This window comes from Conger conger, chromosome 12 (assembly GCF_963514075.1).
Source record: "Conger conger chromosome 12, fConCon1.1, whole genome shotgun sequence".
In the NCBI taxonomy this organism is placed as follows: domain Eukaryota; kingdom Metazoa; phylum Chordata; class Actinopteri; order Anguilliformes; family Congridae; genus Conger; species Conger conger.
In genome coordinates this window covers 22,727,275-22,871,010 of record NC_083771.1, presented here as the reverse complement: position 1 = coordinate 22,871,010, position 143,736 = coordinate 22,727,275, and the positions used below count along the sequence as shown (strand labels likewise).

At 43.1% G+C, this 143,736-nt stretch overlaps 8 protein-coding genes across 33 annotated transcripts in view; 4 read left to right on the top strand and 4 right to left on the bottom strand.

The window, feature by feature from the left end:
- Positions 1–5,426, top strand: part of LOC133141534 (kyphoscoliosis peptidase-like) — a 12,698-nt gene extending 7,272 nt beyond the window's left edge. The window contains exons 3-9 of the mRNA XM_061262103.1: positions 981–1,031; positions 1,833–1,915; positions 2,091–2,199; positions 2,413–2,530; positions 2,956–3,135; positions 4,155–4,345; positions 4,522–5,426. Of these exons, the coding sequence (XP_061118087.1) occupies positions 981–1,031; positions 1,833–1,915; positions 2,091–2,199; positions 2,413–2,530; positions 2,956–3,135; positions 4,155–4,345; positions 4,522–5,426 (1,637 nt within the window). The remainder of the gene's footprint in view (positions 1–980; positions 1,032–1,832; positions 1,916–2,090; positions 2,200–2,412; positions 2,531–2,955; positions 3,136–4,154; positions 4,346–4,521) is intronic.
- A 5,203-nt stretch (positions 5,427–10,629) lies between these two features.
- LOC133105581 (heat shock protein 30-like) lies at positions 10,630–11,432 on the top strand. The gene has a single exon (XM_061215774.1). It carries the CDS (start codon positions 10,688–10,690, stop codon positions 11,297–11,299), a length of 612 nt encoding a protein of 203 aa, XP_061071758.1. The 5' UTR covers positions 10,630–10,687; the 3' UTR covers positions 11,300–11,432.
- A 1,204-nt stretch (positions 11,433–12,636) lies between these two features.
- carm1l (coactivator-associated arginine methyltransferase 1, like) lies at positions 12,637–29,341 on the top strand. The gene is made up of 12 exons (XM_061215773.1): positions 12,637–12,881; positions 16,307–16,432; positions 18,127–18,227; positions 18,373–18,477; positions 20,513–20,623; positions 23,244–23,421; positions 23,826–23,916; positions 26,480–26,561; positions 27,456–27,541; positions 27,958–28,047; positions 28,408–28,545; positions 29,248–29,341. The coding sequence occupies exons 1-12, from the start codon at positions 12,719–12,721 to the stop codon at positions 29,339–29,341; spliced, it is 1,365 nt and encodes a 454-aa protein (XP_061071757.1). The 5' UTR covers positions 12,637–12,718.
- A 3,018-nt stretch (positions 29,342–32,359) lies between these two features.
- On the bottom strand, positions 32,360–39,465 carry cfap53 (cilia and flagella associated protein 53). Its single transcript, XM_061215723.1, has 8 exons — positions 39,324–39,465; positions 38,574–38,803; positions 37,636–37,809; positions 36,780–37,083; positions 36,028–36,243; positions 35,068–35,284; positions 33,519–33,621; positions 32,360–32,926 (listed from the first exon to the last, which is right to left on the bottom strand). The coding sequence occupies exons 1-8, from the start codon at positions 39,378–39,380 to the stop codon at positions 32,692–32,694; spliced, it is 1,536 nt and encodes a 511-aa protein (XP_061071707.1). The 5' UTR covers positions 39,381–39,465; the 3' UTR covers positions 32,360–32,691.
- Positions 39,466–40,073: 608 nt separating this feature from the next.
- On the top strand, positions 40,074–53,847 carry pum3 (pumilio RNA-binding family member 3). Of its 2 annotated transcripts, none has more exons than XM_061215721.1 (18): positions 40,074–40,177; positions 40,621–40,714; positions 40,890–41,168; positions 41,372–41,519; positions 42,709–42,784; positions 43,283–43,376; positions 43,477–43,543; positions 44,706–44,880; positions 46,682–46,785; positions 47,825–47,903; positions 48,142–48,240; positions 48,919–48,972; positions 49,081–49,161; positions 49,606–49,748; positions 50,186–50,408; positions 51,187–51,274; positions 52,112–52,202; positions 53,487–53,847. In XM_061215721.1, exons 2-18 carry the CDS (start codon positions 40,630–40,632, stop codon positions 53,614–53,616), a joined length of 2,016 nt encoding a protein of 671 aa, XP_061071705.1. In that variant the 5' UTR covers positions 40,074–40,177; positions 40,621–40,629; the 3' UTR covers positions 53,617–53,847. The 2 variants fall into 2 exon arrangements, with proteins under 2 accessions (XP_061071705.1, XP_061071706.1); XM_061215722.1 differs by having other exon boundaries at positions 40,171–40,284.
- Positions 53,848–57,745: 3,898 nt separating this feature from the next.
- On the bottom strand, positions 57,746–61,136 carry kcnv2a (potassium channel, subfamily V, member 2a). Its single transcript, XM_061262102.1, has 2 exons — positions 59,817–61,136; positions 57,746–58,003 (listed from the first exon to the last, which is right to left on the bottom strand). Exons 1-2 carry the CDS (start codon positions 61,128–61,130, stop codon positions 57,746–57,748), a joined length of 1,572 nt encoding a protein of 523 aa, XP_061118086.1. The 5' UTR covers positions 61,131–61,136.
- A 5,532-nt stretch (positions 61,137–66,668) lies between these two features.
- On the bottom strand, positions 66,669–106,854 carry vldlr (very low density lipoprotein receptor). Of its 25 annotated transcripts, none has more exons than XM_061215896.1 (29): positions 106,577–106,854; positions 96,035–96,154; positions 92,436–92,558; positions 90,730–90,852; positions 89,899–90,273; positions 88,896–89,018; positions 88,325–88,447; positions 85,787–85,906; positions 85,258–85,383; positions 83,844–84,015; positions 82,813–83,037; positions 81,430–81,548; positions 80,860–80,999; positions 80,242–80,383; positions 78,937–79,086; positions 77,382–77,444; positions 76,180–76,242; positions 75,544–75,603; positions 75,250–75,315; positions 74,855–74,917; positions 73,959–74,021; positions 72,717–72,779; positions 72,281–72,346; positions 70,707–70,769; positions 70,229–70,291; positions 69,206–69,247; positions 68,390–68,470; positions 68,097–68,266; positions 66,669–67,505 (listed from the first exon to the last, which is right to left on the bottom strand). In XM_061215896.1, exons 1-29 carry the CDS (start codon positions 106,641–106,643, stop codon positions 67,470–67,472), a joined length of 3,210 nt encoding a protein of 1,069 aa, XP_061071880.1. In that variant the 5' UTR covers positions 106,644–106,854; the 3' UTR covers positions 66,669–67,469. The 25 variants fall into 25 exon arrangements, with proteins under 25 accessions (XP_061071880.1, XP_061071883.1, XP_061071881.1 ...); XM_061215899.1 differs by having other exon boundaries at positions 77,382–77,441; XM_061215897.1 differs by having other exon boundaries at positions 69,206–69,244; positions 106,577–106,853.
- Positions 106,855–118,534: 11,680 nt separating this feature from the next.
- On the bottom strand, positions 118,535–139,498 carry sh3bp2 (SH3-domain binding protein 2). The gene is made up of 15 exons (XM_061262101.1): positions 139,326–139,498; positions 131,616–131,755; positions 130,817–130,919; positions 129,659–129,776; positions 128,883–128,950; positions 126,851–126,936; positions 125,841–125,912; positions 125,177–125,552; positions 124,993–125,124; positions 122,946–123,057; positions 122,097–122,152; positions 121,722–121,797; positions 121,060–121,119; positions 120,265–120,398; positions 118,535–119,927 (listed from the first exon to the last, which is right to left on the bottom strand). The coding sequence occupies exons 1-15, from the start codon at positions 139,409–139,411 to the stop codon at positions 119,924–119,926; spliced, it is 1,623 nt and encodes a 540-aa protein (XP_061118085.1). The 5' UTR covers positions 139,412–139,498; the 3' UTR covers positions 118,535–119,923.
- Between the last annotated feature and the right edge of the window lie 4,238 nt (positions 139,499–143,736).

Genomic DNA, 143,736 nt, shown 5'->3' with positions numbered 1-143,736 from the left:
TGGCTGAGCTGTTTTATGACTAATTTTGTGAAATTATAAGGTTCTATCTGTCTTCTGAGTGGTTTTCAGATACTGACTCCAAAGTGAATGGCAAGCAGATACAACCTTGCACATCTTGCATTTTTACTGACTTTTAAACAGTATTTTTGTGTAAAACACATATATTTTGCCCTATAAACAACATAGTAACTAATTTTTGTCAAACCTTAAAAGTCTCGATTTTGCATGAACTGCATTGTATTTAACAAAGCTGCATTTCATTGCGTCTCACAGAGCACACAGTGAAGGCCCGTAAAGATAGCCAGAGGAATATAGGTGAGTGATATATATTACACAGACTATATATAAAACATTCCTTTAAAGTAAACTCATGTCATTGGATGATTATTTTTCTCCTGTGCATTGTCAGACGTCTGATTCAGCATTTAGCCTATTCTGGGCCCTAGGAGGCTTCAAAGGGCTGAGCCAGCATGATTTGTGTTTGCTATATGAGCTATGTGCCATTGATATTGCATAAGAAATGAATTCATAAATGCAGGGGAAATCCTACTGAGCTCCAGGAATGTTAATGAGATTTATCAGATTAAATAAAAGCACAAAAGTTATAATGCTAAACTTTTGACATGTAAAAGTTTACACAAATCAAAACAGAAAGAATTTCTTCATATGTCATGACAAAGCCTTTCTGAGAAATGTACTTGCTTTTTCGAATCTTACAAGTGCTGTGGTTTCCTGTTTTTTTTTTTTCTAAATTTGAATAAACCAGGCTGTAAGATTAAAACAAAGCCAAGCTGTAAGTTAAGAATGAAAGTGTGTCATGATAAAGCCTTTGTGAGAAATGTACTTGCTTTTCAAATCTTACAAGTGCTGTCAAAAGCAATGACATTGTGATTATTATTATTATTATTATTATTATTGTTATTAGTATAGTCATTAATCTACCACACCCTTAATTTGTGTTGCCATTTACTTTTTTGCAGGTTTTGTTGATGCTGACACAAAAAAACAGCTTATTCTAAAAACTGAATATGGTGAGTGTATTTACATTATTACTAAATTAATGTATCATAGATGATTGTTTCACAATACCTGCAGCAGACACTTGAGCTGAATTGAACTAAAATTGAGTTCAATTCAATTTTATTTGTATTGGGATTTTTACAGAAGACTGTCACAAAGACACTTTACACAGTGACAGAAGGGGGAAAAGGGGGAAACACCACCCAGATATGAAGCACATGAGGGCAAAAAAAAATCCCCAGAGTTGAGTCAAACAGTGGCAAGAAAAAACTCACTGATATCCCCGAAATCCTGAGAGGAACCCGGTTATAGAGGGGGATCTCATCCTCCACTGGCCAGTGTGGTGTAAAGGTAGAATCAAGGTATCAACTTATCCTGCAGCGAGCACACTGACGGGGGAGAAACACTTGCATAAGATTTGGTTCAGGTAAAGGGAATATAACCGTGACCCACTTTCCTGAATCTGATATAGGACTAATGTCTGAATGCGGGCCTCTAGCTTTCTAAATTAAGCTGACATCTTGGCAGACACCATTACTACTGAATTAGAAATGGAGCTAAAGCAGAACATGCATCAGACGGCGGATGAAATGGAAGCCATAATGTCCCCTAACCGTCGGCTATTTGTCTTTGTTTCTGCATTTTGTTTGGTTGTTCTCTTCATGAGAAAATAGATTGTACAATGGATGGAGTTTGGTAGCCAGAACTACCTCAAGTTCTGAAATATATGTCAGTGAACGTGATAAAATTGCTGAAAGAAACACCTTTAGTACAAGTTCAAACAGGAAACTGGAACATGCTTTACATTTCAGTTTACCCATGGGACAAGTCCAGCCTCAAGTCAATGGACATAGATTTGGGTAAATTGAAAAAACTTGACACCTATTCAAGTAAGGTAAGCCATCCTGTTACTGTAATTTGTAAAAACAATAAACCCCTGCATCTATTATTTGTTGAAGAAATGCTATATGCTATTGTTAGAAGATGAATTGGACAAAGCTGAATGCTTCAGTTGAGTTATGGCTGTGCGCTGGAGGAGAAGGCCATGCTCAGTGTCTCTCTGCTTTAAGGTGAGACCCAGGGACACGGTGGAGGCCCTGGTGCAGGAGCTGCTGAAGGGAGCCAGCAGTGACCTGGAGAAACTGAGGGCTATCTGGACGTGGGTCACACACCACATCGGTGAGGGCACCTCCTGATTTTACAGTCATCTGTACAGTCCCTCAAATGTGTTCTCTAACTATATGCCAACTTATAGGAAAAGACTCATGGCTGTCATCTGTGCTAGGGGTGGCTGCTCAAAATATTAAACCATGGGTGCCAATAATTGTGAAATGTGTAATTTCTTGGGTAAATACATTTTTTATTTGTTTCTATGCTTGGTTGTATTCACAGAGTACGATGTGGAAGCGCTGCGTAACCCCGGCCTCAGAATGAGCAACGCTGCTGATGTCTTAAAGACAGGGAAGGGAGTGTGTGCAGGCTATGCTGGCCTGTTTCAGGAAATGTGCAGGTAGCCCCCATTATTCATTTTCTGTCCAATCAACAAGCAACGGATGAACAAGTGAGGTCAATGGCTGGGTGAAATCATCGCCATCTATTTGAATCTTTAAATTAAATTCAGTTAATGTGTCCAGTGTGTGTGTGTGTGTGTGTGTGTGTGCGGGTGCATGTGTGGGTGTGTGCGAATGCGTGTGCATACATGGCCCTTCGCTTGTCATTCGATTTCAGATTTTTCAAAAACCATTAAAGAATGCTTGCAAGGGTTTTGAACATCTTAATCCTAAATTCAAATGCTGATTGGACCTGTCGCACTACTTATGTGAACAAATTTTGCTAGTAATATTCACACTACCAACAATAAGAATAGAATACTAATATCTGTACTAATATCTTCATGGCAAATGCACAGCTGCTATGTAATGAAACTCTGTTTAGAGGTGCAGGCATTCAGTGTGAGACGGTGTCCGGGTACGCCAAGGGTTTGGGGTACAAGTTGGGTAAACACTTCAGTGGAGACACTAACCACGCGTGGAACGCCGTCAGACTGGGAGGAAGCTGGCACCTCCTGGACAGCACGTGGGGAGCAGGGACTGTCAGAGAAAAATTCACATTTCGGTGAGCATGTGAGTGTATGAGCAAGAGGTGGACAGTCAGCCTTCAGACAGGGACAAAGCAGAGGGGGTTAAATATAGTCATGGTATCACAGTGCAGAGCAGGGCCGTCGTGTTTACATTTTAAATTTGAACCGTATTCAAACAGGTACATTGAGGGCCATATTCAAAGACATTTGGGCTTGGGAAATTGACATCATGTGTAATGCGTTTTGAGTCAAACCATTACTAGAGGTTGGAGGAAAGCATTGGAGGGTATCATTCTAGACAAAGTAAATCTTTGATTTCCAGTGAAAATAGGTCTCGCACCTACTATCCATTCTCTACATTGCAGATGTTTACGAATTACCAGGTAGCTGTTTACCTAAACTTAGTAGCCAGCTACTAACGCAGATCATTAGTTTTGTCATTAAATTGTATCAACTGACAATTGAGTGTGTCGAATGAGTCAGAGGGTCACAGAACTGCAAAATTCCTGTCCTAATAGACTGCCATGGTTCAGTCAATCAAACCAGTAACATTTATGTTAATTTCTGACAATCAATAAGAAATATTGTCAGAATAAATATTGTTTTGGCAATATTCTGCATAAAATGTGTATTACATGTGATGATACTTCTTAGAAACATATATTGTTGATAGTTCTGGAGGAGTGTTTTTAAATGTATCTACGGGGTTAATTTTAAAGGCACATTCGATCTGGTCAACTATAAAGTGCTGGGTCACCATTGTAGATAACACGGAAACAAGCTATTCATAAAACTAGATTGTTTACCCATGGATACTTGTATCTATGATGGTTTAATAAAGACTTTTCCCAGTAATGCAATTACTTTGACTATTAAAGCATTTCTGTCTCCAAGGTTTTGGGGAAATTAATATACAGACAGTTGCTAGCAAACTAGGTAGCCAAAATAAAAGTGCTTTGTTTTGTGATTTGGTTGTCTTGGTTCGAAAACTTTGTTTTATGAGTATAACCCATCTCAGATTTCACTGCATCCGATGGCTGCTTTGTGCTTTCAGATACAATGAGTTCTACTTCCTGACTCATCCCGCTCTCTTTGTGGGAAACCATTTCCCGGAGGATGCCAAATGGCAGATGCTGGCACCTCAGCTTTCCCTGAAACAGTATGAGAACATGAGTCATAAGGAGAGTGCATTTTATAATTTAGGCCTTCTCTCTGCAGAACCAACAGAATCTCCCATAATGTCAGGTACTAAGTACTTTCTGACACTTTCCAGTCTTATTATTTCTACGATTAATCACTATGATTCACCTGGCTTGATGACTGCAGGTTTGCTGATATATCATGCTTAACTAATGTGTCCGTTGGTAAGTTGTGATAATTGCTGTATAAACATACACCTCTGTCTCCCTTCCATACTCCAGATGGAAAGACAACCATAACAGTCCAGAGTTCTTCACCTATGCTCTTTTTGCATGACTTGAATGGGAAACGTAACTGCGGGATAATGACACTCAGGTCGTATGGAATGAATCTGGATGTCTACCCCGAAAGCACCGGACTGCACACCTTACAAATCTATGCGAAGGCTGGCGATTCGGGAGAAAAGGAGAAGTACAGCCTGGTGTGCAGCTACCAGCTGCAGTGCCAAGCCGTCTCCAGGGAGATGAGGCTTCCAGCGCACCTGGATAACCCCGTGGGGCCCGGCTGGCACTCGGAGAGGAAAGGGCTCCACGAGCCCTCGCAGCGAGATCCCGTGGTCCTCTCGGCGGACGGCCGCTGCTTGTTCAGGTTCCGCGTGGCGCCGGGCCTGGAGCTCATGGCCATGCTGTCCGCGGCCAGCTTCTCCATGACGGACGAGCAGCAGCGGCGGCACGTCTTCCTGTCCCGGCGAGAGGACTGGGTGGACTTCAAAGTGCAGGTGCCGAGGGCGGGCCTGTACGTGTTCAAAGTGTACGCCAAGGACCGGGCGGAGGCGGAGAATTATGGCTACGTCTGCAACTACCTCATCTCCTGCGCCGACCCTCAGGTGCGCTGGCCCGTGTACCCGCTGAGGTACGCCTCCTGGGAGAGCGAATACGAGCTGGTGGAGCCGCTCACCGGCGTGCTCCCGGCCAATCGCACGGTCCAGTTTAAGATGAGGATCCCCCGCGTGTCGCTGGTGAAGGTGGTAGGCAGGAACACGCATGGCCTACGCCTGGATGCAGACGGGTACTGGACCGGCAGCTTCAACACGGCGGGGTGCAAAGACGTTAAAGTTATGATAGAACTCAATTCTAATAAGAGAATACTTTTCTCTATTCTGAATTACCAAGTGGAGACCCAGTAGCAACCTCCCTGCCAACTTTTATATTTCAGCTTACATTTGTAATTAATGTGAAATTATCCCAATAGAGGTTTACACCTTGCACTGAAATGTTAAGAATTGTCTAATAGTGATGGAGGAAATGGGATATTGGATACTCTAATATGCCCCAGCACTGGGTTCTTTTTTGTTTTTGCATGCTAATGTTTTAGCATTATTAGCATAAGCTTCAGATTTTAGATGAGTAATTTCTGTTTTCCGTTCATGACAACGTTATAATGTTCAATACATATGCAACTGAACCAAACATAAAATTGTTGGGATTATAATGTGTCATTTCAGGGAGGATTGGACTATCCAGTGAAACTTAATTGGATACGGGATGGAGTCATTTGAAAGAACTGAGAAAAGAGACATTGTTTAGTTTGTGTGTAACACTTACTGAAGTATATTCTTTGAAATACAACCTTACTGAGGATCATAATTTGTGGAATGTTTACATGAGAAAATGTATCAAGGTAAAAATTACCTGCTGAAATTTCAGGTAATTACAATCCAATAAAAAGAGCTTGCCACTACCCATATTACGGTACAAAGGTGAGTTTAGTTTAGTCCTGGAGTGTGAGGTCAAACTTATCTTTATTTTATGATCATGTATCATTACACACGAAACAGGAACACGACTGGAAAGCGGTGGAAATCCTGCCTGAACAGTATGTATGATTTTGTGGCCAAATTCCACATTCACAGTGCAAGGTGTAATTTCAAAAAATCTTCAGGAGATGGCATAACTACAAGGTTTTTGTACTTTTCCCCAGAGAAAAATATGAATATTATGAAGAAAAAATAATTGTTGTATAAGACTTATTAATACCAAGAAACCACCGGTCAATAAATCAGATGATTATGAATGGAATGGCTATATGCCACATGTAATAAGAAATTATGAACCTCTTGAAAAATTCTGTCCAAAAACCCTGCATTCATAAACAGAGTTTGATAATGAAGGCAATATTTTGCAGTAATATATTTATTTAAGTGTTTTTTTTTGTTATCCAATATCAATATACGCCTATTATTTCAGTATTTCTAGATATATATTTTTTGTAGGGGGTTGGGTGTGCGGTAGGGGGTTAGGTGTGGGGTAGGGGGTTGGGTGTGCGGTAGGGGGTTAGGCGTGCAGTAGGGGGTTGGGTGTGGGGGGGTAGGTGGTTGGGTGTGCGGTAGGGGGTTGGGTGTGGGGGCGGAGGGGTTTAGGTGTGGAGTAGTTGGTTTGGTGTGGGGTAGGGGGTTGGGTGTGGGGTATGGGGTTGGGTGTGCGGTAGGGGGTTAGGTGTGGGGTAGGGGGTTAGCTGTGTTGTAGGGGGTTGGGTGTGTGGTAGGGGGTTTGGTGTACAGTAGGGGGTTGGGTGTGGGGGCATAGGGGGTTTCATGTGCAGTAGGGTGTTGGGTGTGCGGTAGGGGGTTAGGTGTGCGGTAGGGGGTTGGGTGTGTGGTAGGGGGTTGGGTGTGGGGGCGTAGGGGGTTTGGTCTACAGTAGGGGGTTGGGTGTGCGGTAGGGGATTGGGTGTGGGGTAGGGGTTTGGGTGTGGGGTATGGGGTTAGGTGTGCGGTAGGGTGTGGGGGGTTAATATACTGTGGAGACCTCAAACACTGAAACTGAGAGTTTTGTCTCTTTGTTTCACGACAAATGCATTCCTCTTCCTATGAACCTAGCAATAAGAACCTTGGTGCACAAGGACCTATATGAAGACGAACCAACAAAAGAAAAACAAGACAAAAATAAAGCCAATATTCAATTCCATGTGGCATACAAAGCACTGCCTCACTACAGAGACTCATGCTAGCTTTTCATGGCAAGAAAGTAAGCAAGACGCTGAGGTCATTTATTGAGGCTGAGTGAATGGAAGCTCTAGTCTGATGTTGTTGATTCAGGAGCATGACCAAGCAGGGACATGACCAAGCAGGGAGCGGAAAGCCAGGTGTTAGACTTGTCAGACAGGAGTGCACTGGTTTGGTGTTCTTTAGTTTTAAGAAATATGCATGAACAACTAGGAACCATGGGAGTGTAAGGGACTTGGCAGGTAGTCTCGGTAGAGCTATCAGATGGAAAGTAAACTGGAATCAATTAGGTGTGGGATAGGGGGTTGGGTGTGGAGTAGGGGGTTGGGTGTGTGATAGGGGGTTAGGTGTGCAGTAGGGGATTGGGTGTGGAGGTTAGGTGAGCAGTAGGGGGTTGGGTGTGCGGTAGGGGGTTGGGTGTGCGGTAGGGGGTTAGGTGTGGGATAGGGGGTTGGGTGTGGGATAGGGGGTTGGGTGTGGGGGTGTAGGGGGTTGGGTGTGCGGTAGGGGGTTGGGTGTGCGGTAGGGGGTTGGGTGTGGGGGCGTAGGGGGTTGGGTGTGGGGGCGTAGGGGGTTTGGTGTGCAGTAGGGGGTTGGGTGTGGGATAGGGGGTTGGGTGTGGGATAGGGGGTTGGGTGTGGGGGTGTAGGGGGTTGGGTGTGCGGTAGGGGGTTGGGTGTGGGGTAGGGGGTTGGGTGTGGGGTATGGGGTTGGGTGTGCGGTAGGGGGTTAGGTGTGCAGTAGGGGATTGGGTGTGGAGGGGTGAGGAGTTTAGGTGTGCAGTAGGGGGTTAGGTGTGGGGGCGTAGGGGGTTTGGTGTACCGTAGGGGGTTGGGTGTGCGGTAGGGGATTGGGTGTGGGGGTCTAGGGGGTTAGGTGTGTTGTAGGGGGTTAGGTGTGGGGTAGGGGGTTGGGTGTGGGGTATGGGTTGGGTGTGCGGTAGGAGGTTAGGTGTGCAGTAGGGGATTGGGTGTGGAGGGGTGAGGAGGTTAGGTGTGCGGTAGGGGGTTGGGTGTGGGGGCGTAGGGTGTTGGGTGTGCAGTAGGGGGTTAGGTGTGGGGTAGGGGGTTGGGTGTGGGGGCGTAGGGGGTTTAGTGTACAGTAGGGGGTTGGGTGTGGGGGCGTAGGGGGTTTGGTGTGCAGTAGGGGGTTGGGTGTGAGGGCGTAGGGGGTTAGGTGTGCAGTAGGGAGTTAGGTTTGGGGTAGGGGGTTAGGTGTAGTTGAAGCTCTATATTGGAAACCGGTCCTTAATTCCTTTTAACCCCTTCCACTTTGCCTCCCTGAGAGGGCAATTTCCACCTATTTCATACTTGTCTTATGAAAGTATCAATATCTCAAAAACGATTTCCTGCACACACATGGTTGTATGGAAGAAGAGGCTTGTATCATTCAGGAATTTGAGACAGAACACATTTAGGTCAGAGCATGTACATACAGTGTACAGAAACGTTAGATTAAAATAAAATAAAAATGATAAAACTTATGTTTTCATAATTTAGCATTGAATATCTCAATTTTTAAGTCAAAGACCAACCCAAAACTACTTTATATTTGTGCACAAACTTTATGTCAACTTGAACAAAATATGGTAAAGATATCAACAGGCAAATTCCACATGAGTTTTCCCAAACCTGCACCCAGAGGACCAAGTGTCCTCAAATCTCTCCAAATACAAAACATTTGCAAATATTTCTGTCCAGACATATGAATGATCAGAAAAGCTGATTTATCAATTTAACAGATTTGTTGATACAAAATAAAAAAATGTACCTCCACGAGTTGTATTCAGTTATATGAGAGTATGTTTTTATAAAGCTCTCCAAAGTGTTCAAAATCTCTTCAAAGTGTTCAAAAAGCTCTCCAAACTGTCCAAAAAGCTCAACATTTTACAACAAATCTTCAGCACATTTAAAAGGGAACTTTATTTCTAAATTAGGTTAACCGGAGCCCCATTAGCCAGTACAAATACCGGTTTACATCCATCGCAGGTCCAAATCCTGTAATTATGCACGTTTGTATAATCATTCTGCTATGCGAACGAAACGATATTCCTAAACTGTCCATCACCTGAATATGACACATAATACCTTTTAGAAAGGGTAAGAAACCCTGTACAATATAAATATGATATAAACATGAACGCAACAATAATTTAAGTCATCAACGACTTAACCACAAGGGGGCAGAGTGGATGGAATGTAACTCACCAATTCAAGTGTAATTCAGGGCCTGTTCCATGGGGGATGAACTGAGCCCTTTTTTCTCAACCAAAAAACATTGAATAGATCAGGATGATTTATTCAAGAATTGGACTTAAGTATGAGTAGAAAAACATCTATTCTCTTCTGAAGGACACACATCTTTTTTTTCAGCAATGCCACAGAGAACCATATAAAAATGTCATAACCTGTGCATTATGGAAAGGGATCAAATTGATGACATGAAGGCATCTTGGAAACTGCCCGAGAAAAAGTGGTGCCCCTTAAGACAAAGCATCATTTCTCACATCTGTGTATCTGTGGCACATAATATACCACACTCCACACATGAGAGCACACACAACCGTGTGCTGAAATAGCTGTTTGGAACGTGTTAGACTGAAGATCTAAAAGTCCCTGGTTCGATCCTGGGTTTCGGCATGGCAGAGTTGTTGTGAACAAGAACAGAAACACAAACCCCCCATTTGGGAATCAAACATTGGTCTCTGGCCCCCACGTGACAGGGGGTGAAACTAAACGCTATACTAATGAGGACAAAACACGACATGCCCCGCTGACCACAGCATGCCGCATCACTGCCACTCATTGTTTCTGCTTCATTGGTAGGATTTCCTATCTGCCTGGATAACTTACTGGCAAGGGGCAATGTGATACCTGACTGTCAATACGTCAAACCTGTTTCTGAGGGATAAATCTGAGAAAAATCTGAGATATCATTTCTACAATGAATATCCGTGGCACATTATAAACCTTCCCAATGTCCCATGTTGCAGTGTGAGAACACTGCTGTCGATCATTGTGCTAAAATGGTGCCAATTGGTGAAGAATACTTACTGTGGGATGACTGAATGAGATGAGAATGAGATTTCTCAGATGAGAAAACTGCCTGAGAAAAAGTGGCAAAGCATAATATATTGCATAAATGTCTGCAGAAACAGTCCTTTGTTCTTGTCTTTAGTACAAACAGTAACAAATCTGGCTGGAATCCAGCCCTGTAAGCTTCCTGCTGTAGAATATGACTGCAGTGATGTCATCATTTCCCTACAGGCGACACCCAGTGGAGGACTGTGGAAATGACAGGAATGTTCCGGAAACGTCTGGAGCTCACAGTGCACCGCTTTAAAAGCCCTGACATTTGACTGCAGGGACACAAACACTCAGAGCTAACTCTGCGCACACTGCAACTTACCAGTGAAGAAGATCAACACCGAGCACTCAGTGAACATGCTGTGCTCCCACGTATTCCAGCCTTCCCTCAGCCACCTGGTGGATTTCCACTGGCCCGTACGCAGTCTCTGGCCACAGACACAATCTCTCTGCTTTCAGGAGGAGATGTTGCACAGACACATGCAGGAGATGAAGAACAGTCTGGACCTCTTGCACACGCTTCAGCACAGGGTCTTTCAGGAGATGGACCAAGTCCCAGCCCCTCAGACCATCCAGCCAGTCTCATACAAGCAGGAGAAGGAGGGAGATCACTTTGTCCTCACACTGGACACTCAGGAGTTCACCCCAGGAGACCTGTGTGTCAAGCAGGTGGGAAGGAAGCTACGGGTGTGTGGGAAGACGGAGAAGAAGCAGGAGGATGGAAAGGGCTCCTACTCCTATAAAAGGCAGGAGTTCAGACAGGAGTTTGATCTGCCTGAAGGTGTCAACCCCAATGCGGTGACATGCTCCCTGTTGGACGGCCAGCTCCGGATACAGGCGCCAACGGAGGCACTGTCTGAGGGAGCCCAGAGAGCGGAGCCCATCCCCTGCAGCCCCGGTGAGAAGACCCTGCAGATCCAGAGCTCACAGGCAGAGGGCAGCACAGAAGAGACACAGAATCACCAGTAGGGGGCACAACTGCCTAAAGACTGCTGAAATGTTTCATATGCTTTCAGAACTTTCTCAAAGAGTCAACATTTTTCCCCTGTTCATTCACTTAATGTGCATTTTCTGTTTCTGATATTAAAGCTGATGTAATCACTTTATATGTTCCTTGAGATCTTTTTCCAATGGTCATTTAAAGACATCTTGAAAGTCAAATTAATTGATTATTATTGCCTCTAATGGCTTAGTAACACAAAAAAACATTTTCAGTGATAAACTATGATTTTATATTATTTGTTCAGATTTTTTTAATATTCATGGTAAATACATTTTCATCAGTCTGCTTTCATCATCATTGTCCACACTGAATGTAAACTGAAACAAACACATCCAATCATGGCATGGCAATATAAAACAAAAATATCAATCATACAGTGTTTTTTCAATGAGAAAATATCAAAGCATGGCAGATCACAGAATGTCCCGCTCAAAATGAAAATCTGACATAATTATATTTATTACGGTCCAATGCAGACACAGTCTTTCGTCCATTCTCAATCAGTAATCAGTTCAATTCATATATTAAGTATATATTCATTACTTTTAAGATTATTTGGTTCAGGTGGCGGATAAGAATTTAAAGTCTTCCAGCATGGTTCAGATTGCACTTCATTTTTGTCTTGATCACACTTTTAAAAGGTTGGAAATACATGCCCAAAAGACACCATACATAAACTTCCTATCATTGATATGTTAGGTATTCTTTTCATTATTGGCAATTAATATTTTTTCCCCCTGTTCCTTCGCTTAATATGTACTTTCTTTTTCATATATTAAACGTTTGACATATGCAATGCATCTTCTTCTCTAAATGCAAAGGAACATTGTTTCATGCCTTTCCTGTCATTTGATACAAGTTTTCTTTGCATGGTTAAAGAAAACTGAGATAATGCATTTTTTGACTTTTTGTTCCTGAATGCTAAGCTGATGCAAACATTTACATCAATAATATTTGTTCATAAATTCTGATATTTCAACATGCTTCACTATGGTTTTGTTATAAAAGAACTGAGTATACAAGTTGTTCTGTCATCCATCAAATTAAACCACCTAGATGAGTAATCCCAAGATAAACGCTTTAATATAAATGTATGGGTTCTATTTTTATTATATTGATTGTCTTAGTTCTTACATTTGCGAAATAATTATCCTGAACTGAATGTAAGTTCCGTGGTATCGTATAGCCAATAGCGCGCGGCTGTGGGAGTCGCTCTGTCAGATTTTGTTCCACAGTCATCAACCCCTCCGCCCCCCAAACGCCCAACCTTTCTCTGAACACTATTCCGTCCATTCCAGAGTAGATATGCAAGTAGATGCGAGCAAAACTATGCACTGACAAACCAGTTGCCCATCGGTCGTGGGGCTGCAAAAGCCAATGGGACTATGGACGTGAATACCGAACGGGACTGTTTTCCTATCAACCTACTTTTCCTCAACGACGATCTGTCAAACGGTGAAATCCGCCTCTCTAAACAAAACCAGAAATATGACCTCACTTTACAGGTGAGCGGAGAGGTTGGGGAAACCGAATTGACCGTAAAAGACAGTAAGTATAGCCTAGTTTTTAATCTGTTCGCTAGACAGCTAAATCTTAAATAATAATAATAATAATAATAATAATAATAATAATAATAATAATAATAATAATAATAATAAACCTAATATATTTTTGTTTAATTGTTATTCATTTAGACAATGTTTTGCCCATTCTTATTTTTAAAGACACTTTATTAGGTATTTCTAAGACTTTTTTTAAATTTTTACTTATTGGTCTTATTATTGCTGCTGTAGCCTATCCACTTCAAGGTTTGACGCGGTTGTGTGTTCAGAGATGCTCTTCTGCACTGTTGTAATGCTTGGTTATTTATGTTACTGTTACCTTCCAGTCAGCTTCAACCAGTCTGGTCCTTCTCCTTTGACCTCCCCCATTAACAAGGCGTTTTTGCCCACAGAACTGCTGCTCACTGGATGTTTTTTGTTTTTTGCACAATTCTCTGCAAACTCTAGAGCAGGGGCCACAGTGCCTGCAGGTATTTGTGGGTTCCTTTCAATCAGCAGCCAAGGCCTTGAGAACAAAGTGTGTAGGCTCTTTGGTCAATGAAAGACTTGAAATGCATTTCTTGTGCTGAAACACACCAGAAACCAGCAGACACTGCAGCCCTCCAGGACTGGAGTTTGACACCCCTGGTCTAGAGACTGTTGTGTGTGAAAATCCCATGAGATCAGCAGTTTCTGAAATACTCAAACCACCCTGTCTGGCACCAACACCTATTCCACCATCAAAGACACTTAGATCACATTTCTTCCACATTCTGTCATTTGGTATGAAAATCAGCTGAACCGCTTGACCATGTCTGCATGTTTTTATGCATTTAATTGCTGCCATGTGATTGGCTGATTCAATATTTGCATTAATAAGCTGGTGTACAGGTCTACCTAATAAAGTGCTCACTGAGTGCATGCTTGCTTGTGATTATGGTGGAATTATTATTTGCAACACGTTCTTGATAACAGAATAGCTAGTTTGAGATTCCAAATAAATTTTAAAATATGAACTAGCTACTAGGCATACTTCTTATTTTACAAATCGGTACATGAAAACAAAAAACAAAACAAAAAAATAACGTTGCCTATTATTGCAGTTTCTTCTCAATAGGTCTTCAAATTCTTGCAGAGGAAAGCACTGATCCATACATCTCCAATAACTAACTGATGGAGTATGCAACATGTTCATTACTCCGTCGTGTAACCTGGTTTTAACATTAGCTCGGTTTGATTTGTTGCCAATTTCCCATTCTCCTATTTGCAGGTGTTGGTATCCACTATCCACACAGCACACTGACATCAGGCTGTCTAGCAAATTTGACCGCTGTGTGATATCGTATTGTTTGTGAAGTATCCTAATGAATTTTCACGTTATAAAAATAAATATGCTGCATAGTCCACTCCATGTTGTTGGATGTTGTATAATTCCATGCTCTCTTAATTACAGGCAATACAACAACTCATGTTATAATGCATTTTAAGGCACCACAATTATGAGGCTGAGAATAATAATTTTTAAAAAAAACAGTCAGAGATATAGGCCAAACAATACACCTTCCAAAATAAACTGTTTGGAACATCAGTAATAAGAAAGAGAGCACTGGCGAGCTCAGTATTTGCAAAGAGTATTGTAGGCCAAGGAAGAGCCCTACAGTTGAACAAATAATTCTAACCATAATGAAAAAGCACCCTCAAACACCTATCTGATAGATAAGAAACGCCCTTCAGGAGGCAGGCTTGGGTGTGTTAATTGAATACGGTCTGCAGAAGACTCCACAACCATATCTACAGAGGCTTCACTGCAAGATGCAAACCACTAGTTAGCTGCAAAAACAGAAAGGTCAGGGTACAGTTTACTAGGAAGTACCTAAAAGAGCCTGCAGAGTTCTTTAAAAGTGTCTTGTGGACAGAAGAGACTTGTTTCAGAGTGATGGCAAGAGCAAAGCGTAGTGGCTAAATAACTATTTGTGTGCGTTCTCCTTACTTTTTGTAGAAATGCAGATATTCTCTTGGGTGAGGAGGTAAAGGCAATCTCGGAAAAAGAACCACAGACTTAGCCTACGCTCTGAAACTGCGGATTGCAGCTAAATTAATTCAGCGAGAGGTCAGAGAGCTTCTGAACTTGTTGCTCTTCATGCAGGTGTTGTGCACATTTGGCTGGAACTCCCCCGTGCGGGACCGGGGCGAGACACCCTGACAAGTCTGGGGAAATTTATGGGTCTGTTGTGCAAGCTCCTGGAGCCCACATTCACCCGGGACACACACAGGGGCCGCGTTATGTGAGCCCAGCATTGTCTGCTGAGATTGTTTTCCTTGGTACGGTACACTGACCCTGACCCACTGGAGTCTCTGCGTTTTTTGGCGGGCAGGATCAGATAGCGCCACGGCATGCTAGCTGCTGGGTGCCAGAGAACGCGCCGCAAGTTTTCATTTCACCACACGCAGACCCCACAACAGCCTTGGACCGGAACTAAGTCTGACCAAGACTAAAGAATTTAAGCTTTTAAGTCTTCACTTTGGAAATGCAATGAATTAAAACCTTATGTATGTTGTATTATAATTTACCATTACAATTAAAGTGTTTAGAAAAAGCTTCAAGCCAAAGCAACTTGCAGTAGGCCTACTTGCATACAACAGGCATAAAAACCACTGGTAGTGGACCATAACTCCCATGTACTTTCCATTGGTTTTGCTTACTTCTTCAGCATTTTTTCAGCACAAAGTTAGTATTTCTTTTGCCACTGCCTGGTTCCAATTTTTCAAATGGATGTGTAGTTCTTATATTAAAAAAGACATTTGCCTTTTCACCTGTAAATTTCAATGCAATGTGAAAGAAATGTCACATGGACATTTTCATATGTGACTGGCTCTTTTCACAATTTATGCACATGAAAATAGAATTATTCACATTGAGTCATTTTGCTCTTCACATTTTCACATCACTGGCTTTCAAAAATACTGTATGAACTACAGTTTTTACATGTGAAAACAAAACATATTGTTATACCCATGCTATATTTTTCCAATCTAATTTTATAAATGGGATTATATACTCTTCACACTTGGTTTTTGTAAGGGCTGTACCTACAGTACGTTCTTATCGCCCCAATGGACATTTAAAATGTCTGCCTTAGTGCCTGAGATTCAATGCGTCATTACAAGTTCCAAGTTACATTTACGTTTACATTTACATTTTTGTCATTTGGCAGACGCATTTAATCCAAAGTGATTTACAAGTGCAAGATGAGTTAAAGATGAGGCAGATCAAGCAACTCATTTAATTTGATCATTTGTCCTGTTGATCTGGAATGTGTTGTCTTTATTCAGAATAATGTTTGGTGTAAAATCATCTATTTTTCTCATCGGCACCCCATGTCTGCAGATCCTGAGTGAGAACGTTTTTCTCTTTTTGTGCACCCCCTGCAGGCGATGGGGTGTGTGTGTCAAAGTTTTCTGTCGGCGGGGAGACAGAATGCTGCAAGGTTGGCACGCAGTCGTTTCTCGTCACCCCGGGCTACTTCAGTGTTCTACTGCATTTCAGGACACAGATCGGTGAGTGCCAAGCATCAGCCATCCCACAGCTGCAAGCAGGTCACCTGTGTTACCAACAGTCCTCCGTCCCACTTGAGGGACACCCAAATCTGACCCTCGAGGCCAGTAGTGTTGCTGGATTTCTTTTCTACCTGATTTCCACCTGTTAATTGATCAATTACTGCCACTGATTGACCAGAGTTTTAAAGCACCTTGTGTCCTAGGTTTAAATCAGTGCTCATTAGAGGGGAGGAAAGAAAACCAGCAGTACGATTGGCCTTGGGGGCCAGATTTGAGTATGCCTTAATTGCATATCTCCTCCCACAGATTCATGACACATTGTTTATTGGGATAGAGATATATATATGCAGGTTAGGCTACTTCGGGGGGCATTAACAGGGCGTTGCGGCAAAAGAGCATGCATGCTCAGTCAATTTACCCGGCATAAATAAAGGTCAATAAATAAAAATAGAGGTTTGTAACGTGAGTAATGTGGTGACACGGTGCTGCGGTGCATGGTATTATCACCACACCACACATATCTCCTGGGGTTGGATCACGACCAGGGCCTTCCTGTGTGGAGTTTGCATTTTACTATTTTTGAGATCTTAATCCCTCCACCAACCTAATCCCTCATAGTTAACTTGCACTTGTGCTTTATTGATTTTACACATGCACTCACTGGTCTGGAAATACTGTTAGACAGGCCCGGCACTATTATAACTTATTTAAATCAGGTGGATGTTCCTACGATTCTCCAACATTGTCAATCTGAATTAAGACCTGTGGGCCAGAGTATCTGCTAAATGTGATGGAATATAATGTAATAACGGGCCCAGGGTCTTACCAGTTCCTCCCTGTTTCTGGAGACAGTTTAGCCCATTAGCCCTCAGTTACATGAGCATGAAAGGCTTCAAGAACATGTGCAAAACATCTGAGTGTGACCATGCTCAGTGGAGGGTGGCAAAAGGTTTTTCCTGCGGCATGAAACTCCAAACCCTTCCCATTTGCTGGCATGCCAGCTGAGTGAAAACCAAGCTGCTATAGAACAGGGCCAGGAACTTTGGCTCAGGAGGCAAAAGAGCTGAACGTAAGGGTCTCCACCCAGGGGCTGCGGGGGACTGCAACCATGGTCCTACAGAGCCAAAGGGTCTCCCTTATTTGAACACACATAAGCTTTGACCTTCACAGACGTATGTCATCATGACTGACCAGTGTGTGGACTTTATTTTCTTTCCCTATCGACGTTAGGGCTTTCTTCCTTAAAGCTAACATTCCCCAAACCCCTCTATCCAGGGTTTGTTGTTGTTTTGCAGATCACCAATAACTGGGTACTTTAATGCAGCAAACCACATATTACTCTGAAGATGCTGCCAAATGAAGAGTAGTTTTCTCAGATTTTAAAATATTTTTATCCTATCCTATCTTTTGTTGGTGACAAAAATGAAAAATGAAGAGTACTCTTTTATTGTCCAATGCCTGATCCATACCAGCAACTGCTTCGCTTAATGTTGAAGTGTTGAATGATTCCATGGAGAATTGTTGTGATGCTCTCTGGGCATGCTTTGACCTGTAAGCCAGTTAATGGAAACCCAAAGCAAGCATGTTAGAGTGGGTGCCCTTTCAGCTACCCATAGTCTAGGTGTGTGATAGAATTATCTCATACATATGTGCCGGATGGGTGAGATTTAAACACAACCTGTTCCTTCTCCCAGATTTCCAAACATTCCAGAATCTGCTCAAAAGAGGAATCGGCCATAAAATGTCAGCTTTTAACCAGCGGACAGACGATTCTTCTGCTCTTCAGTATTTCCAGGTAAAAGGATTTTGCTCTTGAGTGGGTAGAACTGACACATAACTTATGTAAAAAATGTTGGTGAACTTGTGTATGCGTGGTGCGGGTAGCCCCCACTGATAATGGAGTTGGGGGAGTACTCTTTTATGGGCTCCTGTGTTTTCAGTTTTATGGATGTCTGTCACAGCAGCAGAACATGCTACAAGATTACTTGAGGACTGGCACATACCAAAAGGCCATCCTGATGAACGAGGTCGACTTCAAAGGCAAGGTGAGAGCCAAGAAAAAGCAGGATCACATTTCTTTCATTTTATAATTTAGCTCAGACTGTAGCATTTAAAAAAAAGCAGAGAAGTGTGCGAGTTTGCGGATTGGGATGGGTTGATACGTGGTAAATAAAGCTATTGTGAAACCTGTCGAAGGCAGCCACCCAGAGACTAATGGTCTACCCATCTATGGTTAGAATACTTTACAACACACGTGAAACAACAAGATATAACTATGACACCGCCAATATCACCAAACATGGCAGCGCAGAGAACATTAGCCAGCTGGTGGCTAGCTAAATAGCTGTTATACTGGCCGCCACTGTAACAACAATATATTAAATGCTGACCACTCAAGAAAAAATAAAGCAGATAAAGGTGTTTCGTGGAAAAGGCTTAAAGTGCCATCTCATGATGGAGATTTGTGAAATCTTGAATAATTTACTTTATACACTTCAATAAAGCTCCTTTGGGAGAACAAAAAGCATGACTGCTGACCACATTGTGCAGTGATGTATTCAGACCCTTTCACTCTTTCGCTCAGTTTTGCTGTAGATGTCATTTTAAATGAATAACTTCGCCATTTTTGCCCAATCAATCTACACTCAATAACCCATAATGACAAAGTGAAAACATGTTTAGAAATCTTTTGCAAATGTATTCAAAATCAAAAACTGAACTCATTTATATAAGTATTCAGACCCTTAATTCAGTACTTTGTAGAAGCCCCTTTGGCAGCAATTACAGCTTTGAGTCTTTTTGGGTAAGTCCCTACAAGCTTTGCAGACTTGGGTTTTGGCAGTTTATCCCATTCTTCTTGGATCCTCTTAAGCTCCGTCAGATTGGATGGGAAGCCTCTGTGACCTTCAGGTCTCTCCACAGATGTTCAATGGGGTTTAAGTCTGGGCTTTGGCTGGGCCACTCAAGGATGCCAGCGTTGTCTTGGCTGTATTCTTTGGCTCATTGTCCTGCTGAAAGGTGAACTATTGCCCCAGTCTGAGGTTGCATGCACACTGGATCAGGTTCTCTTCAAGGACCTCTCTATATTTGGCTACATTCCTCCTTCCCTCTATTCTGGCCTGCCTCCCCATCCCTGCCACTGAGAAGCATGCACATAACATGTTACTGCCACCACCATGCTTCACCGTAAGGATGGGATTAGCCAGGTGATGAACAGTGCCTGATGTTCCCCAGACATAGTGCTTAGTGCTATTTTTTTTTTCTTCTCATGCTCTAAAAATCCAGTCCTTTAATCCAGTTTGGCAAACTCCAAACTCAAGATTGGTTTCCGTCTAGCCACTCTACCAAAAAGGTCTGATTAATGGAGATGGTCGTCCTTCTGGCAGGTTCTCCTATATTTGCAGAGAACGAAGCTCTGTTAGAGTGACCGTTGGGTTCTTGTTCACCTCCCTGACCAAGGCCCTTCTTGCCCAGTTACTCAGTTTGGCTGGACGGCCAACTCTAGAAAGAGTCCTGGTGGTTTCAAACTTGATCCATTTCACAATTATTGAGGCCACTGTGCTCCTGGGAACATAGAAAGCTTTGATTGTACTCTTGTCCAATCAATTCAATTTGCCACAGGTGGAATCTAGACACAATTATCGTGATGATAATTAAAGAAAACAGGATGCACCTGACAACCATTTGGAGTGATTTGTAATACATTTGCAAAAACTTCTAAAGACATGTATTCATGAGGGTTTTTGAGTGTACATTGATGGCCAAAAAGAGCAATTTTATCCATAAAAAATTGAATCTACAACACAATAAAGTGAAGGGGTCTGAATACTTTCTGAAGCCATTGTACATAGGGAAAAGAGAAAGGGAATACCAAAACATGCCGATTTATTTACGAGCAATACAAGGCAGGTTTCACTGCGTATTAAATAGTGTGGTTTTGTTATACACTGTGTTCATTTTGTAAAAAAAATTTTGTTTAATTATCTGAATTGGAATATAAATATGTTGTTATTGTTGTTGTTTTTTAAAAGCAGAGCATTGAATGAATATGACAGTGTGTGAGATGGTTCTCTCCCTCAGACGGTTTTAGATGTTGGCTGTGGATCGGGGATCCTCTCCTTCTTCGCGGTCCAGGCAGGAGCAAAGAAGGTGTACGCTGTGGAGGCCAGCTCTGCAGCCAAATACGCTCAGGTACATTTCTCTCCTATATTCAAGGAAAATCTCTAATCTGAGTTTGATACATTAATAGACATACATTAATACAGGGCTGCCCAATCTAGTTCCTGGAGATCTACCATCCTCTATGTTCTCGCTTCAACCCTAATAAGACACAACTAGGACAATTTAACAATTAGGAGCTCAACAAGCTGGTGAATATGATGTGCTTTATTAGGGTAGGAATGAAAACCAGAAATGGGGTTGGGCAGCCCTGGTATAAATGATATCTGATTGACTGTCAAAATAAGTAAGATTACGATTACGGATTCATATTTATATTTTAGCAGGGACTGTGATTGGACATTTTAATCCTAATGTTTGGACAATTCACACAGATAATTATAACAATGAGGATTAGGATTATGACAACAATAATAATAATGATAAAAATAATAATAATAATAATAATAATAATAATAATACATAATTTTATACTGCTGAATATTTACTGGGTAAGGAAACTCCCGTAAAAGGTTGGACAGCGGGCCTTATTGTTTACAGCAGGGCTGCACAACCCCATTTCTGGAGATCTACCATCCTGTAGGTTTTCATTCCAACCCTAATAAAGCACAGCACCCCGCATTTCCAGAAAAGGTGGCCTTTGTGGGTTTATTTATGATGTTGACAAAGGGTTAAAGTTGTTTCGTGTTACAGTATACAGCACCAGTGAGGCATCTGTACTTCTGCAAGGTGCTCTATAGGTTCCTGTACCCCTGGGTTTTGCAAGCTAAAAATGAGCTCTCTGGGGGCTCATTAAACATCCAGACACAGTTTCCAAACAACACAAGCAAGCAGAAGAATCTGTGCAGTGTGGGGAATCTTCAGAAATACCAGCAATTACAGCTTCCAGCCATTTCTTTCACTGAGGTTAATTATTACAGGGCAGCCATATTACTTCACTGACACGATACTGTTAAAGAAAAAGCATGAATAAACCATTACTAAAGCATTGTTACTAAAGAATATAATAAAGATAGTCTACTTTTTTTACTCAAGGTACCAATTGCCCTGCATGGTGAACTAGTTATAGGACTTGTATGAAGTGTTGCAATCTTTAAATGAAGTGTTTGATTCTGTTTTTGCAAAATGTAGAGACTGTTGTGCATGAAAATCACAGGAGATCAACAGTTTCTGAGATACTCAAACCACCTTGACTGGTGCCAACAGTCATTCCACGGTCAAAGTCATTTAGATCACATTTTTTCCCCATTCTGCCATTTGGTCTGAACAACAGCTGACCATGTCTGCATGCTTTTATGCATTTGGCTGATTATATATTTGCATTAACAAGCTGATGTACAGGTCTACCTAATAAAGTGATCACTGAGTGTATTTGCAATGTCTTGGAACCGCGATCTCAGGCTTGCTAGGGTAATTCAACCCCTTAAAGTTTGAGCTCTGTCCCCTTGTTGACTCTAAAACTAAAAATTCCAAACGTTAAATGACTTGAAGACAGTTTTGGCCAATAAAAATGGTTTGGGGGCAAAGGAAACATGCTTTTTTTAATGGATGGACTGATCCTCACCTAACAGTCAAGCATAGTTAACTCTGTCCCGTTTTTTCCTTCATTTTTCCTCAATCCTTGATATTTACTTTTTTGAGATTGCAACCAGATGTGTCCTGTGTCAATTTCTTTCAGAGTTCACCGCCTTCGCCAAAGTGCAATACCAAACTTGATGTTGGCTCATAATGTGCATTTCAGTGGATAAACTGGACAAGAAACAAACCTTCCACCATATCTTTGATTCAGATCGTTTGTCGCAGGCACTGGCCAATGGTGCCCACACTGAGCCATCCGCCAAAAACCACCAGATGCCCGTCTTCCGGCTCCATGCCGAGGAGAAGGCAAATGCGGGAGTGCGCAGTATTAAAAAAGTATGAATAAACAGGAAAGGGTTCTCCCACGACTCACCGTGTGGAAAAACCACCTAACGTGACGGGGCTTGGCCTCACACGGGAGAAATGTGAATAATCTTTAGAAATCTTACTTAAGGAAATGCTGCTGTCCAGCTGCAGGAGCAAGGCGGTCTCCTTGCAGATTGGGGGCAGATTTCTCGCTCTGTCGACCGGAACCCACTCCGAGTTGTTTACAAAATGGGAAGTGGTTCAAATGGAAGATTTCACCTAGCAGGTCTACCTGAACATAATCAGTTTTTCTCGTATTTTTAGACAGGCACACTGAGGTCAGACCAGGAAAGAAACCTTATAGTGCTGTATTTATGATGTTGGGAGAGTCTAAAGGAAGCAATGAAAGAGGTTTGCACTCAGGCCAGACCATGCAAAAGTTTTGACTGTTATGTAGTGAGTTATTTAAAATGCAACAATGTTAATGCAGCTCTTTATAACAAAACATTGGTGTGAAGTCCTGGTGAATAACAACATTGTCGCAGCACCTCTAAACCAGCCAGTTTCTAGCTACTGGATGTATTGAGATGACACGTATTTTCCCCATATGGAAAATGAATTTCAATTTCAAATACATCTTAATATGCTTTTCTGATGTATGTCAGAAAAATGTGTCAAAATGGTCTGTTTCATATATTTTTCAAATGTATGTGAAATGCATGTAAAATGCGAATAACGTGTCTTACAGATACTTGTCCAGAGCAACAACCTCTGCGACAAAATCACAGTGGTGGTTGGCAAGATTGAAGAAGTATCTTTTCCGGAGGATGTGGACGTTATCATTTCCGAGCCCATCGGATACATGCTGCTGAACGAGCGAATGCTAGAGAGCTACCTCCATTCACGGAAGTGGCTGAAGCCCAACGGTGGGTTCACACAACTTGCTAACATGCTAATCCTCAAGGGCTTTCTGTTTGTTTGCCGCTATTGACTGCATCGGTTTTTAATATTGTTCCCCTAAGAGTTCTTTTTTTTTTTACAGAAACCACTTATTTCTTCTCATAATGTTCACAAAGTACTTATCTCAACTCTGTTACGAATTGATTAGTTATTATTCAGGGAAGCTGCTGTATCGCTTAATTACATTTCAGAACAGTGCTTGACTTTTTCTGCTTAATTAATCATATAAAAGTCTATTGCTACTGAAATGTTTCCAGCTGACATGTCATTTGTAACTTAAATAATACTTCTAATTAAAGTAATGAAATGCTATTCATCCATAGTTTCACACCCTAAGTGCTAAATAGCGTTTCTCACTTCCCCTTGACAGGAAAGATGTTTCCCACCTCCAGTGACATCCACTTGGCCCCGTTCACAGACGAGCTGTTGTACATGGAACACTACGCTCGCTCCAGCTTCTGGTGAGAGGCCCTAACAGTCTGGAGATTTTAATCTAGCATTTTCAAGTCATTATAGGGTTGATGTGCTGAAGTCATAGTCTTATAATGGTACGAGATTTAAACAATAACATTTTAGCATTGACATTGCAGTGCAATGTGTCAGGTAACAATGTACCCTGAGGACATATTGGCCTCTGGATTTCATGTTTCATTAGCCAAATTATGTCCATGATTGAACTACAGTGTAGACTAATACTAAAACCTGTATAGTGTCTACACTCAGACGCTCCAGTGATATACTGTAATGGCCCACCCCTGGGACCGGGGCTATTTATTCACAAACTGCTGTCCCTAAAGATTTAAAATGTAATGTAAATGGTTATATATAAAATGAGGCAACATTAATGCGTCCGAATAAAGTTTTTGTACAGCAATGGAAATACACTACTACAAATACAACACAGTATGATCTCATTTGCCTCCACTCTGTGCTATAGCTGAATTCCACCTGTTTTCCCATACACAACCATGAATTACTCTAATTAATGAAATTAATTCACAGTGGTGAAATGAGCTCCCTATTACAGACAGGACTTCCCTCATGTGGCAGACTAAAAACAACCGTTTACACTGCAGCTTGGCTTAAGTGATGCTGCTCTGAGCATTACCATGGGTCTACTAGCCCCACCGTTGTTACATCTGGCACTATACTCTCAAACTAATCCGGTACTTTAAACACTACGTCCTGTGCCACTGAACATTATGCTGTAGTTTTGCGTACTGATAGCAACTGCAGGCTGTAACCCCAATAAGACAATTGTCAAAGTATTAGCTTTGCGTGTTGTTGTAACCTTTATTCGTGCACATTTTTAAAGACACTCTGGATAAGTGTATACCCCCTCCCCCCCTTCCCCCCCCATCCCGTCTTGTCTGTCAGCTGCCTTCACGGTCCCTCACACTTCCCCACCGAATGTTTCCACCCTCCCGCAGAGAGGGGGGGTTGGGATGGGGTGCATTTCAGGGGCGATAAGGGAGTGTGGGGGGGGGGGGGGTAGTCTGTGGTTTTCAGGCATGCAGTGCTGGTATTCCACTCTTTGCCTGCAGCTCAGACCCAGGACTCAGCCCAAATGGGACTTCTACCGCTCTAGTGAAGTTTCAAACAGTAACACATGCCCTGGCAAGCTCAGCGTTCTCATAATCCTCCTCGGGTTACCAGTGACTCAGTAATGGAAGGGTTAGCCAGTCACCCTCAGATTTCTCTCTTTGGGTTTCTTCATTCAACTTGGAACACTGATTTTAAGACCCTAAATATCTCAATGTAGGATCTTGGCATGCCATATCCGCACGCATCACAGCTTCTGTACCCTGACAGCTGGTGGCAGGACCTAACGTTTAGCGATGCCCTGTGTTCTAGGGGCACTCTATTGCAACTAGTGTCCTGTGCAGTGCAGTTCCACTCTTGACCCCTCTCCCTGCCAACTCACATCCCTGAACAAAATGCTTTGTTTACTAGCAGTGGATAGATGGATGTAATTTATTTCTGCATTACGGGAAGTCTTTACTGCAAGTACCAGCTTTTTATGCGATTTGGGGCTGAGGCTCAAACTCAGAATAAGCTCTCCATAGGTAACTCCCTAATATATTTTCAAGAGACTGGAGCCCAGCCAGCGATGGCTTGCAGTGCTCCTGGGTTTTGGCGTGACTCTTTATCCTGCTGGTGGAACGGTAGACGCTAATGGCTTTAGCACAGCGCATGTGGGCGTGGATCGTGTCTTCGCTTGGAGCGGGAGGAGGAATCGAGTGGCTGTCACGCGGCACAGTGACCGAGTTCAGACCCCGCCGCCGCATGCAAGCCGCCAGTGGAGCATTCCAGACGCTCGCTTCTCTGCGACGGCTGCCATTAAAGACAAAGCTGAATCTGCAGCTAGCCGTTTTGCTTTTATTGTGAGAACTTGCTGTGTGCGGCCGCTTTTTTTTAAGCGTTTGATGAAATTGCATGGAAGTAGAGGGGATAATATAGTGGCCCTGCTACATGGTAAAAGCGCTCTCTCTGGGTTTAAAAAAAAAAGATTTGGTTTTACTGTATGTTTAGTCTGTATGTTTACCTGCATGCCTCTTAGCTCCAGTGCTGACAGCTTCCCTCCAGGCACTGAACACACACGCCTGGCTGAGTCTGCATATCTCTGCGTACCATCTGAATTTCACTATCAGTCACCTGCCATTTACCAGCCATTTACAAACAAAGACCGCAAGAGCATTCTATGAAATTATGAGGTTTATTGCTGTGATATATGGATTGTTTTTGTCTGTGAAAAGGTTGAGCTGTGTCAAGTATGATTTTAGGGAGAAATGGTAGTGCACCCACATCTGGAAACTCCACAGGTGCTTGGGGGTATGAGCCCGATAAAGAGATAACCAGCACACTGTAATAAGTTATCATGGTGCAATTAATGTTCCCATCTGCAAAGGTGTTGGTCAGGTATAGCTGTATGTGGTACACAAAAACTGGGCTTCATATCAGATCACAAAGAGCAGAAAGTGATCAATGAATGAGACTGACCTGAATTTCTGCTGCTCTCTGCAGGCATCAGACCTGCTTCCATGGGATCAACCTCAGCAGCCTCCACAGTGCTTCTTCTGATGAGTTCTTCAAGCAGCCCATTGTGGTGAGTTCTCCATGCTTTTCTCATGGGTGCTGGTGGTCTGGGTCACCTTCAGTAAACGTGGTCCTGCTGCTGGCTGTCTCATCCCTGTGGTGTATGGTTCAGTCACATGGTCTCGGATCGACACTGGCCAGAACCTCCATTTGGCAACGCCAGTTGGCGATTGTCCAGGGAATGGATGGGTTCAGTTGGTTAGGGGTCTGCTCTCAGCACTACTTCACGACCCCCGCTGGTTGATTGGCACCCATGGACTGCATGCTAAAGCTGTGTATGAAATGTCCGCCCCACGTGTTTCAGAGGAGACCGTAGATATTTATACTCTCACAATTTGGCAGTGGAGATTGGGCATGAACATGGCTGTGGTTGCAGATAAGTGGCAATTCCAAATAAGGATGGGAACTGGACATGCTTTCATTACATTGAATGTTCGTCTGTTGAAGGGTGTTTGAAAATTCCTACCTCCATGTTAGATGTCAATGGCTCCAAGTGTGAGATACCCTGGCATTATTGGAGCAAATGTAAATAAATATTGTGATCAATGATCAATTTGAGGATTTTGTGGAAGTGATTTCCACACTCTCTGACAGCATCTTCACAAACTAGCTGTTAGATGTCAATGGTAGAGCCTCTTGAATCCTGAATGAAATTAGTTACTACTCATAGTAGCTGGCTGTGAACAAAGTGGATCCTTGGGTCAAAAGAATATTTCAATTAAGTCCTGAAGAAAAAAAAAAGGTTGTTGGTATTCGAACCCATAGGACTTAATAGATTGTTTTTTTTTTTAAATCATATATGGCATTGAATTGTATATTACCAGTTACTATTTTGCAGTAACTTGTCAACAGATGAATGAACCTTTTGTTTTAAGTTTGTTTGTTACAGTTTTCTTCTTTTTAGGATACTTTTGATATGCAGATTCTCATGGCAAAATCTGTCAAATACAGCATTAATTTCCTTGAGGCTAAAGAGGAGGACCTGCACAAGTGAGTGTTTGACTTAAACCATTCTTACTGCTGACCCTGACTGTCTGTATTTACAGCGTTACTAATACACAAACACTGCAAAACCTACACGATACTTAGGTCTCACATGTTTATAAAGAAAAAATAAATGTTGTTTATATTACATATAACTACCAAACCATCCAGTGGCCTTTTCATGTCAGACTGCTGCAGCTGTGGGCTTGGTTAAGTCCTCCTGGGAAAACTGTGTTACTGTGCCTTTGACCATCATACCTCCTACTTCTAATTGTGTCATTGGCTACACAGTTTCTTGCATTCCCTGCCCACTTTGATTACCCAGAGTTCTCAGGTGATTGGTCAAATAAAATGAATTGGTTTCACTTTCATGCTGTAAATTTGGCAGAAATATGAAGTTAAGATTTGTTTTGTTTTTTCAGGATGGAGATTCCCTTCGTCTTCCACCTCCTCCAGTCCGGGCTGATCCATGGGTTGGCAATCTGGTTCGATGTGGCATTTGTAGGTTCCAGGTAAAATAAGAAAGTTATTCATTGTATCGTACAGTTTTTTTTGTCATATATAGTGCTGCTCTGCAATAAACAGGCCGCATGCTTGTTTCACCAGGCTTATTTTGCACTCTGTCTAGGTGACCATCTTTGTAACCAGCATCATCACTGGCTGCAGTGATACTCAGTTTATACTTCATGAATTAAATATATTTTTAATTAAACAAAGACCATATTTGGGCAATGTTGGAACTTTCATGAACATTCTGCGATCTCACATGAGCGATGAAGTATAAACCAGCCTTTGACAGTCTAACGCTATTGACAGTCAATAAGAGGGGTGTTGGGCCTTAATGGAACTTTCTGGAGTACCTGTGCATTCAGGTTGACAGTGTGGCTATCGACGTCACCGAGCGAACCCCTGACCCACTGGTATCAGGTCCGATGCCTGCTTCAGACCCCCCTGTTCGCCAAAGTGGGTCAAACGCTGTCCGGGAAGGTCCTGCTCGTGGCCAATAGGAGGTGAGAGAGCTCATCTACAAAGGGAAGAACGGTTCACAATGTTTCTTCAAATATTGACATTTTACAGCAAGATGTATGACTTGTCTTGTTTATTAAATGTGCTGTTGGCTCATTGGTTATGTGTCGTCCAGCTCTCCTCGCTCATTCTTGGCATTTGGCAGCCTAATCCAGAGCAATTTGCTGTGTTTTACATCCAATCCAAATTAAATACCTTGCTTAAGGGTACAACAGCAGGGCCCCTGCTGGTAATCAAACAGATCTCAGAACTTCAAGCCCTGTTCCCTGCACAACTTCCCTCATTATATTATTTTCTACAAAATCTGGGCAGAAGCATATGTGGTGTATTTCTCTAAAGTTTTTTTTGCCACAGGAAGTGAGATACAATTCAACATGAAAGTAAAGCTGATGTACTGGCATTGTTTCACTGTTCTACGTATGTATGTACTCACCTATGTCAGTTGCTGTGGCAGATGCAATGCTACAATAAGGCCACTTTTAAGTTTGATTTGGTTGTGATGAAAAACTGCAGTTGGAGCTGGGTTAGTGTGGTGCTCCTCCCTGTGGCAGTTTATCGTACTGCGCTTAAGTACCTTGCATGGCTGTGTAAGATATTGTTAAGAGTAACGCGATGAAAGGCATGTGTTTTGCTATCACACCATCACAAACAAACTGCCAGCTGTGTTTGGCCTCTTCCTCTCTCAGGCAGAGCTACGATATTCACATCACGGCCGTGGTAGACCAGTCCGGCTTCAAGTCTGGCAACAGCCTGGACCTAAAAAATCCCTTCTTCAGGTGAGCTGGGAACAGCAGTGTGGAATTAGAGTCCCCTTTCTTCAGGTGAGCTAGGAACAGCAGTGTGGAATTAGAGTCCCCTTTCTTCAGGTGAGCTAGGAACAGCAGTGTGGAATTAGAGTCCACTTTCTTCAGGTGAACTAGGTGAGGCATAACATGAAAACAGTTCCACTCAAAGAAAATGGGAATTCAGGTGTATGTCATGTCTATATCTGACCTGCTTTCATCAATCCATTCAGCCAGGAAATGTAAATGTTTCATTAGATGAAACAGAGACCTCTTTCCTGAAACACCCATTTATGTTGGTTTTTGATGCTGCCAATCTCTAAACCAATTAAGGTTGAAAAAAAAATGTTATGTTATTCCTAAATGTTAGGCACAATGCAGTTCAGTTCAACCACCCCTTTCTAATTTGTCCAATTGTCTAAATGGACTAAATAATAACTATTTGACAACCACTGGTTTGGAGAACATGCAGGGATGTAGATGGCTTGGGTTCTAGCACCATCTAGTGGATGGCATTACTGTTGCTCCACATTCTCTGTCTTCTTCTTCTTGTTGAAGAAGTAGCATTCTAAATTGCTTAGAAAAAAAAACAGGTGCCTATTTATCAGATAGCACTGGACACTCCTACAGCCCTGATCATCCTAAAGAAAGGTAGCTGGGAGGGTGGAAGGAACGCAGCTATTTTGGGATCTGTGTTTTTTTTTTTTTTTTTTTAAAGATTATTGTCCCTCTGATTGGTCTTTTTGCCCTTTTTTCTCCAGATATGCCTAGTTCTGGCTCCCAGCACTTAGCAGGACATGAGCGGAGACAGGGCGTTCCACTCTTTCGGACCCGGAGCCTGGGAACCTACAGCTCAGCAAAGTGCAGAGAGACTTGATGTGACACCTTGGTCATGTGACCACTTCCTTTGGGTGTCCATATCATGCTGGCTCATACCAAGTAAACCACTCAGAGTGTGGCTAAAATGTGCAGGCTGCAAATAAATGCTGCATATATTACTTTAAACACATCAAACTCCGCTATTGGTTCCTTTTCTAATCAGGACATTTCACCAGAGTGCTTTAAACATATGTAATCGCATTTTAATCTATAGCTAGCTAATTTCTTGAATTACTTCATACGTGATCCAATTTCTACTTTTACCAGAATTAAACCTTTAAGAAATGTTCTGTGCTTGCCTCCAGGCTTACATTCTGGTAGGTTACAGCACATGTAACTGTGCTAACAAAGAACACACACACTCGCACATGCACGCACACACACACACACACACACACACACACACATGTCCTGAGAATATAAAAAATACTGGTCAGCAAATCAATAAAATTAACGAAAGTGGAGGCATGGACCCCTTGTGATTCTCCCCACAACAACAATGGAAACTAACAAACTACACAGACCAATAACAACATAAGAACATGGCTGCCAGCCTGTAGTCCAAGACCACATAAATACAAAGTAACAAAAGACCAGGCTGCTCATAACCTTACAGAATTGTGAGCCTGACCAGGCTGCTCATAACCTTACAGTCCTGTGAGCCTGACCAGGCTGCTCATAACCTTACAGCACTATGAGCCTGACCAGGCTACTCATAACCTTACAATACTATGAGCCTGACCAGGCTGCTCATAACCTTACAGCACTATGAGCCTGACCAGGCTGCTCATAACCTTACAGTACTGTGAGCCTGACCAGGCTGCTCATAACCTTACAGTACTGTGAGCCTGACCAGGCTACTCATAAACGTATAGCACTATGAGCCTGACCAGACTGCTCATAACCTTACAGCACTATGAGCCTGACCAAGCTGCTTGCTATATTGTTTTAATGTTGATAGTTTAACTGTATTATGGTTTATGATAATATGCAGTGTTGATGTGGTAAACTTAAATCTGGTGGTGCTGCTGGTTTTCATTCTTCTTCATCTCTAATCGCTGGTTTAGATAAGAGCGAAGTTACTGGCCATTAATCAATCAATTACCAATTACCTACCCAGAGGAACTCCATTTTGTACTGATTATTTGTTGTGTATTGTGTCATGACCTGCCAAGGGACTGTAGATGGAAATGAGCTGTAGCTAACTCTGGTGTTAATGTGTAATGTTAAAGAATTACACATGGTCCCTGTGAAATAACTGAAATAAATTCAATAAAAATAAAATAAAGAAATGAAAACCAGCAGCAGTTCTGTCCTCAAGGGCCAAATTTGAGTATCCCTGGTACAGGCTAATGACTGGTTCAGTCTTTCCTAATTTGTTTTCATTCCATTTGCTTTTCCAGCAGAAACACACAGGCTAGCCTTAGCATGCATACAGCACAGCAGTTGTGGAGCAGTGAAGCCGTATGGTTGGGATTTATATAGCGCCTTTATCCAAAGCGCTGTACAATTGATGCTTCTCATTCATCCATTCATACACACACTCACACATCGACGGCGATTGGCTGCCATGCAAGGCGCCGACCAGCTCGTCAGGAGCGTTTGGGCTTTAGGTGTCTTGCTCAGAGACACTTCGACACAGCCTGGGCGGGGGATCGAAGCGGCAACCCTCCGACTGCCAGACGACTGTTCTTACTGCCTGAGCCATGGCACCCCTAGCAGTGAAGCCGTATGGTTGTAATTCGTAATGTAAAATCATTTCTGACTGTTTTCTTTGTAACTTTTGATTTGAATACAGTGAGTTGGGCTCACATTCTGTTGCTTTGTGTTTTTCTGTATAATAATGCATATAACACAATTAACCACTGCCATTTAGTAGTGGTAGTAGTGGTACCACCAAGTAATGGTAGTGGGTAATGGCAATATTTAACATTCAGTAAAACAATACTCACTCGGAGGTATTAAAGAATACATTTATTGATCGTGAAAAAGTAAAAATTGATTAAACAAGGATATTCAATGCTGCCAACAGATTGTGGCGAAAATAATTTCAGAAGACATATATTGCAACATATCACATGGAAATAACTACATCCTTTAATCTATACACACTGCATCAGATTATTTATCTCACTACTAATGAATATCTTTGCAATGGCTTCTTACTGAATAACTTGGGTATAATCATGACATATTTCATCTGCTAATTCAGGGATACGATTTTTCCGGATTAATGTTCAGACCATAAATGTCTCTGCGGATCTTTGAGTGCCAAGGGTTTTGATGTGTGTGTGTGTGTGTGTGTGTGTGTGTGCACTTATGTCATACTTAAGTCCTCTGTGTGTGTGCAGCGTGTATATCTGTGTGTGTCTATCTGTAAGCGTGCGTGCGTCTGCATGCGCGTGTGTGTGTGTGTGTGCGTGTGTGTGTATATCTGTGTGTGTGTGTGTGTGTGTGTGTGTTCCTCCGTCACTCCCCGTGGCAGGAGGGAGCAGCCTTGGGCCTCCTGAAGGGGTGTATGAGCTCAGTGCTGGACTGGGCCTGGTTCAGCACCTGCTGCAGCTTCTTCCTGTAGTGCTCCTGGAAGGCCACGCCCTGCTGGTGCTCCTGCTCCTGCTCCGCCCTCTCTGTGTCCCTCTGCCGCTGCCGGACCAGGATCTGGGACAGCAGGTCGGCCTGGTGCTCCTGACTGGCTCTCTTCACACTGAGGAGGGCCAGGCACTGCCATCACCGTACTGACACCCCTTTGCACGTGTCATTTACGTACACTTTGATTTCAGCTGCACGCTTGTGCAGACTACTGGGATGGAATAATACAATAGGGATAGGCTGGCTGTGATACCACCTTACCCTATGAGAAAACAGGATTTTTATTTTTCTGTTTATATCCATCAGACATGGTGAATCAAAAGTAGGGTCTAGCTCCAGCTCTACGGCAAACATCAATCGGGTGAATGCAATGTGTGTGTGTGTAATGTGTGTATGTGTGTGTGTGAGTGTGTGTGTAATGTGTGTATGTGTGTGTGTGTGTGTGTGTATAGTGTGTGTATGTGTGTGTGAGTGTGTGCGTAATGTGTGCATGTGTGTGTGTGTAATATATGTGTGTGTGTATGTGTGTGTGAGTGTGTGTGTGTGTATGTTTGTGTGTGTAATGTGTGTATGTGTGTGTGTGTGTGTGGGTATGTGTGTGTGTGTGTAATGTGTGTATGTGTGTGTGTGTGTGTATGTGTGTGTGTGTGTAATGTGTGTATGTGTGTGTGTGTGTGTGTGTGTGAGTGTGTGTGCATACTCCATACCTGTCCTTCTCCTCTTTCTCCAGCTCTTTGCTCTGCTCGATGATGCTCTGCAGCTCCTCTTTCTCCCTGGCTAGTTCAGCCTGTTTCACCATGTTCTGATCCACTGAAACGCACAGGACATAACATGTTCTGATCCACTGTGGAAACGAACAGCACATAACATTTTCTGATCCACTGAAACACACAGCACATAACATGTTCTGATCCACTGAAACGCACAGCACATAACAGTCCAGGTGCATTCTGAATCCAATATAAAAGGCCAATAGAATATTTAGGGTAACTCTCTTTAATGTTGCGTAACTTTCACTCTGTAATGAGCGATAGGTGTGTAACTCACTCTGTAATGGGCGATAGGTGCGTAACGGTCACTCTGTAATGGTGCGCAACGGTCACTCTGTAATGAGCGATAGGTGTGTAACTCACTCTGTAATGGGGGATAGGTACGTAACGGTCCCTCTTACGTTTCTCCTGTATCTGAGCGATAGGTGTGTAATGGTCACTCTGTAATGGTGCGTAACGGTCACTCTGTAATGGGCGATAGGTGTGTAATGGTCACTCTGTAATGGTGTGTAATGGTCACTCTGTAATGGTGCGTAACGGTCACTCTGTAATGGCCGATAGGTGCATAACGGTCACTCTGTAATGGTGCATAACGGTCACTCTGTAATGGGTGATAGGTGTGTAACTGTCACTCTGTAATGGTGCGTAACAGTCACTCTGTAATGGTGTGTAACGGTCACTCTGTAATGATGCGTAACGGTCACTCTGTAATGGGCGATAGGTGCGTAACGGTCAGTCTGTAATGGTGTCTAACGGTCACTCTGTAATGGTGCGTAACGGTCACTGTAATGGTGCGTAACGGTCACTCTGTAATGGGTGATAGGTGCGTAAGGGTCACTCTGTAATGGTGCGTAACGGTCACTCTGTAATGGTGCGTAACGGTCACTCTGTAATGGGCGATAGGTGCGTAACGGTCAGTCTGTAATGGTGTCTAACGGTCACTCTGTAATGGTGCATAACGGTCACTCTGTAATGGTGCGTAACGGTCACTCTGTAATGGGCGATAGGTGCGTAACGGTCAGTCTGTAAAGGTGTCTAACGGTTACTCTGTAATGGTGCGTAACGGTCACTCTGTTATGGTGCGTAACAGTCACTCTGTAATGGGTGATAGGTGCGTAACAGTCAGTCTGTAATGGTGCGTAACGGTCACTCTGTAATGGGTGATAGGTGCGTAACGGTCACTCTGTAATGGGTGATAGGTGCATAACGGTCACTCTGTAATGGGTGATGGGTGTGTAACAGTCACTCTTACGTTTCTCCTGTATCTGAGCGATAGGTGTGCAATGGTCACTCTGTAATGGTGCGTAACGGTCACTCTGTAATGGGTGATAGGTGTGTAACAGTCACTCTTACATTTCTCCTGTATCTGAGCGATAGGTGTGCAATGGTCACTCTGTAATGGTGCCTAACGGTCACTCTGTAATGGGTGATAGGTGCGTAACGGTCACTCTGTAATGGGTGATAGGTGTGTAACAGTCACTCTTACGTTTCTCCTGTATCTGGGCGCGTCGGGTGTCCATCACCTCCCTCATGAGGCGGTCCCGGGCCTCGCGCTCCTTGCGGAACTGCTCGGAGCGCCGGGCCCAGTTCTGCTGCAGCTCCTCCTCGAACAGCCGCTCCGCCTCCGCCTCTTGCTGCTTCTGCTCCTCCAATTGCGCGGCCAGGTACTGCCGGTACCGCTGCTGCTCCGCCCGCAGCTGCAGCTGTGGGGTCAGAGGTCAGCTCTCGTCCCTGTCCTCACTGTTCATCCACTGCAACCCCCCCCCCCCCCCCGGCTCCTCCCTCACCCCTCCCCCAGCCCCCCACCATGCACAGCTCCCATTCCCTTTCCCATCCCTCCCCTGGCCCCTCCCCACCCATCGCTCTCACAGATTCTACAGACGTCACAGATACTCAACTCCCTGTCCTCCCTGGTGTAAAATCCAGCCACTACTACCTTGAAATTACAAGCTACCACCTGTTTCAATTCCCAGTGACCAGCAGGTCAAAACATGTTGAGTATGGAGCTGGTCTGAGTTGGTCAACCAGCAACCAGCTGTTGAGTCTACTAGCTTGAGTTTTTCTTAATCAGGGCTTAACTCTGGGTCTCCCTCTTGTCGAAGTACTATAAAGTCGCAGTGGATGCTCTGTACTGCAGCATAGCATCGGAACCCCTTGTGGGTGCCTCTCTGCACACTCTCCTGGAGCAGAGAGGACCAAACATGGATCAAACATGTAATTGTTTTGGATTCAATAACTTTTCTGTGCTTGATTGATCTTGCCTGGTGCAACTGAGCCAACCAAGCGGACCAGAAGGTATGGCTTGCACTTTTTGAGGGTATTTCATAGGTTCCAAACAGCTTAGAAAAGTATTTGAATGCAAAACAATGAGTTATTTGACCCAGGTCTGGAGAAGACAGGAGAGGAGGAGCATCTGGTTGGTGTCTGGTGTCCGTGGCTCTCTCACCTTCCTCTCGTGGCGGTCCAGGCCCTCGTCCTTCAGCTCGGTCAGCTGCTTCATGATGCTCATGTCCAGGGCCAGCTCGTCCTGCTGCTCCCGGGCCAGACGCCTCATCTTCTGCCTCAGAGACAGCTCCAGCTGCCTCCTGGTCTGCTGCTGGCTCTGCACCTTCTGCCTGTAGCCCCTCTGCTCCTCCAGACGCATCACTTCCTGCTGCTCGCGCTACAGGGGGAGAGAGGGGAAGCTTACACTCAAGCATCACTTCCTGTGCAGGGACACTGCACAGTTCTCATCAAAATGACAGATAGGCTACCTAATTACATTTCCGCCCTCTCTGCCAAAGCTAATGTGTAGTATGCTTTCTGGCACAAGATGGCTGCCATGGATCGCCCAGGGTAGTTACCATTACCATTATAATTTGTTAATAGACTGCATTAAAAAAAGTTATGACGGTAGAACCGGCTCATCTTTAGTGCGGAGTCAAAATTTGACCATATCACCCAGGTTTCCGGGACTATTACATTACATTAATGGCATTTGGTAGATGCTCTTATCCAGAGCGACGTACAATTGATTAGACTAAGCAGGAGACAATCCTCCCCTGGAGCAATGCAGGGTCAAGGGCTGTGCAGCTCTTATTGTGGCTACACCGGGGATCAAACCAATGACCTTGGTGTCCCAGTCATGTACCTTAACCACTACGCTACAGGCCAGCCCTATTGTCTGAGTAAGGACAGAGATGTCACCCCATGCCATACCAGCAGCTGGGCTTCTTCCTCTTTGAGCTGCCGGTCCTGAATCCTCTGATTCTCCTTGGCCTCCATCTGCACGCACAGGAAGTCCGCCTGCTGGCGGTTGCTATGGTTCCGCAGCTCCGCCTCCTTCTCCTCCCGCTCCTGCTTGGCCAGCCGGTCGTTCTCCCAGAGCTGGGCGTACAGACGGTCTTCCTCCTGCAGCTGCTGCTTCTCCTGGTCCTGGCTGCGCAGCTGGTGGGCCCGCTCTGCGCAGACGGCCTCGCGCAGACGCTGCGTCTGCACCTCCCGCAGCTCCTCACACTGCTCCCTGCCACACACACAGGCCCGTCAAAAGCTGAAATCAAAATGCACTTCAATTCCTCGTAACCATATGAACACGTCTTAAAGCATGTATTCCATGAAATCAACAGAATTGCAATACTTGTGTATTTTCGCACCAAGGTTTTTCTTTTACATCCACTCACTGGGGAACGATTTGAATTTACATCTTAAGTTCATTGTGTACCAGTGGGCGTGTATGCCAATCAAATGTCTCTCTTTCTGTTCCCCTCCAATCAGTGTCCCTTCTGCCTCCTCATTTGACATCAGTCAAATCAACTGTCCGCCCTTCAGAAACTCCCCTTGAAAGAATCGTTTCACTCACGTATACATCAGTATACATCATATCGTGGAAGCTAGCGGTACTCATACCTTCATACCATCATGTAAATATGTACAATATGGTGATGGACATGATTTAGGATATACACTACTGTACTCTATTGTGTCATCTTAAACAATGCAAAAAAAAAAATATATACAAGTAACGCAAATACTACACCAGAGTAAGGGCGATATTACCACACGTCTTACATCTCACCTAAAAAGCTGATCCAGTTTCTCTGTCACCATTCTCTGTCTGTCGCTCTCCCTTCTCTCCTTCAGTTCCTTCGCTCTCCTGATCATTTTTTCCTGTCTCTCCATCGCCGTCTCCCTCTTATCCTCCATCTCCTGGAGAAGCTGTTTCTCCTCCGCTTCCAGCAGGTCTCGCAGTCTGGGAGCACAATAATGATAGTAATCACTGAGCTACACTTTGAAGACACTGTTCTCAACTTAGTTTCCAAAAATGTCAGAGCAGCAGGCAGTGATGCAATTAAAAGGCAGCCGAATATCCAATAAAGACATGATGTATCGATAAATGTCATATTTAAAAAAACTGTAAAATTCAATGAAATTAGAAGGCAGAAGACATAGTATTCTGGAAGCAGTCATTAAGATACATTCAGTCACAGTGTATTATCCATCCATCCATTATCTTAACCCGCTTATCCTGAACAGGGTTGCAGGGGGGCTGGAGCCTATCCCAGCATACATTGGGCAAAAGGCAGGAATACACCCTGGACAGGTCGCCAGTCCATCACAGGGCACACACACCATTCACTCACACCTATGGGCAATTTAGACTCTCCAATCAGCCTAACCTGCATGTCTTTGGACTGTGGGAGGAAACCGGAGTACCCGGAGGAAACCCATGCAGACACGGGGAGAACATGCAAACTGGCCGACGGGGATTCGAACCCAGGACCTCCTTGCTGTGAGGCGGCAGTGCTACCCACTGCACCATCCGTGCCGCCCACAGTGTATTATGTGTAAACAATATTGTTTGTATTTCTGGTCTAGGGGCATCAAGTGGCATTTTGTAGAATGACAGTATTTAAATTATTTACAAAAAAATCTATTTTATAGTTATTGGTCTGCGTTATTTCAATTGATAATCACGAAAGAATTTACAGAAATTAGGTAAGCACGCTAATGAACCTCTCTCTCCGATCATCAACGCTCATTCGATGTTCCTCCAGGGCATCCTGCACCCGCCTCCGGATGGTTCCCAGCACAATGCGTTTCCCCGTGGTCTTCTCCCAGTTATTCTTCAGGTCGCAGGTCTTCTGATACCGGGTGAAATCCTCAAGCTTTTCATATGCTTCTTCTTTCTTTCTCCTTTCCAGGATAATGTGGTCGACAGGTTTCGATGATGGTAACTTCCCTCTCTATGAAATATGCAACATTAGTTTGCCGATTTGGTAACGCTGTGGTCAGAATTATCAAGCAGTTGACTTTATGGTTAACTTATTTTGTCAAGAGACAACCCAAACAGGTTATATTCGTTTTCAATTAATATTCCACAACTGTCTTGTGAGTTAACTAACAGTTTGAGCACAGTGGTTCTGTGGCAGTAAGTTATTCAACATTGGCTAGAGTCTTTGGAGTCTTTAACAGATATGTCGAGTAGCTAAGTTAATATTAGCTATCTTACAAATTAATGGTCTGTTTTAGCTAACGTTCGAAAACTGAACTATAGCTAATCAGTGGACTGCTATGCTAACTTGGGCTATGCGATTAAGTTAGATATAAATGTACAATTTAATCGCAGCCAACAGTTTAATCTCTCTTGTCTGTAAATTGCCTGGTTTTCTTGTAATTTAACTTTCTTGTAAGTTAACTTACTCCACCTTAGCAAACCAGCGTGCTATGTTAAGTTATCCAAACGTTATTTATGCCTGTACTTACCACGGCAACTGAATGCGGCGTTGGCCCCGTTACTTCTCGTACCCTATTAAGAATCATATTTTACAATGAAAGTCTTTTAAATTAATGTCACTCGAATAAACAATGTTATATAAAGACGACGAACAATTCATATAGGCTGAACCGCGTTCAGAAACTAGCCTAACGTTATTTTCAGTGACTAGAAAACGGCCTTTGATAGCGTTCCTGTCTGAATGGACAAGATTTGTTTACGGAACAACTTAGTGGCTGCCAAGGCAACCAATGCCCCTAGAAAGATGGTCAATATATCCGTATTCCCTTTTCAGTTCATGGTTTAATGTTTGTTGGTGATGATGATGATGATGATGATGATGATGATGATGATGATATTATTATTATTATTATTATTATTATTATTATTATTATTATTATTATTATATTATAACAATAATAATAATAATAATAATAATAATAATAATAATAATAATAATAATATAATAATAATAATAATAATAATAATAGTACTACTACTACTAAAAATTATTATTATAGTTTAAACTCAGCACTCTGGTGTTTTATAGAACAACGTATTAACAAGAAAAAATATTAGCACGTTTATAAACATGTTTAATGTGCAGGCATTCTTCAGATAAATAACATACATAATGACAAATTCAGAGAACACTATAAATCTATAAATAATAGACGTTTATATCCTGATAACTGCAATAACTCCGGTAACCACTGGAGTTTGCGAGCTTCTGGGGAAATGTCCAATCCTTTGTCGTTAACTGGAAAATGTCTTTGCGACAGTCCCTGCATCAGTGATTGGATGAGACGTGCCGTAAATCGATTCAGGTTTTGCACATGGGAAGGTATGGTGGCGTGTTTTCTGCTTCATCAGTGAAATATATTTAATGTGAAGTGTGTAGCTTTACGCGAAACGTTTATTTGTTGACTTTGTGAGACCGGGTGTTGCCGAGTAAGTTGTTCGTTTAAATAACAAGCATAAGCAAATGTGAAAGGTATTCGTACGTTTTTAGCACCGAGTTTAGCCTGTGACTCGCTGTACAGTTAGCTTACAGTGTGATCACTGTGAATAGAGTAGTTAGCTAGCTAACTCAGCTTGTTATGGGTTGTACATTGTTAACATCGTTTTGAATGAACGTTAGGGATATCTATCTATTCGCTGTATTGAACGTACATTCACTTTTATTTTTGCTGCAAACTATGCTAGGTGGTTCCAAGCGAGCAAAATCAAACGGATGACATCACGTGTGAATTTTAGCTAACCCAAACGTGTCCTCTTCTTAAACAGTGAGATACCATGGAAGCAAAGCATAAGAAGAAAGTGTTTTCTCCAAAGGGTGAGAAGAAATATGCACAGAAAGGAAAAGTAAAACCTTTCAAAGGTAAGTATGTTTAATTTAAGTCACTCCAGTTTAGGATAGGTTGTGTCTAAGGGGCGCAATGCACTTACCCACTTTCTAATGAAGGATCTGATTGTGCGAAAAGTGACTGAAATGTTTTATGCCTTGATTCTGATTATATTATTATTTATTTAAAACATATTTTTCCATATCCCAGCTAAACCAGCAGGTAAACAAGGTGGCAAACCGACAGGAACATTCAAACCCCGTCCAGGAGAGAAAGGAAAGACATTTCAGAAGCCTGGAGGAAAGGGAGGCCCACAGAAGTTTCTGAAGAATAAACAAGCAGACGGGAAGTTTCTGAAGAATAAACAAGCAGGCGGGAATTTTCTGAAGAATAAACAAACAGATGGGAAGTTTCTAAAGAATAAACAAACAGACGGGAAGTTCTCCGGGAAGAGGAAGTTTCCCCAAGGGAAGGAAAAGCAAAAGGAAGGTCTGAAATGTATCCATATGGCCCGATCTGTAATTTATATTTAGAAGAACAATTTTACCTTGAGTGGTCTGTATGCCAGCCACCGAACATTAGACCATGGGCAAAGTGTATTTTCATCTCAAGTTTTCTAATTCAATGTCGTGTTGGATAAAGGCCTTCAATGCACTGCATTTCTTTGATGGCGTGGTGCTTTTATCTGTCAGGCTCCTCAGGTCCTGAAGCAAAGAAGCCCAAATGGGATGAGTTCAAACAGCAGAAGAAGGAACTGAAACAGAACCGGCAACAGAATGAGAAGAAAGAGAGCTACCAAATTGTGAGCCGAGCCAAACAAGTATGGGAGATGGTCAGGAGGTAAGACTCCCACTGCAACACGAGGCAGCTCTTGCAGAATGCATATACTTAGACCAGGGCATTCAGAGTATTCAGGGTGTTCTGTATGCTGGTTTTTGTTCCAACAACAATTGCAATCCCAGAACTTTTTTTACAAGCTGTGGATGGATGGATTATTTATCCCACGTTGTGCTTATTGTGCTATACAGCCACTAAATGCTATATGACTCATTATCATTTACTCTGACTTTGAACTCTTAATTATCTACCAAATTATTTGTTTTAGTGGCCATGTGTCCGTGCCTTGACGGTTTAAGCGTCTATTGATTCATCTGAGCTTGTTAAAATTTTGGCATTGCTATTGTGGTTGGAATGAAAACCAGCATACTGGGGTTCCCCAGGACCCACAATGAATACTGCTAACTACTTCTCCTGGGTAAATGGTGCTACCGATTGCCCTGGCTGTATTCACACCTTACTCCCAGCTAAAGGGAGGTTGGAAAACCAGTTCTTGCCCTAAAGGAACTTCAGTTGCTGGTCCCTGAAGTCTAGTATAGATTAACTAAAGGCCTTTGGATTGCTGAGACTTGAAATGGCAGTGGCCAGGGTCTGTCAGAATACACATTGATTTGCAGGTGGAGATGTAGTCATGTAGTCATGATGAAGTCAGATTTGTTTGTACATTTACATAAAGGCATTTAGTCGGCACTCCTATTTGGAGTGACATGCACAACTTGTATGTTTTACATGCATTCATTTTCTATAACTGAATGCTTTACAGATTTTCATTCATGTTGGGCACCTTACTCAAGGGTTCAATTGCATTGGGTGTCTAACCCTCATAGGCTGCTTTACAAAGCTCAGTTTGTGAGCTGTTTTACTGCATTCATGACTAGTGCAGCTATGCGCCACATTGCTCCATGAGACCACCTCCAACATCGACATGCATTGAGCTGCACTCTGACCATCCAAATCAGGATTCTGTAACGTAGAATTCAGTGGGACCCACATTTTGCATAGCAGCCCAAGTGCGTCGATAATTTCCCCACTGAAGTCACTCAAGCCAGGACATGTGTAGGGGTAAAGCTTGTAATTTGTGTGAAAAGTGTGCTTTTCTCAAGTCAGGATGTGTACATAGATGACAATATTTGACATATAAAAAAATTTGACCAGAATTCTGTTCACTATTGCATGACTCTTTCACAAACAGGAAAGACTGTGATAAAGCAAAGCGAGTCAGACTCATGAACGAACTTCAGGAACTTGTACGCGGTAAAATAAAAGCAGTGAGTATACACTTACTTTAGCTTGTGTTCTTACAATCTGCTAAATAACTAGTTAAAATAATGTATAATATAGCAATGAACTGATGCATTGTTTTTCTGATTGTCTAATAAACTATTACTGATATTATTTTCAGAATTTAAATTGTGTAATATTGGTAGAACTAGTGGTAATATTATTTATTTGTGTAGTTATCTAATCATTTATAGTATGTTAATTAAATGGAGTTACTATTTATAATCTTTAATGATTCTACTCAGTGTTCTCATGTGTAGACTTGTATTGATTTCAGACACTTTGCATGGCAGTATAGGTGTTGAGTTTTTATCAGAAATGTAATATGGTGATTTGCAAAAGGTATGAAGAATTGAAAGGATAGGCTCAGCGATGTTCTGATTACCAGCGTGTCTCTTTGTTTAGTGGGTGGGGACACCTGAGGGTGTGCAAGTGCAATGATAATTGATCTAATACATGTTGTGCAAAATCTGTTCCTTTCGTAGATCGCCTTTGCACACGATTCCACCAGAGTGCTGCAGTGTTTCATTCAGTTTGGCGATGACAAGCAGAGGCAGGAGGTGTTTGACGAGCTGAAGGGTAAAAAGCAACTTTGTTTTATTAACCTTGCATGCTAATGCAGTGATTGGTTTACTACATGCTTATTTATTGTAACTTTTTTTGTGTTTCTTAAATATAGATCACATTGTTGAACTTAGCAAGTCCAAATATGCAAGAAATATCGTGAAGAAGTTTTTAATGTATGGGTAAGTATCTGGTTCATATATTTTCAATCTTTTTATATGGCGTCCCTTACAGAAATGGTTAATAAAATATATTCCGAAGATGAGAAAAGATACCATAACACTTATATTCGGCAAATAATTGCAGCTTTAAGATACAAATAAATGTCTGGCATGTTCAGTTACAAATGGGCTGTGTATCTGTTGAGCATAGTAAATTAATTGATTAACAGAACCTGTTTTAAATTTTGAAAAAACGAAGTACATCTGAATTTGGTTTGTACAATCAAAAAATAATCTTGCTCGGTTTCCATCACAGTGTGTATTTATCCAGAATAGTCATTGGTTTGACAGTAAATCACTGTCTGACTGCCGGCAGTTGAGTAAAGTTGTATTTGATGATGAAAACAAGAAGTTCAGCTTTGGTCGATCCCAGCAGATAGATGGCTTGTGTTTTGTTTATCTTGGCTGGTACACAGTGAACAGCACAGCAATAAATCAAAACCTCCCGAAACAAACGGCAATATTATTGAAACGTCTTGCATATTTGTTGCGGTGTTCAATTTCTTGACTGGCGTGCTTGCTTCCAGCAGGCCTATGACCGTTTTTTAGGACAGAGTTTCCAATTTGTTCTGTTCTGAGATTTATTTAGGAGAAGTTGACTGTTCATGTTACTTGCTTTAAAGTCCTTGACATCCAGTTTTGTCAGTTCAGTCTCAATAGGGAATGTGATTTTTCCTGAGCAATCAGAAAATTCTACTTAGCTGACCCTAAAGTGTCCTGGGGCAGCAAGTGTTTTTTGCTTTATTGATGTATATTCTCTCCTGCTATCAGCTGTCAACATGTGCAAAATGTAGTTTCAGAGCTATTGGAGAGCTCTCCAAAAATGCTCATCTCCTTAATGCTAAACTGCTCTTTCATAGCTGAGTGTACAGTATGTGTCTGCTGTCTCATTGTGACTTTGCTCTCATAGCTGAGTGGGCACTCTGTGGGGCTCGCCTGTCGTCTTGTAGCCCTGCCGTCTCATAGCTACCCTGTACACACCACCTGTGGTCTCATTGCTGACAGTAGGTGGCTGCTGTCTCATAGCTACCCTGTACACACCGCCTGTGGTCTCATTGCTGACAGTAGGTGGCTGCTGTCCTGTCTTAGTGATGAGTGACCTTCTCTTCGTCTGGTCCCTCAGGAGCAAGCAGCAGGTGGGGGAGGTGATGAAGTCCTTCAAGGGGCAGGTGAGGCAGATGCTGCGGCACTCTGAAGCGTCCTCGGTGGTGGAGTACGCCTACAACGACAAGGCCATCCTGCCCCAGAGGCTCATGCTGACCGAGGAGCTGTACGGAAACACATTCCAAGTCTGCAAGGTAGGCCGGCCTCCGGCCAGCAGGGGGCACTCTTCAGAATACTCTACTTTCAGAGTATCAGTCGCAGAGTATAGCGGGCTCTCTTGGGTCAATTTTGCTTTTTGGGTAATGGAACTTGTTATGATTGCTTAACCGTTAAACATTAACATTTTATCATTCATTTTGTTCCAAATGGAAAGTTAGTCGCAAATAAAGGCATATTGAGGGCTAGTGGGCATTGATATGTATGATGGCATGATGATGAGCAATTGATAGAAAGAAATTTACAATAGGGGTATTCATTGATTTAAAAAAAGCATTCGATACTATAGACCATTCGATTTTAATTTCTAAGTTAAATACATAAGGGGTGAGAGGAGTTGTTCTAAAATGGTTAGCTAGTTATTTAAACAATAGACAACAATATGTGCAATATGCTGGTAATACATCAGAATGTATGAAAATTGAATGTGGGGTCCCACAAGGTTCAGTTTTGGGGCCTAAACTTTTTGTTTTATATATAAATGACATCTGTGAAGTTTCAAAATTATTGAGGTTTGTGTTGTTCGCAGATGATACAAATTTCTTTTGTTCAGGAGATAATTTAAAAACTTTATCTGAAAATATTGGAAATGAAATGGTTAAACTTAAATCTTGGTTTGATGAAAATAAGTTATCGTAAAATTTGAAAAAAACTAAGTTTATGGTGTTTGCTAATAAAGAAAAGGATGACATCTCATTATCTATTGATGGAATTAACATTGAGAAAGTATCCGAGTTTAGGTTTTTGGGTGTAATAATGGATGAAAATTTGACATGGAAATCTCATATATCACATGTAAAAAAAAAGGTGTCCAAGAATATTTTTATTTTGAACAAAACAAAATATGTTTTAGATTGTAACACAATGAGAATGTTGTACTGTTCACTTATACTGCCTTATTTGTGTTATTGTGCAGAAGTGTGGGGTAACACATATATAAGCAATACAATGCCATTGCTTTTACTACAGAAAAGAGCAGTTAGAATTATTCACAAAGTCAAATTTAGAGAACATACTAATGGATTATTTGTTAAGGCACGGTTATTGAAACTCAAAGAGATAATTGAACAGCAGACATTATTAATTGTGTTCAAAGCTAAAAAGAGAGTATTGCCAAAGAATGTGCAAAAACTGTTTGTGTTTTCCTCAGAAGATGAAAATCATAGAAGGAGATTTGATTTTAAGCATCAAGTTGCTAGGACCACTTTAAAACAAATGTGTGTTTCTGTTAGCGGCGTCAAACTTTGGAATTCTCAACAGAAGGATTTAAAAGGTTGTACAGATATCTTTCAGTTTAAAAAAATGTATAAAGAAAGACAAATTAGACAATATGCATATGAAAATTAACTTTTAAATTAATGTTTTGAACTTGAATATGACTTCTATTTTACAGGTTATTTTGTTTTCTGGTGTTGGAATTAAGGGTGTAGTTGATGGTGTGGGTGAAGGTGTAGGTTAATGGAAAAGGCAGACCATCTAAGAATGTTGTGTTCAAGGAGGGGGCAGACAAAAAATAAGAATTATATTCTTCTTTCTGCTCCTTTCCAATCATGAAAAGCATTAATTTGACAGATGTGTTGTGGACTTGTGTGTTAACTTTATATTGCAATGTGCATTTTCATGAAAGGAACAAATAAAAATGAAATGAAATGAAATGAAATGAAATGAGGGACATGGCTAGACTATATTCATTCATCTTCAAGGTCCACGGACTCCATTTTCCACCAGGCGGTGTAATCTGAAACCTGTAATTATGTGCTCCCCCCCTCCCCTCCCCAGTCTGCAGTTTGTCCCACACTGGACAAAGTACTGGAGAGCAACCCAGAGAAGCAGACTAGCATTATGGAGGAGATGAAGCAGATCCTCACACCTATGGCCCAGAAGTGAGTATCACACTTGGGGATGGCACACCCTGGTGGAGATTGGCTAGCTAGCTAAGATCTTGGGGAACACTAGGTGGCCAGATGTAGACACTGGAGTTTACACCCCTATTCTTTCAATGAGGTAGAATTGAGTCCTTTCAGTAAATAATATTTTGAGTCTCAGTGCTTGGGCTTTCAAAAAATTTACATTTTACTTGTCTTTGACGGGCAAAGGAGCCACATTATGAAAAAATAAATCCAGAAATGCCAAATTTCTCTTTACTTCACAATGATTGAACTGCTCAGTTCACTCACCCTTATAAGGTGTGTAATGTAACAGTGGTCAGCATTTCACCTTTACAGGATTAGTATTGATTCTTACCTTGTGTGTAAAGGTTTAATATAACCTTGTGAATTTGAAGATGGGAGCTAGACCAGTCATAAATATGTCCGTAACAGTCAGTGGAGCAATGACAACAGTGCTTGGCCAGTACTTGATACTAGGAACTGGCGAAAAAGTATCCTCCAATTAGTGTTGTCCTATTGATTTTTTTTACCAGAATACTTTTGTGATTGGGAGAGCTCCTCTGTTTCTTCATAGTATGGTTATGTTGCAGCTGTCTTGTCCCTACAAATCTTTGGCTGATTGAGGATGTGCTCCCTGTGGGGTTGGACATCAGAGGAAGTGTAAATTATTTCAACTCCAACATCATTACTTTTATTAGTTTTCTGTTTATAAGACAAAGTTGAGGATTCTTAATAGTATTGCCTTTTGAAAAAGGTTGCTATTGACTGGCTGTATTGATTTATTACAAAAACAAGCTTTCTGTTTGTTTATTTATTTCTTCTAAATTAGGCCTATGGGTATACCTGTGAAATTGGCATTATGATACAGTTGGTTAAATATAGACCTCTTTTAGAGGTATGATATAAAGTTCCATCTGTTTGTAGGCCCATGTAAATATGCACATCCAGTGTGTAGGCTATCCTGCCCTTCATATATGTCCAGTTTTCATAATATGAAATAATAATAATGAGTGCTTCCTGTTCTTGTTGACAGAGAGGCAGTCATAAAACATTCACTCGTACACAAAGTGTTCCTGGACTTCTTCTTGTTCTCCCTACCCAAACAGAGATCGGTAAGTTGCCTTCCTTTATCAAAGCCTTCTCAAGTAGCCTACACTGCACCGTGCCTCCTCAATGGTGCAAAAAGGCAATGGTTAAACCGAAGCCAGGCATTGTCAAACCACAATGGAAGCGACCATTCAAAAGGATTTTATGTGTGTATTTACAATGCTCTCTGGCCCTTATGAGGTTCTGCTGTAGAGAGAATGAACTATGGTCGACACTGCCACATTTCTCCGTGTTCCCTGACAGGAAATGATCGAGTCGATTCGGGAGGCAGTGGTGTACATGGCCCACACGCATGATGGGGCGAGGGTCGCTATGCACTGCCTGTGGCACGGGACCCCAAAGGTCAGTCACCATGGTTACGCAGCTAACCGCCCATCAAACCGGAAAGTCTGACAGGGGTGACAGAGGTCCCTGAGAACTCACAGGAGAAGATTATGACACGAGTCATGAATTTCACGTGTTCAGTGCCCCCATAAAAACGCACAAACAAGGCACTATCCACAAGATTCTCAATCTCTGCTTGTGAGTCTCTGAGACACAGAAATCCACTGATCTGTCACCCCTAAAATGATTTATTGTCCCACAGATGTTGTTTTTATTAGTTTTCTTATCGCAGATTTTATATAATACTCATTTCTCCAATAAAACCACAGCCCGAGCTGAGAAATGAAAAATGTCTATTGGCTTCTTGGCAGACAGGCAAGCCTTTCTAACTCACATGAGATTGTCACGTCTGAATTTTATTTTAATTTCTTTTTCCAAATAAAAGCTGGTTAAAGTTCTGTTCCCAGCTGCGTTACCTCAGAGCTGCACAGTGGGGGTTACATGACATTAGTCATTTAGCAGACTCTCCTATAAGTAACCCTCGAGGGAAGTACAGTTGCAATGCTAGAAGCACATGGATACAAATTTGTACCCTGTAGATGAATCTGACTTTTATTTCATGCTTGCGACCAACTTCTTTTTTGTGTGTATATCTGTGTGTGTTTGTGCATTAATTATAATAATTTTCTTTTTTAGGACAGAAAAGTCATTATAAAAACCCTGAAAACGTACATCAGCAAGTTTGCTATGGTATGTCTCATTTGTTTCTCATGGAACTGCATGGTCATGAATGTGAGATTTTAGGTAATGAACTCTGTTCATCTCCCTAACGGAATTGGGATTTTGTTCTCTCCGCAGGGGGAATATGCACATCTGGTGCTCCTGGCTGCGTTTGACTGCATCGACGACACCAAGCTGGTGAAGCAGGCCGTGTTGTCCGTGAGTGCTGCTCCAGACTAACCCCACATTCATACAGCAGCAAATGGAATCCTATCACCTAGGTTACGCTGTCAGTGCAGAATGTGCCTTTTGGAACGCTGGGAGTATTTCTGGGGGCGGGGTTCTTGAGTGACACTTTGGCCGCAGTAAAAACCCTGGTCTGCGTTTCCTGCCTATGTCCACTGGTGTGCCACAGTGTTCGGCTAATCAGTGTTTGTTTGTTTCAACAATTCCAATGAAAACAACCCAAATCAGTGATTTTGGGGTGGAAAAATGTTCTTGTGGAAAATAAAGTTTTTTTTTTTTGCCACTAACGCTTGAAGGCTTACAGGGCTTCCCTTGCGGACGGCTCACTGTGACTGCAAAATCTCCCTCTCCCTCCCTCCCTCCCTCCCTCTCTCTCTCCCTCTCCCTCCCTCTCTCCCTCTCCCTCTCTGCCCACAGGAGATTGTAGCGTCTCTGTCAGACATCATCAGCAATAAGTACGGGAAGAAGGTGGTCCTGTACCTGCTGAGTCCTCGAGACCCTGCCCACATCCTGCCCGAGATCATCCAGGTGCTGGAGAAGGGGGACGGAAACGCTCACAGGTGAGGTCATCGTTGTACAGTCTCCTCCTCACAGGAATTTCATTAGAATATTGTAACAAAGATTTGAATATACACAAACTTTTATTGCAACATTTACATGACAACATTTTTTTTTTCATTGGCAAATACTGTGTGACTGACTAGTGTATCATTTTCTGTGTACATCAGAAGTCACCATTTCATCTGAAAATTTGAATGTTTGTTTTGGCTTCATCTGAACTGCAGCCTCCAGTGCATGTTCTGAATCCTTTTGATACAAAGGGGTAAAGGAGGCATTATGCCCAGATGATAATGTTTAGGCCGGGGGTTTATTATATGCTACTCATCAAACGTTATTCTCAAGGTGAAGGCACTGACATCTAAAATGCAGATTTTTGGGTGCCGTTCCCCTTTAAACGGCGGTGTTAAAGCCCTGCTTCTCTCCGCTGTCCGATCAGTAAGAAGGACGTGGCCGTGCGGCGCAGGGAGCTGCTGGAGGCCGTGTCCCCGCCCCTGCTGCAGCACCTGTGCGACAACGCCAGCGCCATGGCGATGGACAAGGCCTGCAGCGTCGTCGTGAGCGACATCCTGGGGGCCGCCACGGGGGACCTCCGGCCCGCCATGCAGGCCGTGGCAGACCTGGCGACCGAGGACTTGACCCCTGGCGGGGTGGAGGGTCGGGTAAGTGAAGTGTTCTCTACCAGGATATGGAGGGGGGAGTGCGTTCGGTGACAGAAGCTTGGATCTTTTCTCCAGGATAGGGAGGGGGGAGTGCGTTCGGTGTCAGAAGCTTGGATCTTAATAGCATCAGGGTTGTCATTTCTTTTTTCTTTTCTTTTTTTTCCGATTAAATGCTAAATGGGCTGCATTTACAATGAATGCCTGTCATTCACACACACACACACATGCACACACACGCGCACACACCAATGGCAATAGGTTGTCATGCAAGGTACCAATCAGCTCGTCAGGAGAAATTAGCGGTTGGTTGTCTTGCTCAAGAACACTTAGGCACACCCAGGGCAACCTTCCCACTGCCAGACGATCACTCATACCTCCTGAGCTAATGTTGCTCCCAGTGGAAATTGTCTATTAATCAGGAAATGTTGATTTTTCAGACCCTAAACTGCCTTTTTTGCTAAACATTCTCTCTTGCAATCAGCTCTTGAGTACAAGAGCTCTCATTGTGTGTGCTCATTATACCTCATTTGCTGATCAGTCTAAACAAATCACTGACTTGCATCTCTTGATCAAGCCTTTTAATGGCACAAAAAATGTTAATTAATTATATTCTGAGTTACATTGTTACTATTGTTTCTAGTCCTCCGCCGCCTCTATTACGTAAAAAATGTTTTCTTTCTTTCTTTAGAAATGTCGTCAGTAAGTAATTTAAAAGCAAGCGAGTCCTGCCTTTAAACCTGTCTCATTGTGATGGTTCCTTCGTTCCCCTATTGTGCAGCTGCACATGGCAGAGCACCCCGCTGGCCACCTGGTGCTCAAGTGGCTGATCGAGCAGGACGCCAAGATGGAGGAGGCCCAGAAAGAAGGTGTGCGCCTCCACACTGCGAGGGGGGATTAGGTCGTCTGTAGGGCCATATTACAGAAGGATTTAAAATGGCTTCCCTAATACACATTACAGCACATTACAGCACACATACATCCCAGATTCATCAGATCTTTTATCTTTTGCACCGTACATGTCTGATTTCCTATAAGTATCTAAATCTGCTAAGACGTTAATATCGAATTTGTACTAGATTGTCCCTGTGGGTCATAGATCCATCATGTGAAGTGGTGATCTGGGTTGTTTTCTTAATCCTGCTCCCAGCATGGTGCCTCCAGCTTTTGCCTGCAATCCCTCGATGTTGTAATCATCTCCCCTGCTAGATTTGCCTAAATGGGCAGTAATGCAAAAGCATGCATCTTAATCCCATATCTCCCATTTGCTCAGTTCATATGTTGTGCTGGTTGCTCATCTGTTTTATATGAACATCTGTCCCACCTGGAAAGCAAGCTACACCTCCACCATTGTGATCATATTGGGTTAGTTGGTAACACTTGAACCCTTCTGCCATTACACTGTCCTACATGACATAACACAAGATGGCATAACGGATTATGTCAGTTTGTCAAATCACATAAAACTCACACTTTTATTGGTATGACTGTTACTGTAAGTGATGAGTTATGTCATTTGACACAATTATATAATCTCTTATATGTAATTTCAGCTGTTATGTCTTGTGTATCAGTGTTATGTCAGGCTTATGTTGTACGGTTTGAGCAAAGTGTTACTGATTTATTAGTATTTATGGAAAATGCATGTTAAGTGTTTGTGCCCATCACTGGGTCCTGTCCCTGTTTAACCCCACCTGTCTCCACAGAGCGCTTCTCCAGGGTCCTGCTGGAGCAGGTGGGTGTCGACAGGCTGAAGACCTGGGTGTCCGTAAACAGAGGAGCCATCGTGCTCTGCAGGTGAGACCATCTGTCCCCATACCCCATGAGTCCCATTCTCCTCTTTTATTATTCTTTTTTTTCTGATTCAACTGGTGTGTGTGTGTGTGTGTGTGCGCGCGCATTTGGATGACGTTTTCATCCAAAGTGATTTACAGTTGATTAGACTAAGCGTGTGTGTGTCTCAAATAGAATCAAAGGAGAGATTTTCCACTCCTGACAGCTGACTGGAGAGAATGCTGACCCAATAAATACTAGTGGCCCCCAGAGATATTTAGGGTCTGAAATCAGTATTTCCTGATTGAGAAAAACACACCCATCACATGATGTCATCACCACGTCACATAAATAAAACCTACTGGAGGTGTGCAGTATTCCACAGCGGCTATTCTGGCACTGACATATGATACATATCCCTCTCTCTGGCTCTCTTTCCCTCTCCTCCGTGCCCTTTCTGTCCCCCTCTGCACTCCAGCCTGTGCGCTCGACCGAGTCTAATCTCTGTAAGACTTTAAGCAGCCAGAGATTTGCCAGCTCACTCTACACGACAAGGGAAAAAGTATTTCAATAGGTCACTGTTTTTGTGTTTCCCCTGGGTTCCATTAAAATATGCAAACAAAATTTGCTGTTGGATCCACTAGTCTATAAAATATTACCGTAATTACAAATGTATTTTGTTTTATTTGAATGTTTATGCAGGTATTTTTGGTATAAAATAACAAAACTAATTTGGGTCCATTTTGCAACTGTACTTGTCTCAATATGAGTGCAAAAAGTGTTGTTTGTTCGCTTGGATCATTATTTAATACAAGAAGTGTCAGTTTGCGCTTTTAACTATTAAACCCCATTCCATAACAGCGTTGTAACTCACCAGGATGGTACAACTTTAAGAAATGCCTGTACTTGGAGTAAGCTGTTGGGTACACTGCATGACACAACATTATCGAATGTTATTGAAGTGTTAAAAACAATCTAGGAAAGTCTCGCTAAATACTCAGCTGCTGTTTCATCGGCAGATTAGCATATGCTGGTATTAGCATGCTAGCATATGTTATCAAAAAAAGCCTGAGTAAGGTGTGGTAAACCTGTTCGATATTGCATAGTGAATGAGCAATATTACATATTGAATCAGCCAATCCATATTTCATCAAATTAGGCTGTTTCCCATGTCTGACCTTCATTTGTCCTTCTCGTCTTTTATTTCATGTTTAAACCAAGTCAACTTCAGATTCAGCTGCAAAGTGTTTCAAAGTAGGTTTAGCTGTTCCTTGTGTCTCACCTTAGATGTTTTTTTTTCGTCTTCAGTCTTCTTCAGAGTGCAGATAAGGGTGTCGCAGAGGAGCTGAAGTGTGCGCTGAAGTCCATCGTCCCTCAACTGAAGAAAATTGAGAACTCAAAGGGTGTGGAGGCTCTGCTGGAAAAACTGGCCAAATAGAGACTCCCTTTCAACATTTCCTCACAGATTTAAAGCAGACATTTTCTCACCTGGTCCACTATTTTATAGTGCCAAGGTTTTCTGAGTAGCAGCATACATTGACCTTTTATTTTTTATAATTGAAGGTTAAGACAGTCATGATTGTGTTGGCTGCAGCTTCAAGATGTCTAAATGGATGAAACTTGTGTCTATTGTAAAGCAACTTTTTAAATATAAAAGATGTGGAAAGTACTTGCTAGTCTTGCGAAAGATTATTACACCTAAGAATGGGGTAATCGTGTGTATTAACAGGGCAACAGCTTTGATAGAACCATAGTAATATACCCTTATGACCACTGCCATATCTCAGCCTTGTTGACTAGCTCAGGATACAGGGAGTAATTTGTCCTTAGCTCATTGTGGCAGGTGGTGTAGTGTCTCTAGGTTTTTCTGCACATATAAGAACTGCATATTCCAGTGTCAGAAGTCATCATGACAAAGTGGATCAGAAGAAGGTGTTTTCCAGTCTCTGCTGCATTACACTTGCACATTTCAGTTGCTACCGCCAGTTCTGTAACGCTATAACACCCTCAGAACATGCACATATTACATCGATATTATTGCCCATTGTCACTGTATTTAAAATACAAGTCAAAAGCACCACATCCTCATTGGTGTATTGACAGTGAACATGCACCAATCCCCTCCAGAACCCACATAGATTCCCTGGCCTACCATCTGCTTATTTCTCCACAGAACTCTCCTCCAGAGATCTCTCCTCTAATCTTTTGAAGGATTATCAATGCCAATGTCACAGTATTGTCATAGCGGATTTTATTTAATGCTACACTCCCTGCCGCGATTTAACGTTCCAGAGCAATCCCGAGATCAATTACTGCCCGGACGAGCGCGTTCCTGTTTTTAACCATCGAAATACTGTTCCGATTCTTAGATGCTTTTTTAAATTCGGGCCACAAATCATTTATTGCTAAATTTTTTTAATCCGATTAAATTAATATGGATTGTTCATAAGGTTCAGGTAAGGTATAGACAGTTCCGTGAATGTAACTTCATTGTTAACAGCCTACTAGAGTTTTCTGCATTACATAAATATCTGATGTACTACATCAGGGGTGTGCTTTTTATGGAATTCATACTTATACTATAATTAGCTCAAACAGATGTTTGGTATAAAGTAATTGATAAACCCATGAATGAGCAACTTTTTTGTTTGCCGATACGTTTTACTGTGGCTTAATCTACAAGCAAACTCCCTCACATGAATTCCCCGTTGTGGAGATTTCTCATTCTGTTTGAAATACAATCGCATTTCTATTTTCAGAAAATGTTTAAATCAATGAGGAAAATATTCAGAATATGTATTGTGATGAGGACCATTTGATTTCCTATAAAAAGTGATTTACCCAGTCCAAAGCCCTTCATCTTCATTTCATGTTCAAGCGGTTTTAGTTTCCAATTATGTCAGTAAGTCTAAATGAGACTTGGTGAATAAATTGTACGACCAGATTACGATATGGCTTTCATTTACATTGTTTTTATGACCAGGGGAAGATCTCAACGATTCTCTCCTTTAAAATAATTTTCTGTAAGGCAAGCTGTAAAACCAGATTAGTGTAATATTGCTCTCAATCTATAATGCAGAATGATTGGCACATTTAGAGGGTTTGTTCACTGCTTTTTTCGCATTTAATTTGTGTACATTTTCAATTAGCCCAACCCGTTTTGTGTTCAGCAAAGGATATTTTGGATATTTCCAGAAGTTTCAGGTGACCAGCTTTTCAGTGGCTGATATATAGGCATCCAGGGTTTTGTAGCATAAGGCAGAAAATAACTATTCCTTTAAATTGTATAGTGTTCGGCCATACTGTATGCAAATTTTGCAAATTTTAGCAATGCTGTGTGAAACCATTGGTTTGAGACCTTGAAAAAAAATCATAGTTCTTTATTCCAAAAAGAAGTCTAAAATATTTAATTACCTAGTATTGACAGTAAAATACATGGTAAACTTCATGTCTGTCAATTCCGCGCAGACAGGGAGAATAAACAGCAGAAAATGAGGCAAAAGCAGCATTCTATTTTACAACATAGTGGGCCTCATGCAAGAACATTTTAGTTTTCTTATCTTAAATGTACCTTCTTTTCGTATGAAGGGATTGTAGGATGAGTCTGCTACATTGTATTCAACAAAAGCTCTTAACTGCTTTATGGGTTTGGCGAAACGATATGGCCCACCGTTGGTGAATTATACGTTTCTGAAAACATTTTGTGGCAAGAAATATGCAATGCATTTACTGAATCTTGATTCATATTTCATCTGCAATGCCTAGTTTGTGAGCCTTGCAAGCTGCGCTGACATGTACTGCAAGCCTCAATAGAAAATGTATGCAATGCGTTCTTTACATGATTCATACGACAGGTCGTATATACAATTAAATGGGTGAATGCGCCAGGTTCGCAAATCAATTTGAGAACAAATTTGTTTGGTATGAGTGGTTCTTGCATGAGGCCCAATGTTCTTCCATTCTGCAAGTAAAATAATCGCCAATGTTTCAATAGTAGTATGAGAGTATGTGCATTTACAATTAACGACTTATTTGGCAAATTAAGCAAGTCAATGTAAAGCAGACGATTACCGTGAAGCAGCCAGTTCTCCAGAAATATTCAGATTTTACAGAACAGTATTACAATGTGGGGTTGGGCCAGGAAAGCATCATTTTAGTTAACATTTCCGTTTTTTAAATAAATGCCGGTCTTTATTTTACAATCGCCTTACATATCACTGCAGTTTCAAATACCTCCATATCTACATAGACATTGGCCATAAGGACTTCATCAAGCATTCCAACATGCTTATTTTTTCCTTCTATGCTGAAGGCGGTCCACTTTTATGACATTCCTTTCAGAAACCATTCGTAGCTTTCACCTAATATTACCGCATTATCGTGCTTTGCCATGTCGGTGAGTGGAATGTAAGCCTACAGCCCAAGATGAGGATTAGCAGTGATATAACCATGAGTAATGAGTGAGCTGAGAATTAAAGGTTCTAACTGACATTTTCGACAAAAATTAGTTGGTGTCATAAATATGTTGTTTATTGGGCACTAAATACATGTGAAATTTCATTCAGAAATACTGTTTAAAAGTATGAAAAATGTTTACATTTAAAAGTTTGGAGCCCATTCACATTGGAATCTTTGAAGCTCAATTTCTCAAAACTACTTAGTATGCAGATGGGTGATTCTTTGTTAACTGTTGCAAACCAGCTGAGAAAAAAACAACCAAAAAAAAAAACATTTATTGTCTTTCATTTGGGAACATCTTACCACTATTCTTCCACACATTTGAGAGTTTAATAATTTTTCATTTTTTAAATAACTCTGCTTTTTTAAACGCATAAAAAATACAATATCATGTGATAAAATAATTTTATACCAGTATTACAATCTCTATTGGAAAGTGATGTGTGAACTAACAGGGCCCTTGTGAAGGGCAGTAACACCGAAGAGAGTAACACCAAAGACAATGGCACAGAAATATCAAAATCTCTTCAAAGCTAACATACAGCCATTTTAGCTAAGTATCAATAAGTGAAAAACATAAAATATCCACCATTCATTATTATTTTACATCCAAAAGCTATAGTCCGTGTTATAAATGAGTAACACCACAGACGTAAATACATTGGGACATATCAAATTCACGGAGTTTTTAAGTATGTTTTAAAAAAATGTATGCAATGTGAAATTGCTCGGACATGGTTTGCAACACAAATCAAAGAATGACCCAGGTAGAACCTTCCAACTCTCCAGCTCACGAATTGCACACTGACATGAAATAGTTGATTGCCATACATTTCCTAAAACGTTTACGGTGCAAATGCAAAATACGTTAATGATATTGGAAGTAGCCCAGTGCGTTTGGGTAACCAGCCCTTTCCAGAGACACCCTTTTCAGGGTCTCGGACGTGTGCGCAGGGTCTTTCTGCGTCTCTTCCTCGAGCGATGAGGGCAATGACCTCATCAGTCCCATGTCGGGATTGCGTCAGTTTAGTTAAAGCGGTCTAGAGCGGAAACCAATGTTGAGCAGCCTTTAATGTTACTGAAGCCAGAAGCCGGCTGAACGGCGGACACTAATGCGAGGCACCTTCGCAGCACTCCGTAAGCTTCTTCACTGCCCTCCTGGCGAACCTGATTTTCCCACGGTTCTTCACGTTGGAGGTGTACTCGTGCGCTTTGAGCTTGGAGTAATAGTCTGAGAACTTGTTGTAGAGGATGGAGATCGGCATGCCGTTGAGGATGATGCCGAAAGAGATGCAGCCGAAGGCAAAAATCCGACCCAGGGGCGTCTCTGGGAACACGTCTCCGTAGCCCACCGTCGAAATGCTCACCTGAAGGGGGGAGGAAATTAGGAAATAATAAAGAAAACTGTTGAGTTGCTTGGAATGTTGGGTTATAACTGACTACAGTGCAGGCCATAAGTATTTGGGCAATGGTACAGCTTTTTCTGGCAGTGTTCTCTAGCACATTGGATTTGAAATGAAACAATGAATGTGAGGTTAAACGGCAGACTGTCACCTTTATTTAAAATGACAAGAAATGTTGTGCTCTGTCGAGATATAGATTATATATTATACATTTCTTGCTGCAGGTGAGTGGAACCAAGAAACAAAGCTGTCTCCACACTATATACTATACATTAATTAACTATGGTGCACATAGTACTCAAAGACACCTGTTTAATCAACAAGCTTTCATCAGTGCCATTCAAAAAATGTCTTCATGAGATTGGCATGAATTAGCCTAAATAAATTCTGAAGGATATGTCTAGATATTTTTTTCCATATGTGATATATACAGTAACTATACACTCAGTGAGCACTTTATTTGGTACGTATTATTAGGAAAGCTGGCTCTGTAGTTGGAATGCTTAATATCAATAGCAGAGAAAAGGACACTGAACAGGATGCTGGCAATCCTGGACAATGACCGCCACCCACTATATAACACACTTAACAGACAGAAGAGCATCTTCAGCAGCAGACTCCTGTCTCTGACATGCTCAACAGACAGGTTAAGAAGGTTAAGAAGGTCCTTTGTTCCATGGGCCATTCAGTTACAAAACATCACACAAAACGGGAGGAGAGAATTGGACTTTTCAGCATGAGTCTCTTTCTGCTCCTTCCACCACATCACCTTTGTCTACCATCCTCTATCCATTATCTGTCTGACTGTCCTAACAGGCTATATTAGCCCTCTACACAATCTGGACTGTAATCCTCTCTTTTACCCCTGTTGACGTTTCTACATGCTGTACCTTTATAATTTTATTTGACCTTCTGAAGCTCTTTTATACTTAAATTATATTATTATTCTTTGTTAAGCAATTCTTTTATGTTCACACTCATTGTATGCCCGTAGTCATACTTAACAACAAGCACAACTTGCACTGAGTAAATCCCTGCACTGTTTACTATTTACTGTTTACTTTGTACTTTTGCACTACCACCATTGCACACAATCTACCATAGCGCCTTATCATGGCTTATATATCACAGGGCCAGTCCCTACTAGGCCTTTGTAATCACTTCACATACTCTTTACTTCTTACTTTTCTGTGAGAGATCAGCAGTTTCTGTTGGTCATTTTTTGATCATATACAGAGTAACAGTAAAACAGTAACAAGTTATTTCTGTATCATGTAGCCAAAGTACAAGCAGAATGAATCATTCTAGGTTGTGCAGTTGAAAACAAACCACTTGAAGGTAACCACTAACAGCCCCTAGGCCAAGCCTTAGCCTCATTTTAATGCAGCTGCAGAGCTTTAGTTTATTCCTGACATTATTGAATGTTTGACTGATAGATAAACGTCTTTGATGGTGCACAGAATGAATAAATAAATCATTGGAGTGGTTAGTGGACAGAGACGGCTCTAAAATAAATAATGATTTATTTGACGCTAAAGCATTTCACCCATAAGATTGAAAGCACAGGGGACACTGTAAAAGCCATGTAATTAATTACATTACATTGCATTAGCCTTGTGTAGAGCGACCTACAGAAGTGGAAAACAGTGTTAGCCTCAAGAATGCAAAAATGTGATATCACCAAGAAAGGCCCATATATGTAAAATAGGCAAAAAATAAAATAAAAATAACTGTTAACAGTTAATACCACAATATAGAATTTGGGTAAAATACTCACTGCAGCCCACCACCAGGCGTGGGGTATGCTGGTGAAGTTAGTCTGGGGCATGTCGTGCTCCACGGTGTAGACCATGGCGGAGAAGGTGAAGATGCCCATGGCGATGAAGAGGAAGAGGCAGCCCACCTGCTGGTAGCACTGGCGCAGGGTGAAGCCGAAGGCGCGCAGGCCCGTGGAGTGGCGGGCCAGCTTCAGGATGCGGAATATACGCATGAGCCGCATGATGCGCAGCACCTGGCCCACCTTGCCCACGCGGCTCACCGTCTCGATGTCGGCGTGCTTGCCCGGGTCCTCGCTCTCGAAGTACTCCAGCACCATCTGCAGGTAGAGCGGCAGGATGGCGATGAGATCCACGGCGTTGAGCACGCTGCGGCTGAAGTGCCGCAGGTCGGGCGTGGAGGCCAGCCGCAGCAGGTACTCCATGGTGAAGAAGGCGATGCAGAGCGTCTCCACGTACTCGCAGTAGGTCCTGCCGCTGAGCTGGCCCGTGGGCCGGCGGTACTGCATCTCCTCCACCGTGTTGAGCGTCATGGCCACCAGCGACACTAGGACGAAGAAGCTGGAGGCCACCGCCATGAGCTTGGCAGTGACCGAGGAGAAGGGCTTCTCCATAAGGTTCCAGACGGCGCGCCGAGCGTGGCCGAAGGCCATGTCGCGGAAGAGCTCCTCGTTCTCCTCGATCTCCACCTCCGCCTGCAGCTCCCGCTGGATCTTCAGCTGGTCGTTGATCTCGTCCTGCCGCTCCTCGAAGGAGATGCGGCAGCAGCGGTGCGTGTTCTTGATTCGCACGCCCCAGTAGTTGATCTCCTCCAGGAAGTTTCGGGGGCACAGCTCGTCCTTGACCCAGAGCACTCCCGTCCGGTAGAAGTTGAATATGTTGTGGAAGATGTCCGGGTCGCGGTCGAAGAAGTACTCGTTGTTCTGCACCGTGTAGTCGTCGCAGAGGTCCAGCTTGCGGTTGTGGTCCGTGTACGTCGCCAGCCTCCCGATCCTCGTCTTGGGGTACTGGGCCGCCACGTGGTGGGACATCTGGTAGACCTTGCCGCCCACGTTGATGTTGAGCATGTAATTCTTGGTGGGCGAGGCGAGTCTCAGCTGCGTGAGGGGAACCCTGTCTTCCTCCTCGTTCTCGTACTCGTCGTATATGTTGTAGATGTCCCGGCTCAGCTCCTGCATGGAGTTCCACTGCTTCATGCAGCTCTCCTTGGCAAAGGGCAGGTGGTGGTCCACCTCCTCCTGGGCCACGGACTCCGACCCCCCTCCCACCTTGTAGTTGGGGAAGAGGCTCTGCCTCCTCCTCTTGAGGCTCAGCATGCTGCCGCTCGCTCTCCCCTCCTCAGCCCGCTGATCCCGCACGCCTGCAGGTCACTGAGCAGACGGTTCCTCTGAACCTGGAGGCATTACAACGACTCTAATACCTACCCTCCGGGTCCCACCCACCTCCCGGGAGGAAGTAACGCTGTCCCCTCTAATGTTGCTGACTGAGAGGATCTATGTGCTTAAAGTTTTAAATATTATCCTCTCCTCTGCTAGGCGTGTACACTCTCTCAATGTTTACTTTGCATTCAAGCCATCTCCTTGCTGCCGGTGCCCTGTAATCATCTCTATGATTGAGTTTCATAGTTCATACAAATACTATATACTATATATATCTATAGTATATAGTATATATACTATATATATATATATATATATATATATATATATATACAACACAATCAGAGAGCACTTTATTAGGTATTTATTAGACTTATTCAATCTTGTGCTGCTGTAGCCTATCCACATAGAGGTTTGACGTGTTGTGTGTTCAGAGATGTTCTTCTGCATACCACTGTTGTAGTGTGGTTATTTGTAAATGGTAAATGGTTGGCATTTATATAGCGCCTTTATCCAAAGCGCTGTACAATTGATGCTTCTCATTCACCCATTCACACACCAACAGCGATTGGCTGCCATGCAAGGCGCCAACCAGCTCGTCAGGAGCATTTGGGGGTTAGGTGTCTTGCTCAGGGACACTTCGACACATTCCGGGCGGGGGATCGAACCGGCAACCCTCCGACTGCCAGACGACTGCTCTTACTGCCTGAGCCATGTCGCCCCCTTGTGTTTGTGTTACTGTAACCTTCGGCCAGTCTCATTAACAACACGTTTCTGGCCACAGAATTTCTGCTCACTGTATGTTTTTTGTTTTTCACACCATTCTCTGCAAACTCTAGAGACGCGTGACACGTGTTGTGTGTGAAAATCCCAGAAAAATCAGCTGAACCCCTTAAACACGTCTACACGCTATTATGCATTTAGTTCCTGCCATATGATTGGCTGATTAAATATTTGCATTAACAAGCTGGTATACAGTTCTACCAAATAATAAAAAAAGTACTCACTGAGTGTAGTTTGGCTATTTAATAGCATAAAAGCCACACTGCCATTTTGTATTTCTGAAAATGTTCTGAAAATAAAAATGTAACACCACATACAGGAAATGTCTTTGCAACAAAGACTTTAATTCTTAGGACACTTCTAAAAAATATATTGGATATAGCGCTGGGTGATATGGACGAGATCTTCCATCCTGATAATTATGGTTTAATTAGTATCTTGATAACGATATCTAGTTTCATATCACAATATCAATATAATATGGGTACATTGCCCTGCCCTAATTGGATTAAAGTAAAAATAATATTTGCAGAAAAACTACATTTTGTTGTCAGTCCAAAAACATCTTGCATAAAAATTAATAATTATGAGTGAAATATTCATTCTAAAACATGAACAAATAAAATGGTAACACTGATGTGAGAAAGGTCATTCAGACTTAAGATATCTGGATTAGACTGCTTATTAAAAACCCAGAGCTACACAACTAGTCCTGTCGATTGGAAATCCTAAGACACAGTCCAGACAACAGGTTTCAAATGTTTTTACACACACTAAACTATTAAACACAACTTGATATGTTCTTTACATCAACATCCTTTTTGTTGTTTTGTCCTTTTTCCCTTCATAATATTAAAGTATCCTGAACTTCCGATAAAATTTTCCACTCAACGTCAAGCGGTATTAATCCTTACTTCGGATAAAGGCAACTGCAGGAGGTTCTGTGGGTGGCTGACGCATGTAATGAGCAAGAGAGTGACCGTTTCAATTATCCTGCGAAGGATCCTCAAACACTTCCAGGGGACCACATTCTTTTCTTTTTTGTACAGTGACAGGATTTTGCATTTACCACTGTATTCATAAATGCATGTATAATACATAATAGATTGAGGAACGTAGATGTCATTAGGGGGACATGTGCCAACACTACAGATCTGGACATATTTTTGTGTGAATTTCTAATGCATCTCTTAGCAGTCAAAGGGACAAAACTCCACCAGTTGAATAGCACTGCTGTAGAACACTTTAAAAACATTTCTTAGTATAGAAGTAGATCAGGTTTTGTTTTAATCACTCTCCAGGCATCTTTACTGTTCTTGGAAGACTTGGTGAGACCTCAATGTTTTCTCTAAAGCAACGAATTTGAAACTTGATTGTGGGATCCCGCCATGTGCTGTTTTTTGTCGCAGCCAATATCTTGCCTTCACATTCAACCAATTTTGTACTTTCACTTTTTCCAGAGTGAAATTTTCTGTAATTTAATTTCACAAGTTTTGTTTCAGTAATGAGTTTCAGCAAATTACCCACATACCACAATGTCTTGCACACAAGTTTATACATCAGTATTCATTTGTGCAAATGTGCACACTTGCGTTAGTATGTGCGTATGTGTGGGAGTACGGTGTGGTGTGAAATTCCTCCCCATCATTTGAATGAGAAGAATCCACCACGGCTCACTCTGGATTCATTTAATTCTCACTGATTACAAACCATTCCCCATTCACAGATGGAGCCAGTATATTAAAGCATAATCCACACAGCCACCTGGTTCAGTTCCTCTGTCAGATCAAACCCACCATCTCCTGCCCTCTCCCCCTCCCCCATTAAGGAGCATGTACTGCACAGTATGGGATTTATACACTGGTAAACAACTTCGGTACAGAGGACTCCGCTGCAGAGATAATCTTCCAAAGTAGATCAAGTCTTCCCTGTTGGTTTATACAGTGCCGTGAAAAACCATTTACCCCCTTCCTGATTTCCTCCATTATTGCATTTTTGTCACACTGAATGGTTTCAGATCTTTAGACACAATGAAATAGGTTTCCTTTTTCTATTCCCATCTCCACCCAGTGTGAGAAGCTGGAAAGAGAGGCTAGAAAGATGGGGAAACGGACAATATGAATTACGCAAATGGAATGTCCTTGTTCCTTCAAATGTCAGCCAAACCAGTTATAGCCATGGCAGATGCGATGGGGAAAGGTGGATTCACAGGTCGATCATTTATACGTTGACCCATTTATAAAATACTGAGGTTTCCCTGCTCAAAGGAAAGATTGGGAGCTCCTAACTTCCATTTCTAGCTCCTAGAAGGAATATCTAATGAGTTGGAATGTCCTTAAAGATGACAGAATTTGATCGGTTCCCAGGTCAGGAACAAGAGAGATAACCAGAGCAAAACAACGGCCTTGCGGGTATGCCTCCGGCGAGCAGTCATTGCTGGACAGACGGATGTGAACTGCAGCTTAACGCACTTCTAAACATGAATCAACACGTAGAGGTTAATGCATTTTTATCATTTTCATACATTTCATTAAATAATTCATATGCCGTTTTTGTCATTTGTGCTACCTACAATGTAAACATTAAGTGCTGAATAAAATATTATCTGAATATAGAAAATTTACTTAAAGGCAGAGTAGTGGAAGACGACAAATTTTGTATTTTTTATAAAATGTAATGTGGCACATTTAAACATTGTATGAATTTGATTTGTGCCATCATTTTCTTCTGTCAAACCAACAATTTACAAAAAACAAAATGTTTGAACCTCTAAAATATCAACTAATGATTACAAACAAAATATCCAAAGAGTTTTCAGCTACACTGGTAAGCAAAGCATTGGCATTACAGTGAAGGATATCAAATTCTCACTTTTACATTAATGGCATTTGGCAGATGCTCTTATCCAGAGCGACGTACAGCTGATTAGACTCAGCAGGAGACAATCCTCCCCTGGAGCAATCCATCCCCAGGGTTAAGGTCCTTGCTCAAGGGCCCAACGGCTGTGCGGATCCTATTGTGGCTAGACTGGGATTAGAACCACCGCCCTTTTGTGTCCCAGTCATTCACCTTAACCGCTACGCTACAGGCCACTTCATAATTTTATCCTAGACATGTGAAATGGTCATAATTAGTGTATACATTCTGGGCATAACTCAACATAAGTCCAAATGGACGTTTGTAGCAAATTTGAAGAAATTCCCTCAAGGTGTTCCTGAGATCGCATTCATAAGAACAGGACTGACGGACAACGGACAGACTGGCTGGAATGAGTCCTCATGGTTAGACAAATTGGTTTGAGAGCATGAACTGCTCTTTTCAGGAGACAGAATCTCCATTAGTCAAGTCCTGACTGAAAACAAAAATACTTTTCACAGCACTGTACATAGTGTGTGCAGATAGGTTTTATTAAACCACAAGATGCACTTTAGAAAGGCAACCAGGAAAGGCTTGTGATTTCTAAAACCGAACTGTCCAACATCTTGAAGCTCACATTTGATTGACAGTCCAATCAGCAGATGGATAAAATTGCAGATTACCATTGACAAACAGTCTCCAAATGACCAATGCCAAATTCTCCTATAGAGTGCAGTATAATTTAAATAAAATGAACCCTAAGAGAAACTAAAGATGCATGGCAATAAGCCTTTAGACTCCTTTTCAACATAACTTTTAATACCTGAGCTTAGCGGAGCATTTATTCAAATAAAAAAATAGAAAAATACACAGCCAATCTCCCATTAATACAGAAATGTATTTATACAGCGCTGTTTTCATGTTGAGGAAATTGCCAAGTGGCTTTACAGCACGACCGCACAGGTAAAGTCCTTGACTTAATTTAATGCTAGTTGCAGTAACAGCCCTTTAAATTGGCAAAAATTAATAAACACATTAGTTTAGCCCTGCTCATTTGAGCACATAGAAAGCATGTTGTCCATTCCCTGAAGTAATTAACAGCAGTGTTACTTTGACAAGGAAATCCTTCATTGCGCAGGACTGCAAAAGCAGAGAACTGGCATTGCGGCATGTCCACTTCAGATGTGCCCTTTCCTCTCAGATGAGCTCTCGAAACAGACTAAACTATTAAACACAACTTGATATGTTCTACATCAACATCCTTTTTGTTGTCTTTTCCTTTTTCCCTTCATAATATTAAAGTATCCTGAACTTCCGATTAAATTTTCCACTCAAGCGGTATTAATCCTTACTTCAGATAAAGGCAACTGCAGGAGGTTCTGTGGGTGGCTGACGCATGTAATGAGCAATGAGAGTGACTGTTTCAATTATCCTGCGAAGGATCCTCAAACACTTCCAGGGGACCAGATTCTTTTTGTACAGCGACAGGATTTTGAATTTACCACTGTATTCATAAATGCATGTATAATACATAAGATCACACTTTGGAAAAGGACCTTGCTCCTGATGCTTGCAAAATAATATTTTAAGTAGATAATTCAATGAAGCCCCATTGCCCTCCTAAAACAAGAGGCCAATTGCTCAGTGACATAGGTGCACTAAAATGACTAATAATGATCATACCAAGTCAGCAACAAATTTAGAAATGTCAATTACTGACCGTAAAGGTCTCCAGGGACACCATTACTGTGTTCCACCTTTGGTTGAGGCTGGGGATCCTACATGAATTCTTAGGCCTGCCCGATCTTTACAACAGAATAAGGATGAGCCCGAAGGTCAATTTTTAAAGTCTTATTTTATTTGAAGTGATTGCAAATGTTTTTACTCTTCACAGTACAGAGCCTGTAGTTCCCCCTGTACAATGCTATAAAAGGTCACAGGAACGGCACAAACATACAAAATATTTTAACAAATTATTCCGTTTTTAAATACATTTTCCTCTACCCTGGTACTATGCCCAACCATAGCAAAAAATTGATTCGGTCAAATGTATACAATCTTATTTACAGAAGAGCATTTGAACAAAGTGCTTCATAGTCCTGATCATGTTCTCTACAGAGGGATATGTACAATTCATTTTTGTTGTTTTCTTGTTTTACAAATGTAACAGCACTTTCCATACAGGTCATTTTTCCCAGCGCATACACACACCAGAGCTTCAGGAAGCCATGTTAAGGGGGGGAAAAAAGATTAATCTTTTTGGCCATGACTGTCTAAAATATTCACAAATGGACCGACTGTCTGCTAGGACTGCCGCAAGACCAGACATGGCTCATTATCCATGAACACGCCAGGCTTGTGGGGACTTTTCAGGGGGTGGTGGGGAGAAAAATGTAGTAAAAGCTGACCCTGCCTGCCCCCCCCCCCCGTGTGGCTTTGGGTATGCTTAAAGCAGACTTCCCAGGATGCAGTGCGTTATTGTATACTCGGTATGATCAATCACACACCACACATCCCCCAGAAAACAGATCAACTTAATGCACTTCAGAAGGCATCTGGTCTTAGCGCTACCGCAATAGCAGTTGTTGGCACGGATACCGTAGAGAGTTAACGGATGACGTATTGATGAGGGCAGGGTTATGACAAGTCGTCTTCTGTATTCACAACTGATATCTGTGAAAGACAAACAGAATAAATGACAAGAACCAAAAAACAGGATTAGTATACATGTTAACGCATTTACGGAAGGGTCCATTTATAGATGAATTTCATTTTCCAAGATCCCCACAACGATCACTCAGTGATTTTTATGGATGCCATCTTCAGTGACATTGATGTTCACCATTCTCCGACCATAAATGCCCAATAGTATTTCACCATAATTTTCATTTCAGCCTTTCTTTGGGTTTGATTTATATTGAAACCGCCAAAGTCTAAAGCACATATGCCCTTAAAGTGGCTAAGTGCATCAGAATAAATGAAGGGCAAAGCAATGCGCAAAGCAGACATTCCCCCAGGTAAAAGCATACTGTAGACCAGGGGTGTTAAACTGAATTCCCGAGTGGGGGGGGGAAACAGTGTCTTGTTTCTTTCAATCGGCTGTCAATTAAGGCCATGAGAACAAGGTGTGGATTATTTAGCCAAACAATGACATGAATGCTGGTTTTTGGGTTCTCAGCAGCTGTGGTCCAGACACTGCGGCCCTCAAGGACTGGAGTTTGACGCGCTGTAGACAGACTGAAAGCGCACAGATCAGGGACTCACCGCTGGGTATGTGTGGCCGACAGAAGAGCTGTGTCTGCTGATGTCGATGTTGAGGTCTTCTTCGGTGGTCTTCAGGTACACGGGGTTGTCAAAGTTCATGCTCTTCTTGTTCTTCAGCTGCCAGTTGCGCCACATGAGGTAGCCACCCGCAGCTGCCATGGCCAGCAGCACTGCAGAAACGAGACCGGGAGAGGGGCAGTGAGGCTTCTGGCACAGCCAAGTCCTCCCATGCGGTCTCATTACTTTAGACACACTGTATAATGGATGTCTCTTGGCACAAGGGCAGTACTCACAGACTGGCAGAATTGCCCAGGCAGCTGCAGATCCTTTAGCAGATGAATTCACCTCATGGATTGAGGTGCTGACATTCCCCTCTTAAGAAACAAAAAGCAGGTTAAGCATGGATGCATTTTCAAATTGAGACTGGTTTACCTCAGAGGTAGAGGGCTTTCCAGATTCCTGGGTTTTGTGCGGATATCTAGTCCAATCGTTTACATCAAGAGCTACAGCTGGTACTGCACACATCACTGATGTGAGCAGGCACTAGTGTACTAGCTGGAACAAAATACAATGCACGCACACCAGTTCAGCATCTGTGTGCTTGTGTTTTGTGTAAACTGAAGATAGGCACAGGAAAGGTGCATTAAATGTGTTCAGAACACTTTTCCACTTCAGTTTTGTTAGTTGACAGTCCCAACCCAAACCCATGAGTGAAAGGAATGACCTCTAGGCTGCGCCAGGTCAGAAATGCACACAGTATGGCAGCCAACCTAGATTAAATGAACATGACGATAGCTTTTGCTTTATCCGACATGTAATACAGACGTGAGATGAGGAATGACAGTGGAGATGTAATGAGATTAACAGTGAGCAGGTTCTGCCCTTGCCATGTTCAATGGTGTGCGCACACACAAGGCGTCAAATCCATGAGCCCTTTTTGCAACCTCCAGTTCCTCTGCTGTCTGGTAAAATCAATTTGGAAGGTATGATTTTGTCAAAGCCCAAGATTAAACATGTAGCACAATGTTCCCAAAGACCTGAGTGTGTAGAATTTACATGGTTGCAGAATGTCTGTACTGACAACAGGAAAAGAAATCAAGACTGCTTACCAGCAGTGTTTGGCTTGGGGACCACTTTTGGTTTCTTTGCTGCTTTGAACAAAACAAAAACTTAGGATCAGTGCAATGCAAGTGCAGCTACTGCAAACTGACCCCTAAAGAAATGTACAAAGGACCAATTAACATCAGAGTAAGCAACACTTTACAGTTTGATCAACTTTGATTGCTTGAAGCTGTACTTTGAAGACAGGCAAGGAGCCTTGAATTGAAACCCACATTAGGCTTCCCAAGTGCAAATTAAAAAAAGATTGATGTGTTTTTACAAATAACCTTTGTACTTAAATTCACTATTCCAGCCTACCCACGTGTACAGAATCTCAATGCAAAGATGCACCAGCCAAAGTCAGACTGAATAAAAATCAAACTCAAATGAGAACGTGAGACAAATGGTTGAAACACTAAATTGCATGTTTATCCAATTGATCCACATGTTTTCCAAAAGCATCCAGTGATGGACTCTCATCTACCCTACCTACTCTTACACCAAGCCAGAAAACAGCAGCCAAACATTAGGCCTCAGTGAATTCTACCTCAAGGTCTTCATAAAAATAAAAAATAAACTGCCATACCACTTTCCCCACATTTAGAATATAACCTGGCCATAATTCCACAGCACTGAAATACAACTTAAGGGGAAAGAAACAGCCAAAACCCATCAAAACTCTATGCAACAATTACTACTATGTAATGCAACCATGTAATGTTCTACAGCACAAGTGACTAATGTACCACACAAAACACAAGGATTATGCATATAGCATAAGTGTTCACTAAAACCTTTTCAACATGCCTGATCTGCAGAACCATTTTCAAATCTTTAGAATCATGGGAGTCCAGTCAGTACAAAACATCCATGGCATAAGCTACAGAAAGCACCTTCCACTTTTATACTTCACCCTGCACCAAGACCATAATCGCATCAGATGCAGCCGTCCTGCAAAGACGAACCTAAAGCACTGAGCTTTGCAGCTATCCAGGTTGCAATACCAGCAGGAACCAGTGGGGGGGCATTACCTGGAGGCAGAGCAGGGCGCGTAAGCATCTTCTCTTCATTCTTTGAGGACTCAGTAGGCACAGCTGTCACAAGAGTGCAAGCAAGTGTCACTTTAGTAAGAATGGACATGACCCAAAGGATCCCTCTGGAACAGCAGAAACTATGAAACCATTCTTAGTGTGAGGCACCCAAACAAATCACTACAGGCCACTCGATACCCCTACAGTCAACATGCCAAACGGCTTCCCAAGACTGCAGCGTGGCTCAATTCACAGCTGCATGAATTCACAGTACAGACGCACTGCTGAACATCTGGGCCACCCTCACTGCTCAAACAGGCTCCAGCATCCAGGTTGGTCACCAGGTCAGGGGGACTAATCAAGTGACACCAACACTAAACACCAACACCCATTTTTATATCGTAAAACTGAGCCTTGCTCCTGGACTAGAGGAGACACCATGTCAACCAGATACAAGGAGCAGTCAGCATACGATTACCTGGAGGCTGAGCAGGGCGGGTTTGCACCTTCCCACCAGGCCTTGTGGGCTCTGTAGGCATGGCTGTCATGAGAAAGCAGTGAGCATCATTTTAGAATGGGAATTGTTACATTTCCGAAGAGTAGGTGTTGGAATGTTTATTAGGGGGCATGGTCAAATTACAAATTTCCTATTACACATACTCACAGAATTTATTTAGTATCCTGTTGCACATTCTAAAGGAATTTTCTAATTGACAATGCCTGTAAGAAATTCTTAGATTAATTAGGCATATTCTCCAAACTTGCATATGGGCCTCCAAAGGTTAGGCAGTGCCAGAGAACAGGCATTCATTTTGGTTGTTTGTTGAAGGCTACCTTAATTAACCTTGGGACAGCTGCAGGAGTCAAACAGACCGTATGCAATTTCAAAATGTAAACTCACTGGAGCTGTGAAAAGCATGGTTATGACATCTCCCTGATGTGCATTTAATTGGCTCGAGCCAATCTAAAACTGCAGGATCGTAGAAACAGATCCCCTCCTGCTGTACACTGCCAAGCGCAGTCCGACCGATGGCCGTTTATTCCAGTTGTCCGTTAGACCATGCCAATTTCTGCCCATTTTTCTTGCAAAATTACATCCTAGCCCTGGAGACTCAAACTCCAGTCCAGGTGCGCTGTAGTGTCTACCAGTGTCAGTGCTTTTCAGCATGAGTGATTTTAAATTAATGTAAGGGATTGATTCACTAAAGTTCACACACCTTGTTCAAGCCCTTAATTGGCTACTGAGAATTGGAAACTACAGACTGTAGCCCTCCAGGACTCGAGTTTGACAACTGCTTCTCTGCTTACTCGTTTTTAAACAAGCGGTCAAAACCTTGGGCAACCCAGCAAAGGCAGAAGTGTATGCTTGGGTACAAGGTCATAAGGGTAGGAACATCTGACCAATGTCGCAGCGGGAGACAGTAGGGCATGTCAACACCTCCAGTCATAGTTTATGGGCAGAGGTGCAGCTATCGAGAGTAGCAAAAACTAGTTTAAAACTGGGAAAAATCGTAATTTCACACATGAATGAATGGATACAGATCCCACTCATACACCCATAAACTACAGGACCCACAAGAGCCAATGAAAACTAGTGGGGTGGAATCTGAAATAAACCAGACAAAATTCCTCAACCACTTCCTAGGCTGAGGAATTGTGTAGAAACCAGGCAACTGTATGATTACATCATAGTACAAACATTTAGCACATCTGGACATGCATTCACATCAGCAGGCCACTTGAACAGAATGGATCAACCCTCAATTCACCAGTGATCCTTCCTCACCAGGCTGTATGCCCAGAGTTGAGATGCAAGGCTAGGCTTCACCTTGCAATCTTATTGGACCTTCCAATCAGTTTCAATCATAACTACATAGGAACTGCTAAGCATCTGCTCAGCTACACTGCCCACACAGGCTACAAGAGGAACCCTGTCCTACAGCAGGACACCTCAACCGAGCCATACCTGCACCTCTAAACCAGAGCTGGCCTCAGACCTCAGCCACCGCAAATGGCAGTGATCGGGGGAGACGAGGCACCTGATGTCATTACCTGGAGGCTGAGTAGGGCGGGTTTGCACCTTCCAATGATAGTTTGTTGGGGGAAGAGAAGGTGCAGCTGTCATGAAAGAGGACCGTGATCATCATATGCACAACACCGAACATTTACTTTGCCCATGAATGGACATTAATGCAATCAGGACACAAGCTGTGAGCCTTCTTAGGAGGCACCCAAACAAACCACTAGAGGTCACAATTCTCCCTCAGTAAACATACTTAACGGATTCCCTAGTCTGCATGTGACCAGTAAAAAATAAATAAATAACATTTCTACACAATTACCAGCATTGTGCCTCAGAGTCCCATCACCACACAGCTCACAAAGGCCCTGATTCAGGGTCTGAGCAAGTGAATAAAAACTACCCCCCAGACAGGAAAACTAGTGTCCAGGTGCAAGGCTGGGAGGAGCGGCCAGATTGGGTCATTACCTGGAGGCTGAGTAGGGCATGGCTGCACCTTCCAATCATAGTTCTTGGTTGGCAGAGGGGCAGCTGTCATGGAAGAGGGTGGTGAGCACCAATTTAGTGCTCAAATAAGTAGATATGCTCATTATCTATTATAACGGTCTAAAGAATCCAAACGCATTACCTGATATCAATTCCTCTCGCCAATAGAACCAACATGCCAACAAACTTCCTCAGAGTACAACCCTTTCTAAAAAGCATCACTGGTAAATTTCTAAATTAGTATTCTATGGTGCTATGAATTTTAACTCAATGTGCCTTCCTGTCTTAAACTCTGCAGAACAATTTTTCAATACTATTAGTATAAGACGGCTCAGACCCATCTTGCCAGATTGTTCAGTCTAATTTAGTAGCGGATTTAGCAAGTGATCCACCTGGAACACAACCAGTAACCCTAAAGGACTAGGCTGCATTTGACATGGTACATGCTTTGTAAACTACAACATAAGGAAAGCTGTGGACTTGCCCACTTCATTACATCTCCCAAACAGTTCACACACTCCTACAAGGGGTGTGCGTTTGACTCCAACGTCATTCATTAGTACTGCATTTTTCAACAGTATCGCACATTGTTCCTGTCAACAGCAGCTGAAAAGCTGAACAAGGGCACTTTCCAACTGCTTATTTTACTGCCCCGTTTCCTTTCCTCATTCTAGCACGGAAAGGAAGCAAAAAGGATGTGACAGGGATTGAGGAAATGTTTTGGGAAAACAGAATAGGCATGCCAATTATAGACATGGACAAGATGGATCAGCACATATGTCATGTGTCTGGAAAAATCTTCCAAAAGGGATGCACTTTCATTTCCTTGCTCAAGCAGCCTTCTGGAGCCTCATAGCTCCTTGCTCTTCAATGAGCATTTAAATGGGTTGGAATGTCTGAGATGGCAGACCTCCATCCATTTCTGGGACAGACGAGGAGAGGACTCAAGGAAGGATAAAAGCGATTGGAATGAGCCGCCAATTCAGCGTTCCTCTCCAGCCTCACCACCTTCCTGAGTCGTTGCCCTGGGCACAGCAGCAGGCCTTCCGCTTCATTTTAACTGGTAACATTGCCAGATTGAGTCCTGCACTAGTCACTGCACCTTCTCACCTCAGTCCCAAATGGCATTTCACCCATGTTTTAACTCCACTTCACACCCTTTCCAGGCTGCATATCATCTGGTGTTCAGGCAAGGGGCTAGGGTCGGCCGCTCAGTGTAATTACCTGTAGGTGGAGCTGGGTGCGTCTCATACTTCCAGCCATAGTTTACAGGAGGGGAAGGTGCAGCTGTCGAGAGGGCAGTGAGCATTACTTCAGCAATAAAAATTTAAATCAATAGCAAAGCTTCCTGTTCAGCTACACTGGCTGTAGGATTGGCTTCCTAGTTTTGGTGGGCAGAGGCACCTGTACCCATCAATGCCCGCACAACTAAATCTCATCTGAGCCATAATCAAACAAATAACCACCAAAAACCTCACAATGATCTGAGACAAGGCACCCAATGCCACTACCTGGAGGATCAGGGTGTATATGTGCTGTCTTTTTGGTTGGTAGAGGAGCAGCAGCCATGGAAAAGGGTGGTGAACACCAATTTAGCACAATGGAAATGTGCTCAAATAAGTGGAAAGGATCAATATCCATCAACTGTCTAAAGAGGATCCCAGTATGTTCCCAAAACCAATTCTTCCATTCCTCCCACCAATAGCATACCAAACCATCACTGAAATTACAAAATCACATTTGCACCACTGTAGAGTACACAATGCCTTAAACTTTGCAGAATAATCTTACAGGAGTTTTAAAGCACAAACCTCAGAGCACCATCCTGCCAGGTTGTTCACAAAGTCTAAAATGAAATGGATGTCACATCCTGCGTTTCCGACCAGCCCAGCTGCAATGCCAATTCAGTGTTCATCTCAAGCCTCAGCAGCTTCCTTCCTCAACTCACTGCACCAAGCAACCAGCATCCAGCTTCATTTTAATACAACTGCCCGAGATGGTGTCCTACACTGGTCACTGCACCTTCATCCCAATAAGCCTGATCCACAAAAAAACATTTCAGGCTGCATATTATCTAGTGCTCAGGTGCAAGGCTAGGAACTGAAGCTCCGTGCAATTACCTGTAGGTGGAGCTGGGTGGGTCTCATACTTCCAGCCATAGTTTACAGGAGGAGAAGGTGCAACTGTCAAGAGGGCAGTGAACATTACTTTAGCAATGAAGATTTTATGCCTGGACTGCAAAGCTTCTCCTTCATCTACCCAACAAACCCATAATACAGCCAGCGGAACCTCTACCCACCCATACCTGCATAACTAAGACACTGCCCATAAGCGGTCATAATCTTCTTAGAAGGCACCCAAACAAATTACTAGAGGGCACTCAATTCTCCAGCAGTCAACCTTAGGGATGAGTATAGAGAACCAGCCTTTAATGAGTACTGGTTCCCGATTGGTCAAAACTAAAATATCAAGAAGGTCCTGGACAAACTGACAAGGCACCAGGTGATGTAATTACCTGGGAATGGAGCAGGGTGCGTGTGCACTGTCCAGTCATAGTTTGTTGGGGTCAAAGACTGTGCCACTGTCATGAAAAAGGAAGTGAGCATCACTTTGGCTAATTTGGCTAATGTCTGAATATTGATGACATTTGGGCACTGCCCATACAGGTGAAGGGCAATCTTAGAAGGCACCCAAACAAACCAATTTCAAATGGACTCAGCAAGTGACCAATATGAACCTTAACACCCCCTTCGAACCCTGAAAAATGCAGTGTTCAGGCAGGCCAGGCGGAGCCACTCAGGGTCATTACCTGGAGGCCGAGTAGGGGGTGTCTGGACTGTCTCAGGCATTGTGGGCAGAGATGGTCCCACTGTCATGAAAGAGGGCTGTCATGAGCAAATGGTAAATGGGGATTTTTTTCCCCCCTCTCCACAACCATCTGAGCATCTCAACTGCCCATATAAGACGATTCAACCATTGGAAGGCCGTAAACAAACCACAATTCTGCCTCAATCATTACATTACATTACATTATTGGCATTTGGCAGACGCTCTTATCCAGAGCGACGTACAGTTGATTAGACTTAGCAACAATCCTCCCCTGGAGCAATACAGAGTTAAGGGCCTTGCTCAAGGGTCCAATGGCTGTGTGGATCTTATTGTGGCTACACCAGGGATTCAAACCACCAACCTTGCGTTTCCCAGTCATTTACCTTAACCACTACGCTACAGGCCGCAGTCCCTGTCACGAACCCAAGTCCACAGAATATTTTGATCACAAGACTGCTAGTGTACAGCATACAGCATGGACAGCTGCTCATCGCTCTGAACGAGCCTCAAGCCCTAAGCCCAGGGAGGACTGAGCACGTGACTGATGTGAAACACCCCCCTCTGTAGAGACTAAGGCTACTGACCAGGTGCAAGGCTGGGAGAAGCCACTCGTTACCTGGAGGCTCAGTGGGGCGTGTCTGCACCTTCCCATCATTCTTTGTGGACTCTGAAGGCATAGCTGTCATGAGAAAGGGCAGCGAGCGTCACTTGTGCAAAATGGAACATAAATCAAAAAACAAGTCTGCTTGCCGCCATAACCACCTGAGAAGAATCCAAACCAGCGCAATAGATTCTTCCTAGGTTTCACACAGGCACAGACTGATTGCATGTTCGCACATTAGCACAAATGTACAGCTCAATATCTAGGTCATTTTCAATGATTGCAGACCACTCCGAAAAACAGCTTAACCATGCGCTAAACGTAGGTCCTCATTTAAACTCAGCAGTAGCTAGTCATGCCTGATGTAATAAGCTTTTGCTAAAAATAAACCGGAAGGTACACAGTTTTAATAGTTTACAAATTGACTAAGGCGATGTATTTCAAATGCCAATCAAATGGATTAGGAATGACTGGTTCCCACCATAAATCTGTCACTGACATTAAACAGCCACCATAAACAACAAGGTCTGTTTGTTCGATCCAGCAGATTTGATGAGCATCCTGAACCAATATCTTGCAGCTATTCAGATGGATGAAGCACCAGATTAGACAGTGCAGTTTTTGGTACCGTTAGAACTAATAGAGATCACAGTATGCAGGTTAGGAAGCTAGTGTACAATAACGGCATACAAGTTTTTGCATTTCCTGACTTATCCTTTATATGAGTATATGAACTACAACTCATTGGTCTTCCACCATCACAAGATCACCATGATGTTGTAGAAATTAACTAGAATTTGTAGACGAACATCCAACAAATCAAAATCAACCTTCAAATCTACTTGCAGAGGGATGTTTATAGATTCATGTCATAGACCCGTCCTCAAGGGTACTCCAAAAATAAAAAAGGCCTATTTTTATTTTATTTTATTTTTTTATTTTAAAGGAGGAAAGGGATACCAATCGGCTGCTTTGAACAGAAAAATGTATCACATTCCGGAGGCTTCAACGCCACATGTTGGTCACCATAGGTTTCTACATGGCTCACTTCCCATAAGGCTGGTTTGTGGTCATGTCAACACAACAGGGAGCACAGCAAGTCACTGGGGTGTGCAATTTAATCATCAGGGACTTGAGTACAAAACCCCAGGCTGTGAGGCTGACAGTCCAGACACAGAACTGGGGAGGAGCACACCAGAGCTGCCCGAAATAATTACCTGGGGGAGGAGCGGGGCGTATTCTCGGTTTCCCATCATCCTTTGGGGCTGCTGAAGACTCTGCTGTTGTGAAAGAGCAACACTTTAGCGAATAATGGAAAAAGTCAAGATTTCTTCCCGTTGATGGATGGTTGTACCATCCAGGAACCATCAAGCACTCACGCGTTCAGATATCACAAGGCTAGTTCCCCTGCACACATCCCCCCAAATTTACAAACTCGCAATCCATCAACTTCAAGTGAGAACACATGGCAAACAGCCGGGAGAAAGAGCAGAGGCAAACTGGAAATGAGGAAGAGTGAGGAGGGCCCGATTTCATTTGGTCATTTAAAATAAATTAGTATTCAACTACTGTGAGAATCAGGAGACCAAAAAAGGCTCATGTATGGTAATGAGCAAGGTGAAAATGAGATGAAACCATGAATTTGTGGGTAGAAGTTACATGTTTATCCTGATGACAATTCAGACCAAAGCAAACATGATTTTATAACATCAGCCCAGACATTGGCATTTGTGAAGCAAGGATTTCTGAACCCTTTGAAGCATTACACCCGCATTTATAACATACCCACATCGTCTCCACAAGCTGAGGACACAATTTTCCAATTCATCGTTCCAATCAGGGATTATACATCTCAGAAGTAAAGAAGTCATCTTAAATCTGACACTGAAAGATGCATCCCTGCCAATGAAGGATGAAGCACTATATTCAGTCTCCAGTCTGGTGGATTCCAGGCCAAACCTCCAACAATAAACGAGTAGTTCAGCGACCGTCAGTCTCGTCAACTCTCCGCGGATGGCCCGCCATTCCTGCAAATTCTCTGGGCCCTGAGAGCAGTTGCGCAGCGCGTTCTCCAAAAAAGTCACAAAGGGATGCCATTCGTAGGGAGCGACAAAAGGCGGCAGCATTTTCAGCTGATGTCTAAAAGGGAGTCTGCAAGGCTTGAATAAGGGACCTTAAGCTGCTCGCCTCATTCAGAAAGGGGGGGGGGGGGGGGGTCAGGCCTTTTATCGCCTTGGAGTGAATGCATCCTAGGCCATGGATTATCATTCTACAAACCCCAATGGAAGGAGACCCTCTGCCCCCCTCACTTCAGCAAAACATCCCTTTTAATGAGTTCCGCCCCCACCCCCCCCCCCGCCATTTTCTAGATGACAAGCAAATGGATGTAGACTTTCAGGATTCCAACTGTCCCCTCCCCTCCAATTCTGTAACCTTCCCCTAATCTATTCTGTAGAGCATTTGTAGTTGCTGCAGTCCCATCTCTGTTAGCAAACGGAAAGGGCCGGGGAAAGAAAAGCGCATTGTGGCAAGTGGCAGCAGGAATTGCAGGAGGAGAAAATGAGGGGGGGGGGGGGCTGTTTGGTTAGGCGACTAAAGGAACAGAGTGACAATCAAAGCCAGTCTATAGTGAGGACTGTCAGGGCAACGATGCCTGAAACGCCATAGAGAGAAGGAATCAATGCGTATGGAGCCAACAGCAGAGCCCACCGAAAGCACCGTAAATGGTGGTTAGCCCTTTCTGGGGCGCCCAGGGGAATGCTGGGTACTTGCCAGGTTTGCAGCGGTGACCGTCGGCAGCTAGGTCCTGGCCCAGGGGGCAGACACAGGTGTATTTGGGGGAGTGCTTGTTGATCTGGGGGGCTGGCAGGCACAGGTAGGCACAGCCTCCATTGTCTCCCTTCTCATTACACCAGTTTGTCCCTGTAAGGAGAGAGGGAGGTCAGTGGCCAACATCTCCCGATTAATCAGGAAGCCATTTTCAGGCCTTAATGCCTCAGAGGCAGAGAACTTTGGCATGTTGCAAGAGTGCATGCACACACTTGTGCTCTGACTGCTCACAGGACAATGGTCAGCAGTAAAGCCAGATGCAACTGGCAGCCAGAGAGATTTAGGGTCTGGAGGAGAATGGAAAACTGCATCCACCAATTAATCAGGAAAAAGAAAAAAGAAAATGGCCTCCATGAAAAATCTGTAAGGTAATTTGTTGCAGCTGCAAAGTGCCACAAGATTTATAACTGCATGCAAGCTTTTCCATTTAATTGGCATGAGCATTTGATAGAAAATGGTAGATTTTGACCTCTGGTGTCAGACTATACCAATACAGTATCCTTGGGGAAAATGTTTTGCAGTAGTCCAAAATGGGGTGAACCAACATAGCAGTGGGTGATCTACTGTGTAGAAGATAGCCACAATTTTCTGGAATAGAAAATGCACACAAGCCCCACAGGGATTCTTGCAGCTCCATTCATCTCCATAGTGTTTCCTGACCCCAATACACACAGGTTCTGCTTTTTCACCAATATGGTCTTCAGAGCTTTAGAACCACATAGGTGATGCGTTTAAAAGACATTCTGGTCCTGAAGGCTAAGGGAGGAGCCAAGCAAGACCAAGCCCATTACAAAGAGACAAAAAACAGACCAGACACTGAGCAGAGAACTGTACTGTATCAGGGGCTATAGTCATAAAGCATTTCACCAAGAGTGCTGATCTGGGGACAGATTTCCCCTGTCCAGAGCCTAAAGGCATAACTGCTTTGAGAACATTGTTTTTGGATCAGTGTATTCATCTCAAACAGAGCCATTATGACATAAGGAAAAGCAGACTATACAACAGCTACCTACTTTTGAGATGCTTTATGAACAGACCCAGAACTCACTCAGCGTGTTGACAGTAAATCCACATTACAACTTGTAAAGAAACTCACCAGTATCTTGTGGGCATGGGTACTAAATCCATGCGCAAATTTCTCAAATCAGTGAAGGGACTTGCAGCTGGAGGGAAGCTTAAGTAATTTGCCTCCAGCATTCCCACAGGGCCTGCAGCCACCTCTGCCCAGACCCATGGCCAAACACTCACCAGACAGCTGAATCAGCTCGTGGTAAACAATGATGTCCTGGGGTTCATTCAGATTGCTGGCCAGCGTAATCACATCCGTGCCGGTGAACTTGTTTGCACCGTAGATTGCCTCGTTCTCCCCGTCAGTCCAGAACACTCGATCCTGAAACAAGGGAAGAAAATGCATAAATGCAAGAACAGGCACCTGAAAGCGTTCTACAATGGGAACAGGGACACACTGCTGATATGCTTACTGTGATTAAATTCAGCAATGAACCAGATATCGCCCGTGTTAAACAAACCGCACAAACAGATGTTGGAGCACTGAGCTTAAAGCAACAGCGATACATCAAATCCAGCAATAAGACTCTGAAGCGAGACCGCAGTATCAACAAGTGACTAAAACAGATTTAAGACTAAACTACAGGGGTTCCATCATCCATTGCAGGGATCATGAAACCAAAGATGAAGAGAATTTACAAGTAAATGGAGGACTGTTTGCAAGTTTGTATTGGGCAACTTACTAGACTTTCTTGAACATTGAATCCATTGAAAAAGGATCCTTCCTCCCTAATGAACTCTTGCTCGCCCATCACTAGTAAGAAATCAAGGAAATGCGCCCCTTCAGGCTGTCCTTACCTCAAAGACGGTCAGGGCAAAGGGATGGGCCAGGTAATCCTGAGACTGTAGAACCTTCCGGCGGTTATCACCGTTCAGGTCCACACTACAGAGCATGTGCAACTTAGAGTCCACCCAGTACAGCCTGCTCTTGATCAGATCTGCAATCGATACAAACATCAGATTCACACACCTAGATTTATTTTTGTACGTCAGTGTTTTCACGTCTCTGAACACACAGGAGACTCCTGGTTGGAGAGTTCAGTCATCAATTTTATTGACACTTCAAAACAAGGCACCACAGTGCAAAGGGGAGGGTGCCATTTAGCCAGCTATGGTCACAATGCAACTAAAGCACAGGACCAGACATATGCAGAGGCTGGTCATCAGGGATGTGATTTTCAGACCCTAAATGTCTGAGGCAGGACTGAAGCATGTCATAAGGACATGCATGCACACAAACCATATGGTCAAGGCATGCCACACAAGCAGGGGGTGTGAAGTGGCTAGCAAGGGGGTCCAGCTGGAATCAAACCAAGCAATTAACCATTGAATGTGTAAAGCTCCCTAACAGGGCATGCGACTACTCACCCAAAGTGATCCCATTGGGCCACTGAATGTCAGTCGCAACCAGGACCTGCCTGTCCACACCATTCATGCCGGACTTCTCAATCTTTGCTGGCTCTCCCCAGTCGGACCAATACAGAAACCTGAGAGGGGAAAAAATGAATTAAATAAACAGGACCAGGAGGCACATTCCTGATGACACAGATGACTGCTGAATGAAACAAAGCAGGTTTACAAGCAGGGAAACCACAGCAGTGGCACGTCCTAGCTTTTTACAACTTTCTTTTAAGACTAAACCAAAGTTCATTAGTATTTGCACCATTGCTGGGAGACTTCCACCTCCTTACACTAGCCTGATAAGCCTACCCACATTCCGAGTTTGAAATTCAGACATCCAGTATTCCAAATATGCTTACATATGATTTATATCAAATAAGATTGTGCCGTTAATGCAGGATCAGCCCTTAATGCAGTTCAAGTAGGTTTTTATTTACTTTGTAGAAGCAGTCATCTTTCAGAGCACTACAAACCTGACATCTTTGTTGAGGATTTGGAAGTGTCATACATTTAAAATAAAGCATTAAAGACAATGGCATGTTCAGGCATTGGTAGAGATTTCTACTCAGGAAAATTTCTGCCTTAGTTGGCTATTTTTTTTCCCCCACAGCACTAACTGGAGTACATTGTTAAATTCAGTGCTGTTGAGCTTTCCCACCTTGCCCACTGCAACCAATTTAAACACAACGGCCCTAGGGTAATGCCATCTAAAATTAAATAATTGATCCGTACCTTGAAAATCATTTGAGGTTTTGCATACAACACCTTAGCCAAAAAGAAACCAAACAAACCCCCCTAAACACAGAATGGCAGAGGAATCTAAAACAAGGCTCCTAAAGCCAGTCATGTCAGTTTCTCACATCAGAATAAATAGAATAAAAATAGAATATTTATAATGCAGGTAGAATGCTTGTAAACCTACACCAAGAATTGCATCCAAATACCACAGGGCTGCCAAACACAATTTTTGGAGGGTTGGTGTGCATAATATAGTCTTTGTTCCAACAAATTGCTCTCGTTTCATTTTAAAAATGGCTGTACACATCAGTACTTGTTCACCCATTGGACCACAGTAAAAAGGTTATGTGCAGCAAGGATACACAGTCTATAGCACCACCAGTTTTAATGAATGAAATATTATATTATTCGCTCAAAGCACAGTAAAATGTTTTTACCAAGCATACATACCGTGTGTAGCTCTCCCCAAACATTTCTGATTGAGATTGTGAGCTTGAATGAAATCCCAAAAAGGATTGGGACTCCACATTAAGATGATCTGGATCGATAAGACAGAGAATGCTGGCAAACAAAACACTCTTGACAAAACGGATATTTAATAGAGTCAGTCACCCAGAAAGAGGATCCACTGCAATGGAAGCCGGCTCCTTCAGTCCGCTGTTGAACAGAACCTTCCTCTTGGTGCCACTGAAGTCTGCCACAGTGATGGTCTTTGCGCCCAGGTCAGACCAGTAGAGGTTCTTGTAGATCCAGTCTACCGCAATGCCCACGGGCGTCTGCACGTTATCGATCACTTTGGTATGGCTGTTCTCCTCATCCCGCTTGTCCAGGACAGTGCTGAAATGGGGACATTGTCAAAACATCTCTGCTACTCCAAGGAGGTTGACCAGCCCTGAACTTAAAGCCAGAACACATTTTGTATTGACCCTTCACTAATGGTCAACTGGTTTTGTGGCCCTTGAAAACCGATGTGAATGAAAATCAATAGATGTCTCAGGGAAGAAGTCATAAATCCTTTGATAGTCCTCTAGGCTACTGAGCAGTGAGTTGAGAAGGCCATATCCAAACACCAACTCAACAAAAGGTTCCAGTGACCTTTTTCCTTCCCTTAGCCATCCTGCTCACCAGCAGGCTAGAACACCAATATTAAATTTTAAAGACAAAGCAAGCTGCTTTACTACCAATTCAACATAAGTGTAAGCATCTAGGGAGGAACCACTGATCTTCAACGTTTTAAAATTGCAACACTTTTACCAACTTAAAGCAGTAACAAATGTACAAAAACTGGAATCCTGGACTACATGTGGGTATGGCACGATTTGCAACTGAACAATACTTGCAGCACTGATATGACTTCACCCAGATGAATCTGGAAAAGCCCACCTCAGCAGCAGATGAACAGGGTATAGCATTAGCACAAGCATACCAAGAGCTTTGCACTCAGACGGCTGCTTAGAGATAACATTGTCTCATCCCCCAGAGACACTTATGATCTACAGGAAACATTTTCCTGATACAGGAGAATGACAATCCTGACAGCAATGCTTTTCATCCAATTAAAAGGGATGTACACAAATGATTCCCTCCCTCACCCTGCGGAAGGATAACATTGGCTACAATCCCTGCCATTTTCAGCAGGTTACCTGTAGATGGCCTTCTGCCCCAGGTCAGCCCAGAAGATCTTCTGCTGGGTGAAGTCCGCGTCAAGGGCGACGGTGTTACGCAGCTGCTCCACGATCTGGGTGTACTCCATCCGCTCCAGGCCCAGCTTACGGATGTCTCTCCGGTTGGTGAAGATGAGGCACGGCTCTTTGCCTTGGGGTGTGAAGGTATTTGGGGTGAATTGGTGGAGGATGGAGGGGTGCTGGCTTACGAGTTGGGTGAAATGTTCCAAAAGGCCTTAACCAGGAGTATCTCACTGAAGTCCTGGAGGGCTGCAGGGTACAGGCCTTTGTGCCTTCCCTTCAATCAGTAGTCAATTATCACCTTGGGAACAACATCTTTAGCCTATTAAGGACTTCACTCATGTTGCAACAAAGCCCAGCAATCTCTGCACGCCTCCAGTGTTGGAGATTGACACTCATCGGAGTATCAGAACAGGGATCTCAATACACCGATCCAGGGCCACAACAGCTGGTTCAGTGCTTTTTAAAAATCACTTATTGGCTAATGTCAAACCACAGTCCCAAGCCCAAAATTAGCAGCTGACTGAACAGAAACCACAAAAATGCTGTTGGACCTGGCTTTCCCCCCCCCCCAGGACTGGAGTTCTACCAGCAGACAACAGCCATGCAGGACTGGAGATTCAGCCAAGTTTACTCAATGTTTTCAACTATGTATTATGCAACACTGCAGGACAGTGTGAAATTGTCTACATCTACATGCACACCAATTCCCTGATTGTGAGTGATCTGTTATATTCTACAATTGGATACAAGTAATGTCATTACTACAATAATGGCCACATTTACATTATTCTTTCCATAATGGGTGTACACTCAGAAACGAAATGAGCCGTGGTGGCGCAACAGGCCGGGGTTCGATTCCCAGTCCTGCCAAAAAGCTCACTGCTCCAGGGGAGGGACTTGGCAGGGTTAGTGGGATCACCGCATGCAGCACCTCAGAGTAACAGTCTAATTGAGACGAGACTGCTTGGAGAAGGCGTGTCCCTCTCAGGATCACAAGATCCTACTGGGTCACCAAGGGAAGGGGTTGTAAGGCGGTGTCCCCAGCTAGCACCAAATGGATTAGATAGGGTATAATTGGCTACCAAATTGAGAAAATAAATCAGAAATAAAATTTTAAAGTGTAAATTGCAGCCATGCTAGTTTCCACTGAGAACTTCTACCTTATGCACAATTGCAAGAAGCCAGAAGACATTTATATACACACAAAAAGAAAGATTAGCCAAACATTGCAGTTTCTTGATCCAGCTTTGAATATGCCAATCATGACAATACAGACTGAAGAGTATTGCCATAATTGGGGTAAAATCAGGGTATTGGCATGTGTGGAAACACCCACAGACACTGCAGGATGGACAGAGATTGGTCTTACCGACTGCTTTACACACGCCAGTGGTAGGGTCCATCTGATATCCACTGTGGCACTCACACTTGTACCCCCCTTTCAGGTTTATGCAGATCTGACTACAAATCCCAGGGTTCAGGCACTCATTGATATCTGTGCAAGTAGAGAAGACAAGGGAGGAACAGAGGAGGCATTGAGCGAGGCAGCAGAGATCGGTGAACAGTTACACAGCATTTTATTTAATCAAGTTCTCATTTTCTCCCCCCGTTCCCTTTCAAATACAGTATTTACAGGAAATTGGTGCCATGTGGTGGGATTGGGAGGGCATTGTGGAGGGGGGAAAAGCTCCATCTAATCAGTTATTATGCATAAAAAAATTAAAAAAAATAAAGAAAAGAAATCATGCAGCCCTCCCAAATACTGTCTGAACAGCAGATTGCTTGATACAATTTAGGAGTTACAATTCAGGTGTCCCAATGTCAAGTTAAAAACATCCTGGCTTTAGGCTATACACAATATCACCACATGACCCTGCCCTCACATCCCTAAACCTTACCTCCACAGGTCTTGCGGTCGATGAGCTGCAGCCCGGGGGTGCAGTCACACTCGTAGCCAATGACCCTGTCCCGACAGATATGGGAACAGCCCCCATTGTTGAGCAGACATTCATTCAGATCTGACAGAAGACAATTTGATATTAAAAACCAGCATTACAAACACATCCCATTCACAAATATATAAAGCCTTCAGAAGAATGGGTATATGATCACATCCTTAAAAAGTTATCCTTCACACAGGGCAAGCCAAACAGACCACACACCAGACCTGGGTCAAATACTTGCAGTGACAGTTTTAGATTAAAATACTTAATCGTTCTCCATTTATCTTGCCTGGTGTAACTGAGCCAACCAAGAGGACCAGAAGGCAGATTTTGGACAGACCATTTCATAGGTTCCAATACACCAGACAAGTTCATTCAAGCATAGACAAGTATTTGAATACAAACACGTATTTTAACTAGATCTGGTATGCACACCCTGGTCTTTTGAACTAGAGCTAGAGTACGCCAATAGTGTAAGCGGCCCTTCACAAGCCCAAAATTGCATACATGCTTGTGCCTGTAAGTCTCATTTACAGTTGAGGAATACAAGTATTACAAGTTCTGCAACACAAAAGAACTACAGTTAAAGCACATTTTCCATGAAAAGCTCCTCCTAGATCGGATCCCTCATGCAACATAACAGCAGGGTGTCTTGCGCCATGATTGTCAAACCAAAGTCCTGATCTATTATCATTCAAAGAGTCGAGGTGCCAACCCTGGTGTCCTGATCAAATTCCCACAAACTGGCACTGTGCCTCCTCTGACTGACATAATACCTTGGATTCCAGCTCCACCGATTCCTCACATAATACCAAAAGAGTTCCATTCTACCTTGATAAAAGGTAAAAAGTTAGCTGCACATATACAAATACAAAAACCCAAGTATTGAGAGGATGCCCAAGGCAGTGTCCGAAAGACAAACTAGGTCTTCAAAACATGTACAGTCTACAAGAATACACACCATTTCCCATAAAGTTTAGTACAGCGGATAAGAAAGAGGCACAGCGTCTTATGATGCTGTACCACCGGAAAATGGCACAGGATATTTTGGACAGTGCATATTCTGAGGACATAGTTAGCTGGCTGTATCAGACATGGCTTCCAGAAAAACCCTGGAAAAGTGTACCCCATCCTTGGATTTTAAGTCCACTATATTTAGATAATTTTACATACTTAACATTCTCATCCAGTTTACTAAATTTATAGACCCAGTTGCTGGCAAGCAAGCTTCAGACATGGCCCTAGGCTTTCTACAGAAGTGCACAAGCGTGGAGAGTGCGACAGTTCAATACAGATTTTAAAACTAATCAATTGAAACTGGCTAGCTGATTTTAGGGAGACGAGCAGCCTTTCAAATTGCATGAAACTGTAAAATTGAGAGCAAAATGAATACCCAACTGGCCAGCTACAAAAAAAGGCTAAAGGCCTTTAAACACACACCAGGGCATAAATGTTACAGCATCTACATGCAATTAGGTTTTTGTCAAGCTAAAGTGATGAGTGCACAAAACTCCCAAACAAAACAAAACTATAAACTAGGCCATTATGGCTCATAAGCAACTGCCCATCTGAACAGATACATAACCTCAACAATGAGGCAGTTAGGCTCACTAGTTCAGATGTAGACTACAGGGCAGAAATGGTTATTTTGGAGAAGACTGGAAAGGCAGGTGATACCAGACAGGTACGAAAAAGTAATCTGAAGCAACATAATGGTGGGTTGCATCAGCTGGCATTTACAGTCAGGGTGGGGCATTGCGGCTATCATTTACAGTAAGGGTGTGGCTGAAGTTACAATATGCAAACCAGAAATGCTTTATTTAGTACTGCCAAGGTAGAACTACAAAATGGCAAAAACATTCAAAAGATGGCAAATTATGCAGTCATGAATAAGTGTTTACAGAATGTGCAGTTACCACCACAGAGTTGGTTTACTGTGACTGTTATAGAAAGGCTTCAGAAGCCCCATGCCAGCACTAGTTTATTCATGGTTTGTGAACAAGAGACCAGGTTATATCAGCAGAACTCATTGTTTGTGAACAACAGAAACTAAAGAATGAAGGGATATGATTTGGCAGATTAATCAGGAAATCCTAATCAGATGCTCCAAATGTCTCTAGGGGGTGCTAGCATCTGGCTTGACTGCTGAATGTTCTGTTCCATCAGCTGTCAGTGCAGAAGCCTGTGTGCTCACACACCCCAGTCCTCTGGCTCAGAAACATTTAGGTCTGCAAGTTATTTGCCTATTAATCTGCGGGGGGTGGAGACCATGAAGAACAATCTGTTTTTACTCCCGTCTGGTCATCAAATAAAATCTCATCCTGGCTAATCTTCCTTGAATTATGACTAGTCACAATTGACAGAGATATTATTCCGACATCACTCGAGAGGGGGGGGGTGAAAGTCCCTTAAAGCATGAATTAGTTTGCGCTTATTAAGCGAGAGAAGGAATCAGGAGAGATGTCATCCCTGGCCCCTGGCCCCCAGACTCACTGCACTCCCTGAGGGGTTCATCACTCCAGTCTGGGCAGTCGCGGTTCTTGTTGCACACTCTGCTCATCTCGATGCACTCCCCGCTCCTGCACTTAAACTTGTCCGGGCCGTTGCACTGGGTCACTGGGTGAATGAAACAGGAAGAGGCATTTAAAGTATGCCGTCTACCTGAAAAGTTATTTAAAAAGAAGGTGGGGGGGAAGGGGCAACCATTGGCCCCTCATTCTGCAGCCCACACTGGCAATTAACATCATGTCCCACACCCACCCCCACCCCCACACATCTTTTTAAACTTCTAATCTCTCAGTAAAGAGGATCAGACTATGCCTGATCCATTACCTTTTAAACAGAACATCAGTGGGGTGCAGTTAATGCTGATGAGTCAAAGCAAATGACATTTTAAATCCATAGATTAAGTAAACGGGCCCAAGTCCAGACAATCATCCACTCCCCTCAAGACAGGGCTTAGAGTCTAGATGTTTAAATTTAGCCATTTCCAGCGTCACTGAGAAACAGTAACGAAAGTAACCCGAGGCGAGGGGAGAGGCCGAGCCCAGTCGCTGGGACTCACCGTTCTTGCAGTTCATCTCATCGCTGCCATCCGCACAGTCCCGCAGCCCGTTGCACTGCCGGCTGCCATGGATACAGTTGCCGTCATCGCACTTAAACTGGTCTGGCCTGCAGGTCCGCACAGCTGGACCAATTTAAAAAACGACAAAACGGGGAAGGTAAATCTCACAGGATCACTGTCCACACTTTGCCCAAAAGCCCCTAACAGACATGCTCACAGCCCTCCCTGTGTGCAGGGACACTGTCTGGGTCAGAATCCCTGGTGCTGGAGAACTACAGGACCTGCTGATTTAAACAAGCCGACGTTTGGACTTCTGTAACTTTGACATCACCATCACACACTTTGCATGTCCACCTTCAACATGGTGCTAGCCAGAGAGATGAACAAATCCAAACTAAAGGCCACTCAACCAGAGACACTCCTCCCCTCCTCAATGACTTTGGCTGGTGTGCGTTTTATCACAAAAAATTAGATTGAGTGAGGTTTAAGAACTTCACTAGTGTTTCATAAGACTGGAATGTTCATAAACACCCAAATACAAAAGTTGGCTAAAGTATCAGACCGTAAAAGTTTCAGTTCTTAATCCCCCTGCCCATTCCTCAAAATATGCACATGAATTTTCTGAACCACTACAGAAAATGGCTTCCATTTGAAAGTGCGTGATTTATGGGATTTCCCAGGAAGCCCTTGGTGGGAGGGAGGAAATGCAAGGGGTAACTGCTCCCTCCCCTTTCATAATTTGGAACCGAAACCCACTTGGCGTGGCCTCCATATTTCACCCTGGCATTTTGGAGATTCCCCCCTTGAAACAAGGGAAGGGAACACCAGGAAGAAGGCATACAATTTGGAATTGAACATTTGACCATATTCTGCTCGAGGTGGGCCGGTGGAGCAGCCTCCTCAGGCTCTAGAGCAGGAGCCGGTGGAGAGGGCCTCCTGAGGCTCTAGAGCGGGGGCCGGTGGAGAGGGCCTCCTTAGGCTGGAGGCGGGTGGACGGACTCACGGCAGTTGGCCTCGTCGCTGCCGTCCTTGCAGTCCGGGTCGCCGTCGCAGCGCCACTTGCGGTGGATGCACTCGCCCGAGCCGCACTGCGTCTCGCTGGAGGGGCAGCGGGTGGGCGGGGTGGGGGGCCGCTGGCCGCAGTGCCGGGGCGACTCGTCCGACTGGTCCTGGCAGTCCACGTCGTCGTCGCACACCCAGCTGGCGGGGATGCAGGTGGCGTTGCCGCACTGGAACTCGCCGGGCCCGCAGGACGAGGGCGCGCAGTCCAGCTCATCGCTGCCGTCCCCGCAGTCATCCTCGCCGTTGCAGGCGAAGTTGCGCGAGATGCAGCGGCCGCTGGCGCAGGTGAACTCCAGCGGGGCGCAGGTGATGTTACCTGGGGCAAAAACAAAAAGGGACATGCGTCTCAGGGACACTGCGTGGGGTGTGTAACACTCGGGTTTGGGTGTGTAACACTCGGGTTTGGGTGTGACAGGGTTCTGGGCTGACATGGGAACTCGAGGAGGTGGCTTTGACTGAAGTGTTACAGGGAGGTAGGATGTTTTCTACCAACTGTTGCTTGGGGGGAGGAAGCTTCCAGATGAGTGCTCCAGCCATGAGATAAGAATAAGGCAAAAAGGACTTAATTGCTTACTGAATTCAGAATCTCCATAAAAGGAGATTTTTATAGCTTGCTCCACCATGATTCCCCAATTAAGATACAGCATTGGGGAAAGAAGAATGAAATTCCTAACTTTGTTTTTCCACGTCAACTTAACCACCACCACCCCCCCCCCCTACCAACCACAATTTAAAAAACCCAACCCCTCTACAACAAGACCAAGGAACGTACCACAGTTGATCTCATCTTCACCGTTATCGCAGTCCTTCTCTCTATCGCACTTCCAGAAGACCGGAATGCACTGGGTCGTCCCAGCTCCACAGCTGAACTCGTTTACCCGGCAGGTCCGTGTGTCTGGGGGGGATGGGGATAAGAAAATTAATTTTTAAAAAATCAAACCCGAAATGACACGCAGTTTACCTTAACCACTCCAGGAACACACGCAGTCAGCCCTGCATACAGGCTCAGGCATCAAAATGTCATCTTGTTTGTCCTGATCAGATTACACTTCATTCAGACTGGTGTATAAACTTATGATCCTATTTAGCACCAATACCAAGCATCCCACCCAGATGGAACTAGGCCAGGAATATGATGATCAATTCAACTGGAAATGAAGATTATTCTGGAATCCAAGAGCTTCTCAGCAAATAGGACTTCAGCCAGGACAGTAAAGTACAGAAAGGATAGCTTCAAAAAGATTAATGTAAAATAAGCCAGTAAAACAAACTGCATAAAAACAAAACTTTGAGTCTTGTAAATGTGTGACAGCACAGTTTATTTTTTTCCTGGCATGCAATGCATGGTGTGAAAAGCAGTATGGTGTGCTGGCTGGATGTTCGCCAGCTTAAGGTCAGGTTTGGTGCCCTTAAATGAACTGAGCCTGAATAAGAAGAATCTAAGGCATGAGGATCAGACAGGATTTTTTATGGGAAAATCCCATACAACCAACATACAGCTTCAATTAGCAGGCCAAAACCACAAATTCTTATGCAAACTGATTTACACAATTCTCAAAAAAACAAAAAGGAACAAGCAGTGGAGGACAATAATATTTCATGTTGTACACATGAAACCAGTTGCCAAGGGTATTTAAGAGTTGAGGGAGACCAACAGCTGGTGAAACTGACATCATTCCAAAACGAAATGTACAACTTGTCAAATGCTACCCTCAGACCATTTGTTTGGCTAAAAAGAATTGTCAGCACATAGGCACAAGTTCTTTACAGAACACGAGATTAAAGCCTGGCTTTGTGGCCATCTGGAGTCTTTCACAGTCTACAAACTACACGAGTGAAGGCAGGAAAGAGTGAAAGGAAAGGAGATATCATTTCAAGGACTTTCACAATATTAAATCAGTCATGACTCGTTTATCCAAAGCTACATCTAACATTTGCACAGCTGTTTGCTCTGGGCAGCCTGGGGAAATGGTTTCCTCAAACGCTCGTCTCAGTCGGGATCAAGTTGTAGCTTAGGATTGGAATCAGTTGATCATGCCATTTTCCTGATTAATCAGAAAACGCTGATAATGCTCAGCAGCCAATGGCAGAAGAGATAGCTCAGCAATAAAAGGCTGAATGCAAGTGAACGCTGCATCCTTACGACAACCAAATCTCTGCTCTGGCTGAGACATTAAAGATATGAAAACCAGCATTTCCTAATAAATGTGAAATGACATTCTGTACCCTATAAACCAATCGCACCATTTCTACAGGCTTATTTTTTCTTCAAGCTCAACTGTAGAGCCCACCTGAACACCAGTATAAATCACCTTGTGGACATATATTTTTAAAAATGTCAAATAAAAAAAATAAAAAAATCATGGAATAACCAGTAAAACCATGCCGACTGACTGGCGGACACTTTCTGCCTGTACTTCCGGACTCCCAGTAGCGGGTAGTGAGGAAGGGGAATCCACACAAGCACCCCACACTCACGGCAGACTTCCATGCTCTCATCCGACCCATCCTCGCAGTCCGGCTCCCCGTCGCAGTGCCACCTCTTGGGGACGCATTGGCCGTTGTTGCAGACAAAGTCAGCTTCAGCGCATGTCTTCCTCACTGCAGGGGAAACAGAGCATGTTAGCGGGGGGGGGGGGGGGGGCACATTACATTACATTATTGGCTTTTTGGCAGACGCTCTTATCCAGAGCGACGTACAGTTGATTAGACTAAGCAGGAGACAATCCTCCCCTGGAGCAATGCAGGGTTAAGGGCCTTGCTCAAGGGCCAAACGGCTGTGCGGATCTTATTGTGGCTACACTGGAATTAGAACCACCGACCTTGTGTGTCCCAGTCATTTACCTTAACCACTACGCTACAGGCCGCCCTGTACATCACAAAGCAGGGTTTGAGAGTTTGCAGCGTAAAAACCTGGAAGAGTTCACGGTACTTCATTCCATTGCATGGCTGGGGTCCAAGCCGTTAAATGTTTTGCCCCTGCAAACTTCACTTGCCAACTTTCCCTTGGGAGGATAAGACGGCACCAAGAACAGGAGTAGACACTCAACCCGATTGGGAGAAGCCAGGCAAGGGTGGAATTTGAATTGGACTGCACTTGAACCAGAGATAAACATTTCCTGCTTAATACAAGTGAACTGGCCAGCAGTAACACCAAAAAAGACAAATCTGAACACTAGCGCAACCATTGTCAGAGGTTATGATGCATGTTCTAGGAATTACTTCCAGTTTCCAGGTCTATAAAATTACCCAAGTAAGCCTTCCTTTTCATTTACAGTCAACGTCCTCTCCGGTCAGCCAATGATACATTGGCCTAGCGCTTCTTTTTAAAGGACATTTCATGAAGTAGCACTGTAACGGTTCCTAGTTCTGACATGACCTCGTAAATTGCCTGGTACATCTCAAGCGTGCCCGTTAAGAGTTTCAGGCAGGAATACACCCATCGCACTCCAAGAGCGAGATGCTGCTTGAGTATTCCCGGCTGTCTGATTGCCTCTGGCTACAAACTGCCAAATAAAATCTGAAAACCCATCCCAGCAGTTTCGGATCCTCTCATCGCATGGCTCTGCTGAAGAAACGGGCCTGCTCTTTCAGTTTGGGCGGTGTGGTGTAAGGCACTTGAGCAGACACCGCTCAGATCGAACACGTCCCACCCAACCTTAGCAGCTAGTCCCAGGCCAAAGGCCAAAAGCATCTACATGCACTGTACCCACATGTCCGGAATGTCATTTTCCGGAATAAATCTGTAAATACCAATTTTCAGAGACTAAATGTCTGAGGCAGAGGTCTATGGTATGCCAGAAGCAAACAAGAGCTGTTGGACTGTATTGCTCATGGTTGTCCAATCTTATCCAGAGATTAGGGTTGATGTGGCTGCAGGTTTTGTTCTAGTCAAAAACTAAAACACTTGATTCTAATCAAGGTTTTGACTGAAAGAACACAATCAGTTAATTCCGGGAATCGTGTGGTAGAGCAGGGCCAAAATGAATGCCTGCGCCAACTCACCCTTTTCAGATAAGACTGGCCACTCGAGCATCCTCGCTTGCAGCCAGCTTTCAAAGAAAAATACTGGCCCCACAACTAGAGCCTACAGAAACCCAATCAAATCAGAAGGGACATTTGGCATGTGGAAACTGACAAGCAGGGGGCCAAATTCAGCTCACTGTAGAAATGATGGGGCACATAATGAAGCCATGAAGCCAAAATTGTCATAATGGCATCATTTGAGGCAGACAGCAAGGCACAGCCACACATCACAAATGCTTTGCTCTGCATTTACAAGACCAATACCCACTGGAAGAGGCAGGCAGACTTCACCCAGAAGGCAGTGTGTCCAACACCAACACCCTGGGTTACAACTGCAGTGACCGTCCACATCTTAGCAGGGGGCCCTGGCCTGTAGCTGAGTGGCACATACTGCACATCTATGAACCTATGAAATGCTGTCAAAGTGCAAATCACCTTCTGGTCCTCGAAGTTGGCTCAATTGCACCAGCCAAGATCAATTGAGCACAGAAAAGTATTTGAATACAAAGCCATTACATATTGAACCCTGGTTCTCTCCATTTTTTTCTAACAAATTTGAAATTTGCAGTTACATGGCAAATTTGACAAGCATGTGCTCCTCTGACTCCTGATTCTTCTGTAAAAAAAAAAAAAACAACACCCAAACTTTAGGACACAGTACTACTGCTAAAGAGCTATAGTCAATTTAAGGGCAAGTGCATTTCAGATTATAGCTGGGAAATCTGTAGTCAAAGGGATTAATTTCATGAAGACTCATTAAAAACCATCTTTCAAATTACTAGCCTTGGCACCCAGTTCAGCATTTATAGCTATGGAACCAGACAACTGAAAGGCAGACTAGGTTTTTACTTGGCATTTTAGCCTAAAATAGATAGTGTTTTCGTACAACTACAGCTTAAAATTCCAGGACAGGTGAGACTGGGTTACATTTGCAGCACTAAGCACAAAGAATAATGTACAAATTCCAAACAAGAGCAGAATATTTAACATGTCAAAGGTTATAGGAGTTTGAATAAAGCAGGGTTTGGATCGCAAAAATGCCATTTGTGGTTTTGGGGAGAGTTGGATTTCCTTTGTGCTCAAGCAATCATGACCTCGTTTCCATCACATTTTCAGTCTACTCATGCCCCCCTCCAAGTCCACAAGTACACCCTTGTGGCGATATCCTACTGGGGTTTGAATGGCAATAAGTGAATGTCCCATTGGCACCCTTTACACACTTTGAAGTGCACTATGTAATCTAGTCTGGGGCGATTCGGGCAAATCAGGAGTCCAGCATTTTAATTGGTCCGTCCGCCTGTCCATCCATCTGTATGTGGGTTGCGGGGGGGTTGATTTGGGCAGCCTTCTCTAGCCCCTTCCGGCTGCTCACCCACCCCATACCTGTGTGCGCCCTTATCTGGGTCATGAGTGCCTGGGAAATGAGAACTTTCCCTCACAAAAATATTCACCCTCAACCGGCTGGCCTTCACGGTCCATTTTTAGCTCTCCCAAAATCTGCAGCAGTACACCAAGGGGGAAACCATGGATCTCAGGATCTGTTAAGACTGCTAATCCATGTGAACATGAGCAGAAAAACCAGTTCTTGTTCTGTAATGTAGTCATTTCATGGACCACAAGATTACATTCACTTATTTGGGCAGCATACATTCATACATGGCAAGTTAAACAATTTACATTTTTCAGCCATTCACCTTCTTAGCCACACAAACTTACAGAACTGCAGTGGTTCCAAAACCGCTTCCATCTGCACGTGGGCAGTCAGGCGCTTTCCACGAAACGTAGCCAAAATGTCAGCTGGCGTAAATGTTAGGACTAATTCAGTAATTAAAGCTAGAAGTTGGCACGAACACCAGAAACCGATATGGCCCTTGTTGCCCACCTGCTGCAACCAAATTGAGCACAGGACCAAAGCAGCCTGTGAAAATACCCGGGGTGGAGTCTGCCTGTAACGCATGCAGGAGCGCACAGGAGCGCACAGGAGCGCACAGGAGCGCACAGGAGCGCACAGGAGCGCACAGGAGCGCACAGGAGCGCACAGGAGCACTTACCACAGGTGGTCTCGTCACTGCCGTCAGAGCAGTCCTCATCCCCGTCGCACTGCCACACCGAGGGAATGCAGCGCCCGTTCCCACACTGGAACTGTGACGGCTCACATTCTGTCCTGGTTCCTGCCCAAAACGTAAACCAATCACATTACTCCAGCACCCAGTCCCATTCACACAAAACAAGCCGTTCAGAAAAGAAATAAAATGGGAGTCGCATGATTTTGCATGGGGGGGGGGGGGGGGGGGGGGGAGCATTTCCTGTTCAATCAGTAAATAAAAAAAGGACAATTACATCCCTGTCTGTCAACTGCAGAGGCCAGTTCACACAAAGCCAGCCATTTGGAAACGGAACAATGTGGGTCATGCGACAACCAGACATCACCCAAAGGATGCACACTGGCCCCATTCGGCGTGAGGAAACGGTATAAAGTGCACCAGAAACCGTGCTGTCAGACATTATAAATTAAGTGTTCCCCCTGAAATGTTCTTAGAACCTTCCTCAGCTTTCAAATGACCCAGCTTCTATTACCTTGGAGACACTAGGAAAATGACACTTAAGAAATGGTCGGACTGGAACAGCAATATGCAAATAAGAGTGGGGGGGGAAGAACAAACCGTGCATACTGACGGAGACCACATTTTAATCATGCAACATCCTCACTTTTCAGGAAACAAGCCAAATAAGAGGGCTCCAGGAAAAACCATTTCAGGTTGAGTTCTCTTTAGAGCCAGGAGGGCGTAGGTGGAAATGGAAGGCAATATTCATATTATCCAAGTAATGTCTACAATTTACCCATCTAGAGTTGTGGATTATAAAAGCCTGACAGGTTGCGCAGTAAAGGCAGAGTGCCCCAGGCTTGATGCAGTGCTGGAAACTCTAGGTCAGGGATCAGCAACTCAGTCCAAGGGCTGAGAACAGCCGGTTTTCCACCCAGTCAGGCGTGAGGACAGTCTGGACAACCAGTAGCACCAATTACCGAGGAGAAAAGAACCAGGAGTGGATTTGGATTCCAGGGCAACAGCTGATGATCCCTGCACTAGGTAAATGAGCTTAGATGGGCTGAATGGCCTGTTCTCATACAGTACATCCTTATGAAGGAAAGGAACATGAAAGTTTGGGCAGAAGGACTTGCACTCTGTCACAATGCAGTACAGACAGTATTTTGCACCAACAGCCAGTTTAGTGATGTTTAATGAAAATAATTAAATAAACCGTTATTTTGACAAGAGGCAGAATCAAATGCATTAGTCATTCAAGAATTATTGTATTTTCACAAAAGCAATGCTGACACTCCGTTTACCACGCAACAGCCACAGACACTTCTCATACGTCACGCAATCCTTGATTCCAGTCACCATTAATGGTCCCAAATAATTACCAGTTCAATCCCGCTTGTCCGTTACAATTTACACAATCCGTTTTAACACCATACAAAAAAATAATGAAATTACCATAACCTATAAATGTTTTGGGCCATTGTATTGGGTCGTTTCAAAGGATGCACCCGTCAAGACATGTCTGTCCACAAGAAATGAATGCTAAATGACTTTAGCATGCGACCGATTACTTAAATTTGTGTTACCGTACCGTGTCCACACAAACTCATGCCACTGGAAGCAGTTAGAACACATTTGCATTTGGAGATCGAGAGCAATGCTGACCAGGGCTATTTTAATCGCAGTTTGGACATGGGCTTCATGATAGATCAACATTAATGGCTGGTGAGCCATTGGATGAATGCAAGGCATTGGAAACGCAAAGGACAACACGGAATTTAAGAAGCGCAAGTCAGATTCCATCACGACCTAAAACCCACACCGCTTTAACACGTCCAGACCTTTCATGTCAATTAGCCATTTTATTGAGAGCACATACAAGAACACAAACCAAATCCGTGAGTCATCGGTTGTCTGATTTTGCACGTTCCCCAAGCTGGCTTGTGTTCAGTGTAGATTCTGCTCTACACTATACAAACCAAAGCCCACGTCACACAATTTTTCTGGTTCAAAAGCATCAGTTTTACTTCACCTCCAAAAATCTCACATGAACTGTACACAATGGCCAGATTATTAAATTACAATTTTAATTTTGTGCAAAGATTCATAAACGAGTCATGACTGCATTGGAGCAGAGCTGCATTCACTTCCATGGGAGGAAGTATTGGTTCTTGCCCGGTTTTTAATCACATATTATCCATTTCATTTAGCAATTTAACACAAATCCTAATATTCATGCTCATTAAGCAGCCCGCAAATTGTACCACCCAAGCAGTGCAGGACAGGGGACATTTGCCACAGCAGGAGCGGGATGAAGCATGCGTCAACCGACACCACCCGTGACCTCTCTGAAATTAAAGCACAATGCGTGTCACGTGCCAGCTCCCTTTAACTGCCAGAGGACATGAGGTTATGCACGAGCGCGTTGGTCCGCTGCCCTCCTCCATGTACCAGCGTCAACCTTCAGTGCCTGGGCTGGACTCTGGGAACGGCTCAGACGTGAGGAAACGCATTCACTCAGACAGCGTGTCGCCCCACAACCAAGAAACACTCATTTAGAGCCCCATGAAAGGGTGCTGTTAGGGTTTGGCTTTACGGTTAACATTTCTCCCGTCAGTATAAACGTGCTTATGTGTGCGCGTGTCACATACTCCTATGCTTCTGGTCGAGTTCAGGGCTTTGCCACACAGACACGAGAACCAACTGACAGACAGGCATCACTGACAGATCAGGCCCAAACCCTCCCAACTGTACGGATGCGGTTTGGCATACAAATAAATGATTAGTTTTCCCCCGCCGATTAATATTGAATTACCGATTTACAGACCATACGGGCCAGTTCTGCAGATTTACATTAAGCCTAGAACTGGATTAGTACTACAATATTGGATTGAATGGAGATTCCCCATACAAGTCCCAATTCACGACCAAGCTTCATCGGCTGTGAAAGCGGCCCCAAATGACAACTAGAAGCAGAGGACATGGGGATTTCAAACACGCACACTAGAGCTTATGTACTCACAGTTGATAGAGGACATTCAGCTCAAGAAAATACTAGCTGCCCCCAGAGACAGTCAGGGTCCATAAGAAATTCAGCATCAATCTAAATCATGACAGATGATATCCCTGACACTAGATACATTTGAGAAAAGGACCCCTCAGCCCAGATTCAATAATTGCACATGGCCTGAAAATTATCCACTTACAGGTAAGATTACACCGTAGGTACAACTGAATATAACATTCACACATTGACTAACAATCCTCAAATTTCACAACAGTTCCTAAAATGTAGTAAACTACTGATTGCGCCATGGAAATCGTTGTTCAGAGAGTTAGACTATCATTACACAATGACCCTTTTTACACCGTAGGTCTATAGTTACCCTAAAACACTACAGTTCAAAGAAAACCGCCAACTAAGTTGTCAAGCAGTCAAAGGCAAAAAAAAATCCACTTTTTTCACCAATTTTGAATTGTTAAATAATCAGTTGAGCATAAATGAGCACAGCGGTCCAACAGAAAGCACCGGTTTGAGCAAGCCTTACAATCAGCATTGGTATGAATCATTTTACATTATTCCACATTCAAGACATTAGAAAAGGCTGAACCCACCAGCTGCACAGTATTTACACAGCACCACATACTGGATTTATTTCCAGTATTAATTTCAGCACTGGAATAGTGGAAATCAGTGCCCTAACACGTCAACTTAAAATGTCCACAGCGCGGCCTGTAGCGTAAATGACTGGGACACGCAAGGTCAGTGGTTCGATCCCCGGTGTAGCCACAATAACATCTACGCAGCTGTCGGGCAAGGCCCTTAATCCTGCATTGCTCCTGCTTAGTCTAATCAACTGTAAATCACTTTGGATGAAAACGTCATCCAAATGTCCTGGAACACACACACACACACACTTTTCCGATTTTAACACCGGAAAGCTTAGTGCTCAGAAATAGGCTGCTCATTCATTCAAATCTTGAGACATTTCTTCACCATCTGGTCTGTGTCCGGACATCATGTACATCAAAAATCATGTTTAACAGATTGTGCTGGCAGTGCATTTCTAAGACAAAGCACAATCTCACTGTCTGGAGCCTTACCGGCAACAATGCAATGTTCGGCAGTTTTGAAACAAGCAGTGGGCTCAGTCTCCTCAGATGCTAACATGTGCAAACACCCCAGAAGACCATTGAGTTACCATAATAGGCAAAGTGTCAAACAATCATGAGAATTGGTGTACTGAATATCGCTAAACGACTTTTACTGTAATCCAAAGGGTTAAAAAGGGCCTTGGCCGGATGGAGGGGCAGGGTCCCCTAGCTTTCACTGTTACTTGTTGCATTGAGCATTGAACCAATTAAGCAGAAGATTAGTCAACTCACCTCTGGTTAATTGGGTCTAAACTGGTTGTAAACAAAAATCAGATGCTATGCCTCTCCAGGACCAGGCTTGGGGAGCCTGGGATTTCACAACTGAAAAGGGGACATGCGTCTGAAACCGCAACTTTCGATTAGCACACAAGTGAAACTGTCCAAGAACCTCACACAACCGGAGAACCGGACCCAAGGAATTTCTCACTTCCACAAGGGTCAGTGTATTTAAAGCACTCGCAAGTCATAACAAACCTTAACATCACATTTTCAGATAATATCTGCCTAATGTCTATGAAAAATGGTGGGTTTAATAGATTTTTTATCCTAGCCTTCAGAAGACCATAAAAAAAATGAATGAATGAACAGACACCCCACACCCACCACATATTATATTCAGTTTATAAATTGTGCGGCGACATGGCTCAGGCAGTAAGAGCAGTCGTCTCATTGGCTCAGGCAGTAAGAGCACTCGTCTGGCAGTCGGAGGGTTGCCGGTTCAATCCCCCGCCCGGGCTGTGTTGAAGTGTCCCCGAGCGAGACACCTAACCCCTAAATGCTCCTGACGAGCTGGTCGGCGCCTTGCATGGCAGCCAATCGCCGTTGGTGTGTGTGTGTACGAATGGGTGAATGAGAAGCGTCAATTGTACGGAGCTGTGGATAAAGGCGCTATATAAATGCCAACCATTTTTTTTTTTTATTACAGGGCAATTCCATTGGAACAAGGCCAACACATCAGGAATTAATGCAAACCCATAGCTTTCATGTCAATGTAAAATGGAGTTGTAGCTACCATTTTACATTAAGCTTTTGGCCCTTTTAATAATTAAAAAATTAACTGAAAATGATTGATTGCTTCTAGCTTTTGGTAGGTTTATCCAAAGCTGGTTTTCAAATGTTTCGTGAATAGGGGGAAAACGCAAGTAAAATCTCAGTGCAATGTAATTTCAGCAACTTTCCTCACACTGGAAGTATGTCTGATCTTTAACACCTGCACCTCAAAAATAGAAATGGAAATCGACTTGGAGAAAGGTAGGCTCAGAGCAGGAGGCAGGTGTGCCAGGGGCAAAATCACCATGGCAGCAGCAGTTTCAACTAGGCCTGTTTAATATACATGGGCCATGGTATGAGTGCACAGACCAGCTGCAAACTGCTCTGGGACTTCAAGGACATGGCAGAAACACACACTGCCAGTACAACAGAACTGGTCTGTGTGTGGAGTGCAAATACCATGGCAGAGGCCCTGCCACTACTGAACTGGCCTGTGTGTGGTATGCAAATACTCAAGCTCAAACAATGCTGCATTTCCCATCAAACGGGGAAATAAGATGGGCATTATAGTCGTGACGCTGCCTCATTAAAACCAGCCATTTCTATGAGTAAGAGGACACGCACTCATACAGCTCCACCAATCAGAGTATATTGATGACCACTAATTGACCAATGAAAGCTTTCCGGCTACGAGTCTGGGATATCTGTGGATTACCAGGAAGTTGCCAGAAAGCATCCTCAAATCATGGTCACTGTTGTACTACTGGTTGAACCATGAATGATAGTCCTTCAGTTTGTAAAAAGTGATAAAATCCAGTTTAATATTTACGATGTTTATAATGAGGGCATGCGAAACATTGGCAGACTGAAGGGCCACAGTACTTATGGTTTTCCAAGTTAGATTAGATCACTGCACACACCCAGCTACGAGGTTAGAAAAATGCTTTGAAAGGCATGCAAAAACCAATGAATCGCTCAGCCTGATTCTGTGGAAACTCAAATCAATTCTCTGTTTGATGCCAAAGTATTTTGGGCATTTCAGCACAGATGCACTGTTGAGCAATATTGGGATAAACTACTTTGAATCAGAATAGATTGCAACCATTCTATTAATCACCCATTGGGAGCCACAGAATTTTTTGGAGCAACTGAAATTTCTACATCAGGAACCATTTTGTAGACCTAAGCCCCTTTTGGAGTGGCCTAGCCCAGAGGCCTGCAACTATGGCCCCGGGGAGCTACCACATCAGTTTTTCATTTTTTATTGAAGGAACAGCAACCAATTAAGCCAGGAAAGGATCACATTAACTGTATAACCAACTTCCTCTAATCAACCAAGTAACAGCAAAAAAGGAGCAGGCCTAAGAAAAGCCCCCCAAAAAATGGTGGGAGAAACATCTGGGAAATGGTAAAGTATTGCACCAACAGCTACAGCATTGCACACAAAGCAAAAACCATAAATCAACCATCTTAGAAGCGGACAATGACGCATGTCCATTTTATATGCCATACCAGGAAAGGCCCTGCCGTATCAGCTGCAAGACAGGCCTGCACCTTCATGGTTACCTGATCTCATAACATGTTTCTATCCTACAGCTACACCGTTACATGAGTGTTAATTTGAGTATGACATTTTAGCATGGAGAGACTGAAGACTTGTATGAATCAGGGAAGCGATTTCTCAACTAATGATCGTTCAAATGTTAAACATTCGCACAAATGAAGGGCTGGGTTCACAGACACAGATTATGCTGGATTAAATTTAGAATTGAAATGGGAGAATCTACATTTAAAATGTTATTTAGTCTTGGACCAGGTTTAATCTGCATCTGCGAAACTGGCCCTTAGGGTCTCAAATGGTTCTGGTACTCAAACCTACCACTCTATCCTTGGGCTGTGAAACCATTTAATTAGGTATGCAGGCAATTCATGTTCTTTCATGTGCAATTGCACTCGAATAATCAGTAACCAGTTAAGCGGTTCATGATTGTACAATTAACTTCTGCTCAGCAGCCAATGCCCACTGAACATCCAACAATTAACCAACTCCACTATGAAGAATAGCACATTAAACTTTTCACTTGTTCAAAGAGAACTCGCATTTGGCTTGGATGAAAATGAATTTAAAACATGTTACACCACGGAGTTTCACCCACAGGCATCAGAATCAAGCCTGGTAGACAAACCGTTAGCTTGCCCGTGTGTCAAATTGGTTTGTGCTAAACCAATTCAATGTCAATTATTTCATGACTTGCTCTCGCAATACAAAAACTATTAAGAGCACGTCCCTGGCAGAGAGTGGTGTTGCATGAGAAATGCCACTAAAAATGGTCTGTGCCAGAGCTGCAGTGTGGGTGCTTTCCAGTTTTGGACCCAAGAACCCAGGTCAGGAGAGAACTTCAATTCCAGTAGGTTTAAGTTCTGTCTGAGTAACACTGAAAACCAGCAGACCCTGTGGCCCTCCAGGGCAGGATTGGCATGTTTGGCATGGTTTTAGTTGACTACAGAGGTGCTACCAAGAAAAATCTCCATTTGTCAAACCAACTACCCTGTCCAAAAATAATAATTAAGAGATGATAGCCCATGAACGAGTCCGCTATTAGGAATTAATTGCCCGACAGGGTGATGCAAAGCCCCTGCATGAAGCAGAGGGCTGTTTACCACCCTGAAGGGCAATCATTTCCTCAACTGTCTGGTTCATAGGGTATTATCCCACATATACCACAGCTAATTTGCCAAAGTAATTTAGTTATTATTTTTAGTTTAGAAAAATGTATCAACTGAAACCGGAGAAAAATAGTCCCTGTTCTTCACAGCCTAAAATTGCCTGCTGCAACTAAAAGCCAACTGCATCATTGCTGAAAGGAAATAAAACTAATGTTAGCTCAAAAGAATAGTAAGCAATTCATATGAATTTCACATTGTATTCCAGACTTCAGTGCCATGCAACTGAACGGAGCCCTCCCTATTTTAAAATGAAGCAATCAGGAGGGCATATCTACCCTAGATCTATGGTTATTTTTCAGTGCTGTGGTATGCATTAATACACAATGTATTTAAATGCAGGAAGTCTGCTTTAGAAAGACTGGTTCAAGACATTTCCCTGGTCTTCCATGGTTTACCATTTGCATAAACATTTTTGCAAGGTCAAGATCAACATACCTGAACTAGGCTACACTGCAAACAAAAGTTATCAATTCCAACTACTGATTAGTGTGGGCACTCGTTTTATCAAACCACATAACCTTTTGTAAGGAGTCGCATGGTCAGGTTGACAAAGGGAGATGTTGAAGGATATATATATTTTTTTTTCCCAGGAAATTGGTCACAAAGCTGCAGTTAATACAGAAAAGTTGGTGAATTAATCAGCAAAACACTTTCATGCCACTGCCTCAAATGAGGGTTGGAGAAGCTTTCAGTTGGACAAATATGAAGATGCACTGGTTTCAGTTGTGGGAGCTGACTGCCATTTCCAACGTGGCCAGTCAAAAATGGGGACCAAAAATCAACACTTCACCCTTCTTATCCAGTATGTCTGCCAAATGCCAATAATGTAACACGTCGTCTCCGTCAATTCCCTGTAGAGTTGCAATATGGGATCCTTGTATACAAATATACTCCTAAAACCATGAATAAATTCACAAAAGGTTTGAGTGGCCTTAAGTTTACACTACAGTTTGGAATTATAGTAATTTATGTGTACCGATTCCACTAAATCCCAATTCACTTGGTTTGTCCCACTTGGGGGAGGACAGCCAAACAAAAACTTCACAAGCATTTTGCAAATATGCCAGCCTCTGCAAGAGGAAGCATGGACAATTACCATCTATTGCCAAAGGGGTGTTAGTCAGCAAAACCTTGCCTTTGATATAGCTAGCAATTTACCTTTTAGAAAAAAAAAAAAAAAAAAAAAAATAGTCAACACAATACTGCAAGAAGTTTATTGAACCTAGAAGACTGAATGCCAGCTGCAATCAATTTTAGATCGTCCTAATAGTAATTCGTCAAAATCAAGCACTACAAAAGCAAAATACTGCTATGAATGACATTTGTATAGAACTACTCATATCTTAGATAATTGCTGCATATCTATCAATGCAAAACTTGCCAAGGGAATCAATACACGCAACTGGGGGAAATTCTCTAGCAGCCCGACTATGAATTCCTGACAGGTGAACCTACAGTACTCTTCCGGAAACAGATGAATAACGAAAAAAACTCGACTACGCTAAGGAGATTTGATTGCGCTTTAAGGCGGGCCTCGTTCTGACACCGGGACTTTATGCGAGCGAATCGTCAGCTTTCCTCAACGTGTTAGCGTCTAGCTATTCCCCGCCCCCCTCCGTGAAACCATCCATAGACCCAATTTCATTCTACAGTAGCCTACAGTATTCTGAATTACTGGAGATTTAAATAAAGAATTTACTAAAATTAGGCCAGCTCCATCTTATTTGCGTAGCTCTCAATTCGATGTAGCCTGAACGCAAACAAAAAAAACCCAGGCTACAACATGCGAGACATGAACAATAGCACGTAGCAAAACCTAGACAGTGTAACAAATGTCATTTTCACGGTAGAACAAAGTGCTGCCTATGTGTTCAATGACAACTAGCGACAGATGCCGTATGGTTAGGCCGACTAACACAAATATTACAAAACGCTTTAACGCTACGTAATTTTAGTCACCTGTTAATGGGCAACCGGCCACCCCCTCCATTGGAAAATGCGGTCTTACTAATGACCAAGTAACTGAGTAAATTCTAAATAATGGGCCCGGCTTTGTTTTGAAAACAAGCTTTAAAAAACGGTGACTAAAACAAAGCAAACAAATGAGATTTATTTTAATTTACGTTTTGGTCCAAACAAAGAGCCCTTTCTCCCCCAATGCACGTTCCCATGGAATAAACAATATTCACGCAACCTTCGATATTTGTATTCCGTAAAAGGATATGCCCTTTCCTATGTCACCTTAAGTTGCGAAGCTCAGTTGCAAGAGGTTGCACAGTTAGACAAGTCAGTTTTTCCGAATACCTTTTAAACACATTACCTGCTCGTTTATTCAACTACCTTCTACAATCTACGAAACCTGGTCATTGCGAGGAAACACAGAATCGTTTCATCTAGTATAATCAAAAGGTTTATTTGTAAATACATTGGTGGAAAATAATAAAATAAAACCAGGCCTAGAAATATAGGCAAACCTAGCCTACTGCTGAAATTTACCAGGACATACAGGCTATAGCTACACTTCGTGTGAGAAGGAGAAAGGAGAAAATGAGAGATTTCTCAGAAGAGTGTCAAATGCAGTGTGGCAATCGTCACCACTAGCAGCTCCGTTTACATTGAAATCCGTACGAAATTCACCGCTAAAAACGAAATAACCTTTAAATATAGGCTACTTACCCTGAACATAACCACACTGTTGAAGACATATTGGCAGAATAAGAAATCCCAGAATAGACGTGACCATTTCGTGGTAGGCAAAAGCTTTGCAGTAATCACTGGCCTCGTCCTTCTGCGCTGATATTGTAGCACTACCGATATGCCTGTTGGACAAACAGAAACCACCGTAAACCACGCGCTTTTATCTCATTTAGTCAGCGACGTTCAGTTTCCCCGTTTTGCCAAGCTGGTTATAGAACGGCAATCCATGTCCTAATTTACTGATGGCGTGAACCTGCAGCAAATAACCGCGCCAGTCGAGCTCGGTTTTTTTCCTCTCTCGACTTGTCATTTACACATAATTAACCCTTTCACCGCCCCAACAAAACCGCTAACAGTTCTGATTTATCATACAGGCTGGGCTTATTCTATATCTGTTTTAGGCAGCTGTTATTGTTGATAAGAGTATTTAAATATGTTATGTTGTACTTTTCGCCCACTGCCAGCTAATTATGATTATTACAATTCTAGCAAACTGTTGAAATATAAGGGTAGCCTATTAAGATTGAATATTAAGCAATAATAATTATAATAAAACTGTGTTCAATTAAAACAAATATTCCGATAATTCGTTTACATGTGTTAATAAACACAAAACACAACCCTAATTAGCCTATAACAGCCAAGTAGGCTAATTGTAACCAGGTGGCCATTATTCCGCCCATAAATTGATCAGGCTGACGTTGTCGAAAGTGACGTAACAGTTTCTCAGAGGATGTCTTGAACCTGTTTGCCTAATTGCTAAAAGGTGCATTGTTCTGTTTTGTTCAATTAACGGAATGATTTGGTGGTCTTATGCACATTAAAATAAAATAAACACGTTTTGGTCGCTGAGGGACTGCAAGAGAACTGCGTCAGCACCACTGCTGCCAGAGGTAGTATCTGAATTGCGTGTTATCGCCCGTGCCAATGTCAGCCAAGTAACGTTAAAAACATAATTTGTTCTCTCGTGACCATCCAATTTCCATTTTAACCCCTCAGTGTTGAGCAAATGTGACAACAGCATGCAGTAACCGAGTTACAATTGCTGTACTGTAGGCCTACATGTGTGGCTGCGTGTTCGTGTCCCCGTAGAGACTTTTATGATGTAGCCTACTAGCATATAGGTAATGGAACACTGTTAAACTGTTAAATCCTATAAACCTGCATGAGTGCTTCTAAAACGTTGTCTCAACCAATGTTGTCACAGCGGCAGTCAAATAAAGAAGAGCAACAAAATAAAGTTGAATGTAGTAGCGTTGTTTTTTTAAATCAAAGAAAAAAGAGAGACTACGATAAAATACGTGCATAATGGACTGTTGATACATCCAAAGCGCAGGTCTACATTACTCCACATAGCTGAAGGACCCCTGCAACAACGAATTTTTCAGATCAACTTGCAGACTACCTTTTCATTCATACAAATGCCTTTTTACTGAACCAGTCTGGATTAAGTAGACTACCTTGACCAAATGTACATCGGTAGCGCCCCATCTGGCAATCAAATCTGCAGTCTCTTATTTGCTAGCGTAGTGCTGTCCTAGAAGTCACCCAAGCTAGACAATGAGACACAAGAGACACATTGCATTACATTACATGGCATTTAGCAGACGCTCTTATCCAGAGCGATGTACAACGCATTAGCTCTGGAGACCATCAGCACCAATGGCTGTAGTTACCCTGACCCCAAAAGCTGTGACACAGATGTGCCCCTATCAGGTGACTGCCCAGTCTGGTCACCAGAGACCCCTTCGAACATGTGGTTAAGGTAGCGTAGTGGTGAAGGTACATGACTGGGTCCCACAAGGTCGGTGGTTCGATCCCCGGTGTAGCCACAATAAGATCCGTGCAGCCGTTGAGCCCTTGAGCCTTTAACCCTGCATTGCTCCAGGGGAGGGTTGTCTCCTGCTTAGTCTAATCAACTGTACGTCACTCTGGATAAGAGCGTCTGCCAAGTGCCATTAATGTGACGTAATGTGAGACAGTGGTGAGCTGGTATAAATTGTGGACGCGTGTGAGCCTGTGTAGCAGAGGGTATGGAGGCTGGCACCACAGTACTGCTGTCGGGGATGTGATCTTCCTGATGAATCTGATTTTCTGAGCCTCCATCTCTCCATCCTCACCATTTCCCCAGCCTCTGGCCAGCACAGCCCCGATTGAAAGACCATATGCAATCTCTCTTTTTTTTGCATTTGAAGTATTTGTTAAGCCATTTTCAACTTTTTTGCCCAAAGCCATTTTTATCCAGCAAATGAGGCTAAACTTTGGGGGAAGAATGAACAGATTTATAGTTTTTAGATAGATTAAAAAAAGAAAAACTTTTGTTTCCTCCTATTCAGGAATCCTTGATCATGTCCCATTACATTGGCATACTCCGGTAATTTGGGAGTGAGCAGGCTTCTCCCTATTGTCTCCTTTGGATCACGCCTGCCGACTGCTGCTTCGTTTTGCTCTGAAGTCCGCTGTGGCATTGCATTCGATGGACAACGAACCAATCAGGATTCATTGCCTGGGATGAGCTGCCAACTGAAAACCTCCTTCACCCGCTGGGTAAACACACTATACAGAACAACAATAAAAGCTCATTGAAGTTCCTCCCACTTAAACATTTCTATTGACTGTAGTCAAAATGGTGGGGGTGTACACTCAGTGAGTGTTTTATTAGGCAGACCTGTAAACCAGCTATTTAGTGCAAATATTGAATCAGCCAATCATGAGGCAGCCACTAAATGCATAAAAACATGTAGACATGCATGCAGACATGGTCAAAACGTTCAGCTGTTTTTCAGACCAAATGTCAGAATGGGGAAGAATTGTTATCCAAGTGAATTTAACCATAGAATGATGGTGGTTTGAGTATCTCAGAAACTGTTGATCTCCTGAGATTGTCATGCAGAACAGTGTCTAGAGTTTGTAGAGCATGGTATGAAAAACAAAAACATCCGGTGTGCAGCAGTTCTGCAGACAGAAACGCCTCGTTAATGAGAGAGGTAAGGAAGGTGACAGTAATGAAAATAACCACGTGTTACAGCAGTGGTTTGCAGAAGAGCATCTCTGAACACACAACACATCATAACTCCAAGTGGATGGACTACTGCAGCAGAAGTAAAAAATAAATACCTAATGAAGTCCTCACTGAGTATAGATTACTTTACAGATGGTTAAAGGCTAACCAAAAAAAGAGAAGAACCTATTTTACATTAAAAATGACAAGCAAATATTTGTAAATATGTGTGAACGATTAAAAAAGAACCAGTAATATGGTCCACTATCTGCAGCTTTAAAAAATTGTTTATGCAAGCAGCCTAGATCTGTCTGCAACAAATTGATTACGTTTCTCTCTTTTGAAACCTGCAGTAATAAGCTGTACATGATTTAGTTTGAAACACGAAGAGTGAAGTGTTGTAATTGAATGTAATCGGAGTAAAGATAACTCAAATGTGTAATCTGCCACAGGTGTAATGTTCAAATGTAAGGATTTTTTTTTTTTTTTTTTGCAAATGATGATGTAATTCAAACGTTGCAAACAAAAGGACAGAGGAGTACTTCAAATGGAGAGCAAACAACTTGCCAACTGCCACTTTTGCTGCCCTCCAGGGGCTTTGGGGTGGTGTGGCCTGGCCAGTGCTTGGAGGGGTTTGGGGTGGTGTGGCCTGGCCAGAGGCTTTGGGGGGCTTTGGGGTGGTTTGGCCTGGCCAGGGCTTGCAGGGGTTTGTTGTGTTGGTGTGCCAACCTGGTGGGGAAAAACAAAGGACGAAAAGATTAAAGAGTTTATTTTCCATCCAGCGCTTTCGCAGCAATTACGAGACCTGTGGATCGAATGCGAATAGAAGCCCATCTGTCAGAAATAAATCTGATAAACCAGCCATCAACCAGATACAGCAGATCTTCCCTGACGACACTCTTAGAAGTGAAGGCACAGCCCCTGTCTGTAAGCTCTGATGCGTACCTATGGGTTCCGGATGCTAAGAGACAAACACAAAGGCAGGATGACCCTTGAAATATTAAACTCTGTCTAATATTTTGAGATAATTTAAACTAATATAATATTAAACTCAAGGAACTTGATATATTTGTATTTTAGGCCTTCTTTCTGACATCCCTTTAACTTTGAACTTTAACATGCTTTAATACATCCATCCATCCATTATCTTAACCCACTTATCCTGAACAGGGTTGCAGGGGGGCTGGAGCCTATCCCAGCCTACATTGGGTGAAAGGCAGGAATACACCCTGGACAGGTCGCCAGTCCATTGCAGGGCACACACACCATTCACTCACACACTCATACCTATGGGCAATTTAGACTCTCCAATCAGCCTAACCTGCATGTCTTTGGACTGTGGGAGGAAACAGGAGTACCTGGAGGAAACCCACGCAGACACAGGGAGAACATCCGAACTCGACAAAGAGAGGCTCCGGCCGACTGAACCCAGGACCTCCTTGCTGTGAGGCGGCAGTGCTACCCACTGCACCATCTGTGCTGCCCCTACTTTAATACAATAAACTCTAAGTAGGACAAATTTCTCAATGGTAAGACTCCTGAGAGTAAGCATCTTTGATAGCTTGGTGAAAAATTTGCACAGGTTTTTGAGCATGAAAATGAGCATAGCTGTAAAGACAGACTGTACTCGACCTGTTTGCGATATATCACTGTATCCAGTCACATAGCATTATGGGCCATGCCCCTGTGTTGCGTTCCTTACATTTTCAATCTCTGACTTTCCGTATAAGTTAAATACTTAAGTAAATTATTTGCAGGGAAACGCTGCAAGTTTAAAAATAAATCGTTTGCAGTGAAACCCACATCATCAGATTATTATTATTTTTCCAGTGGCAGAAATATAAGATGACTGGAAACCACTTGATATTAATGGAGAAATTAGCTTGGCAGTCTGAATAATTTCCCAGCACCTTCAAGTTACTGTACCAATAGAAGTAAGTCTCCTGAAGGCTAGTTCTGACCCACTTTCTCCCCGCCCAAGAAGGAAGTATGCACGTCTCATTTGCATTCTTTATACTATGATTATAAGCTTTTTTTTTGCTAGTCGAGTCTATTGGACAAATTATAATGGCAAGAAAGTGCACTTTGCATAATACTGATCTACTTAAGTCGCTATACAGTAGTATCAAGACATTTGTATGGTCCTACCCATTTGCCCAAAATTAAAAATATTTCATTTCAATAGCCAGTTCCAGACCTCCTCCCATGAATTGCACCAAGCATACCTTAGGCATCCATTCATTCATCCCGCAATTAAGAGCCCCCAGTCAAAAGGAACACTGCCTAGAATGTATCCCCTTTATACTGCACAGACTATCTTCGGGAGAGTTTCTTACTGGCTGGAGCCCAGATAACATCAGTTGCCTGATGCACCTGGCAATAGCAAATTACATTTCCGCTGTTGAAGTTTCATTAGGGAGAGGTATGACAAATAATTACAGTTTGCAACTCCAAAGCCCACACGCATCAGCGTTCCTTTCCTGGTTTTAGTATCTAGATCGGCCACAAAAAATTTACAAAATCTGACATAGACAAGTCCCTAACCTTGTCCCCAGAGCCCAATTCCCCCTCGCCCTCCTGTGGTCAGTTTGTCATTAGATAATCATGCAAAAATGTATGCTCAATGTCACACAGGAAATTGTTTTACAAACAGCTCATAGAAATAGCAGTTAGAAGCTAAAATATGTAAAATTGCAATTGTTTTACTTTAATCCGTATGGAACTCAAATCAAAAGCTGCAGCATGATATGAAAAGCTAAAGAAAACCCCCCAAAAAATGTGTTTAGGCCTTTAAGTTAAGCAGATAACAGCAAACTTAGTCAACCTGCAGTAGTATGTATCCATAAGGCGCCTCAGCACTGGTCTAGGACCTGGGGGGTATTTCACAAATTACTTTGTTAGCTGGATAACTTCACTGAGAAAATACTGTGACATCTCCTTTTACTTCAGTCCATATTCCAGATTTGGGAGGATTCCAGGGTTTACACAATGCAGTTATCCAGCTAACTCAGTAATCCTGCTTTGTTAAACAGGGCCCTAGTCTCCCTGGCCCTTATCGGAACCTTATCCATTGCTACAGTGGGAGCAATAATTATTTGATCCCTTGCTGATTTTGTAGGTTTGCCCACTTACAAAGAATGGAACTGTGTAGAATTTTAATCATAGGTACATTTTAACATTGAGAGACAGAATATCACAAAATAATCCACAATAACAACATCATATACATTTTTATGAATTTAATATCATATTTTCACATGAAATAAGTATTTGATCCATAGAACAATAGGACTTAATACTTGGTGGAGAAATCTTTGTTGGCAAGCACAGAGGTCTGACGTTTGTTGTAGTTTTTCACCAGGTTTGCACAGATCTTGGGAGGGATTTTGGTCCACTCCTCTTTGCAGATCCTCTCCAAATCCTTAAGGTTCCGAGGCTGTGGCTTGGCAACTCAAAGCTTCATCTCCCTCCACAGATTTTTGGCTAGGCCACTCCAGGACCTTAATATGCTTCTTTTTGAGCCACTCCTTTGTTGCCTTGGCCGTATGTTTTGGGTCATTGTCATGTTGGAAGACCCATCCACAACCCATTTTCAGTGCTCTCACTGAGGGAAGGAGGTTGTCGCCCAAAATTTCCTGGTACATGGCCGCATTCATCCTCCCCTCGATACGGTGAAGTCGTCCTGTCCCCTTAGCTGAGAAACACCCCCCAAAGCATAAGGTTTCCACCTCCATGCTTCACAGTGGGGATGGTGTTCTTGGGGTTGCATTTCTCTTACTCCAAACACAGCCGAGTCGAGTTGATGCCAAATAGCTCTATTTTGGTCTCATCTGACCACATCACCTTCTCCCAAGCCTCCTCTGGATCATCCAGGTGTTCTTTGGCAAACTTCAGACGGGCCTGTACATGTGCCTTCTTCAGCAGAGGAAACTTGCGCGCGCAGCAGGATTTTAATCCTTCACGGTGTAGTGTGTTACTGATGGTTCTCTTCGTGACTGTGGTCCCAACTGTCTTCAGGTCATTAACAAGCTCCTCCTGTGTAGTACTGGGCTGATCCCTGACCTTTCTCATGATCATTGATATCCCACGAGGCGAGATCGTGCGTGGAGCCCCAGACCGAGGGAGATTGGCGGTGACTTTGTGTTTCTTCCATTTTCTAATAATTGCTCCAACAGTTGTTAACTTCTCACCAAGCTGCTTGCTTATTTTCTTATAACCCATCCCAACCTTGTGCAGGTCTACAATTTTGTCCCTGATGTCCTTAGACAGCTTCTTTGTCTTGGCCATGGTGGAAACGTTGGAATCTGATTGATTGTGTGGACAGGTGTCCACAGCTACATAACGATGTAACGAGTTGACACAGGTGTTTTGGGTAATGAGTTGAGATTAGGAGTGCTTCTTAATGGAAAACTAACTGGTCTGTGGGAGCCAGAATTATTGCTGATTGGTAGGGGATCAAATACTTATTTCATGCAAAAATACGATAATACATTTATAAAATGTATATGATGTTGTTATTGTGGATTATTTTGTGATAGTCTGTCTCTCAATGTTAAAATGTACCTATGATTAAAATTCTACACAGTTCCATTCTTTGTAAGTGGGCAAACCTACAAAATCAGCAAGGGATCAAATAATTATTGCTCCCACTGTACATCTTTACACAGCTATACCTGTAACATTATCCGAAAGCATATCCAGAGGAAGAAGAGAAAAAAAAGGATATCTCGGGTTAGATGTTTATTTAACCAGGGTGAGGCCAACTGTGTGCAAAGCTCTCTTTTACAATGGCACCCTGGGAATACAACAATGTAGCCTACTGTAACAAATACTGAACAATACATTTGAATATCGCGGGAATAGTGCAAACAAGATTAAAATGTACGGACAGACACAGCCAATTTATTATGGAAAACGTTATTTAAATTAGCCATGGTGCAAAGGTGAGAGGGGCAGAACAGATGCTACATACGCAGAGAAAGCAGAACAGAAGTCTTGTAAGTGTGTAGGCTCTGATGATCTTTTGCAAATATGACACAGAGCTGCCCCTTTACCTGCCCAATAGGCCCCAAGGTTTTGAATTTGATGGTTTGATCCGAGCTGGTAGCCAACGGATGGAGATGGGAGGGAGAGAACCTGTGAATCCAAACTGATCTAGATTTTTACATGGGCACGGAAATGCTTTATGGATATGAGCCATGGCCAGGCACACCTCTTCTGATGGATTTCTCCTTTGATGTTCTAGACTCTGCTGTAGTACTATAACAACCACATTTCTAACAAGAAGCACAGTATTTTACAGTAGAATGCTCGCAATACTGCTGGATTATTCAAGTGACGACGCACTTGCAGAAAAGAAAATAAGATGGCTACGATGAATCATTGTATTGTCATTTAGGCACGACTATATCAGAGTAACAGCGTCATGCTTTTGGTCGTGTTTAAAAGCCTGAACACAAAATCTTGCTGTTTTCATATTGTTTGTTTTTCATAATTACATTGAATTGTTGCAGTCTTTTTGGAAGTGTGTAGGCGTCGAATATGTACTGTTAATCTGCATCTGTCTGCTAATAAATTCTCACCCGACGTTATAATAATCCCCTTAAATTTTGAACTATAGAGCTCATGAACAAGAATTTTCTTGACGTCTCAGGAGAGACAATACAGCGCCAAAAAGTAAGATGGGAGCCATATTTCAGTGGGTTTAAACATCAGGATAAGATATTGTTTTTTTCCCATTACTTATTTCAGTACAATTTCCCCCTGCTGCATAGCAAGGTTATATTCTGCATATTTAGCATTGTTATGATTTATTTACCGCCATACCGTTTATTAATTTGTTCTATCACTTACGGCGCCATCTGCTGGGCACTCTCTGCAGACACGGCCGCCTACATGCGAATCCGCACAGCATACATTCATTCAGAATGTTTCCCGACAGTAAAGCCTTAGTGCCTTTTTAAAACGTGTACCGGTAAACTATTTTTTTTAAATAATAATGGTGATATTAGTAGTGAGTGCTAGTTTGTGGTACCATGTGCAATGCATCCGGAAAGTATTCACAGCGCCTCACTTTTCCCACATTTAGTTATGTTACAGCCTTCCAAAATTGATTAAATTCCAAATTCTACACACAATACCCCATAATGACAACGTGAAAAACGTTTTTTTGAGATTTTTGCAAATTTATTAAAAATAAAAAACTAAGAAATCACATGTACATATGTATTCACAGCCTTTGCCATGAAGCTCAAAATTGAGCTCAGGTGCATCCTGTTTCCACTGATCTACCTTGAGATGTTTCTACAGCTTAATTGGAGTCCACCTGTGGTAAATTCAGTTGATTGGACATGATTTGGAAAGGTCACCTGTCTATATAAGGTCACACAGTTGACAGTGCATGTCAGAGCACAAACCAAGCATGAAGTCAAAGGAATTGTCTGTAGACCTCCGAGACAGGATTGTCTCGAGGCACAAATCTGGGCAAGGGTACAGAAAGATTTCTGCTGCTTTGAAGGTCCCAATGAGCACAGTAGCCTCCATCATCTGTAAATGGAAGAAGTTCGGAACCACCAGAACTCTTCCTAGAGCTGGCCGCCCGTCTAAACTCCCGTCTGTGGAGAGAGGAGAACCTTCCAGAAGGACAACCATCTCTGCAGCAATCCACCAATCAGGCCTGTATGGTAGAGTGGCCAGACGGAAGCCACTCCTTAGTAAAAGGCACATGGCAGCCCGCCTGGAGTTTGCCAAAAGGCACCTGAAGGACTCTCAGACCATGATTCTCTGGTCTGATGAGACAAAGATTGAACTCTTTGCCGTGAATGCTAGGCGTCATGTTTGGAGAAAACCAGGCACCGATCATCACCTGGCCAATACCATCCTTACAGTGAAGCATGGTGGTGGCAGCATCATGCTGTGGGGATGTTTTTCAGTGGCAGGAGCTGGGAGACTAGTCAGGATTGAGGGAAAGATGAATGCAGCAATGTACAGAGACATCCTGGATGAAAACCTGCTCCAGAGCGCTCTTGACCTCAGACTGGGGCGACGGTTCATCTTTCAGCAGGACAACGACCCTAAGCACACAGCCAAGATATCAAAGGAGTGCCTTCAGGACAACTCTGTGAATGTCCTTGAGTGGCCCAGCCAGAGCCCAGACTTGAATCCGATTGAACATCTCTGGAGAGATCTGAAAATGGCTGTGCACCGACGCTCCCCATCCAACCAGATGGAACTTGAGAGGTGCTGCAAAGAGGAATGGGCGAAACTGCCCAAAGATAGGTGTGCCAAGCTTGTGGCATCATATTCAAAAAGACTTGAGGCTGTAATTGCTGCCAAAGGTGCATCAACAAAGTATTGAGCAAAGGCTGTGAATACTTATGTACATGTGATTTCTTAGTTTTTTATTTTTAATAAATTTGCAAAAATTTCAAAACTTCTTTTATGTTGTCATTATGGGGTGTTGTGTGTAGAATTTTGAGGAAAAAAATGAATGTGGGAAAAGTGAAGCACTGTGAATACTTTCCGGATGCACTGTATCTGCCAACAACCAATACGTCATGATATGGTATGGCAATCCTCTTTTATAAGAAAATGCACTAGGAGAATTTCGGCCTGAAACAGATGTAGAATTGTGGCTTGCTGAATGAAATTGTAATAGCTTTGTTTAAATAGCAGTTTACATTCAAATATTAGGCAGTATAAAATATTTCACCAGGAGGTTATCATATGGCACAAATGAACTTGTCCCAGCTGAAAACGTAATGCATCTAACACGCCTGGTGCAGTTCTGAACTCTGGCCCTGGCCACACGTCATCATCTTTCAGTTGAAGGATGCACGTATCGTTTGTCCTGTCAGTAGCACGTAACGCTACTCCCCCGGGGAATGGAAGTCCCAGCTTAATCGCCACAAGACTGTGGAGGCAGGGAACAGTCATTTGTCTATCAGTTTAGGTATTACTTCACACAACTTTGTGTTTAGTTATTTTAATAATAATACTAATAATACCATCAGAATATTATGGACATTTCAGTGGTTTCATGAACATCAATATTTAAATTCAATGAAACAGGGCTATGCCTAAATATTTAGCTAATCCTATACAAGGATAAAAGAATATGAAATAAAAAGACAGTTGGCCAGACGCATTCTGGGAATGTCCAGTGCAGTGTAGCTTGGAGGAGAAGATGAGGTGTTGCAGCGCCAGCAATCGATTGCCCTGCTCAGCCAGCCAGAGCCCCTTTACAGTCATCCTGCATACTGTAGGCATCATTGCCTAGCACAACACAGCTATAACACAACGCAACACAGCTACAACACAATGACAATACTACACAGCACAACAAAACACAACACAGCTACAACACAACACAGCTACAGCACAACACAGCACAGCTACACTCTAAGAAGAAATGTGTCATGTTGTGTAGAATTTGAACGCATTTAGAGAATGTGGTCAGGGACAACACACGTTGTGTTGATTCTGACACAGTGAATGTGTAATGCGCTCAATGACTGTGAATGGGCAACGTGAAGGTCTGTCATTTGAATTAATGTAAAGTGATTATGGTGATAATATGTACGTATATACGATTATTGTGCTCTGGGTACAACACCTGGACAAATATAAAACTATTAAAAACAGCAGACTTCTGAATCAATACTTTTTAATACTGCAGACATTCTCCAGCTCCTGGCAGCACTCACTGAGACTCATTTAATGTTTCAAAAGATCACATCAAACCGCTTTCAGCCCTGGAAGATTGACACCTGAAAACCAGGTCAATTTTGGTCTGTTCACCATTGAATTGCTCAAGGGGAATTACTTTACTGTACAGATGAAATCATTTCAGAAATGATCATCAAGTTGAGGCAGCACGACACACAGACATAAAAATAAACGCAGCTTCACTGAATATGCAACAAATCAGCAAAATCTCAGTCAAATAATATTTTTAATATTATGTACAAAACATATTTTTCCAATTTTTTATTTTCTTTAAAAAAGGAATGTACATACCATTTACAAATGATAACAAATGTACAGATCTTTATGTCACAGTTAAAAATGTCCTGCAGTTTGGACAATTTTGTACAGTTTGTACAGTTTGTACAATTTTGTATGTACAATTTTAACATAAAATCAAACTGTGCCTGTTCTTATAATCAAAAGAGGTAAGGATTGGATGACTGATTCCTCAAAGCAGAAGACGATTCCAAACATTTCCTGTGTACATATGGTGACAACCAGTTGTAAATTTGAACATGAATTGGTCTGTAATATGCTTGTTTCATAGAAGAACTTCCTTGAGCAGACCTTTTTTTTAACATGGCATGAGAAACGGAATTATATCACAGCTTATGTATTATATCAGACTACACAGTGTAGCAGTGTAACATTCTATACCAGACTGGGTATATAGCTGTCAACAAAATAATGTATGATAACATGTTGTACACATTGTAAAATTATATGCATTTATTTTGCTAAAATAATATTTACTTTTATATTTACATTGCATGTATGTGCAGTACATTGATCTTACATCAGTTACATGTAAGAAATTATTTTCTAATATGTGATTGTCGATATTTAGAATGCATATTTATAGTTTGCCAGGTTTCTTCATTGGCCTAGCTATTTCTGCCAGAACAGAACACTCTGGATAGGCAGAGTGTTTCTGACATGTCGGTTTTATGTATTCTGCTGACACTCATAGCATATTTAATTCTAGGTCTCTGTTTCAAGTGTTTCCCGTGTCCGTGAGCAGAGCAGTAGCTAGTCGGGGGAGTGTGGTCCGTGTGATGTCACTGTCACAGCGGTCGACCGTCTGCCCGAGCCTTGTCGTATGGAGCTCCGCTCTTTGCCGAGCCTGTCCTTGGTCCTGACCGATCCTCCGATGTGCCTCGCTTCACAAGCGTTCCGCTCAAAGTTCTGGCGCACAGTCAAGGATGTGCTTTGAGGCGCTTTCAGTTCGGGGGGGGGGGGGGGGTGCGCCTTGGGGTGTTGTAGAGAAAACTCAAAGGAGCCAGTCTCTCAGGAGGAACCCCCCTCTCTCCCTCCTCCTCTTCTGTCCCTGTCTCTCCTCTCCTGTCATCTCCCTCACATCCCTGGCTTCACTGTTATTCCCGGTGCAGAGTGGCTTCTCGGCTGAGACGGCCTCCCTGATGAGGGAAGGCCTCGCCTTTAGAGTCCCGCCAGTTTCTGTATTGAACGTTGGCCCTGTGCTCAAAGATGAGACAGGTCTCACGCAGCCTGCATTGTGTTCCGGGGACTTGAATGCTGACCGTTGGCAGTGGGTCATCCAGAGCCAGGTCAGGGGAGGGTCACCTGCAAGGATAGGCAGTATTTTAAACCATGTATCTGAAATGTGTATCTGCATGTATTTCATATGTAACACAGGTCAGCTGCCTCTATTTCATACACTTCTGAAAGTAGCTCCACCATTTGAGCTGTAGCTTACAGACAGATGTGAAAAGTCTGTGGTCAGAAAGAAAAAGTCCTGCCATTACTGAATTTAGTAATTACTCATGGTTGGAGAATTGTGCTAATTAGCAAATACAGGTGGTTGGAACAAAATACTGGGAAGGTTTTTCTTTTCTGAACCTGGATTTTCCACCTCTACTCATAATGCATTTATAACGGAAGGGTTGTTGCCCTTTGTCACCTGGGTGCGGTGTAGCCGTAGGGCTTCTGCAGACAGAGGGAGCCGTGATTGGGCAGGGCATTGCTGTAGTAGTGTTCCACAAGGGCAGCCAATGAGGGAAAAGTCATGTCTGCATCCAGGTAAATTCTGCCATTCTGGGAGGATCAGAGGCAAGAGTCAAGCACAGATACTATATACGCAAGCCAGACAGACAGTGTACATGGTGGGATCCGTTCCATCCCATTTATTCACCGACTCAATTCACCTATACAGCTCCATGCACGGGTTTACCAGCAGGATTACACAGTTAGCGGGATTACTGAACTGAGAAAGGCCCTGAACAGTTCTTTTTACTTCAGTCCATGTTCCAGATTTGGGAGAGTTCTGGGATTTAGTAGGAATCATCAGTAATACTGCTTTGTGAAACGGCCCAGAAAATGTTAGATTGAGTAAATGGCTGGGTGATGAAACAATTCAGTTTGACAAATAAATAAATAATATGGAGCTGCCCAACTGGTTAGTATTGGCTATCTGTGTGTTATATGGGTGATATATTCACATTCAGAACTCTTGCATGGCAACATATTGGCAGGTACACTATTTATTCATCACTCATGGATTCACATACAGCTTCACTCCAGCAATCTCTGATTTCACTATACATCAGCACTTTGGCAGTTCCTATGCAGGTCAAGAATAATTGTAATTGTGTCATTGCATTGATTATAATTATATGATTTAACTAATATGAAACAAATTACTAACATTATTATTATTATTATTATTATTGTTATTGAGAAACACAGTCACGCAGACCTCTTCAAATAGCCTGTAGTTTCTGGCCTTCTTGAAGCTGACGTCCCACACCACTAAGACCTGTGTTCATGTAAAAAGAAAATACAATTCCCATCATGCATGTCATACGCAGCATAGGCAATGACTGCTCAATCAATTTTCAGTTGTTTTAAGGTGTAAATCACTGTGGGTATGGATAACATTTGAATAATTCTTTTTTAACCTCCTAAGACCCGCACTCTTTTTTGGTATGCATTTTTAATTTCTCTTTGCTATTTGGGCTTATTGGGACCTGATAAGTATAAAAACTAAGCATCATCTTTTGACATGATGTAGTTTTTGAGAAAAATGATGTCCACATATGTGGACTCTCGGTCTTAAGAATGAAGTATTATGGTTGTACAGCCCAAAATGTGGAGTCCACGCATGTGTACGCCAGGTCTTAGGAGGTTAATGTAGATTTCAAATAAGGCTGAAATATTATTTTGTGTGTGTGTTTTAGTCCATCTGTCTCCATGGATAATTTTGCAATGTCACTGTAAAATGAAGTAAGACCAGATAATGAAGAATTAAGTCCATTCTGACAGAACAGAATTAACTTAATGGACATTTATTACGTCACTGGGGATGCTGCTATGATTTGTAACACCTCCTTCCTGCAGGGGAAGGTTTACTGTCTGTACCTTTGATGTCTTTGTCCCAGAGTTCCTGATGCAGTACAGACCGTCCTGTGGAGATTTGTCCGTTTCTTTAAATAACCTGTAATTAAAGCATGGTAATGATTTATGAATACGGTCATGCCCGAGGGTGGCTTTGCTCAGGGGACCAAGACTCAGGGGCTGTGATTCGCGGGGCGCAAATTCCCAAAACCGCCTTTAGAGGGCAGAAAACACAAAAGTAAATTCAGCGCTTATTAAACGCACCAAAAGACAAGAACAGTGCCTTCAGTACATCATAAGAGGGAACCGTTTTTGAAAACAAACTTCCTGCTGTGTGCAAAACAATTGTGCAGGTCTGTTAATTCTTGCAGAATCTTTTTAAAAATATTAATTTCTTACCTTTCAACATCAGTGGTGTCGGTTGTGTCAACAAACGCAGACTCTGGCAACTGCACCTAGCGAGGAACAAATAGGAAAATAGGGTTGACCTGTCATGACAACCGTACACATCCCTGACATTTTTCAATTAATGCAAAAAAAAAAAGTCAAAGCTCTTATTACTCAGGCACTCTACATTTGGTATTGTCTTGTCTTGTATTGTCTTTTATTGTCTTGTATTGTCTTGTCTTGTCTTGTATTGTCTTGTATTGTCTTGTCGGCGCACCTCAGAAGAACATTTAGTAATAAACACCACGGACATACAATATGCAGCACCTTTGGAATGGAATTGAGTGTTTTTCAGTGGCATGCTTTGGTGATATTGCACAAACGCACATCTTGACTGTGGTGTGAAAACTGTCGTCTCGTGGAAACGGAAATAAGGGTGGAGGCTTGGGACCACATGCACAGCGAGGTGCTACTCTGCCTGACAACTGTCTGACCTCGATTCAGAGAGGATCCTGACTGTCCGACTTTGTCTGCGATAGGTTGGTTCAGAGGGTCGAAGATCAGAGAACAGCCAATGCAGAGGCTGGGGCTGTGCTCCAGTATTTTTGTTCTGTTTTGCTATTATTATTTTTAAATAATAGTTAAAAACAGCTTACGGCCTTTCAGATATTTTTGCTGTCTCGGTGTGAGCGCTGTTATAACCTGAGCATAGTCAGACACATTTAGAAATGTGTACACAGTTCGAGTCCAATCTGCAGGGGCACTGTCAGCACTCAGCAAGCATGCATTCAATATGGCACCGTTTTACTTTATAAAAGTTTCGCGAATATTCTTGTTTTGAAGGCAGCTGTGTCCCCTTACCTTTTCATAGTCGTCATCAGAGTCGTCTTCGTTGTCTGCCACCTTCTTCTGTAAGTGTGCTGGCATCTCGTCCATTGAGGAACGGAAACTTTGGCCAATGGGAGATGGTCTTCTGAGGAGAAAAGAAGCATGCATCAAGGGCTATTGGCTGTAACTCCCATAGCGCTGAATGTCCCATCAGTAATCCAGGGTTTTCAACATGGCTTTAAAACACTACATCAGATAAAGATAATAAACACATTTAAGAATACTTATTTCTCAGAAACTTTTCAAAAAAAGCTTTGTGCACACATCAGTAGCTCATATACAGTCAGGTCCATAAATATTGGGACATCGACACAATTCTCCTCTTTTTGGCTCTTTACACCACCACAATGGATTTGAATGAAACTGCAGACTTTCAGCTTTAATTTGAGGATATTTACATCCAACTCAGGTGAACAGTGTAGGAACAACAGTTTCTATTGTGCCTCCCACTTTTTAAGGGACCAAAAGTAATGGGACACTTGGCTGCTCAGCTGTTCCATGGCCAGTTGTGTGTTATTCCCTCATTATCTCATTTACAAGGAGCAGATAAAAGGTCTAGACTTAATTTCAAGTGTGCTATTTGCATTTGGAATCTGTTGCTGTCAACTCTCAATATGAGATCCAAAGAGCTGTCACTATCAGTGAAGCAAGCCATCATTAGGCTGAAAAATCAAAACAAACCCATCAGAGAGATCGCAAAAACATTAGGTGTGGCCAAATCAACTGTTTGGAACATTCTTAAAAAGAAAGAACGCACCGGTGAGCTCAGCAACACCAAAAGACCCGGAAGACCACGGAAAACAACTGTGGTGGATGACAGAAGAATTCTTTCCCTGGTGAAGAAAAACCCCTTCACAACAGTTGGCCAGATCAAGAACACTCCCCAGGAGGTAGGTGTATGTGTGTCAAAGTCAACAATGAAGAGAAGACCAGAGTGAATACAGAGGGTTCACCACAAGATGTAAACCATTGGTGAGCCTCAAAAACAGGAAGACCAGATTAGAGTTTGCCAAACAACATCTAAAAAAGCCTTTACAGTTCTAGAACAACATCTTATGGACAGATGAGACAAAGATCAACTTGTACCAGAATGATGGGAAGAGAAGAGCATGGAGAAGGAAAGGAACTGCTCATGATCCGAAACATACCACCTCATCAGTGAAGCATGGTGGTGGTAGTGTCATGGCGTGGGCATATATGGCTGCCAATGGAACTGGTTCCCTTGTATTTATTGATGATGTGACTGATGACAAAAGCAGCAGGATGAATTCTGAAGTGTTTCGGGCAATATTATCTGCTCATATTCAGCCAAATGTTTCTGAACTTATTGGACGGCGCTTCACAGTGCAGATGGACAATGACCCGAAGCATACTGCGAAAGCAACCAAAGAGTTTCTTAAGGCAAAGAAGTGGAATGTTATGCAATGGCCAAGTCAATCACCTGACCTGAATCCGATTGAACATGCATTTCACTTGCTGAAGACAAAACTGAAGGGAAAATGCCCCAAGAACAAGCAGGAACTGAAGACAGTTGCAGTAGAGGCCTGGCAGAGCATCACCAGAGATGAAACCCAGCGTCTGGTGATGTCTATGCGTTCCAGACTTCAGGCTGTAATTGACTGCAAAGGATTTGCAACCAAGTATTAAAAAGGTGAAAGTTTGATTTATGATTGTTAGTTTGTCCCATTACTTTTGGTCCCTTAAAAAGTGGGAGGCACATATACAAACTGTTGTAATTCCTACACCGTTCACCTGATTTGGATGTAAATACCCTCAAATTAAAGCTGAAAGTCTGCAGTTAAAGCACATCTAGCTTCATTTCAAATATATTGTGGTGGTGTATAGAGCCAAAAAGAGGAGAATTGTGTCGATGTCCAAATATTTATGGACCTGACTGTATATGCGCAAATGTTGATTCTTGTCATCATTTGGATGGTTTATGATTTGTTCATTTGAAAAATATGTAGATTGACCCCGTGACCCCAGAAGAGGGTGGGCGATATTAAAAGCAGGCTCTTACTGGAGGGAGGATCTCGTGGGATTGGGCTTAGCCGGGGTGAGGTGCACGGGCTTGGGCACCAGCAATGGCTTATGTATGGGGGGTCTGGAGGGCGGAACCACGGGGGGGGGCGCTGGCGGGTCGTGCTGGGGCCTGGTTCGGTGGTTGGGGGGGGGGGGGCGGGGCCCCCTTCTTGGAGATGGGCAGGGTGGAAGGGCCCGGAGGGACGGTCACGGCGGGGGCGCTCCCTCGGGACGGCATGGTGGAGGCTGGGGGGTGGGGCTTCTTCAGGTTAGCCGGCAGAGGGACGGGCGGCCTGGGGCCTTTGGGTGCTGGGGTGGGTTTCTCCTTGGAGAGATTCGGCAAGTGTGGGGCAAAAGGTAACGGAGGGGGCAGGCCTTTGGTGGGGGGCAGTGGAGGGGGCGGCTTCTTGAGGACAGGTTCCGGAAGGTTCTTGGTGGGTGCGGGGGGCTGGGGGCCTTTTAAGTAGGAAAAGGCGTTTTCGGCTCTAGGAGAGGCCTTGCTGGACTGCACTGGGACAGGGGGAGGACTGTATGAAGGAGGGGGCACGGCGGGCCGATCTGGAAGACAAAAACACTTTTCAAAATGTTGATCAGTTTATTTGAATTGATCTACCTCAGTGTGTTTCATTAACATCTTCTCTACATCTCTACATTATCCCGAATGACTTAATAGCACAAGCAGAAAATATTTATACTTTAAATGGACATAACGCACTCTTGGTAGTTTTGACTTGAGTTATGATCATAAACACAGAGTTGACTTGAAGAACTTCATGAGTCCTACTGCGACAGCTGACAGACTAAAGTTTTACACAAATACGAAATGTCTCTGGAAATAAGGTGTACCTGCTGAATTCTGTGACCCATCTGGCTTTAAGTAGTCTTCTTCCTCATCTTCATCATCCTCAAGAACATAATCTAAATAATTGAAAAATAAGTTGGTTATTAAATGTGTTTTTTGCTAATAATCATTGCTTGGTTGTAAGAATCTAGGTGTACTACAGTATGACATTATCACTATCCAGTTTTGACCAGTCTGGCTCTTCTCCTCTGACCGTTCTCATTAACACAAACTCTAGAGACTGTTGTATGTAAAAATCCCAGGAGATCAGCCATTTCTGAGGTACTCAAACCACCCTGTCTGCCACCAACAATCATTCCATGGTCAACGTCACTTAGATCACATTTTTTCTCCATTCAGATGGTTGATGTGAACATTAACTGAAGCTCCTGACCTGTATCTACATGATTGGGCTGTATACCTATAGGACACTCGGTAACAAATAAGAATGTTATTACATTACATTACATTACATTATTGGCATTTGGCAGATGCTCTTATCCAGAGCAACGTACATTTGATTAGACTAAGCAGGAGACAATCCTCCCCTGGAGCAATGCAGGGTTAAGGGCCTTGCTCAAGGGCCCAACGACTGTGTGGATCTTATTGTGGCTACACCGGGATTAGAACCACCGACCTTGCGTGTCCCAGTTAATTTTAACCACTACACTACAGGCCGCCCCCGCTACGTACCCTCCCAGCAGGTATGAAATATTAGATTGCTTACACACTGATATTTGTGGGAAAAAGGAAAAAATTGTAATAACCCAGACTAAAATTACTTAAACAGCCATTTTGACTGTTCAAGAGATCTCTGAAAGGAAAACTAACTCATACAGGGGTCCCCCAGGACCAAATCCGTGGACCATTACTTTCGCTAATTGTACTTGTGTTATTTCTGTACCTAATGCCCATTGTATAAGCAGAATAAACCCCTCATTCTGCCTCTGAACCGTGCAGCACACCAACCTGTCATTGTTTATGTACAGCTGAACAGGTAGACTGTGATACGTACCTTCCTCAGGTGCATCAGCAGAGTAATTGATTTCCAGGGGGCGCTCAATGGACCCGTAGAAACTGTCTGCATCAGAGTCGGAATCACTACAACAAAACAATGATGCAATGGGACCTTTACGTTTATACCGAAACCTTTCACCTGTAAATGGTTGCCATTTATATAGCGCCTTTATCCAAAGCGCTGTACAATTGAGGCTTCATATTCACCCATTCATACTCATACTCATACTCACACTCACACACCAACGGCAATTGGCTGCCGTGCAAGGCACCAACCAGCTCGTCAGGAGCATTTGGGGATTAAGTGTCTTGCTCAGGGACACTTCCACACACACAGGGTGGGATCGAACCAGCAACCCTTTTTTTGGGGCCCTTTCTGGATTCCACGCTCACTTCTACTCTCCCCAGCTACTTACCTGATATTATTGCTACAATTTCCTGACAAGCTCATGAATAACATACCTGGGCAGATAATAACCGTCCAGACCAAATTCCATCCCTGGCTCTCTCAACCTGATCTACCTAATCATCCCATGATTTAATTGACTCACAATTAATTGTTCTCTCCATTTCCACCTCAGCTGTGTGGTGAGCATGTCTGGCACAAAATGGCTGCCATTGCATCACCCAGGTGGGTGCTACGCATAGGTGCTGGTTGAGGCCAGTTTCCCCCTCATCACTGTATACCACTTTTGAGTATGAGAGAAATGCTCTATAAATGCATGGAATTGTTATAATTAAATTACAACACAAAGAGTGTTGTACGGTGGTCTAAATCTGTGAGTCATCCTCTGTTGGTGTATGCAGTGAATAGGCCAATTGTGCCAGGGCAATTAGTAACAACAAACACTTGCGCAAAACACCAGCCCTCCATGAATGGAGTTGTGCCTCCCTGTGCTAAGCCTCTCTGTGCTAAGCCTCTCTCCAACCTCCATGACACTGGCCTGGATTCAATCATCCTTAACTTTGATTGAACAATTAAATGCAAACTTCATTTTTTTCTTCATAAACACAAATTGGTAAGTACAGCACTCACTGATACTGATATTGAATGCCATGTTTGCATTTAATTGTAAGTCAAAGTTAAGGACACATTTCGACACAGGAGATCGACCATTTCTTGTTGACAATCTGTGCAGGAATGACCTAAAACTGTTTAGAATGTTTAGAATGTTTGAAGTTTGCAAGCAAATAATATAATTTGGAACCAAAAAACGATACTTAATGTCTTGATTTCAATCTCTGTGGTTATAGGGACATAATTAAACTGAAAGGGAACAGAAAATGGCTATTCTTGAGGCTACATAGCTCGTGTGCAGTCAAAATAAGGGGAATTGGCTGTAGCTGTTTTGTGAGAAACTACAAATATGGGAAGGAAGAGCCAAAATTAGAAACGGCCACTGCAGTGAAACAACACCGCCCACAACACCTCTACACTACAGGAAACTGCACATTTTAAGTATGGTACTTATTTGTCACTCTACAGGTTGGGCAATACTCAGCATTAGTCCATAATGCTATCAGTTGATTCTGAAATATAATAGCAAGGTTACTCTTTGTAATATCATAGTTTTTTAGCATGGGGCATATTAACTGTTTTTGTTGGATTGTTAATATTATCATACTTTACAAATAATAAATCTGACACATTATTCAGCGCAGAACTCAACTTATGAAGGAAAAATGTAACAATTATTATGTTTTTACAAAAATACTTCTACGTGCCCAGTTGATTATTAAGCAGAGTATGGGTCTAGAATGCTGCTCTCTGTATACCTCTGCTTGTGAGTTTGACTCATAAACATGATCAAATAAATATATATAATAAATAAGAGATTCAGATAACTGTGATTAGACTACTTTTTGACCTTGACATTTTCAGTAAGTTTACATTGTCAGAGGAGCATGAAATCAGTCACCTCTCTGTCATGTATGTTGAGCCATGGCAAGTTTTCTTTAAGCTATTATTGGCTGACACAGACATGACCGTAATATATTATCATATCTTAAAAAAACAGCAATGAGTTTACCTCTGAACGTGTGACTCCTTCCTGTCATGGTAGTAGTCGATTTCTTTCCTCAGGTATAGCATCCAACTCTGTTCATGGAATGCAGGCATTACAGTTAGGATTTACAATATTCACAATATTGAGGATTTTGGTTTGCAGAAGTGCAAATTGATTATATAAAGAGCCCCAACCACTTTGGATCCACCATCATTTCGCACTATGATCTGCCATTATAAGTCACGAGCTACAGCTATGGATCGCAGGTGTATCTCTGGTGAAAATATTCTGCTGTGGTGTGATACAGGAGTGAACCATCACTGGGGTGTGCAGTTAAACTAAAACATCAGACCACCAGGACTGGAGTTTGGCACCCAGGGTTGTTCATCTTTTTAAAGTGAGTGATTGTTCTGTGGCCTGTAATGTGTTAATTGTTCTGTGTCTCTGGTCTGTAATTGTACTTCCCTCTAGGGTCTTTCAGTGAACTTATCCCTGGTTATGGGTATGCACTTTGTTGTACGTCGCTCTGGATAAGAGCGTCTGCTAAATGCCAATAATGTAATGTAATGTAATGTAATGTAATCCAATTCCTGGAGATTTCCCCAGCATCCAATTTTGATGAGTAACATGACGATTTGTTCTTTTTTTTTTCATGGTTTATATGTCTGTGCCACCCGAAAGTAACCTATGCCTCCACTATTTTATTTTGGTTTATAGAAAAATTATTACTTGTGACAGCCCTTTTCTTGTACTTTTGCCCAAGCCAAGCTGGTGTCAGAAGATCAGGGCCTCTCCCTCACCTTTCTCTCCTCCTCACTGGCTGCAGAGAAGCACCAGGTGCGGTGTTTCTTGCTGAAGTGGACGATCTTGAAAGGGAAGACATTGCTAGAGGTGGTCTCCTCTGGTGCTCTCATCACCCTGCCAGCCAATCAGGAAAGAAGGAATGGAACAAATCAACCAATCAGGTGGGAGGTAAATTATTTAATTCTAATTTGTAAATGAGCACAGAGTGTATAATAAAAAGGTATGTTTTTAAATAACCATTTTGAGTAAAATGAGAATGTTTTAAATGGTTTTTTCATATTTTTTAATGCATACAGAGGGGTAATAATTCCAATGCAAATGAATTAACCAACAAAGGTCTTTCTCACATAAAAGTGGGAGATCATCAAGTATCCAAAAGATAAAATGACAACACCCAAAATTACTTTTCCAAGCTTCCACCCCTAAATCTTGTGCCCACAGAGAATTTGTTTAGTTGTCTGGAGATTTGTTAGCATTCTGCTCGCTGGAGCATTGCGAGCCTTTGATCATGTGCGAGATAATAATTCCTATTACAGTAACAGCAAAAAGGTCGCTTCAATGAAGTCTGAATGCTGCCTTCAATTTGCTCAGGAATAAGAGCTTGCTAGACGGGCGATAAGCTTTGCTAGTCTAGCTGGCCTGCGGGCCAGACCCGTGCTATTAAAGAGCTATTTATACAGCACCGCGTGGATGGTTACACAGTAATTACAGATTCAGATACTGCCACGTGGAGCCAGGAGAACACAGGCAAAGCTGACTGGCAACAGGCAGGCTACTTCCATGGTTGTACCGTAGCATATTCAATCTACATTTTCCCTTCATAACAAGCATATTTACTTTTTTCTTAACCCCTTGAAGAATAGGTCTTTTGGAATGACACTTCTACAAGTTCTATTGTGTTACCATGGGAACTAACACCTGAAGGCAGTTCTAGCAGCAGCGGAACCCCTAAGCAGCACAATGCACCTACGGACACTGTACAGAGAGACTGAGGGAGAGAGAGAGAGAGAGAGAGAGAGACAGAGAGAGAGAGAGAGAGGGGGGAGAGAGAGAGAGACAGAGAGAGAGAGAGAGAGAGAGAGGCACATGAAAGCCACACGTGGCCTAGATTAGGATGTCTACGAACACGCGTGACTGAGCAGATACGTACTGACCTGTTGTAGCCCATGAGAGAGAACGCCCCCTGTGGCGAGGGGGAGGTACTGCTCTTGAAGTAGTATATGCAGCCCTTGTGGAGGATGATGAATCGCAGGGGCCCTGTGGAGATGATGGGCAGACATGTTACAAGGCGTTACATCTGGAAGCCATTTCCCTAAAAGCACGGCTGCTTATTTAAACTGGAGGTAAATAGAAGAGATCTGCCCAGGGCTGCATAAACAAACTGGAGTGTTGGTAGCGCATGCAAAAAGACTACAGAGACAGTAGGCTCTGGCTACTGATTTGGGAATGCAGGTGTTATTTAACCTGTCTGAGGGAGAAATTAATATAATCAGCAACTAGACTTATACAAACCAAGGCAGCAGTTTTGATGCGTTTTCCCAAACTGGGGAAACATACATATTCAATAATAGTACACGTGGATATTAATTTGAATTTAAATTTACATTGAGGCATTCAGCACTCTCAAGTATCGGACTTACAAAAAAATCATAAAGAATACATGTTGACATTTAGCAGACATTTTTATACTTTTTGCTTACATGAAAAGCTTACGCAAAAAGTAGAGAAAATACTAATGAGTCACAACTGATAGCAGACCCACAATACTGTATGTACAAGGTGCAGTGTTTAAGGTGATGGGATTGGGGGCACAGTGCCTTTAGGAGACCATGGGATTGGGGGCACAGTGCCTTTAGGAGACCATGGGATTGGGGGCACAGTGCCTTTAGGAGACCATGGAATTGGGGGCGCAGTGCCTTTAGGGGACAATGGGATTGGGGTACAGTTACTCACATTTCAGGAGGCTGAACTGGCTCCCCCCTTTCTTGTGTAGGTACCCGGATTGGGACACCCCGCCTGGCATGGTAAGGAGGTTCTGGGCCCCGATGGCCCTCATGGGCACTGGCCAGGATATCTCTGCGGAGGCCATGTTTCTGTGAGGAGGAGACACATTGTCAGCTAACCTGCTACACTTTCCTTCAATGAATGGCTGAACGAATTAACAAATGAACGAATGAACGAATGAACGAATGAACGAATGAACGAATGAACAAATTAATTAATTAATTAATTAATTAATTAATTAATGATTTGTATAAAAACTAAAACATAAAACAGGACAGACAATTCAACACTGAACATTAGGCATAAAAATAAATAACATATTATAATGCTGATACAATGGGAAATAAATAATGAGCATAGATTATGTCCAATTGTATAGGCAATATACTTTCCTACGGACAAGGACAAAGTATTCAAACTCATCAACAGATGCTTTGATTGATAAATTGTTGATTATTCCAAATATTATTGTATAATATAATAAGTTCAATGTCTACGGCCGGATGGAGTTTGTACTCCATGCTTCATGGATGAGAAGGGTGAGAACGGTTGGGCAGTATCTTGTGAGACGGGACAAAAACAAACATCAAGCACAGTGGAGCGCCATCCCTTCCACGGAAGTGACTGTACGCATCGGCCCGTAGCGAGCTGGCCCGAAACCAGCAGGGCTGAGCGAGCTGAAACCAGCAGGGCTGAGCGAGCTGAAACCAGCAGGGCTGAGCGAGCTGAAACCAGCAGGGCTGAGCTGGCCTGAAACCAGCAGGGCTGAGCTGGCCTGAAACCAGCAGGGCTGAGCGAGCTGAAACCAGCAGGGCTGAGCGAGCTGAAACCAGCAGGGCTGAGCGAGCTGAAACCAGCAGGGCTGAGCGAGCTGAAACCAGCAGGGCTGAGCGAGCTGAAACCAGCAGGGCTGAGCGAGCTGGCCCGGTGAGTCCCTGCTCTTCCTGCCTCATCGCGCTCAGTGCATTTACACAGCTGGGCTCCTGCTCGTCCTGACACCCGGGCAGAGAAACGGAAGAACCACTGCAGCACCATCGGAAGTAGGCTGGTCCTCATTGTGATCCCCGCAGTGCAGAACCTGACCTTTGATGGCCTGTGGTCTGACCAGGAACTGAACCCATAGTCTCCGTCATCAATTCTCCAGAACGATGAGCATTTATCTCACGGCATAGAAAACAATCCGGGGAGTTACAGTGCATCACTAACTCACGTATGCAAGTTACTTGCACAAGGGAGGTTGCTGAAGATATTTCAAAATTCTTTATTTCCTGATTTGTCAAAGAAGTGGAGGATATTTTTGAGTCACTTCAGCTGCTCCTTGAGCAATACTGTTTGTACTGGCTCTCCTCTTTTCTCATAGAGTGCTCCCAGACTCTCATTCCCCTTTGAAACACAATGAACTCCCTTATGCTTTTTCCTAACTTGGCTGGCCTTCTTCTACAGTCAGACTAACATTTGGACAGGAGAGGTAATGCAGCTCTTCCCACCTTCAAAGGGCAGTTGAATTCAAGGCAGTGCAATGAATCCCAAATCACACAGCAGCGGGTTTGAATGGCCTTGTCGAAGCACAAAAGTACAGTCATTTCAAAAGACCAGAAAAGATTCCTTCTCCCAGTTTAAGATGAAAGGTGAGCAAAAACCCTCTGAAATGTTAGAAAATACAGTACATCCCTAGTAAGCATAATCTATAAACTAAAATAATGGAGGTCTAAGTGGCTGTGTAACCTGCACATATATATTACACTATAAACCACACAAAAAGAGGTGACTAACCTGTATTAGATTTGAAATTCCTGCAATACACAGTATGCACATATTTTCAAATACATGTGTTTGCGATACTGGCCATCCCCGGGTAAAATCAACAGAGGAAGTCTCTCTCCCACCTCTCCATCCTCTTACCTCCGGCTGCTTCGCCTTTGAGGCGTCCGATTGGCTAGGCTCTCCCTGGACATGCTGAGGACCGAGGCGGGAGCCGGGCAGGGAGCCTGGGGCGACGGAGAGGGCGACGGAGAGAGCGACGGAGCAAAGGAGCGGTGCTGCTAAATCCTGACCGCCGCAGAGAGCGTCGCAGGAGAAGAGCAGAAAAACCTCAAGCGAAAGCTCTGCCCACCCCCACCCCCCACCCCCACCCCTCTCTGAACAGGAAGGGGCAGCAGAGCAGAGCAGGAAGAGGGACGTTTCCCCAGGAACCCAGCAGACCCCTGTCCGATCGCGCTCTGACATCTCCTCCTTCCTCTGAAGGGACAGTACCAGCAAAACTCCAGACGGAAATAAAAACCGCTGATCCCGCAGACCGGGCCAGGGCGGGGACCAGGGCTGACTGCCCAGACCCGCCGTCCTCAAGCAAGGGGTAGTTTAACTTTCCGATGGGCGGGGCGGGAAGGCGCTCTAGTGCTATTCGCTGCTCTCTGAGTCAGAAGTCTTGCAACTTCGGAGAGCGGCTTAAATTTGGCGCACGGCTCTCGCTGCTGTGCGTGGATTCTCACTCGGAGCGCTGAGGTACCGGTTCGCGTCTCGGACGTGGCGGGCGGGCGACTGAGTTTATGCCGACCTTGCCACGACCTCTCCTTAGAGAGGGACTCAATAAGGCTGGCAGCCCGTCTTTATCTCCCCTGCTGCTGGCTTTTGAAGTCCAAGCTGTTTTGATTTGGGAGAAGGGGGATGAAGCGATAACCGGGCAAACAACACCCCCCCCCCTCCCCCCTTTGGGTATTTCCGTCAGACCTCCTCTCTGGGGGTTTCTACCAAACACAAGGGACGGACTCTTCCACAAGGGAAGGACTCTTCCACTAGGGGCGGACTCTTCCACATCTGTGACCTAAAGACAAACCTGCCTCAACAGCAGCCGAAAAGAAAGGCTGTGAAAGGCTTGTTTTTGTTTCATTTTCATTTCATTTTTTTCTTGTCGTTGTGGTTTTTTTAAACTTGATCTCTTGGAAGATTGTCCCCTTCTCAGAGATTGGCTTGAATGGCACATGATTTTACTGTTCCCAAGTTACCTCACCTGCCTGGATCCTCTTATCAGATCACCATGTCTCCTTAGTATGTTCACACACCGCCTGCTCTTGTGCTACTGTGTACACAAGATCAACAAAGTGATGAGTCAGCCATGGTGGGCCACGGCCATGGCTCAAATAGTATCCTGGTCCATCCATTTAACTTGGCTGAACCACCAACACCCAATTGTGAAAGCCCACCTCGGTTGATCTAATTGTCTGGAGGCTCAACTATATGAATATTTCCGGCTACACACATGGTTCAGCAGAAACACATTTTAACTCTAACATGGGCTCTACTGAATTAATCTACACTAGTAGAGTTCGGACAGATCTGGCTCAGAGATAAGACTGGAGTATTGAACAGATCAGTTTGGATGACTTCTTGACCTGCAGGTCAACATTAGAATGATTGTGTGCACCTTATTTGTCTTTTCTGCTCAAGGACTGTTCAGCTGCGATCATCAAACAGACATTTAGAGCATTTACTGCAGCTTCAAACAATCAGGCCATATTTTAAGGCCCTGTTCTATAACATCGGATTGACAAAGTGCTAACTAAACACCTTCATCTGTTTTCATGATAATTATTCTCTTACCTATAGTTTATAGGTCAACTAGGCAAAAGGACCAGTAATAACATCACATCGGTATGTGTCTACATTCAGGAAAGGAGGATACATACACCCTCCCTGCTCAATACTGACTCCTATTCCTTCCACTCAAGCCAGTATCAGAGGGTGATTAGCATAGCCATGCTTGAATGATGTTTCAAGGCAGAAACACCAGAGGGTTCAGCAATTCTGTTTATTAATGTATGATTGCATATGATATAACACCCTCTGGCAGCCACAATTATATTTGAAGCAAGGGCAAAGTCTGAAGAAAGTTATTGTTCTGGTCCCTTTTCCTCTTTTTGTGCAAGCATCCTGCAGAATTCATGTTTACTCTTATCCTCACAAGTACAAGCAAGTGGCCAGTAATGACTGGCTGGGCAAGATCTCCTTGATTTCCTGAAAATAAGCTGTTTAAAAGAAGAGGTTCGCATATCAAAAATGGGGAACTAGGTCTCCAAAGGAAGGGACATGTAAGTGGAACTGCCTGGAAATGCATTTCATTCAACCCATTTCCTGATTTGCTAAGACTGGTAAATAAGGCTAATACTTTCTTCTGCACCAATGTATGGGAGATTCCCATCCAGAAAAGCTCTAAACAAAATTAGAACAAAATTCCAGAACAATCACATGGACGAAATTCAGTTGTGAATAACAGAGCACTTCAAATGAAAGCAATCGAATGTTACAATAAAGAATTATGCTGTCTTTACAAACACAGTTCGTATTTCAAACTGAGCTAGTTTCGGTGACTTGCATTTGCTTGTTGATCAAATTGTGTGCAGACATACATACTTTAAGAGGTGATGTTTACTTAAAAGCTGAAGCCTATGTTCCCTTAATACAAAAAAAAACACACAAGGCAGTAAACGGAGTGAGCATTTTTAAGAATGGTAATGGTGATTATTTAAAAGGTGAAAGATTAAAAAACGCAATACCCTTGTGAATCAGAGAAAGGGAGATTTGCATCAGGCCGACGATGCCTGGGAGCCACGTGTTCCACCTCAACCTTCAACCGCAAGCTTCCTGACATGCATGCATTTCCTCTGTTGCATTTACTTTGGTATTTTAATCTCTTGTTGCACACCAGCCACCCACAAGCCGCTTCATTTCAATAATTCAGTCAGACGCCTATGTCTGCGCAGTTCGGCCTACGTGTGCCCTTTCATCACCTGTCTGCGCTTGCACAAACTCTGGGAAATGTTTGAGGACGGTGCTATGCTACGGCTGAGAGTGGGCAGACCAGAGACCACCGTCTGAAAGTCTTTGAACAATGTTGATATCCACTAATCATTACAATCAACCAGAACAATGATGAAATCCAATAATCGTTACAATCAACCAGAACAATGCTGAAATCCATCAATCACCACAATCAAACTGAGAAATGCTGGAATACACCAATCAACATAATCCTCCAGAACAATGCTGAAATTCACCGATCACCACAATCAACCAGAACAATGTTGTCATGATCCAGTGTGGACAGTATAAACTGCTCTACTTTGAACATTACTGTATTTGGTTACAGGAAGCACTTGTGTGGTTGTAATGTATCTAATCATCATCCCTCGTGAGTTGTCAGGAAATTGTTGTCGTTGTACTGTATTTACATTTTTTGTTTCTTCTCCCTGAAGATTTACCCATATTAGGCTGAATTTGTGAAATTCTGTTGTTTATATTGCATCACTTGTGATTTGTCCCTGTTGTGGCTGTAGGAGGAGACTTTAAAGTGTCATGTCTTGCCATTCAATTTGACCAGTCATCATGCTCAATCTTATAAACACAAATAGCACAGTATGAATTTCGCTCCTCTGTTCAGCCTGCATTGCCACAGTACTTACTGGCCCTTCACACAGAGCATTTCTGCTTTGTGGCAAGAGTGGCTTTTCCTGCGCATCATTTCCTGTCTCCTAATATGTGCACACTCTTCTCCACAGGAAGCATTGCTTCCTAATCATAGACTCCAATCAACTCAAATGAGCTTCTGTGAACATTGTTCTAATTGTGAAATATGATGTAATCATGGGAGAAAAAAAGCAGCTTAAATGAATTCATTCACCACATCATATTACTATTCAAAAGTTTTCTTGAGTCAAATTTTTACTTTGTTATTGATGCAAAAACAATTAAGCTGAATTGAATGGTCTGTATAACCATTTTAATGTATGCATTCTAATGTAATGCTAATGCTACAATTACTGTATATCAACTCCACATTACCATTATGCTTTACCTGGGAATTGAAATACCAGAACGAAAAAGCAGCACATGTATCTGTAATGCTCCTTTTTCAGTTATATCCACTACCAACCTCTTGAGTACTTCCTCTGAAAATACATTTTAAAGATAATACAGGTTTCAATGTCAACTGATAAAAAAAAAAAAAAAATGTAAACACAAATGATATGCAGTATGATGTTACTTGCACAGTTTTTGATGAATTAGGCCTAGGTTAGTGTCTATGTACTCAGGGGGACCACCATGGCTGCAGATGTGAGTGTACAGCACAGTCCTCAGCACCCACACTAATTCCACTTCTATCACTGCAAGCGGCTGTATATATTTCAGCCTACATGATCATGTTCACATATGCAATTGGCTTTGACGGCTGAAGCTAACTATCATTGCTAACATGTACATGAAAAACGGTACCTTGCTCTGCAAAATAACATTCAGTGATTTGTCTACAGCCTATGTGATACGTGTCACACCATCTTTACGTGGGTAAACCAAAGTAATTATAATCAAATCTATAATAAAAAACACGAGGAATCCCTGTGGAACTGCTACTGTGTGACACTTATCTGAATACTTTAGCATGATACCAATCCCTTGCTTATATTTTCTGTTTGACAATTCATTTAGAATAAAGTTAGTGAATACTCATGGCACACTTTCTCTACTGTATGACATGGATGCTGTCTAGACTTTGTAGTCTGTAACAGTAATAATGCTGTACTATATAGCAGTTGAGCTGCACATACTCTGTACTGTATAGCAGTTGAGCTGCACATACTCTGTACTGTGTAACATAACTATATATGTGGTAAAGAAAGATGTTGTATAGGACTGTGCCATAGAACAGAGATGCCATAGAAAACTTGCTTCAAGATATGTGCTTGTAGCACACCCTACTGTGTGTTTGTTCAGTCCAATCAAATGACCTTTTCAATATAAAAATGAAAATGTAAAACCTCCATTAGTCCACTTCACACCATGGTAAGCTCAACAGGGGACATTTGGGAGAATACTAACGAGTACCGTGTACCCCAGATATCCATTTCTGCTTACGGTATGTAATCTTCTAGAATGGCAAATTGGAATATCAAAACCAAAACCAAAAGTTCTGAAGGCTGTCCCTGCAATGGTCTTGAGAACTTGATTAGGTTTTGCAAATCCATTGAAATTTTACTTGTAGATGGTCAGTCACTTTATTGGGAAAAGTTGGGGATGTTACCATGACTTGACCATGATTTTTTCTGTAACTTTGACCGACATTTGAACGACAAGTACATTTTAAGGAGTGTTTGCATAAACCTAACTGGAATATTCCCTGATGTTCTTCTGTTAAAATTATAGATGCATATGTATCGCCAACCTCTGAGGGAAGACATTGTCTCACAGTCTCTACACTCATATTGTTCAAGCACACAATCCAGCCACATTTAATGTGACACAAGTTCACTGTCACTCAAAGGCAGATGCGGTAATACACAAGTTCCCATTGAAGGCGAAACCGTTTTCAGACCATGTTCCACGTGTGCCTTTTGAACCATTACGTTCAATGAAGCAGCCTTGCAACTGCTCACTTGGTTCTGTTCTCAGCTTCGCCCAGTGAGCTAATGCGGACATTTCGCGGTGTTATCGCAGAAGCAGTAACCTGTCTTTGTTTGAGTGAACAACCTGGGGTCTCGCCATTCCCAAAGGCGCCACTAAAACTCAGCAGATCCCTTCTCTCTTCTCAAACATGGCATGGGTTTCTACGCCAAGGACACTACACAGAGCTCTGAATACACATAAGACGGGGATTTGAAGCAGACTTACGTGAGATCCCGCTCTTTGAAGCACATTCTGGCGCTCTGCTGGTTCGAGAAGGCAAACGATTTTTTCTTTTTTATCGAGGTAGCCATGGGAGACGGAAGGACAAGGCGACCATGTTATCTCCCGCAGAGTGGTTAACAGAGCAGTTGGAACAGGAGGCAAGAGGGCCTCACACAGCGACGTTCACTTTGTGACGAGTCATTTCCGCCAGGCTTTATTTGATACCCCCCCCTTCCCCCTATGTTGGCCGTCAAAGCTACTTCCTTTTCTCATGAAGTCCCTGATTGGCCACGGTGACGCGTTGCAAGCTAGAGCTCGCAGGCTGACCAGCAACTGCCAAAAGGGGCTTTCCAGTACTCATCGGAACAACTGCGGAAAAGAAACACTTGAAGCCGTGGACATGTATAAATATGCTGACAAACGGTGAAACAGATCTTCGGCTGTTCAGACTGACAGTAAATGGATTCCTAAACCCCCCCCTTACCCCCCACTCAGCCAAACTAACTTTCATTTTCCCAGTTTATAATTAGTTTATGGTTCTTCTTTCAGTTTGTGTCTTTTGATCAGGGCAAATAATCACATATCCACAATACGCTTCAACTCTGGAGACTCTGGACAACAGCTCACCAGTTCACTCTCTGAAGAAATAATCCTGTTCAATTTCCAAAAACTATTCCAAAAACTAAACTGTTCAAAAATTTTATTTCAGCTCAAGATTTACTCACAGATTTTTAACAGCAACAACTATAATGTCAATTTTAGAAAAAAAATTTCAGGTTGGAAAATGACAAACAGAACAGACTCAGACTGCACACACAGACACACATCCACGTATACATATACACATACCCCCCACGCACAAATAAGAAATTTAGAGTCTGCATGCCACAATTTCATAAATCAGTTGTACAGTACATTCACAAAACCTTTTACCTGTGTGTCGTTCACTCAGAGTTTTGCTGCCGTAAGCAAAACAAAAGGTTGAGGGCAAGAAGACGACGTGCAAAGTCTTTGAAGTCCAACGCATTTTATTTTCCTGCACAAGCTTAACACAACTGCAGGTGGGTGGGGAGAAGCCTGCTGCTGTATTGCAAATTGTTCTGGTGCTGTGCTGGTCATGGATTGTCCATAACAAACACCATGTTCGAGCATAGGGTGGCTCATAAGTGTACTTGGTACCTGAGCACCTTAGGCCAAAGATGGATGATCGACTTTGTGGCCGTATGAGGAAGGCCGTCAAACTGAAGAAGGAGGCCTTTCGGGCTTGGCTGGCCCGGGGGTCCCCTGAAGCAGCAGACAGGTACCGGGTGACCGGTCAATCTACGTCCCAACCCTCACCTATGGTCACAAGCTTTGGGTAGTGACCGAAAGAACGAGATTGTGTATACAAGAGGCCGAAATGAGCTTCCTCCGTAGGGTGGCTGGGCACAGCCTTAGAGATAGGGTGAGGAGCTTGGACATCCGGAGGGAGCCGCTGCTCCTTCGCGTCGAAAGGAGCCAACTGAGGTGGTTCGGGCATCTGGTCAGGATGCCTCCCGGGCGCCTCCCTTTGGAGGTAGACCCAGAACCCGCTGGAGAGATTATATATCTCTCCTGGCCTGGGAATGCCTCAGGATCCCCCAGGAGGAGCTGGAATGCGTTGCTGGGGAGAGGGACGCCTGGAATACCCAGCTTAGCCTACTGCCACCGCGACCCAACTCCAGATAAGCGGGTGATAATGGATGGATGGATGTATCGCAAATTTGGAGGAGTCTGTCAGAAAACCCTGAGGATACAGAAGATGTTGCCTTGCTGGTACCTCAACTTCTCATCTCAGAGTGTGGGAAAACCACTGGACATCAACAGACATGTTGGAGAGGACAATGAGGTGTTGAAACACCAGCTGTTCTCAAATTAAATCCTGGGGCCTACCCTGTACACGCTGGCTTTCTTATGGCCAATCCCTTCATCAATTGTATTTTTTGTTGGCTTGTGTTCTCTGCTACTATATCCCATCCACTTCAAGGTTTGACATGTTGTGCGTTCTGCTGCATACTACCAATGTAATGCATGGTTATTTGTGTTACTGAACCTCAAAACCTCAAAACAACTGAACCTCTTGATCATGTCTGCATGCTTTTATGCATTGAGTTGCTGCCACGTGATTGGCCGATTAGATATTTGACAAGCTGGTGTACAAGTCTTGCTAATAAAGTGGTCACTGAGTGTATTTAAGACCAAGTTTGAGAGCCACTGCTATAGCAAACAAGGACACCCTGACCACAAGTCTGCGACAAGCAGGTCTACACAGAGCTGGAAAAACCGTGCTGTCTGATGCAACATTAAGACACATGAGGGCAAAGCAAAACCACACACACTGCCAAGTGGTGGGAGGAAACATGGTCATTATAATTAGGTAGCATTTCAAAGGAAGTATCTCTGAAAGACAGCAATGACTGGGAAAGTACCGTATTGATCAATTAATTCAGTAAGCCAAAATAAAATCCCTTTGTGTGCCAACTAATCACACAAACCCACCACACGACGTACATTTGTCTCGTAATTATTCACCACATTGACACCTGCGAGTGACTCACAGAAAAAAAGTACGCCAAGTATTGTATCTTGTCTTAACTCCTTTTCAATTCAACACGTCTATTTTATCAGTCCATATGCTGGTGTTCATAAACATAGCACATTCCCTGTCACTTACGTGGCAAGAGACAAAATAAATATATAGTTGTGGTTTAGTCCATTTTCATGTAATTGTTACGGCTGTATAGAGATTTATATGAACTTCCTATATTAACTGCGATAGGCGTTGAATGATGTCATTTCCCTACCGCTGTCAAAGTTCTGCAGGTGCGTATCCTGCAGATAATGCAGAGGCTTGACGGCTGATGCATCACAGACATTCATGAGAACCCCTTCTACACAGCAGCACAATTTCAGGGATTGGCCCCTGCTTAGTCTAATCAACTGTAAGTTGCTTTGTAAAATAACCATTTTGACATTACGTTTAAGAATTGGGCGGCACGGATGGTGCAGTGGTTAGCACTGCCACCTCACAGCAAGGAAGTCCTGGGTTCGAATCCCTGTCGGCCGGGGCCTCTCTGTGCGGAGTTTGCATGTTCTCCCTGTGTTCGCGTGGGTTTCCTCCGGGTACTCCGGTTTCCTCCCACAGTCCAAAGACATGCAGGTTAGGCTGATTGGAGAGTCTAAATTGCCCGTAGGTATGAGTGTGTGAGTGAATGGTGTGTGTGCCCTGCGATGGACTGGCGACCTGTCCAGGGTGTATTCCTGCCTTTTGCCCAATGTATGCTGGGATAGGCTCCAGCCCCCCTGCAACCCTGATCAGGATACGCGGGTTAAGATGATGAATTAATGAATTAATTTAATAATTGAGCACATGCCATTCTTCTACGTTGAATGCACCTCGGCATTGCAAGCCCAATTCTGTTGTGTTCCCCATTTCTCATTATATAAACAAGCTCTCTGGTACTTTACATGTACAATTTTGCCCATTCCTGTTGGACCAGCTCGAGCAGAGCAGCTGCGATGGAGTGGAGAGGCAGCAACAACAACCATGTGGCTCAGCAATCCCTCTGTCACTGGCCAATGCTATGGCAATTCACTCGGTGGGACATCAGGCTCTGTGCAGCATAACAATCTATGTATTCCCCCACCTCTCCTGTGGTTGAATCAACTTCCTATAAAGGTCATGACAGTTACATTACATTACATTATTGACATTTGGCAGACGCTCTTATCCAGAGCGACGTACAGTTGATTAGATTAAGCAGGAGACAATCCTCCCATGGAGCAAGGCAGGGTTAAGGGCCTTGGTCAAGGGCCCAACGGCTGTGTGGATCTTATTGTGGCTACACCTACCGGGATTAGAACCACCGACCTTGTGTGGCCCAGTCATTTACCTTAACCACTACGCTACAGGCCACTACAGTTAAATCACTGGCCATTTTTGGACACTGAGCCCCCGGCCCTTTCAGACCCCAACTTCAATTCCATCTCACTCCCACCAACAATACTAGCTTTTCTGTTATGATATGCATCTGACATTATGTCATGATTCTAGGCTGGCATAGATAACCTGCATTAGCGCTTGAGAGATATTGTGCATGTACTCTCTCTGACCTAAGAGTGTTGTTATCAAGGTTAATGTCACTGTTGTTCATATAACTCAGGTGTATGGATGTCCGTTCCCATTTTAAGTTAAGTAAATTATTTTGTCATTTTGTCATTCTTTCTATCTGCAAATTCTCGTCAAAGCAGAAGAGAAGCTGGCATTTACGCAATTGGTCTGATTGAACCTAAATTCTCAGGAAGCTAAATCCCTCCTACAAAGCAATGATGTCAAACCATTTTGAAAAAAGATTTGTTCATTCAAATCGACAAGTGAAAAAATGTATAGATTAAA

Coding starts and splice junctions, on each gene's coding strand:
- vldlr (XM_061215896.1), bottom strand. CDS start 106,643: ATGGTCACGTCTATTCTGGGATTTCTTATTCTGCCAATATGTCTTCAA. Junction 72,780..73,958: donor GCACCCAGCTCCACCTACAG/GTAATTACACTG, acceptor CTTCCATGACAG/CTGCCCCTCTGCCAACCAAG. Junction 70,292..70,706: donor CCGCCCTGCTCAGCCTCCAG/GTAATCGTATGC, acceptor CTCTTGTGACAG/CTGTGCCTACTGAGTCCTCA.
- pum3 (XM_061215721.1), top strand. CDS start 40,630: ATGGAAGCAAAGCATAAGAAGAAAGTGTTTTCTCCAAAGGGTGAGAAG. Junction 41,520..42,708: donor GTATGGGAGATGGTCAGGAG/GTAAGACTCCCA, acceptor TTTCACAAACAG/GAAAGACTGTGATAAAGCAA. Junction 48,973..49,080: donor ACATCAGCAAGTTTGCTATG/GTATGTCTCATT, acceptor TTCTCTCCGCAG/GGGGAATATGCACATCTGGT.
- LOC133105581 (XM_061215774.1), top strand. CDS start 10,688: ATGCTGTGCTCCCACGTATTCCAGCCTTCCCTCAGCCACCTGGTGGAT.
- kcnv2a (XM_061262102.1), bottom strand. CDS start 61,130: ATGCTGAGCCTCAAGAGGAGGAGGCAGAGCCTCTTCCCCAACTACAAG. Junction 58,004..59,816: donor ACGCCTGGTGGTGGGCTGCA/GTGAGTATTTTA, acceptor TCCCCCCTTCAG/GTGAGCATTTCGACGGTGGG.
- cfap53 (XM_061215723.1), bottom strand. CDS start 39,380: ATGATTCTTAATAGGGTACGAGAAGTAACGGGGCCAACGCCGCATTCA. Junction 35,285..36,027: donor TGGACCGCCACGAGAGGAAG/GTGAGAGAGCCA, acceptor CTGACCCCACAG/CTGCAGCTGCGGGCGGAGCA. Junction 33,622..35,067: donor CGCCCAGATACAGGAGAAAC/GTAAGAGTGACT, acceptor TGTGCGTTTCAG/TGGATCAGAACATGGTGAAA.
- sh3bp2 (XM_061262101.1), bottom strand. CDS start 139,411: ATGGCTACCTCGATAAAAAAGAAAAAATCGTTTGCCTTCTCGAACCAG. Junction 131,756..139,325: donor TTCAAAGAGCGGGATCTCAC/GTAAGTCTGCTT, acceptor TCCTCCTCACAG/AAACATGGCCTCCGCAGAGA. Junction 121,120..121,721: donor CTGGGACAAAGACATCAAAG/GTACAGACAGTA, acceptor ACATGAACACAG/GTCTTAGTGGTGTGGGACGT.
- carm1l (XM_061215773.1), top strand. CDS start 12,719: ATGGACGTGAATACCGAACGGGACTGTTTTCCTATCAACCTACTTTTC. Junction 20,624..23,243: donor CTGCAGCCAAATACGCTCAG/GTACATTTCTCT, acceptor CGTGTCTTACAG/ATACTTGTCCAGAGCAACAA. Junction 23,422..23,825: donor GAAGTGGCTGAAGCCCAACG/GTGGGTTCACAC, acceptor TCCCCTTGACAG/GAAAGATGTTTCCCACCTCC.